General features: G+C 42.4%; 2 protein-coding genes across 2 annotated transcripts; one reads left to right on the top strand and one right to left on the bottom strand.

The window, feature by feature from the left end:
• Positions 1–7,971: 7,971 nt before the first annotated feature.
• Positions 7,972–15,871, top strand: pierce1 (piercer of microtubule wall 1). The gene is made up of 3 exons (XM_028809097.2): positions 7,972–8,241; positions 12,884–12,962; positions 15,246–15,871. The coding sequence occupies exons 1-3, from the start codon at positions 8,114–8,116 to the stop codon at positions 15,432–15,434; spliced, it is 396 nt and encodes a 131-aa protein (XP_028664930.1). The 5' UTR covers positions 7,972–8,113; the 3' UTR covers positions 15,435–15,871.
• Positions 15,872–23,789: 7,918 nt separating this feature from the next.
• Positions 23,790–96,152, bottom strand: LOC114657331 (protein phosphatase 1 regulatory subunit 26-like). Its single transcript, XM_028809090.2, has 6 exons — positions 95,967–96,152; positions 70,485–73,976; positions 59,434–59,554; positions 43,956–44,090; positions 41,628–41,686; positions 23,790–23,853 (listed from the first exon to the last, which is right to left on the bottom strand). The coding sequence occupies exons 2-6, from the start codon at positions 73,913–73,915 to the stop codon at positions 23,790–23,792; spliced, it is 3,810 nt and encodes a 1,269-aa protein (XP_028664923.2). The 5' UTR covers positions 73,916–73,976; positions 95,967–96,152.
• Positions 96,153–144,179: the final 48,027 nt, after the last annotated feature.

Genomic DNA, 144,179 nt, shown 5'->3' on the forward strand with positions numbered 1-144,179 from the left:
CTTCGGATTGAGTTCATTTTTTTGAGGATTCCACCCTCTTTAAATATTAACTTCAGCTAAACACCGAGCTGCAAATCACACACACTACAAAGTGCCGGAGGAATAGAAGAGAATTTCTGAATTATTTCTAACGTTACCTGAGTCCTTCATCAGGGACAGCCGCGCGCAGACTCACAACCTGAGAGCGCGCCGGCAGAAAAATGAGGGGGAGGAGACTCAAATAGTGACGGAACAAACCATTAATGTCTGAAGGGGGAGATTCACTTGAAAGGTTGAGCGCATGACATGCTTTAATGTCAAAAGGATTTCTACGAAACTTAGTTATTAATTGCAACCTTTATTATTCACATTATATGTATATGGGGGAAAATGAGGTGGCATGTAGTTTTATTATGGAGGCAAATTCCACCATATGCCCTCCCCCCCGCAGATCCGCCCCTGGTTTTGACAAAATAGAAAGAAAAAAAATACATTCACAAGTTAAAACATCGAATCACGTGGTGTCGTATTGTCTTCAGCGTAGAGCGGGGTGAAAAGAAGTTCATTTTTAATTGGATTTTCCATTCTCTCCCAACTTTTCTAGTATTGAGGTCTTATCAGCAGAAAACTGCATTCAAAGCCTTAGTTTAATCCATCGGATGGCCTCTGTCAAATCACCCACAAAAGCCAGTCATATACCCCTCACACCCCTGTGCAAAGGCCGCCGAGGCCGACTGAGCTTCAGTCTTAAATGTTAAGTGAGACGGCGTCACAGCCGAGGGAGGAGGAGCAGGAGGAGGACAAGATGAGGCTGCGCAACTGGCAGTCAACAGCGCCATCTGCTGACCGACAACTGCATTACGGTCTGTGAGATAGAAGCATCCTTAACACTAACTGGCTTGACAATGGCACTATATGATAAACTGGCGCTGAATACCTTTGAAACTTTGAAATGCATAACTAAATAAAATATAATATAATATAATATAATATAATATAATATAATATAATATAATATAATATAATATAATATACCTGTATAACATCCTCTACAGAGGGTAATGTCCATGGCAGAGAAAATCATTGGCTGCTCTCTGCTCTCCCTGGAAGACACCGCCAGTGCCCAATGCCTCCGCTGAGCAGGCCCTTCCCATCCTGGCCACTCACTGTGCACACTACTGCCCTCCAGCAGGTGGTACAAGAGCATTACAAGTAGAAGAAAAAGACTGGGCCATAAGAATTTTAATTTTTTAAAAACTCATAGAACTGTTATAATTTGTTTTTCCAGTATGTATGTCAATTAATTTAGTGGATAATAATTTCTGTCACTTATTTATTTATGAATGGTATTTATTTGTTATAGGATGTGTGCTTTTTATATAATTTGTTTGCCATTGTTTGTCGTACTTGCACAATTTACAGACGTAGCTTTAACAATTTCATTGTACTGGCACAATGACAATAAAGGCTTCCTAATCCTATAATATAATATAATATAATATAATATAATATAATATAATATAATATAATAAGGGTAAGTGTCTGTGTGCCAGTCCAGTTGCCAAATGGCATATAACCGAGAAATATGCACTGCATATGTCTTTCCAACAGAGGGCGGCATGGTGGCGCAGTGGGTAGCGCTGTTGTCTCACAGTTGGGAGACCTGGGGACCTGAGGTTCGCTTCCCGGGTCCTCCCTGCGTGGAGTTTGCATGTTCTCCCCGTGTCTGTGTGGGTTTCCTCCGGGCACTCCAGTTTCCTCCCACAGTCCAAAGACATGCAGGTTAGGTGGATTGGCAATTCTAAATTGGCCCTAGTGTGTGTGCTTGGTGTGTTTGTGTGTGTCCTGCGGTGGGTTGGCACCCTGCCCATGATTGGTTCCTGCCTTGTGCCCTGTGTTGGCTGGGATTGGCTCCAGCAGACCCCTGTGACCCTGTGTTCGGATTCAGTGGGTTGGAAAATGGATGGATGGATGGATTCCAACAGATGGCGCATCACAAACATTAACACAATGTTTACCTTTCATATCTATCTATCTATCTATTATATAGTGCTTTCACATACAGTACATCTATCTATCATATAGTGCCTTTCACATCTATCTATTGAAAGGTGAAAGCAGGGTCACCCAGGACCCCCGAGAGACCACACAGCACGCAGTAAGAGTTTCGTCGTATCGAGCAGACATGACAGGTCACTCACTGCTGCTCTTGCATTTTCTGCGAGATGTTTGGTGAAATGGAAGCTCTCCGTGTTGCGCATACTCAGCAGTGAATCAGAAGCTGCTTTTCAGTTCAGGGGTCCATTTGCAGGCTAATGGCGGAGGTCACTTGTGATGTCACATTTCTAATTTCACGTGTCACTCGTCTGAGTGTCGCCCAATCGCCTCTGCACTTCTTTGCGGGTCTCCGGTGCAATTCCAAGCAGCTGCCATGCAGGAGTGAGGAACGGAGGGCCATTCTAGAATGTTCCAGTTTCATTGTCTGGTCACTGGCAGGCCTCCTTTGGACAAAGTGTTAATTATGCATGCAAATTAAGGCATCACCGTGACAACGTGCCTTTTAAAGGCTCCTTTCTCCTCTCATGGAGTCAGTGTGGTAAACGCCAGGACGCCGAGTGTTTGTGTTCTGCTAGTTGTCTTCTAGCGCCGTGACAATGGAGCGCACTTTCACTCTCACCTCTCAGAGGAAAGAAGAATCGGTGGTCTATGGCCCTACAGATGGTGGGCACAAGACAGCGAGGCCCAGGGTGTCCTCTTCAAAGGGCGAGCGACAGAAGTCCCTGAGCCAGGACCCAGACTCGTATGTCTCCCGTCATGAGCCCAGTGAGCACAGGTGGGCAGATTGTGTGCCAGTTTGTGGTAGGAGGTTATTAGGGCGGGCTATTGAGCCCAAAGCAGCAAGACCATCCAAAGGAACATCAAGTGTGGATGTGAGGGTCCCAACAAGTCCACACTCATGAGTCTGTTACCTTCCTGCCACTGGTGACTTGTTCCCCCTTAACACGCGTCTAACTGTGCCCCTGTGGCAGAATTTATTTTAAAATAGCAACTGGTATTCATAACTGGAAACATTTCCATCACGGCACTTCTTCATCTTCGTTTGCTTAATGCAGAGCTTACACAGCTTAAGAGTACGAGAAGAGCGCCATCTGCTGTTTTTAAAAAAGAGGACTTCTTCTCAAGGGACGTTAGGGACAGTTAGTGAGACGACCTCTCTGGGTACGGCCTGAGGTACACGAAAGGAAGAGACCCGAAATGAGCGAACACAGCCCCCCCACACAAACATCGAGATTGATAGAAGAAAACCGAGCTGGGGGGGGACGTGTGTGTATTTATGGGAACTCCTGACAAGGGGCCGGCGCCACCATCGAGGCGAATTTGGCATGGGGGGGACCTAAGGGTCAAATCATAAGAGGGTGGGACCTCAGTGTCATAATAAGGGGGGGGGGGGTGCTAAGGGTTAGATGATGGGGGGGAACTATGGGTCAGATCATAAGGGGGGGACCTAAGGGTCAAATCATAAAGGGGGGACCTAAAGGTCAGATCATAAAGGGGGGGAACCCTAAGAGTCAAATCATAAGGGGGGGGACCTAAGAGTCATAAAAAAGGGGGAACCTAAGGATTATAATAAGGGGGGACCTAAGGGTCAAATCATAAGGGGGGGACCTAAGGATTATAATAAGGGGGGGACCTAAGGGTCAAATCATAAGGGGGGGACCTAGAGGTCAGATCATAAGGGGGGGACCTAAGGGTCAAATCATAAGGGGGGGGACCTACGGGTTAGATGATGGGGTTCCTATGGGTCAAATCAAAAGGGGGGATCTAAGGTTCATAATAAGAGAGGGGAACTGAAGGGTCAGACCATAAGGGGGGGAACCCTAAGAGTCAAATCATAAGGGGGGGACCTAAGGATTATATTAAGGGGGACCTAAGGGTCAAATCATAAGGGGGGGACCTAAAGGTCAGAGTATAAGGGGCGGGACCTATGGGTCAGATCATAAGGGGGGGGAACCTACAGGTCAGATCATAAGGGGGGGGAAACCTTAAGAGTCAAATCATAAGGGGGGGGACCTATGGGTCAGATCATAAGGGGGTATCTAAGGGTCATAAAAAGGGGGAGAACCTAAGGATTATAATAAGGGGGGACCTAAGGGTCAAATCATAAGGGAGGAACCAACCCAGCCACCCACCCACGTGGGTTTGCTACCAAACAGTCGGTTGGCACACTGATAAGCTTGGCCTAGGGTGCAAAATAACTGGCACTGGCACTGCTCTGACACCCATCTGTGCACAACATTTTTCAAAAACTAGACAAATGCCCAAACACCGTTAATCAAGTAGCCAAGCCAAGTATATAACAACCCAAATAATTCAAGTCACCGAGCCGTTACTGTAAAGTGTGCTGATGTGACAAACCTCAGAAGTGACGATTGTGACGCACAGACTGCATTTTAGTTCTCTTTTCTGCACCGAGTGGGCTTTTCTCGGTTTTCCATCCGTTTATGTCGGCCACCTCTTGTCACGTCTCAGTGAACTGGCTGACATGTCCAGAATGTCTCAGCCGAGCTTCACTGCATTGTACCCGCTGTACTGGAAACCATTAACCAACCGGTAAGGTGGTACATGCAGGTATCGTATGGCGTGGGCGCTCAGAATGCAATATGCACCGTGTCGGGTCCTCCATCACTTTACTGCACTCCTATTGCCATGAAGGCACCTGGACAGAACTGTAAGAAGTGACACTCCATTAGTGCACAAGCCACCTGTGATGCCATGATGAGGCTGTCACACGTCATGGCTTGGTGGCACAGGGTCAACTCGAGGCAAAGTCTCTTTGACAGACAGAGCGGCGCTGGATTTGGTGGGAGGCAACTAGTGAGAGATTATACTTGAATGGTTGAGCGCAGTACACTTGAGAAGAAAGCCACAGAGCCATAAAACGCCATCAAAAACACGGTGACATCAGCGTGTGTGTTATAAGTATAAAGTCACCTCTGCGTGACACACTTGTTCACATTCGGACCACTACAGTACACCTTACAAGAATCAAACACCACGCTTACAAGTGTCACCTGTTCATCCCGTGAGTGAACCGTACAGAGAGGCGAATTCTTGAGGGTTTCTTGCTGCGGGCGGACACTTGTTAAAAAATATGGACCATGCAGTGATCCACAGGGAAGGGCGCATTCCAGTATTGACTAAAATACAAACCGATTGTGAATCGTCACTGTGCTTGAGGTTTGATTGACATTTGTGCCAGAGGGGTGGACTGTCACGTCCCGATTGACACTGCCTGCCCCAACTAGCACACGCGTGCACAAATCGGGTAGTGACAGGGAGAGAACTGGGAACACCACCAGTGACAGCCGTCTGATTTACTGCACACATGTGCTCTGCTGCCTTATTGGGAAATCAGCTGACTGGTCTCATGAAGAAGAAGAATAATAATAATCCACTGCTGCCATCTGCTGGATGAAGGCTCTCACTTTATGTATCTGATTTCTTACACCTCTACAATTCACGAGGCATTTCTCTAGCTCTTAAATAGTTAATAAATACTTTAAAAATACTTCTATTCAATCATTTTAGTAAATATGTTTATTAAATTAAAGAAGAGAAGTAATTTTTGCTCACATTTTTTAAACTTAAACATTTTGTCTTACCCTACCACCCTAATGTCTCATCTGGACTGCTCTTTTCATCTTATCTATTATATAGTGCCTATCTATCTATCTATGTAATTTTGTGATCCTGCCGACTATACTAAAATTAGCATCTACTGTATCTATCTATTATATAGTCAGTTAGTCTGTCATTATCCAACCCACTATATCCTAACACAGGGTAATGGGGGTCTGCTGGAGCAAATCCCAGCCAACACTGGGCGCAAGGCAGGAAACAAACCCTGGGCAGGGTGCCAGCCCACCACAGGGCACACACCCCCACACACCAAGCATACACTAGGGATAATTTAGGATCACCAGTGCACCTAACCTGCATGTCTTTGGACTGTGGGAGGAAACCCACGCAGACACGGGGAGAACATGCAAACTCCTAGGACCTGGGAAGTGAACCACAGGTCTCCGTACTGCGAGGCAGCAGTGCCACCACTGCACCAACGCGCTGCCCTTCCAGCAAGGTAACATGCCATAATAGATCTTAGATCTTCACAAGATGATCTGATTAGAACTCCTGCTGAGAATATTGGTCCATACATCAGTTTGCAGAATGAGCTTCATCTGCATAATCAGGAATGCTGGCTTTGGCTCATCCTCTTCCTCCTTGGTCTGCCAGCTTGAGCAATCAGTCAACCCGTTATATCCCAACACAGGGTCACGGGGGTCTTCTGGAGCCAATCCCAGCCAGCACAGGGTACAAGGCAGGAACAAACCCTGGGCAGGGTGCCCGCCCACCGCAGGGCACACACACGGGACAATTTAGCATCACCAATGCACCTAACCTGCATGTCTTTGGACTGTGGGAGAAAACCAGAGCACCCGGAGAAAAGCCACACAGACACCGGGAGAACATGCAAACTCAACGCAGGGAGGATTCAGGAAGCGAACCCCCTTACTGCGAGGCAGCAGCGCTACCACTGCACCACTGTGCTGCCCTCTATTATATAGTGCCTTTCATCTATCTATCTATCTATCTATCTATCTATCTATCTATCTATCTATCTATCTATCTATCTATCTATCTATCTAACAGTGCCTTTCACATCTATCTATCTATCTATTATATAGTGCCTTTCATCTATCTAACAGTGCCTTTCACATCTATCTATCTATCTATTATATAGCGCCTTTCACATCTATCTATCTATTATATAGTGCCTTTCATATCTATCTATCTAATCCTGCCAACTATGCTAAATTATCTATCTTTCTATTATATAGTGCCTTTCATATCTATTATATAGTGCCTTTCATATCTATCTATCTATCAATCATATAGTGCCTTTCACATTATCTATCTGTCTATAAGTGGATAGGACTGGTGAGCTTTGTTGGGCTGAATGCCTTGTTCTCGTCTAGATTGTTCTAATGTTCTTTCATTTTTAATTTCTAACTATTATCTAATGCCTATTTTTCACATCAGTATTAGTTACAGTAACAGATACACTTCTCTTTGAGAGATGATTGTATTTTTCCAAATCTATGACCAGACATGATAATAATGAGTCTTTTAAAATCAACTGCTCTATTAGGTTTAACCTCATTTATCCACTCAATAGTAACAATAATTTGCACAACGTCTGCTGAGAATGCAGATACCTCACCTGATATTCTAATGGCCCTTCTATATTCTTATTTTTTACATAAAATATGGATGCTACCTTATTACTTTAGTGGTCTCTGACCCACCAGTTTAAATTTCCATAAAATGTGTGTACTTATCTCCCAAATAATTACTTAATAACGGACATTTTCATGAAAATGGCCTTACTTTGCTTACATCTTCTTTTACTGTATAATGAATGATGCGTTTCTCCAGCTTCAAACAGAAATCGTATCCGCCGTAATTTCATAATTATTAAGTACAGAATCATCGGCCACTCTTTGACTGTGCGCCACGTTTCGTAGCCCCATATTGTTATTCACAGCAGTATTTCTTGCGCTGGATGCCCTCGACTTTGCTCTTACTACAGTTTATAACCAACAAGTATTTTCTCAAGCACGGCGCCAGTTCTTCCATTTTCTCTGGCTGAGCTCGGTTTCCACAAACACGAAGTGACTTGAAGAAGCTTGGCTAGATGGCGACTGCGGGATGCGCATGCGCACTGGTAGGATGCTCCGCTCGTCACGTGTTGTTTGCCTTGCAAGTTCAATGTTTTGCAAGGAGAAGAGAGGAGTCCGTGCATTTAAACTTTGTACCTGACCACCGATTATTAGTTTTCATTTGTGTTATGTGCTACCCATTGCTGTTCTGTTTACGAGAAATAGTCGCTCAGTCTGTCTGCTCAGTGTGACAGTTTGTGTTTATTGTTACTACGTTACAGTCGCCTAGCAACGGCGTACGTGTACGGGTCTCCGCTATTATCTCGCCGGGAAACACACAGGCGGCCAGCACAAATCAGCTCCTCGTGTCATTTTAATGTTTTGCTATTTTTAATACCAGGAATAGCCGCATTATGGAAAACGCAGCAGCTGACGACGCGGGATCGACCAACAAAGAGCAGCTCAAAACCAGCGACGTTTACCGCGTGAGCCCCACGTTACCGAAAAGATTCCAGCAGCCGGACTGCTTTAAGGGATACAGGTGAGGAGAAGCGCAGCAGGATTCCTGCGGATTTCTAGATATTCTTTATAACCCCATTGCGAGCCATCACTCTTAAAAAAGTCATTTGGTGAAATAAAAGTATAATATTGTATTGCGGGCGGCACGGTGGCGCAGTGGGTAGCGCTGCTGCCTCGCAGTTGGGTGACCTGGGGACCCGGGTTCGCTTCCCGGGTCCTCCCTGCGTGGAGTTTGCATGTTCTCCCCGTGTCTGCGTGGGTTTCCTCCGGGCGCTCCAGTTTCCTCCCACAGTCCAAAGACATGCAGGTTAGGTGGATTGGCGATTCTAAATTGGCCCTAGTGTGTGCTTGGTGTGTGGGTGTGTTTGTGTGTGTCCTGCGGTGGGTTGGCACCCTGCCCGGGATTGGTTCCTGCCTTGTGCCCTGTGTTGGCTGGGATTGGCTCCAGCAGACCCCCGTGACCCTGTGTTCGGATTCAGCGGGTTGGAAAATGGATGGATGGATATTGTATTGCAAGAGTGAACTTTAAACTAGAAAAAGTCTGAATTAGCGTAAGCCGCTCCATGTCGGGTTGTTCATAAGCAATGTAACGATGTATTCCATTGAGGATGAACTCCATAAGAAACAAGAACAGTTGTGTCAGATATCTGAAACGGTAAAAGGTGGGCTTAATTTAAATCCTTAAAGTCTACATATTCTCATTTGTAAAGAAAAAAAAAGCTTTAAACTACACCCCTCGCGCTTTTATGCAGTGAGAGGAACGCTAAAGCAGTGATGGTATTTAGAATAGTTTGATCATCCTGTTGACCATTATATTGTTTACAGATTAATTACAATCAGATGCCTTAAACTAATAAGCGATATGCAGTTAGTTTCAGTGTATAGGATAAAGCCGCCTCAGGGAAGTGGATCTAAAAAAGAAAGAGAAACCACACAGGAACAAAAGCACTGCTATAACGCCGAGTGCCGCCAGTCTGCAAAACCGAGCGGAGAACTTGAGTACGGCAGGGTTTGAGCTACCGTGGAAATGTGAGTGGCTTTACGCCAAGTTTAGGTTTATACATCGCGATTTGAGCGTGGAAACGTTCGTACGCACCGTTTATACATGAGGCCCCTGGAGAGCTACTGTGGCTGCAGGTTTTAATTCTAACCACCTTCTTAATCAGTGAGCCGTTTTAGCTGCTGTTTCGTCTTCGTTTTAATTGATGTGACTCAGACCCCTCAGTCATTTTGTTTTCCCTTAATGAGAAGCCAAAGAAGAAGGAGACTCAAAACGAGCCGCCATATGAGCAGCTCACCTGAAAATAAAGACAGGTGAGGGTCTCGGTCAGGTTGGTCTGCTCAGGTCACTTAAACATCTTGACAGTGGTCTTAGAAAAAACAGAAAATCAACAGAATGAGAGCAGCAACAAGTCCTGATAATTCAATAACGGCTTCAATTAACAGCAGGAATCGGCTTCTCATTAAGAAACTGGTTGGAGTGAAAGTGGCTGGAGTTTGACTGCTCTCGTTTCTGTTTAATGAAGAAACGACTCAGTTCAGAGGACTGAACCCTTAAAAACAGGGCAATTAAAATGAAGGGAAAAGGAGTTAATTAGCAGTGAAAACTGATTAGGGTTACGGTTAGAATGAAAACCTGCAGCCACTGCAGCCCACCACAACTGGAGTTGGACACCCCTGGTGTAGCTGAAGCCAACATTAAGTGGTCCACCGTGGCTGCTTGTATCACAGACTTTCGTGATATTCTTGAAACATGAGACCCCCCGATCTGACCCCATGCTACTCTTGATATATACATTTTATATATATATATATATATATATATATATATATATATATATATAATGTTAGTCATTTCCCAACCTGCTATATCCTAACACAAGATCACAGGGTCTGACAGCACAGGGTGCAAGGCAGGAACAAACCCCGGGAAGGGCGCCAGCCCACCACAGGGCGCACACACCAGGGACAAGTTAGGATGGCCAATCCACCTAACCTGCATGTCTTTGGACTGTGGGAGGAAACCCACGCAGACACGGGGAAAACATGCAAAGTCTACGCAGGGAGGACCCGGGAAGCAAACCATATATTCTAATGCCACCCATATATATATTTACAGTATCTCACAAAAGTGGGTACACCCCTCACATTTTTGTAAATATTTGATTCTATCTTTTCATGGGACAACACTGAAGATATGACACTTTACTCTAATGTTAAGTAGTCCGTGTCCAGCTTGTATCACAGTGTAAATTTGCTGTCCCCTCAAAATAACTCAACACACAGCCATTAATGTCTAAACCACTGGCAACAAAACTGAGTACACCGCTAAGTGAAAAATGTCCAAATTGTGCCCAAAGTGTCACTATTTTGTGTGGCCACCATTATTTTCCAGCACTGCCTTAACTCTCTTGGGCATGGAGTTCACACGAGCTTCACAGGTTGCCACTGGAATCCTCTTCCACTCCTCCTTGATGGAGTTGGTAGATGTTAAGAGATCTTGCGCTCCTCCACCTTCCCCACAGATGCTCAATAGGGTTTAGGTCTGGAGACATGCTTGGCCAGTCCAGCACCTTCACCCTCAGTTTCTTTAGCAAGGCAGTGGTGGTCTTGGAGGTGTGTTTGGGCTCGTTATCTTGTTCAGTTTCCGAAGGGAGTGGATCATGCTCTGCTTCAGTATGTCACAGTACATGTTGGCATTCATGATTCCCTCAATGAACTGTAGCTCCCCAGTGCCGGCAGCACTCATGCCGCCCCAAACCATGACACTCCCACCACCATGCTTGACATGCTTCACCTGGTTGCCGCCACACACGCTTGACACCATCTGAGCCAAATAAGTTGATCTTGGTCTCATCAGACCACAGGACGTGGTTCCAGTAATCCATGTCCTTAGTCTGCTTGTCTTCAGCAAACTGTTTGTGGTCTTTCTTGTACATCATCTCTAGAAGAGGCTTCCTTCTGGGACAACAGCCATGCGGACCAATTTGATGGCGTGTGCGGCGGGCGTACGGTCTGAGCACTGACAGGCTGACCTCTGCAGCAATGCTGGCAGCACTCATACGTCTGTTTTCAAAAGACCACCTCTGGATATGACGCCTTGCACGTGGCACTTTGACCATGGTGAGGCCTGTCCTGAGTGAAACCTGTCCTGTTAAACTGCTGTATGGTCTTGGCCACCGTGCTGCAGCTCAGTTTCAGGGTGTTGGCAATCTTCTTATAGCCGAGGCCATCTTTATGTAGAGCAACAAGTCTTGTTTTCAGATCCTCAGAGAGTTCTTTGCCATGAGGTGCCATGTTGAACTTTCAGTGACCAGTATGAGAGAGTGTGAGTGCAATAACACTAAATTTAACACAACTGAGACCTTGTAACACTAACGAGTCACATGACACCGGGGAGGGAAAATAGCTAATTGGGCACAATTTGGACATTTGTCAAAATTAATTGCATTTGTCATTTCAACAGAGGGCACATCACGTGCATTTTGTTACTACAAATGTCTGTGATGCACCGTCTGTTGGAAAGGATAAGCCTCTGTGTGTCTGTCCAGTTTCCATGTCTTCATTCTAAAAGATGGCAAATCACAAACATTTTAGTAATAAAATACATTGCACTTGTCATTTCAATCAGTGGAGCATCAAACATTAACGATGCTTTTATAAATCCCATACCAAATGGCATATTAAAGAGACATATGCGTTGTATTTGTCATTTCAACAGATGGCACATGATGCACCATCTGTTGGAAAGACAAATGCAGTATATTTTATTCCTATCTCAAGAAAAGGCTAAGCATCTGTGTTTCTGACTGGTTGCTATGTATCTGTCATTCCAAAAGATGTTGCCAGCGGTTTAGACATTAATGGCTGTGTGTTGAGTTATTTTGAGGGGACAGTAGATTTACATTGTGATACAAGCTGTACACGGACTACTTTACATTGGATCAAAGTGTCATTTCTTCAGTGGTGTCCCATGAAAAGATATAATCAAATATTTACAAAAATGTGAGATACTGTATATATATATCTTTTATCCTTGTTATTTGCTCCCCTCAGTCCACTCGTGATGCATGTGACGCTTTTGTCACTTGTTTTATTTTTAAGATTCTGCACTGCGCTCACATGTGCTGATCCTTCTTTAACCCTTAAACCGCTGCAACTGGCTATAGTCGTTTCCCAGTGCAATTTTCCAGCACGCCGGAGCTGATTGGCCCGTGCTGTACATTCGTTGAGCAGCCAGCTCGTGACCACTGGCGCCCCCTGCAGCATCACTGTCCCTGGGATTGAGCCGCTGCACTAGACTGGCCTGCCAGCACCAGCGCCTACCTCTGTGTGTTTGTGTGCAGCCATTTCAAGCGCAGTTGGCTCAGTGATTTACTGAATTTCATCAATGGTGTCACTTGCACCTTCTACATATTATTCCGGTAGATTTTTTAAATAGTTTTTACAGTTTATTGGCGGTGTGTAAAATGATCAGTGTTGCAGCAATTGTGATGCTCTTTGCATGAAAAAAAATATGTTCCATTAAAATTTCACATTTTCTTTGTGAATTGTGATGTTTACTTAAAAAGTGCAGCAAAAAAAGTATTTGGTGTCAGGGGGTGCATTAATCCCCCAAGCATGTGGCAGTTTAAGGGGTTAACAAAACATATTAATTTTTACAGCGGTAAGAAAACTCACCCACTATACAGAACTTTAAATCAGGACTACGGGAGCAAGAGGCCAACCATCCATGAGATGCCGGTAAGGAGAATTTTTGTTCTTTTCATTTTCCCATTTTGTAAACTTTGAGCCCTGAAAGCACAACACACAAACCTTGAGAGGTCTTGTCAAAGGCAGACTTTTGCAGGGACTCCCACCTATTTATTTCTCTTTTGGAATGACAGATACTTTGCAACTAGACAAACACAAGACCCTTATCCTTTTCCTAAGATGGAAGTAAAATTCATTGCATTTGTCATTCCAACCGATGGCGCATCACAAACATTCTAGACAGGGTAAAGCACAGATAGTATAGTAATAAAATGCATTTATCATTCTAACAGATGGCGCATCATAAACGTTTGATATAAAAAAATGCATTACTACAAATAGTTGTGATGCGCCAACTGTTGAAATGTCAAATGCAATGCATATGTCTCTGCTATAGGCCATTTGGTATGAAATTTGCAAAAGCAGTGTTGACGTTTATGGTTTGCCATTGACTGGAATGACAAATGCAATGCATTTTATTACTAAAAATGTTTGTGATTTGCCATGACTTGAAATGACAGATACATAGCAACCGGGCAGACACACACATGCTTATCCTTTTCTTAAGGTGGAAATAAAATATATTGCATTTGTTTTTCTAACAAATAACAAATGCAACGTATATGTCTCTTTATATGCCATTTGGAATGGGATTTGTAAAAGCATCGCTAATGTTTGATGCTCCACTGACTGGAATGAGAAGCGCAATGTATTTTATTACTAAAAATGTTTGTGATTTGCCATCTTTTAGAACGATGGCGACATGGTAACTGGACAGACACACAGAGACTTATCCTTTCCAACAGACGGTGCATCACAGACATTTGCAGTAGTAAAATGCATTAGTACAAATTTTTTGTGACGTGCACTCTGTCGAAATGACAAATGCAATGCATTTTATTTCCACCTTAATACAAGGATACGTGTCTATCTGTGTGTCTGTTATCACTAAAAATATTTGTGGTGCGCCATCTTTTGGAATGACAGATACATAGCAACCGGATACACTCATGGATGCTTAGCCTTTTCTTGAGATAGAAATAAAATATACTCCATTTGTCTTTCCAACAGATGGCGTATCATGTGCCATCTGTTGAAATGACAAATACAAGGCATATGTCTCTTTTATATGCCATTTGGTATGGGATTTGTAAAAGCACCATTAATGTTTGATGCTCCACTGATTGGAATGACAAGTGCAATGTATTTTATTACTAAAAATGTTTGTGATTTGCCATCTTTTAGAATGATGAAGACATGGCAACTGGACAGACACACAGAGGCTTATCCTTTCCAACAGACGGTGCATCACAGACATTTGTAGTAACAAAATGCACGTGATGTGCCCTCTGTTGAAAGGACAAATGCAATTCATTTTACTTCCACCGTTAATAAAAGGATAAGTGTCTGTGTGTCTGTCTGTACGTCTTTTATCACTAAAAATGTTTGTGGTGTGCCATCTTTTGGAATGACAGATACCTGGCAACCAGTCAGAAACACAGATGCTTAGCCTTTTCTTGAGATAGGAATAAAATATACTGCATTTGTCTTTCCAACAGATGGCGCATCATGTGCCATCTGTTGAAATGACAAATACAACGCATATGTCTCTTTAATATGCCATTTGGTATGGGATTTGTAAAAGCATCGTTAATGTTTGATGCTCCACAGTTTGGAATGACAAGTTCAATGTATTTTATTACTAAACATGTTTGTGATTTGCCATCTTTTAGAATGACAGAGACATGGAAACTGGACAGACACACAGAGGCTTATCCTTTCCAACAGACGGTGCAGCACAGACATTTGTAGTAACAAAATGCACGTGATGTGCCCTCTGTTGAAAGGACAAATGCAATTCATTTTACTTCCACCTTAATAAAAGGATAAGTGTCTGTGTGTCTGTCTGTGCATCTTTTATCACTAAAAATGTTTGTGGTGCGCCACCTTTTGGAATGACAGAGACACAGCAACTGGATGGGCAGACACACAGCCAGGCAGACACTTATTCTTTTGTTAAGGTGGACAGTTTCCACAATCCCGAACATCTCCTTTCTCCTTAAAAATGCTAATAGTCCCACTTTTCCTATGTATTGCAGTCTGCTAACACATGTAATTAATTACATTTTATTATAACTCAGTTACAGAAATATTTAAGAAATGAAAATGTCATAACATAGTCTCTGAAGTCAGTAAAATAATTGTTAACACAGTCTAATGAATTTTTTTCTGTCCCGGACCCTCAAAGATGACCCGACTCTTTTCTTCTTTCAGACAATGTTTCACGGGAAATCCCAGAAGTTCACTAAGCCCCTGCAGCACTGTGGGATGTACAGCAATGATGGACTTAATACGTTTGCCGACAAGAGCTACATTTCTGAAGCAGACATTCTCATGACGTACAAAGACCGAGTTAAATTCCACACTTACTACAATATGAAAGACCCGACTAACACAGGATAGGAAGCGACGTCCATAGACACACGAAGTGCACGGGGTGGGATGAGGTGACGACTGTTGTACAATGTTGATACCAAACCAAATAATTGTGATGCATGAAATTAACATTAGCTGTATAACTGTAAAATAGGAGTTATTACAGACAATCGCTAAGTACAATATTTATTAAACACAATGACGTTAAAGAACAAAACATTACATGAACTTTCCCTTTGTTTTAACACACCCATTAATACGAATGAAACTCGAGGTTCTTGAAGACAGCTCAAGAGAATCTGGGATGCATAACAACGATAAGCTTAATTAATTTTCAACGGGATCCACAAAGGCTTAGCTGAGGACTGCAATGAGCCGATTTCCTTTAAAGACTCAGTTCTTGTTAACCTGCATTATTTTGCATGTCTGTAAAGAAAATAAAATAATATGAGTTATCGTGGCAATGTGGCTCTTAAAAAAGGTTGTTGGGAATTAGAAAAGAAATTGTAATCTGTTATAAGAGATGGCAGACATGGGCTGGCGTCCCGGCCGGGGTGGTTCAAGATTATAATTGGACAAGAAGGGAAAGCAGGATACTCCCTGCCTCATCCAGGAGAACGACAGAAGGTGCCAGCACCACAAAAGAGATGCTGGCATCCAAGAAGGACTCGAGAAGTCAGCACGCAGGAACGACAGGGGGAGATAACTTAAATGAACTGTTCACTTCATTCAGACACTAGATGGCAGCATCACTGGATTATAGCACCCAAATGGACACCCCCCAGGGCATGATGGGAACTGTAGTCCCATGGATTGGCCCTGCTGGGTTCCAGGGGTGCTGCCAGGGTGTGCCACAGGGACTTGTGCTCCCTACATTTGTGAGGCTTCTTCATGACCTGGGTCTTGTATAAAAGGAGCAGCTCTGCCTCACTCAGATTGAGTCGGAGTCAGGAGAGGAGCTGGATATTAATAATAATAATTCTTTGCATTTATATTGTGCTTTTCTCATTACTCAAAGCGCTCAGCAATTGCAGGTTAAGGGCCTTGCTCAAGGGCCCAACAGAGCAGAGTCCCTATTGGCATTTTACGGGGATTCGAACCGGGAACCTTCCGATTGCCAGTGCAGATCCCTAGCCTCCGAGCCACCACTCCGCCTCACTGACTGGGGAGAAATGGAGGAAAAGAAAGGAAAGGAGAGGAATTACACAGAGAGAAACCTGCTAGAGGTATTCTGTTAAATAAATATTCATTTTTGGAACCCAGGACTCTTATCTGTGAGAGTTGTATTTGGTGTTTGAGGTGCTACAACACCCCCTAGTGGTCATACTATTTAACTACACCTGCTCATGCTGGCACAGTGGTAGCGCTGCTGCCTCGCAGTTAGGAGACCTGAGGTTCGCTTCCTGGGTCCTCCCTGCGTGGAGTTTGCATGTTCTCCCCGTGTCTGCGTGGGTTTCCTCCCACAGTCCAAAGACATGCAGGTTAGGTGCATTGGCGATGCTAAATTATCCCTAGTGTGTGTGCCCTGCGGTGGGCTGGCGCCCTGCCCGGGGTTTGTTCCTACCTTGCACCCTGTGCTGGCTGGGATTGGCTCCAGCAGACCCCCGTGACCCTGTGTTGGGATATAACGGGTTGACTGATTGCTCAAGCTGGCAGACCAAGGAGGAAGAGGATGAGTCAAAGCCAGCATTCCTGATTATACAGATGAAGCTCATTCTGCAAACTGATGTATGGACCAATATTCTCAGCAGGAATGTATCAGTTTAGGTCAGAGGTGTCCAACTCCGGTCCTGGTGGGCTGCAGCAGCTGTAGGTTTTCATTCTAACCATCTTCTTAATTAGTGACACGTTTCTGCTGCTAATTTACTTGTTTTGCCTTCGTTTTAATTGACGTGACTCGGACCCCCCCTTAGTTGTTTCTTTATCCTTAATGAGCAGCCAAACAATAATGAGACACAAAACGAGCTGCCACATGACTAGCTAACCTGAAAATGAAGAAAGGTGAAGGTCTCTGTCATGTTGGTCTGCTCAGGTCATCAACACATCTTGACGGTGGTGGTCTTAGAAAAAAAAACAAAAAAACCAACAGAACGACAGCAGCAACAAGTCCTGATTTTCAATAACGGCTTTAAATCAAGAGCAAGAATGGGCTTCTCATTAAGAAACTAGTTGGAGTGAAATTGGCTGGAGTTTAAAATCCCAGTTTAGCGGCTCATCTGTCGACTCGTTTCATGTCTCATTTCTGTTTAATGAAGAAAGGAATCAATTCAGAGGAAAACAGGGCCATTAAAACAAAGGGAAAAGGAGTTCATTAGCAGTGAAAACCGATTAGGAAAAGGGTGAGAGTGAAAACCTGCAGCCACTGCAGCCCATCAGGACAGGAGTTGGACACCTCGGATTTAGGTGGACATTTAAATATTATTAGCATTTTGTGCACAGCAGTAAATGCTAAATCTCACTGTCTTTTGTTAGTATTATATCACTGTGAGGGTGGCACGGTGGCGCAGTGTGTAGCGCTGCTGCCTCGCAGTTGGGGGACCTGGATTCACTTCCCGGGTCGTCCCTTCGTGGAGTTTGCATGTTCTCCCCGTGTCTGCGTGGGTTTCCTCCGGGCGCTCCAATTTCCTCCCACAGTCCAAAGACATGCCGGTTGGGTGGATTGGTGATTCTAAATTGGCCCTAGTGTGTGCTTGGTGTGTGGGTGTGTTTGTGTGTGTCCTGCAGTGGGTTGGCACCCTGCCCGGGATTGGTTCCTGCCTTGTGCCCTGTGTTGGCTGGGATTGGCTCCAGCAGACCCCCGTGACCCTGTGTTTGGATTCAGCGGGTTGGAAAATGGATGGATGGATGGATATCACTGTGACTATTCTGAAGAGACGTGCACTCGATGAACTCGATGAGACTTTGGTTAGGCCTCTAAATCAGAGCCTTCCTGGCACCAGCATCCATCCTGCTTTTAAGCGATACGGCTCAAGTCCTGTTGCCCTTTTCTTTTGTGCTTGACTCTGTCTAATTCAATAAGCACAACATGGACATTCCAATGTATAAGCAACATGTTGAAGATCCGGTGTACAACACATTTGTGTGAAATCCTATCTCAATGGTTACACACGTGTCATAAATCCTGATCTAATACCGTTCCACTTACTCTTACTGGCCACTTCATTATTAACGCCTGCTCATCCAATGTGCCAATTGCGGTTATGGCTAACATCCATCCATTATCCAACCCACTATATCCTAACATAGGGTCACAGGGGGTCTGCTGGAGCAAATCCAGCCAACACTGGGCGCAAGGCAGGAAACAAACCCTGGGCAGGGTGCCAGCCCACCACAGGGCACACACGCCCCCACACACACACTACGGACAATTTAGGATTGCCAGTGCACCTAACCTGCATGTCTTTGGACTGTGGGAGGAAACCCACGCAGACACGGGGAGAACATGCAAACTCCTAGGATCTGGGAAGTGAACCCCAGGTCTCCGTACTGCACCACCACTGCACCAACGCGCTGTCCTTCCAGCAAGGTAACATGCCATAATAGATCTTAGATCTTCACAAGATGATCTGATTATAATTCCAATGGCTAAACTTAAAAGAAGTTGTGAGGCGGATGCCCTATGGCTAACATGGTGATGTCAAAAGGTTTAGTTGTTGTGTGACCAAACATTTAACTAGATATGACATGATCAAAATGTACACATCTTCATTCAACATGTTCTGCCAGGAGTAAAATGAGCCAGAATGAAGATTAAGGGACCAGAAAATGAAACTTACTTGATAAAGTGGGCTCCAAATCATAAGCAAGAAATGAGTTCTACCTGACAATTACAGTTGAGTTTGAAAGTTTGTGAATCCTTTAGAATTTTCTATATTTCTGCATAAATATGACCTAAAACATCATCAGATTTTCACTCAAGTCCTAAAAGTAGATAAAGAGAAACCAGTTAAACAAATGAGACAAAAATATTATACTTGGTCATTTATTTATTGAGGAAAATGATTGAATATTACATATTTGTGCGTGGCCAAGTATAATATTTTTGTCTGATTTGTTTAACTGGTTTCTCTTTATCTACTTTTAGGACTTGAGTGAAAATCTGATGATGTTTTAGGTCATATTTATGCATAAATATAGAAACTTCTAAAGGGTTCACAAACTTTCAAACACAAATGTACACCAAAGGTACTAAAGCAAACCTTTACCCATCCATCTTTCTTCTAAACAGGTTTATTCAGGGCAAGGTTGAGGGGAATCTGCAGCCAATCCCAGCAACTGCTGAGCAAAATGCAGGAACGATCCTTGGGCACCAATTCATTTTAGAGTGAAAACACGCACACCACCTAACTAGGAACGTCTTTGGACTGTGGGAGGAAACCAAAGCACCTTTCCACGTGGAGAACAGGAAAAGATAAATAGATAGATAGATAGATAGATAGATAGATAGATAGATAGATAGATAGATAGATAGATAGATAGATAGATAGGATATGAAAGGCACTATATAACAGATAGATAGATAGATAGATAGATAGATAGATAGATAGATAGATAGATAGATAGATAGATAGATAGATAGATAGATACTTTATTAATCCCAAGGGGAAATTCACATACTCCAGCAGCAGAGAACAGGTCAGGTCAGGTTGGAGAGCCTGCACTGGTACAGCGTTGCCGCACCCACCACACAACGAAACAGCTCGGGATCCTGGTTGGCATACCCCCATGCAGACACGCGGTCCAATCCCCCCCACCTCCGGAAATGACCATCAATCTGCTGAAGCCTGGTGTTATGTGGGTGTCCCCTTGGCCTGGTCCAGTCGCTCAACAATGAGGGTCCTGTGAACCTGATCACCCTCGGGTAATCACGCCACAAGGCTGTAGATACAGTGTATCCGGAGAGTATTCCCAACGCTTCATCACTTTTTCCACATTTTGTTATGTTACAGCCTTATTCCAAAATGGATTAAATTCATTTTTTTCCCTCAGAATTCTACACACAACATCCCATAATGACAACGTGAAAAAAGTTTACTTGAGGTTTTTGCAAATTTATTAAAAATAAAAAAATTGAGAAAGCACATGTACATAAGTATTCACAGCCTTTGCCATGAAGCTCAAAATTGAGCTCAGGTGCATCCTGGTTCCCCTGATCATCCTTGAGATGTTTCTGCAGCTTCATTGGAGTCCACCTGTGGTCAATTCAGTTGACTGGACCTGATTTGGAAAGGCACACACCTGTCTATAGAAGGTCCCACAGTTGACAGTTCATGTCAGAGCACAAACCAAGCATGAAGTCAAAGGAATTGTCTGTAGACCTCTGAGACAGGATTGTCTCTAGGCACAAATCTAGGGAAGGTTACAGAAAAATTTCTGCTCTTTTGAAGGTCCAAATGAGCACAGTGACCTCCATCATCCGTAAGTGGAAGAAGTTTGAAACCACCAGGACTCTTCCTAGAGCTGGCCAGCCATCTAAACTGAGCGATCAGGGGAGAAGGGCCTTAGTCAGGGAGGTGACCAAGAACCCAATGGTCACTCTGTCAGAGCTCCAGAGGTCCTCTGTGGAGAGAGGAGAACCTTCCAGTAGGACAACCATTTCTGCAGCAATCCACCAATCAGGCCTGTATGGTAGAGTGGCCAGACGGAAGCCACTCCTTAGTAAAAGGCACATGGCAGCCCGCCTGGAGTTTACCAAAAGGCACCTGAAGGACTCTCAGACCATGAGAAAGAAAATTCTCTGGTCTGATGAGACAAAGATTGAACTCAAGTTTGGAGGAAACCAGGCACAGCTCATCACCAGGCCAATACCATCCCTACAGTGAAGCATGGTGGTGGCAGCATCATGCTGTGGGGATGTTTTTCAGCGGCAGGGACTGGGAGACTAGTCAGGATAAAGGGAAAGATGACTGCAGCAATGTACAGAGACATCCTGGATGAAAACCTGCTCCAGAGCGCTCTTGACCTCAGACTGGGGCGACGGTTCATCTTTCAGCAGGACAACGACCCTAAGCACACAGCCAAGATATCAAAGGAGTGGCTTCAGGACAACTCTGTGAATGTCCTTGAGTGGCCCAGCCAGAGCCCAGACTTGAATCCGATTGAACATCTCTGGAGAGATCTTAAAATGGCTGTGCACCGACGCTTCCCATCCAACCTGATGGAGCTTGAGAAGTGCTGCAAAGAGGAATGGGCCAAACTGGCCAAGGGTAGGTGTGCCAAGCTTGTGGCATCATATTCAAAAAGACTTGAGGCTGGAATTGCTGCCAAAGGGGCATCGACAAAGTATTGAGCAAAGGCTGTGAATACTTATGTACATGTGATTTCTCAGTTGGTTTATTTTTAATAAATTTTCAAAAACCTCAAGTAAACTTTTTTCATGTTGTCATTATGGGGTGTTGTGTGTAGAATTCTGAGGAAAAAAATGAATTTAATCCATTTAGGAATAAGGCTGTAACATAACAAAATGTGGAAAAAGTGATGAAGCACTGGGAATACTTTCTGGATGCACTGTAAGTAAACCTCTCAATGATGAGGTTGACACTCTCTCCACAGACAGACATACTGCTGATGGCCGTGCCCAAGAGGTCATTAAAGGCCTGGATCTTGGTTTTTATTAGGACCCTTGCAAGCCCAGAAACTCAGACACCTCACTCAGTTTCACAAGATCCCCAATCAGAGCCTCAATTGACTTCATGAAGATCACGGCATCGTCAGCAAAGTCAAGATCAGTGAGTCTCTCTTCACCAACAGATGCCAAGACCCTGACCAGCACCCAGTCAATGCATGCACTGAACAGAGTTGGAGCAGAACACACCTCTGATGGACCCCAGAATCAACTGGGAAAAACGCAGAGGTTTTGCCTTCATTCTGCACAGCACTCACAGTACCAGTGTACAGGCCGGCCATGATGTGAACCCTGAGAAGCAGCAGCGCAACAACGAAACACCTGAACTCAGTCATTGGAGAGGTGGGTGTCCACATAAATTTGGCCATAGAGTGCATAAGCTTATTAACATTCATTTAAAGGCTAATTTGCCTGAAATCTGTTTCCATCAAGAGAAACCCTGCACCTCAAAATTTTACGCATGTTTCATATATATAGCTGGGGACTCTACCCAGTTGGGATGCCTGGAAGGTCCACGAGAGGGACAATACGTCCCCTGGGCCACGAAAGGACAGCCGCCCTGGTCTGCATGGGGGCCACCGGAACAGAGCTGGGTAGCTCATCCCTGTTGGGGCCCGTGGCCACTGCCAGGGGGCGCCCGGACGATTATGGAACCCTGGATGGCTGCACTTCCGCCACACTTGGAAGTGCTGCCGGAAGGAATTTCAGGGACACCCGGAGTGCTTCCGGGTGCTCATGCGGCACTTCCTCCACACCAGGAAGTGCTGCCGGAAGATCGTCACAGAGCACCTGGAGCACATCTGGGTTGTTATAAAAGAGGCCACATCCTCCCAGTAGACGAGCCGGAGTCGGAGGAGGAAGACGGAACTTGTGGGGAAAGGAGTAGAGGTGGCAGAAGGATTCGAGGATAGAGAAAGAAAGAAGGGACAGAGTTTGGCTAATAGAGCATTGTGAGAGAGAACAGCAATAAACGTGAATTTCCCCTTGGGATATATAGTGCCTTTCAAACCTATCTATCTATCGATCTATTATTATATAGTGCCTTTCAAACCTATCTATCTATTATTATACAGTGCCTTTCAAACCTATCTATCTATCTATTATTATATAGTGCCTTTCAAACCTATCTATCTATCTATTATTATATAGTGCCTTTCAAACCTATCTATCTATTATTATATAGTGCCTTTCAAACCTCTCTATCTATCTATCTATTATTATATAGTGCCTTTCAAACCTATCTATTATTATATAGTGCCTTTCAAACCTATCTATCTACAGTATCTATTATTATATAGTGCCTTTCATATCTATCTATCTATTATTATATAGTGCCTTTCAAACCTATCTATCTATTATATAGTGCCTTTCAAACCTATATATTTATTATTATATAGTGCCTTTCAAACCTATCTATCTACAGTATCTATTATTATATAGTGCCTTTCATATCTATCTATCTATTATTATATAGTGCCTATCTATCTATCTATCTATCTATCTATCTATCTATCTATCTATCTATTATATAGTGCTTTTCAAACCTATATTTATTATTATATAGTGCCTTTCAAACCTATCTATCTATTATATAGTGCCTTTTCTATCTATCTATCTATCTATCATATAGTGCCTTTCATATCTATCTATCTATACATGTGTCTTTTGGACATTTGGTGTCTGTCTGTGTGTGTACGGGGGGCTGTCTTCCACTATATAAATATTATGTTATAATAATTCTTCTAGCAAAAGATGATTTACCTTTTCCTCTTCATCAACATTTTTCTCAAAATATTCCTCCTGGTTTTCTTATTAGGAAGTCTATACAGAAACAAGAACAGTTTGATGAATGCAAATACAACCTAGAATCCTCAAGCTTTTTCACTTTATGTAAATTCATAGTACACACTAAAAAATGTTTAAAATTCTTCTTCCCATTCAATCCAATTCAGGAGAGGCAGTACTGGGTTTAAGGCAGGAGTCAAACTTGGATGGTACATCAATCCCTCACAGGCCCTTTGACGGACATGGTTGGTTAACCGAGTTGTACCCCTGAAAATCCTTCCAATGCAGCAACGGAAATGGCTGACTCTACACATCGGACCCCTACTCCTGAAGGTCTTGTCATGGCTTCCTTCATCTGTTATGCAGTGTAAACTGTCGTTAAAGAAAGCTAAGTTATATCTCTTGTGTGATTTCTTACCACCGTATCACTAAGGGAAGGGTATTGACTTTTTATATTACTAGGGGGCTCCGGATACACACTTTTAAGATTTTTTTTTTCTTTGAATTGTTGCTATTTCTTTAGTTTCACTTTTATTTCAGAACTTCTGTAAAGTCCCAATATGCTGAATCTTTTAAATGAGGTCAGTGAGACATGAGTTTAATGACTTTGTAGCATAATTCAGGATAGGTTTCTCTGTTTGGAATTTCAGCACAGACATTATGAGCGACATCATCAGCAGTTAATACTTTTTTTTGCAAAGTAACCAATAAATGCATGTGAGGTAATCCCTGTGTTTGAAATTCTCTGACTTAAACTTCAAAGCCTTACAATATTTACATACTTCTGACATATCACCTGTGTCCATATATTCGATCTCTGTTCGCCTAACCCTAATTTCTCTTTCTTTGCGCTAATACGATGTTTACTGTCTTTGTTTTTGACACTGTCGTTTTTCTCTGCTTTTATATTCTGTATCTTGTTCTGCGTGTGTTTCGCACCTACGTTTTTTTTTGAGTCTTTTTAATTCCAGTTTTCATGATCTCTAACCTGCTCTGCATGTGTTTGGCCCCCTTGTTTTTTAACCTCTTTATGACGTTTTACTTTGTTTTCTACTCTTTGTCTTTTATTTCTGACCTTGCTTTGTCCTGCTTTTTTTTCCAATGACACCTGGTCTGTGGTGATTATTTTCCCTTTTATGAGTAATTATTTCTGTTTGTTGGCGCTCCTGCGACCTTTACTTTCTTTTTTTATACTTTCTAATTTTCCTACTTTCATATTCTTTCATTTTCTCCACATGTGTATCGTGCCTTTTTTTTTTTGGGCCGTTTGAATTCCATTGCTTTCATAATCTCTAACCTGCTCTGCATGTGTCTTGTGCCAACGTTTGTGAATGTCTTTATGAAGTTCTACTTTGTCTTTTAATTCTGAGCCCGATTTGACCTGCTTTATTTCAATTCCACTCATTCCAGGCTGATTATTACTTTCCTTATTTTCTGAATTTGCATCTCGATTATTCTTTTTCTTTTATGCTCCTTTTTCTCTCCAACGCTTTTGAGTCTTTTCTCCATGCTGCTTTCTTCTTAGCTTAGTCGTCGACGTTTCATTTATAACATATTGTCCTTATATGCTTTATATGCACCGAGACCCTGGATCTGTGTGTACTCAAATCCTTTAGACGACTGAATGTTTTGCTGCCCTGTTGTCTTATTTTGATATTGGTTGTAAGTAGGGCGTGTCTTGCAAGAATCTCATGTTCTGCATCATTGCGAGACGGTCCTAGGTCAATCTCCTGGCACAAAGTCTCATGTTTAAGGTCCCCGCGAGACGCTCCGTGGCCATTCTCTTTTAAGTGTCTTCCGTGATCTTAACATGAAGATCACGTCTCGTCTCCCGTCTTTCTCTCCCAGGATTTCTTTTTATAATAACAGAGAGATATCTATATAGTTTCGGGCTATGTAACACACTGCAATTAAAAAAGAACTCATTCCAACAAGAGAGATAGCGCCCCCTGCTGGATACAGCCACTGTATCCTCCTTAAATTTTACTGCATCTGCTCAAAATGTGCCCAACCAGACAGTTATGTTTTTCGCTTCTGCACTCTTCCAAAACACTGAGATTTAAATTATATTATGGTTTACATGACCCTAACGGTTCAATCACATCTACACTCCAGAATTCTATCCTGATTATTACAAAATATTCGTTGTACACAGGCTTCTCCTTGCATTGCCGGTCCCTTTAACCTACTGTGTTAAAAATAGGATTACCTTCGGTAATATCACAGGATCAAACTGGATTTATTAAAGGCCGACACCTATCTTCCAATCTCCGACGCCTGTTTAATGTAATATATTCACCAGCAAAGTCAAACACCACAGAGATATTATTATCACTAAGATGCAGAAAAAGTATTTGATATGATTGAATGGAACTACCTTTTCACTGCACTGGAGAAATTTGGGTTTGGCCCGAAAATGTGTGCATGATTCAAACTACTGTATACCAATCCAGACGCTTCAGTTTGTATTAACAACATTTGTTCAGACTACTTTAAACTAGAACGTGGCACCAGACAAGGATGCCCCTTGTCACCACTGCTGTTTGCAATCGCCATTGAACCACTGGCGGTCCACTGTCAAAATTCTTATCAGATAAAGGGGATTATCAAAGAAGGAATGGAACAGAAAATTTCTCTATATGCAGATGATATGGTTTTATATATATCAGACCCAGAAAACACTGTGCCTGCAGTTTTAACAGCACTTACAGAATTTAAAAAGATATCCGGTCTCAGAATTAATCTGAATAAAAGTATACTCTTTCCAGTGAATGCACAAGCATATAATATCAGATTGGACACCCTACCTTTTACCATAGCAGATCAGTTTAAATACCTAGGGGTAAATATCACAAGTAAACATAAAGCTCTTTATCAACAAAATTTTGCCGTCTGTATGGAAAAAATTAAGCAAGACTTGCATAGATGGTCAACCCTTCATCTCACTCTAGCCGGAAGAATTAACATTGTTAAGATGAATATCCTTCTTAAACTTCTCTTTTTACTTCAAAACATTCCAATATATATCAATAAATCATTTTTTAAGCAATTAGATTCAACAATAACCTCATTTATTTGGAACTCAAAACACTCATGTATCCGAAGAGCGACCCTACAAAGACCTCAGGCAGAAGGTGGCATGGCTCTACCTAATTTTCAGTTTTATTACTGGGCAGCAAACATACAAGCCATAAAAACCTGGACACAAATAGATGAACATTCACAGGCTTGGTCCGCAATGGGAAGTAAAATCCTGTAGTACTTCTTTATATTCCCTGCTCTGCGCTCCAATAAATGTAAGCTATCGCAAATATACTAATAACCCAATTGTGCTTTACTCACTCAGAATATGGAACCATCTTAGAAAGCAATTTAAGATGGAAAATCTTTTATCTGTGGCACCTCTGCAGGAGAACCACCTCTTTCAACCCTCGCAAAAATATCCAGTTTTTAATACCTGGAAAAGATTTGGGATTAAATTGCTCAGAGATCTTTATTTAGACAATATCTTTGCATCCTTTGAACAATTACTGTACGTTCCAAATCCAACCTCCCAGCTACACATTTCTTTCACTCTCTTCAAATTAGAAACTTTGTTAAACAGAAACTGCGCGATTTTCCTCATCTTGTACCCTCCACCATGCTGGAAAAAATACTGCTCAATTTCGAGGAATTAGACACCATTTCCGCATTATATAAAATTTTGTTAGAGTCCCTTCCTTTCAAAGATCCAAGAGGACAATGGGAAAAAGATCTCTTAATTAATATATCAGAAAAGGAGTGGAAGGTAGCATTGCAGAGAATTCACTCGAGCTCCATATACGCAAAGCATAGAATAATTCAACTAAAAATTATGTATCAAGCTCATCTGTCTCGCTTAAAACTGTCCAAAATGTTTCCAGGGCAAGACCCAACCTGCGAACGCTGTAACCAAGCTCCTGCCTCACTGGGTCACATGTTTTGGGCCTGCACCAAACTAACATCATTTTGGACCAAAATTTTTAAGTGCCTTTCAGACAGCCTTGGGGTCACAATCCCTCCTAACCCATTAACAGCTGTGTTTGGTGTTCTTCCAGATGAACTTGAAGTGGAGAAGGACAAGCAAACGGTGATCGCATTCACTACACTTTTGGCACACAGACTTATTTTGTTAAATTGGAAGAATCCAAACTCTCCTCTGATAAGTTAGTGGGACACCGATGGTTTATATTATTTGAAATTGGAAAAAATCAAATTCTCAGTTAGAGGATCTGTACAAAATTTTTTCAAAACCCGGCAGGGTCTAATCAATAATATTTTAGAATAAGAAGAAATAATTATTTCCGCATTTCTTTTCCTTCTCCATTTATTTATTTATATATATATATATACTAGCAAAATACCCGTGCTTTGCAGAGGAGAAGTAGTGTGTTAAAGAGGTTATGTAAACATATATATACATATACATATATACACATATATACATATCTACATATATATATATACACATTATATATATATATACAGTGGTGTGAAAAACTATTTGCCCCCTTCCTGATTTCTTACTCTTTTGCATGTTTGTCACACAAAATGTTTCTGATCATCAAACACATTTAACCATTAGTCAAATATAACACAAGTAAACACAAAATGCAGCTTTTAAATGATGGTGTTTATTATTTAGGGAGAAAAAAAATCCAAACTTACATGGCCCTGTGTGAAAAAGTAATTGCCCCCTTATTAAAAAATAACCTAACTGTGGTGTATCACACCTGAGTTCAATTTCCGTAGCCACCCCCAGGCCTGATTACTGCCACACCTGTTTCAATCAAGAAATCACTTAAATAGGAGCTGCCTGACACAGAGAAGTAGACCAAAAGCACCTCAAAAGCTAGACATCATGCCAAGATCCAAAGAAATTCAGGAACAAATGAGCACAGAAGTAATTGAGATCTATCAGTCTGGTAAAGGTTATAAAGTCATTTCTAAAGCTTTGGGACTCCAGCGAACCACAGTGAGAGCCATTATCCACAAATGGCAAAAACATGGAACAGTGGTGAACCTTCCCAGGAGTGGCCGGCCGACCAAAATTACCCCAAGAGCGCAGAGACGACTCATCCGAGAGGTCACAAAAGACCTCAGGACAACGTCTAAAGAACTGCAGGCCTCACTTGCCTCAATTAAGGTCAGTGTTCATGACTCCACCATAAGAAAGAGATGGGCAAAAACGGCCTGCATGGCAGATTTCCAAGACGCAAACCACTGTTAAGCAAAAAGAACATTAGGGCTCGTCTCAATTTTGCTAAGAAACATCTCAATGATTGCCAAGACTTTTGGGAAAATACCTTGTGGACTGATGAGTCAAAAGTTGAACTTTTTGGAAGGCAAATGTCCCGTTACATCTGGCGTAAAAGGAACACAGCATTTCAGAAAAAGAACATCATACCAACAGTAAAATATGGTGGTGGTAGTGTGATGGTCTGGGGTTGTTTTGCTGCTTCAGGACCTGGAAGGCTTGCTGTGATAGATGGAACCATGAATTCTACTGTCTACCAAAAAATCCTGAAGGAGAATGTCCGGCCATCTGTTCGTCAACTCAAGCTGAAGCGATCTTGGGTGCTGCAACAGGACGATGACCCAAAACACACCAGCAAATCCACCTCTGAATGGCTGAAGAAAAACAAAATGAAGACTTTGGAATGGCCTAGTCAAAGTCCTGACCTGAATCCAATTGAGATGCTATGGCATGACCTTAAAAAGGCGGTTCATGCTAGAAAACCCTCAAATAAAGCTGAATTACAACAATTTTGCAAAGATGAGTGGGCCAAAATTCCTCCAGAGCGCTGTAAAAGACTCATTGCAAGTTATCGCAAACGCTTGATTGCAGTTATTGCTGCTAAGGGTGGCCCAACCAGTTATTAGGTTCAGGGGGCAATTACTTTTTCACACAGGGCCATGTAGGTTTGGATTTTTTTTTCTCCCTAAATAATAAAAACCACCATTTACAAACTGCATTTTGTGTTTACTTGTGTTATATTTGACTAATGGTTAAATGTGTTTGATGATCAGAAACATTTTGTGTGACAAACATGCAAAAGAATAAGAAATCAGGAAGGGGGCAAATAGTTTTTCACACCACTGTATATATATATATACACATACATACACATATACATATATATATATCTATATATATAAAAATGGAATGGGTGGGTCGTCGGGTGGGCCTTTTTTTCATTCCGTCGTTTTTTCGACGTTTTGAAAATGTAGAATGATTATTTGATTTTTTTGTTTTTATTTGATCGTGTCTATGTAGCCGCCGTCGTAATAAAGTATCGCTAAAATCGTCATTTATCGTAATTTATTTTTGACGTATAACGTCGCCGTCGTCGAGGTCAGTGATACCAGTGCAAAAAATCTGCTTACGGTTGAAAAAAATCCCGTCCAGTATTGATTCAAAACAGGACGCGCAATTTCATTCTCAAACGCGGCACGATTCCGTATTTTAAAGGACGGGTGCCAACCCTACAGTGCCAGGTAACCACCCATACAATCACATTGTGATTCAGACTAGGAGCTGTATATACCCGGCGTTGCCCAGGGCAGAAGTAACCTAATCGGTCAAACACTTACATATATACCAAAGTAAACCTAATCGGTCAAACAGTTACATATATAAAAAAACCGAACCTAATCGGATAAACAGCTTCATATATACAGAAGCGAACCTAATCGGACAAACAGCTAATCTATATACATAAGCAAACCTAATTGGTCAAACAGTTACATAAATACAAAAGCAAACCTAATCGATCAAACAGCTTCATATATACAGAAGCGAACCTAATTGGTCAAACAGTTATGCATGTGCAGAATAATTTTACAAAGATTACGCGTGTTAACAATCATTAAAAAGAAAAGATTGAGGAACTCTTCTTCTATATGTGATGAAGCTGGATGAAGCTGACTTGACGAAGACGTAGGTGGCATAGATTGGTTTTTCTAAAACAGAAGAAAAAAATGAGTATCTATTATTATTTTAAATTACAATCAAAATGAGAACCTTGATTAGAGATAGATTATCCGTATTAAAATATGTGCATGAATAAACTTTTGCTAACTCTCTAGCAAAAGTTTATTCATACAAATTGGCATGGAATGGCTTTGTGAAAAAGTAAAAATTAGATAAAAATAAATTGAGAATGCGTACTTCGATTTGACTGAGATTATCTGTAATGATGAAAAAAAAGTTTAGTATGTTTTTTTTTCCATACGGGAAAGATGTAAAACCTTACATAGGCACCCTTCAGCCCGTACTGAAGGGTAGTGTCAGATTCTTACTGACTAAAAAACACCCTTTTTATTCCACAGCTACCCCAAAAACCACTATTAGGCATTACTTTGGGGTGGCAGTAGTTTAGTTATGAAACAGCTGGGTCCTGAAAAAAATCTGTCTTATTAGTGGCTTCATCACATATAGAAGAACAGTTCCTCAATCTTTTCTTTTTAATGATTGTTAACACGCATAATGTTTGTAAAATCATTCTGCACATGCATAACTGTTTGACCAATTAGGTTCGCTTCTGTATATATGAAGCTGTTTGATCGATTACGTTTGCTTTTGTATTTATGTAACTGTTTGACCAATTAGGTTTGCTTATGTATATAGATTAGCTGTTTGTCCGATTAGGTTCGCTTCTGTATATATGAAGCTGTTTGTCCGATTAGGTTCGGTTTTTTTATATATGTAACTGTTTGACCGATTAGGTTTACTTTGGTATATATGTAAGTGTTTGACCGATTAGGTTACTTCTGCCCCGGGCAACGCCGGGTATATACAGCTCGTATATATATATATATATATATATATATATATATATATATATACAGTGGTGTGAAAAACTATTTGCCCCCTTCCTGATTTCTTATTCTTTTGCATGTTTGTCACACAAAGTGTTTCTGATCATCAAACACATTTAACCATTAGTCAAATATAACACAAGTAAACACAAAATGCAGTTTGTAAATGGTGGTTTTTATTATTTAGGGAGAAAAAAAAATCCAAACCTACATGGCCCTGTGTGAAAAAGTAATTGCCCCCTGAACCTAATAACTGGTTGGGCCACCCTTAGCAGCAATAACTGCAATCAAGCGTTTGCGATAACTTGCAATGAGTCTTTTACAGCGCTCTGGAGGAATTTTGGCCCACTCATCTTTGCAAAATTGTTGTAATTCAGCTTTATTTGAGGGTTTTCTAGCATGAACCGCCTTTTTAAGGTCATGCCATAGCATCTCAATTGGATTCAGGTCAGGACTTTGACTAGGCCACTCCAAAGTCTTCATTTTGTTTTTCTTCAGCCATTCAGAGGTGGATTTGCTGGTGTGTTTTGGGTCATTGTCCTGTTGCAGCACCCAAGATCGCTTCAGCTTGAGTTGACGAACAGATGGCCGGACATTCTCCTTCAGGATTTTTTGGTAGACAGTAGAATTCATGGTTCCATCTATCACAGCAAGCCTTCCAGGTCCTGAAGCAGCAAAACAACCCCAGACCATCACACTACCACCACCATATTTTACTGTTGGTATGATGTTCTTTTTCTGAAATGCTGTGTTCCTTTTACGCCAGATGTAACGGGACATTTGCCTTCCAAAAAGTTCAACTTTTGACTCATCAGTCCACAAGGTATTTTCCCAAAAGTCTTGGCAATCATTGAGATGTTTCTTAGCAAAATTGAGACGAGCCCTAATGTTCTTTTTGCTTAACAGTGGTTTGCGTCTTGGAAATCAGCCATGCAGGCCGTTTTTGCCCAGTCTCTTTCTTATGATGAAGTCGTGAACACTGACCTTAATTGAGGCAAGTGAGGCCTGCAGTTCTTTAGACGTTGTCCTGGGGTCTTTTGTGACCTCTCGGATGAGTTGTCTCTGCGCTCTTGGGGTAATTTTGGTCGGCCGGTCACTCCTGGGAAGGTTCACCACTGTTCCATGTTTTTGCCATTTGTGGATAATGGCTCTCACTGTGGTTCACTGGAGTCCCAAAGCTTTAGAAATGCCTTTACCAGACTGATAGATCTCAATTACTTCTGTTCTCATTTGTTCATGAATTTCTTTGGATCTTGGCATGATGTCTAGCTTTTGAGGTGCTTTTGGTCTACTTCTCTGTGTCAGGCAGCTCCTATTTAAGTGATTTCTTGATTGAAACAGGTGTGGCAGTAATCAGGCCTGGGGGTGGCTACGGAAATTGAACTCAGGTGTGATACACCACAGTTAGGTTATTTTTTAACAAGGGGGCAATTACTTTTTCACACAGGGCCATGTAGGTTTGGATTTTTTTTCTCCCTAAATAATAAACACCATCATTTAAAAACTGCATTTTGTGTTTGCTTGTGTTATATTTGACTAATGGTTAAATGTGTTTGATGATCAGAAACATTTTGTGTGACAAACATGCAAAAGAATAAGAAATCAGGAAGGGGGCAAATAGTTTTTCACACCACTGTATATATATACACATACATATCTACTTATATATATATATTATATATATATATTTTCACGGCATTCATAGTCTGAATCACAATCTGATTGTATGGGTGGTTACCTACCAGGTAACACTTATGGTTGGCCAGCAAGTCAGCTAACATCAGCCACGGTGCCTTCAGTTGTGAGAAGCAGATCATAGAATGATTGAAAATAGTTTACTGTCAAATAATGCAAAGTGTATGCGACACGTGTTTCGCCCTAATTCTGGGCTCATCAGGCGTACACACTCACTGCATATAGCCAAATTCCTGCGCTTCGCAGCGGTGAAGTATTGCTTTTAAATTTTAATTAAGAAGAAAAGAAAACCTTTTTAAATTGAGGGAAAATATACCAATAACAATTTGTTAAGGATCTGTTTTTTTGTGATGCTGCCTTTAGATAGATAGATAGATAGATAGATAGATAGATAGATAGATAGATAGATAGATAGATAGATAGATAGATAGATAGATAGATAGATAGATAGATAGATAGATAGATAGATAGATAGATACTTTATTAATCCCAGGGGGAAATTCACATACTCCAGCAGCAAAAAATATTAAATTAAAGAGTAATAAAAAATGCAGGTAAAAAACAGACAATAACTTGAATAATGTTCAACGTTTACCCCCTCTGGTGGAATTGAAGAGTAGCATAGTTTGGGGGAGGAATGATCTTCTCAGTCTGTCAGTGGAGCAGGACAGTGACAGCAGTCTGTCGCTGAAACTGCTCCTCTGTCTGGAGATGACACTGTTTAATGGATGTAGTGGATTCTCCATAATTGATAGGAGCCTGCTGAGTGCCCGTTGCTCTGCTACGGATGTCAAACCGTCCAGCTCTATGCCAACAATAGAGCCTGCCTTCCTCACCAGTTTGTCCAGGCGTGAGGCATCCTTCTTCTTAATGCTGCCTCCCCAGCACACCACTGCGTAGAAGAGGGCACTCGCCACAACCATCTGATAGAACATCTGCAGCATTACATACACAGCCTGTCCGCTGTTTTATAAACGAACGCCATATAAGGCCGTCCTTTCTCCTTGCTTAGCGGTTCTGTACTGTTTTATTGTTCGTTTATTACGATTGTTATAGTTATTGTGAAGGTATTTGAGACTCACTTTTCTGTTCAGGTACCCATTTCCTTTATGTAATCCGCGGATTCTCCGCTATTTTTTGTTCGTTTATTACGATTATAGTTATTTGATTCCCTTCTTTAGCTGACTGCCTGCTCATATAAGGCGCTCTGCTGTTTTTTTGTGAAGCAGTCTTTACACAGCTTCTCCGCTGTTTTATAAACGAACGCCATATAAGGCCATCCTTTTTCCTTGCTTCGCCAAGGAAGCAGCATTTTTATTTAATCCACGGGATAGTTCTCTTTGTATACCACGTTGTCAGTTCAGCACTCCGGTTGTAATATGACCAAGTCGTGCAAGCTTACTGTTGAGAATGCAACATATAGTTGTGCAGGAGAAAAGCAATCTTGCCAAACTTAATTTAAACTTACGGTATACACCGTGCTTTGTTTCCGCCTTAGCTGCACTTATGAATATGCTTGTATGCGTCACTCGCTCGCTTCTTATTGTTTCGCTGCCTTCTCAATTGTGTAATGAATGTTTTCTTCAGCGCTCTTTGGGGCTCTTCCTTGTTTTCTACGTACTGCGTTCACGTGATTACGTGGGAGGCGTGATGACGCGATACGCAACTCCGCCTCCCACGGCCAGCGAGCTGCAGTCCATTACAGTATATGGACAAAAACGAGGTTCCAGTTATGACCGTTACGCTTTGAATTTCGAAATGAAACCTGACTAACTTTTGTAAGAAAGCTGTGAGGAATGAGCCTGCCAAATTTCAGCCTTCCACCTACACAGGAAGTTGGAGAATTAGTGATGAGTGAGTGAGTGAGTTAGTGAGGGCTTTGCCTTTTATTAGTATACAGTAATCCCTCGCTACTTCGCGATTCACTTTTCGCGGATTCACGACTTCGCGGGTTTTTAAATACAAGTGATTGCCCGCCTATCGCGGAAGTTATGTTCCAGACCCATCAGCAACAGGAGAAAATCCGCGATATAGAAAGACCATATAAATAAACATTTTTATAGTTTAAGCCTTAAAATACCCATCCCACATGCTTTAAACACATGTAAACTTATAAAACACACTTTGTTAACACATATGATATGTGGATGTCGGGTTAAGGATATGAGTAACATCTCACTATTATAAAACATTTTAACTTCACGCAAGACAAGACAGTGAGACAGGAAAATTGGTGATGTACAGGCTTAAAATTATTGACACGCAGAGCGACAAGCAGCACAAAGCCAGCACAAAGTCCACTTCTCCTTAGCGTTCATTCAGCTCCCCACCCCCTTGACAATGCGAAGTGGCAGGAGCGTACTGCGCTTCTGGGGAGGGGGGGTTTGAGCGAAGGTGCGTTCAGCTCTCACACACCCACACACACACTCCTCCTTCCGAACGCGCAGAGCGACAAACAGGCATTTTGGCAGAAGCAGCACAAAGTCCATTTCTGCTCAGCATGAGTTCAGCTGCCCCCCTTCACAAAGCGAGTGCAGACACATTGACGTCTGATCGCTGCGTGCAGTGTGCAGTGTTGGTCTGAGGTGTTTAAGAATGTAGAAAGTGTTTAAGAGCATAGGAAGTGTTTATAAGAGCGTGGGAAAGGTTAACAAGAGAGTGAGAAAGGTTTATAAGAGTGTGGGAAGGGTTTATAAAGCCTTAAAATATGTATAAATAATAAAATAAATATAGGTCGCTACTTCGCGGATTTTCACCTATCGCGGGGGGCTCTGGAACGTAACCCCCACGATAGGTGAGGGATTACTGTAGATATATTTTTTTTTCCTTGTTTATTTTTGCCCTATTAAAAAGCTCTTAGCAATTCTCCTTTGACCATGCTCTCCTTCTCAAGGGTGGGGTTTGATTGGTCTTCAATCCTTTTTTGTATAAATTGATCTATTTGTATGGAATGATTACAATAAAATTAATAAATAAAAAAAATAAAAATAGGATTACGTCTAAGAACTAATGCTCTCGTGGTCCGCTATTTGAAATGTTAGCCCGGTTAACATTCAGGTAGTTAAAGTCCCCCATGACTGGATAGCCCCCTGTAAACCTGCCTTATGAATTTTACTTGTAAGATGTACATTGAAATTACTATCCACATATTCGTCACTAACACACTCCTAAAATAAAGCCTCATTCCCTAAATGCTTTCTAGACAAATCCAGACGTGCTAACTAAGATGTGGCTCATTGGCCTTGTGATTATATTCTGTTTGACATAACCCCGTCTTCCTTCCTAACCATGTTCATATTACAGGACATTCAGGATTAATCTGGGGGTCTGCAGAGGGCTGGAGTTAAGCCCAAAAGGGTGAGGACTTTTCTAAGCAGATAAAGTAGGACTGGCCTTGCCAGTAAAGGCTTCTGGAGGCCTCACATCCAGTATTTCTCATTATGGTCCTGACTCCCAATCATGACAAAATGTAGGTTTGACTGCTTAGAAATAAAACTTTGTTTTACTTTTTGACCAAGTCCATCTCCTAGTCCTTCCTCATAAAAGTATTTTCTGTACCCTCAACAGTGGCACCATATAGGGAACAAAGAACACAAGCAACAACATAAATACATAAACGAGGGGTGTTCAATTATAAACAGGAATGGTCATGCTTAAAAATAGTGCAAGGTGGACCTGACTCATTGGGCAGACACACGCATATCTGAACTCGTCGTTAGTAATGCTGGCTGCTCTTTCCCCCTCCATGTCCGTTGTAATCAACATGTCGGAGCAGGAGGTACACAGTAGTGTTTCACAGTGCATTATTATTCAAGTTTTGATAAATGAAGGAGTCATTCCATCTCAAAATTTATTCTGAGACTTAAAAAACAGTTTGGAGATGACAGTCTCTCTTTCTCTCTCAGTCTAGACCAGTGTTTCTAAAACTCGATCCTGGAGACCCCCTGTGGCTGCAGGTTTTTGTTCCAACCAGATTCCTAATCAGTGACAACGCCTGATAGCACTGATCTCACTTAATTAGCTGGGATTTGTTTCTCTTCTCTTATTCTAGCACAGCAGCATGATTTTTACAACCCAGCCACAGGGGATGCACAAACCAGTGTGTTTCTTCGTGGTTGTCCCAAGCCCAGATAAATGGGGAGGGGTTACATCAGGAAGGGCACCCGGTGTAACATTTTGCCAAATCAATATGCGGACAACAATACAAATTTCCATACCGGATCGGTCGAGCCCCGGGTTAACAATGACCGCCACCAGTACTGTTAGCCAACAGGGTGCTGGTGGAAATTGGGCTACTGTTGGCCGAAGAAGATGAAGGAGAAGAAGAGGGGGGAGACGTGTCCTGAGGCAGGAGGAGAGGAGGAAAGTAAAGAGAGTGGAACTGAGGGTAGGAACTTTGAATGTTGGCAGTATGACTGGTAAGGGGAGAGAGTTAGCAGATATGATGGAGAGAAGGAAGGTTGATATATTGTACGTGAAGAGACTAAATGAAAGAGGAGTAAGGCCAGGTGGATCGGAGGTGGATTCAAATTGTTCTATCATGGTGTGGATGGGAGGAGAAATGCAGCAGGAGTTATTCTGAAGGAACAGTACGTCAAGAGTGTTTTGGAGGTGAAGAGAGTGTCAGACAGAGTGATGATTATGAAGCTGGAAATTGGAGGTGTGATGATGAATGTTGTTAGTGCATATGCCCCGCAAGTTGGGTGTGCAATGGGTGAGAAAGAAGATTTTGGGAGTGAGTTGGATGAAGTGATGGACAGTGTACCCAAGGGACAGAAAGTGGTGATTGGAGCAGATATCAGTGGGCATGTTGGTGAAGGGAACAGTGGAGACGAGGAGGTGATAGGTAGGTATGGTGTCAAGGAGAGGAATGAAGAAGGTCAGAGGATAGTGGATTTTGCTAAAAGGATGGACATGGCTGTGGTGAATATGTATTTTAAGAAGAGGGAGGAACAAAGGGTGATGTACAAGAGTGGAGGAAGATGCACACAGGTAGATGACATCCTATGCAGAAGAGTCAATCTGAAGGAGATTGAAGACTGCAAGGTGGTGGCAGGGAAAAGTGTAGTTAAGCAGCATATGATGGTGGTCTGTAGGATGACATTTGAGATCAAGAAGAGGAAGAGAGTGAGGGCAGAGCCAAGGATCAAATGGTGGAAGTTGAAAAGGAAGACTGCAAGGTTAAGTTTAGGGAGGAGGTGAGACGGGCACTGGGTAGCAGTGAAGAGTTACCAGACAGCTGGGAAACTACAGCAGATGTAGTAAGGGTGACAGCAAGAAGGGTGCTTGGCGTGACATCTGGAAAGATGAAGGAGGAAAAGGAAACCTGGTGGTGGAATGAGGAAATACAGGAGAGTATACAGAGGAAGAGGATGGCAAAGAAGAAGTGGGATAGTCAGAAAGATGCAGAAAGTAGACAAAAGTACAAGGAGATAAGGCGCAAGGTGAAGAGAGAGGTGGCGAAGGCTAAAGAAAAGGCGTATAATGAGTTGTATGAGAGGTTGGACACTAAGGAGGGAGAAAAGGACCTGTACCGATTGGCTAGACAGAGGGACAGAGCTGAAAAAGATGTGCAGCAGGTTAGGGTGATAAAGGATAAAGATGGAAACGTACTCACAAGCGAGGAGAGTGTGTTGAGCAGATGGAAAGAGGACTTTGAGAGGCTTATGAATGAAGAGAACGAGAGAGAGAAGAGGTTGGATGATGTGGAGATAGTGAATCAGGAAGTGCAACGGATTAGCAAGGAGGAAGTAAGGACAGAGATGAAGAGGATGAAAAATGGAAAGGCCGTTGGTCCAGATGACATACCTGTGGAAGCATGGAGGTGTTTAGGAGAGATGGCAGTGGAGTTTTTAACCAGATTGTTTAATGGAATCTTGGAATGATGAGGAGTGGATAAGAACTGTACTGGTGCTGATATTTAAGAATAAGGGGGGTGTGCAGGACTGCAGTAACTACAGGGGAATAAAATTGATGAGCCACAGCATGAAGTTATGGGAAAGAGTAGTGGATGCTCAGTTAAGAAGTGAGGTGATGATTATTGAGCAGCAGGATGGTTTCATGCCAAGAAAGAGCACCACAGATGTGATGTTTGCTCTGAGGATGTTGATGGAGAAGTTTAGAGAAGGCCAGAAGGAGTTGCATTGTGTCTTTGTGGACCTGGAGAAAGCACATGACAGGGTGACAAGAGAGGAGCTGTGGTATTGTATGAGGACGTCGGGAGTGGCAGAGAAGTACGTAAGAGTTGTACAGGATATGTACGAGGGAAGTGTGACCGTGGCGAGGTCTGTGGAAGGAGTGACGGAGGTGGGATTACATCAGGGATCGGCTCTGAGTCCTATCTTATTTGCAGTGGTGATGGACAGGTTGACAGACGAGATTAGACAGGAGTCCCCGTGGATTGTGATGACTGCTGATGACATTGTGATCTGTAGTGATAGTAGGGAGCAGGTTGAGGAGACCCTGGAGAGGTGGAGATATGAAAGGAGAGGAGAGGAGAGGAATGAAGGTCAGTAGGACCACCAAGACAGAATAAATGTGTGTGAGTGAAAGGGAGGTCAGTGGAATGGTGAGGGTGAGGGGAGTAGAGTTGGCAAAGGTGGAGGAGTTTAAATACTTGGGATCAACAGTACAGAGAAATGGGGATTGTGGAAGAGAAGTGAAGAAGAGAGTGCAGGCAGGGTTGAATGGGTGGAGAAGAGTGTCAGGAGTGATTTGTGACAGATGGGTATCAGCAAGAGTGACAGGGAAGGTCTACAGGACGGTAGTGAGACCAGCTATGTTATATGGGTTGGAGACGGTGGCACAGAAGACAGAGCTGGAGGTGGCAGAGTTAAAGATTCTAAACTTTGCATTGGGTGTGACGAGGATGGACAGGATTAGAAATGAGTACATTAGAGGGTCAGCTCAGGTGGGATGGTTGGGAGACAAAATCATAGAGGCGAAATTGTGTTGGTTTGGACATGTGCAGAGGAGAGATGCTGGGTATATTGGGAGAAGGGTACTAAGGATAGAGCTGCCAGGGAAAAGGAGAAGAGGAAGGCCTAAGAGAGGGTTTATGGATGTGCTGAGAGAGGACATGCAGGTGATGGGTGTCACAGAACAAGATGCAGAGGACAGAAAGATATGGAAGAAGATAGTCTGCTGTGGCAACCCCTAACGGGAGCAGCCGAAAGAAGAAGAAGCAGCATGATTTTTACATTTATAAGATACTTAGAAACATGTCTGCTTTTGCTATTGATTTAAATACTTAATTCTCTATTGTTGATTTCATTATATTTTGCCCATTCTCTGTGTAATGTTTCCCCTTCATTGTATCTTATTAATGACAATTAAAAATGAGCAGAGCAAACACGCTGGGAAACAACAAGGAAAGGCTGCAAGTACTTTAGCATCAGACCCACTAATTAGTAAATAATGGATTAATTAAACAATTAGAACAACTAGGAAAGTAGAATGAAAATCAAGATGGAAATATTGTGGAAAACAAAAAAATACCCATATAACTGCTTGGTATATATATATTTTAGCAAACTTACTTTTCTAATTTCTGTATTGTTCCCAAAACACAGAACTTGGGAAATAACACATCACTTAATTAGCCCAGGAGTCCAATTAAAAACAGAAGCTGGTCTGAATACAAACCAGCAGCCACAGGGGAGCCACAGGACAGACGTTGGGAAACACTGCGCTTGAGTGTATGATTGGTGCAAGTCATTCAGAGAGGAACGATCATCTCTTCGGTCCACTTAAGGAATTTTTAGGAGGGAAGAAATTCAAGCCGAATGAGGAAGTTATTGATGCTGTGCAAGAAGAATTGGTCAACGTGCAGTCAAAAGACTTCTACTCTTCAGGGATTAAGAAGCTTCCTGAGCACTAGAACAAGTGGATTGCAGTGGCAGGAGACTACGTAGAAAAAGAGTGTGTACTAAATAAAGCATGGCTCATTAATTCCTGTTTATATATGAACACCCCTTGTACATAAATAGTAAACTATAAATAAATATAACACTATTAAAAATGACATAACAAAATCTATATGACAAAAAATCATTTAAAAACAACAAAAACAAGGAAAATATACTTAAGCCAGGGCATAAACCCCAGCTGAAATATAACACATCACATTTGTAGTAAAAGTTACCTGTCCATTACTAAATGAGCACCTCAGCAGAACACAACACTCACGCCACTGCCCAGACTTCACAAAAGGGTTTAATGTTATGTTATGAATCAGTGCCATGGGTTGACTTTAGGCAGTGAAAAGAGTATTTTACCTGAGCACTCTTAGAAAAAACGGCAACTTATTCTTTTTCTTTTTCATGCATTTTGTTTTCTAAAATTAAAAAAAACAACAAGTTAAAGCAAATAACTTGAATATATGTTATCAAAAAGTCACACAAAAGGATGGTGATGTAACAAAGAAAGTTCATACATAAAGAATGAAGGAAAGAAAGAAAGGAGGAAAGAAAGTTCATACATAAAGTGAAATAAAGTTCAATCACAAAGAAAGAGTTCATACAGAAAGAAAGTTCATACAGAAATAAGGAAAGAAAGAAAGATCATACAGAAAGAAAGAAAGTTCATTCAGAAAGAAATAAGGAAAGAAAGATCATACAGAAAGAAAGTTCATTCAAAAAGAAAGAAGGAAAGAAAGAAAGATCATACAGAAAGAAAGTTCATACAGAAGGAAAGTTCATACAGAAAAAAAGTTCATAAAGAAAGAAGGAAAGAATGAAGGAAAGAAAGGAAGTTCATACAGAAAGAAAGGAAAGAAAGAAAAGAAAGTTCATACAGAAAGAATAAAAGAAGGAAAGAAAGTTCATACAGAAAGAGAGGAAAGAAAGTTCATACAGAAAGAATGAAAGAAAGTTCATACAGAAAGAAAGAAAAGAAAGTTCATATAGAAAAAAAGAAAAGAAAGTTCATACAGAAAGAAAGAAGGAAAGAAAGTTCATACAGAAAGAAAAGAAAGTTCATACTGAAAAAAAAGAAAGTTCATACAGAAAGAAAGGAATGAAAGTTCATAATGAAAGAAAGAAAGAAAGTCCATACAGAAAGAAAGGAAAGAAAGAAAAAGTTCATACAGAAAGAAAGAAAGAAGGAAAAAGTTCATACAGAAAGAAAGAAAGAAAGAAAGAACGAACTGTGGCCATGTGATGCAACCTTGAACCGTAATGATTGACTTCATGAGGTAGACGTACATAACAAACACAACTTGTTGCATCAAACACTCGGGGTAACTAGACATCAAGATCCTTTATGAGCTGTCATGGAACTTGGAAGGATAACTTGGAAAAACACAACTCTGTGATCTTAAATTGCATTGACATGTTTGTCTTAAAGAAGTGTGACAGATTGACATACGTTTCTGGGTTTTTCATAAGGAAAACTAGGGGGCTTTGCCCCCCTACTCGCTTTGCTTGCCAATCCCCAGCCTGCGCTATGCGTTTGCCTCTTTGGCTTCTGCTGCTTGCATATGGGGATGTGGATGTACAATTTAAACAGATTTTAATTTTCATGTGAAGTGTTACATTTGCATCCACGCCACGTATAACTGCCTGTGATTGCATTTCGTTTCTTTCTCTCTATTAAATAAATCGACTTTTTTGAATGTTTGGCTCTGAGACTTGTTAATTGTCTTTGCCAAAGCTATTCTAACAGGAAACCGTAAACGTTTCAATACGAATGGCATGTCAAGATCTCCTTTGGTGTCTCATGTTAGATGGACTACATTACCTTTCTTGTCACCTGTTAATATTTTCCATGTCAGAATTGTTCGAACCAATTTTCAATACAACTAATCTTGTCCTATTGCATAGCCCATCACTCAGACATAAATTACTCAATAACATTACGATACGTTCTTCTTTCTACAGTAATTCGGCTGGTGGAAGACCGGATGGTGTTAACGGTTGTAGATATTCTTTATGATATTGTAAGTTGATGTTTTCATCTCCCGCACCATCACCACCAACTTTACAGCTTAGTCTATTGATACGCATTTAACCAATTTGCCGTGTTACCGATTGACATTTTTGGCGTTAATCCATTTGACTTCATCGTTTCTCGGTGGTAGGATTGCCTGTGTACTCATTTTTTCTGTTGACAACCCTTCAGGATGAAATTCTTCAAATAGATTTGGACAAAATAAGTCTTCTTTAATTGGGAACTTAAAGTGAGCAAAACATTAAAATTTATAAGAGCTGAGAGCGCAGAAAGTGTGTCAGACATAAGCATTCACACCAATGAAAGGTGAGAGGACCGTGAGAGGGCGTGGCTGAAAATGGTGGAGAGGAGGGCAGGACTTGAAAAAATGTCATGGCAAAAGTCTCGTCTCGCAGGACTTCATTCCAAAAAGTCTCTTCAAAAGATTAGGTCTCGTCGCAGGATAAAAAGTCCTGTCTCCCAATATTTTTTTATTATAATACAGATGTCAAGAGCAAAACTGTGAGCATTCATGTAAATTGCTAAAACGTTCAGGTTTAGGGATGCTGGTGACATGTCTGCTTTTAAAATGTATTTCAGAACAAAGCTGAGTTGGCTAAGTCAACACTGTGATCTTGGACCTTTATTTTCAGGTACAGCAGGATAAAATGTGCTACCTTTGGCATGCGCTCCTTTTCATTCTTCTTATTTTTGTAGAATGTTCTTACGTTAATTGAGAATTTGTTGTTAGCGACATTCAGCACTTTCTGTGTCCAATCTGAGGAAACTGACTGCAGAGATGGCATCTGAGGCTGCAATGAAAAGGCATCACACCGATTAATAAAGGAGAGTTTTGATCCGTCCAGTATCATCCATTTCAATGGGAGCCTTAATATAAAGAAAGGCTTACTCACCTGTACAGAGGTTTAGACTCTCAAACATACCATCCATCCATCATCCAACTTGCTATATCCTAACTACAGGGTCACGGGGGTCTGCTGGAGCCAATCCCAGCCAACACAGGGCGTAAGGCAGGAAACAAACCCCAGGCAGGTTGCCAGCCCACCCTATATATATACACCATTATATATATTATTATTATATATCATATACCACTTCTATTCCAAAAGTGGCCCAGAAACAAGTGAGTAATATTATAGCAGTGTGACAGTTAAGCCAACAAGCTGCCATAAGACTCAAGGACTTAGGGGTTTAGGTTGACCCAACGTTTTCATTGACTAAGCAATTTGCAGATGCGATTAAAAGGGCAAATAAAATGTTAGATGGTTTCATAAAACCTCTTGAATATAAATCAAGGGACGCTATGCTCAAACTATTTAACACACTAGTGATACCACATCTGGAGTATTGTGTCCAGTGTTGGTCACCAGCACGCAAGAAAGACATAGCAGCACTTCAGGCTGTGCAGAGGATGACAACCAAGTGCATCATGGGACTTAAGGACATGCCCGGAGTTAAACCTGTTTAGTCTCAAGCAGAGGAGACCGCATGGGGGGTCGTTGATAAAGCAGATCCTGTAGAATTCTTTCAAATTAATAGTGAATCACATAATCGAGGACACCAGTGGAGATTAAGGGGAAGGGAATTTAGAGCTGAAGCCAGGAATCACTTCTTTACAAGTTAAGTGCAATGGAGGACAGATGGGCATCAAGGCTGAGATGGAGACTGAGTTCCTCCCTGGCCAGGAGGCCATAATGGAAGGACTGCAGAAGTGAAGACACAACCCAGGCTGAACACCCTGGGATTGAGGTATAAGTAATGGTGCGGGTGACTAAGGATACCACGAGCAGTTCATACCGCCACACGAAAGGTGGCAGTGTCCTGATTCCAATCAAGACACATGCAGGGTTATATGGGAATTTGAGTGTGAAAATGCAGCCCTGTCTGGGTCCAGGGGAAGACAATACCGATTTCCATGTGACTCGGAAGTGCTATCAACATGCAGTGCAGCAACAACAGACGCATTCCCAGGACTTGCATGAAAAGGAAAATATGGTTGACTGGAGTTCTTGATTTACTCTTCTCCATTGTCAACAAGCCATTTCACAAATGTAATGTTAATAGATTAATAGCATTTCTGTTATACACCTTGCGATGGACTGCCACCCTGTCCAGGGATAGAGTCTATGGTGTGTCCTGTGCTGGCTGGGATTAACTCCAGCTTCTCTACGACTCTGCTCAGAATAAAACGGGGTTTGGAAAATGGATGGATGTTTGTTGATGTCTATCTGTCTATCATATGGCTTTCATTACCCATCTACTGTATCTATCTATTATATAGTGCCTTTCTTATCTATCTATCTATAGTGCTTTCCATTATCTATCGATCTATCTATTAATTAATTATATAGTACTTTCATATCTATCTACTTCTAAATTGGCCCTAGTGTGTGCTTGGTGTGTGGGTGTGTTTGTGTGTGTCCTGCGGTGGGTTGGCACCCTGCCCGGGATTGGTTCCTGCCTTGTGCCCTGTGTTGGCTGGCATTGGCTCCAGCAGACCCCCGTGACCCTGTGTTCGGATTCAGCGGGTTGGAAAATGGATGGATGGATATCTATCTACCTATCTATCTATAGTGCCTTCCATTATCTATCTATCGATCTAATAATTAATTATATAGTACCTTTCATATCTATCTATCAATCTATCTATCTATAGTGCCTTCCATTATCTATCTATAGTGCCTTCCATTATCTATCTATCTATTAATTAATTATATAGTACCTTTCATATCTATCTATTATATAGTGCCTTTCATATCTCTCTATCTATCTATCTATAGTGCCTTCCATTATCTATCTATCTATAGATCTATCTATTAATTAATTATATAGTACCTTTCATATCTATCTATCTATTGTGATGGACGGCCGGCGTTTCAGTCTAGCCAGGAGGTCCCTGAACAAAAAGAAGGAAGAAGAGCAGACTTTTTAGGACACTGCCTCCCCCGGGACACTAGATGGAAATGGTTCCCTGGATACCCTCAGGGCATCATGGGACATGGAGTCTGTTACCTCAGCCCTGTTGGGTGCCGTGGGTGCCACCAGGGGGAGGTCACAAGGAACCTGGGGACTCCTACTGTTATTACGACCCGGAAGTACTTCGGAGGCACAAGGACGGAAGCCCGCAGTACTTTCGGGCTACCTGAGGAAGGATGATGTGGCGTTTGACCCGGAGAAGGAACACTTCCGGGTCATGAACTATTTAAAGGACTTTGGGAAACCCAGCAGGAGAGCCGGAGTTGGGTGTTAGAGTGACGGAGCTGCTGGGAGGAGTGGAGGATTGTGATTATTGTATTGATTATTCTTTATTATTATTGATTTGTGAATTGTGGAGTGTGCGGTGCTTTGTGTACTTTATTTGAAGAAATTATTAAAGAATTCTTCTTGGTGCTTTTAAACGTGTGTCCTAGATGTCTGTCTGTGGGGTTTCACAAGGCAACAGCGACTCTAGCATCCACACTATCTATCCATCTAATTCCATTTTGCCTTTTGTAATCCACAGATCCTATCTTTTGTGAATCTATGCAATATGTGTAAATAAATCTTTTTATTTTTATGAAGATTCTATAAAACCCTTTTTGTTTCTAGCTGGGGTTTTTGACAGGATTTCACCCTCTAGTGGGTATTTTTGGAAGTGTATTTAGAACTTACTGGTACTCTCTGCTGCTCTGAACTCCCTGACTCTGTTGTCATATTAGACAGCACAGAACAGACATAAACTGTAGAATGACCAGTACGGGGTGGGCCATCACTTAGCTGAGGTCCCCAGGACTTTGACTGGTTCTGGTTTTGTTTGTTTCAACTGATGGTGGACCCTCAGTTTATTTCCCTCATTGAAGCTACTGGTTTGAGTTTTTGTTTTCCTCTCCTCTGGTATCAACTGGACATATTTCAATGATAATGTTAATGGACAGATACTGTTAGGTTCCATTTATGTTAGAAATTTCTTTATTTTATGTGTGTTTAAACAATTCAGGATCTTTATGTAATTAGTTTTCTGGAAAATTATAGTTACATTTTACTGGGAGAACTGGTACAGCAGTGGGTGCCTGCACTCACTGAAGGGATGAAGACAAAACAACTTCATTTTTCTCCTGGGAAACTTAATAATAATAATTAATTAATTACATTAATATAGCATGTTAATTGCTAATCAAAGCACTACACATAAAGAGTGGGCAGCCACTCCAACCACCACCAATGTGTAGCACCCACCTGAATGATGCAACGGCAGCCATTATTATGCCAGTATGTTCATCACACATTAACTGTTAGGTGGTGAAGGAATGTGAGAGATAGCATATTAGGGACAAGGGATGATTAGGGGGCCAAAATGGACAGGACAGTGATGGCCAATTTAGCCAGGACACCCTACACCTTACAACAGATGCCCAAAGATCTTTAATGATTACAAAGATTTAGGAGCTCAGTTGTACGTCTCATCCAAAGGACGGCACCATATTAACAGCACAGTGTCCTTGTCACTACACTGGGGCATTGAGATCCACACACAGAAGACAGGGTAAGTGCCCCCTGCTGGCCACACTACACCACTTCCAGCAGCCACCCAAGCTTTTCCTGGTTGGTCTCCCATCCAAGTACTGGCCAGGCACAAACAGGCTTAGCTTCAGGCCTGTTCTGAAGCATACGTGGTATGGCTGCTTTTACAGAAGTGCTTAAATAAAGGAATACGTAAACAAGTAAATAAAAAAATAAGTTCAGAAACAAAAAGAAAAACTGAGAAATACGGAGCTTCTGTAAGATGCTGCAGCTTCCACAGTGAAATAAACTGAAACATGAGGGGTCTGCAGATCAGAGTTTACACCTGAAATCCTGTATGAGTTCTCCTGAAGGCTAACTTGGGGGTTTTAAATTTTATCGATGTACAGACTTGTTTGTCTTACTGGGACCTGACAGATTCCAAAATGCTTCCTTCTGCTTCCGAAGAGCTCCTCTTTCTGATAAGCGGTTATCTCAAGGCTGTCTGCAGTCTCTTTAGATAAACCGTTGGCTCCAAGGGGTCTCTGAGCGGTCCCTGGGCCTGCAGGCATGTGTTCAAGTCAACCAGTTTCACAAATCAGTGAGCCGCTCTTACTTTTAAAGATCTCGCTGTACAGCCGTGGCCAAAACTTCTGAGAATGACCCAAGTGGGCGGCTTCAGTGTTTTTAGGTCTTTCTGTCAGATGTTTCTGTGGAATTACAAGCAGTTCCGACGTTTCAAAGGCTTTTATTGACAAGGACATGAAGTTTATGTGCAGAGTCAATATTTGCAGTGTTGGCCCTTCTTTCTTTTTCAAGACCCCTCTCTGCAATTCACCCTCAATCAACTTCTGGGCCCAATCCTGACTGATGGCAGCCGCCCATTCTAGCATAATCAAAATTAGTGACTTTTTGTTTGTCCACCCGTGTCTTGAGGCCTGACCTCAACGGAATGAAGATCTGGTTAAGTTTCCTGGCCATGGACCCCAAATGTCGATGTTTTGTTCCCCAAGCCACTCAGTTCTCACTTTGGCCTCATAGCCCGGTGCTCCATTATGTTGGTCACCAAAGTGTTCTTGGATGGCCGGGAGACGTTGCTCTCGGAGGATGTTTTCGTCTCATTCTTTATTCACGGATCAGGATCGGGGGGCACCACCAGTGCAGCGCTTGCTCAGGAATGGCAGCAGGCAGGTGTGAGTGAGGTGAAGACTTTTGGAGGATGGCCTGGTGGGTGTCAAGAAGGGTAGCAAAGAAGATTGATATTCTGGGATTGGACTGCTGGGGGAAAGTCATTTTCTCTGATGAATCCCCTTTCTGATTTTTTGGGGCATCCAGAAAAAAGAAAAGGTGAGCGGCGCTACCATCAGTGCTGTGTGATGCCAACAGTAAACCATCCTGAGACCATTCATGTCAGCCAAGGCAGTGGGCTCACTCACAATTTGGCCTAAGAACACAGCCCTGAATAAATAATGGGACCAAAACATCCTCGGAGAGCAACTTCTGCCAACCATCCAAGAATATTTTGGTGGCCAACATGATGGAGCACCAGGCCATAAGGCCAAAGTGAGACCTGAGTGGGAACAAAACATCAACATTTTGGGGTCCATGGCCAGGAAACACCCCATTGAGAACTTGTGGTCAATCCTCAAAAGGCAGGTGGACAAACAAAAAGCCACCAATTCCGATTCTGCAAGAATGGGCAGCTGCCATCAGTCAGGATTGGGCCCAGAAGTTGATTGCCAACCTGCCAGGGTCAATTGCAAAGGTCTTGAAAAAGAAAGAAGGGCCAACACTGCAAATATGGACTCTGCACATAAACGTCATGTCACTGTCAATAAAAGCCTTTGAAACTTCTGAACTGCTTGTAATTCTACTTCAGTGGACCAGAGAAACATCTGACAAAAAGATCTAAAAACACTGAAGCAGCAGACTTTGTGCAAACCAACACTTGGGTCATTCTCCAAACTTTTGGCCACAATTGTATAATTGCACTTATTTTTTCTGTGCTGTTGTGCAGTTTGAGATCTATCTATCTATGATGGAGCAACACCTGGCAAGGACAGGAGTTATTCTGAACAGTCAGCATGGGTTCAGAAGAGGGAGGTCGTGTTTTACTAACATGCTGGAATTCTATGAGGAGGCAACAAAAGGATACGATCAAAGTGGAGCAGATGAGATTATTTATCTGGACTTTCAGAAAGCATTTGATGAGGTGCCACATGAGAGGTTGGGCATCAAATTAAAAGAAGTGGCAGTTCAGGGTGATGTTTTTAGATGGGTGCAGAATTGGCTCAGACACAGGAAGCAGAGGGTGATGGTGCGAGGAACCTCATCAGAATGGAGTGATGTTAAGAGTGGTGACCAGCAGGGGGCAGTGCTAGGGCACTATATAAATGATTTAGATCAGAATATAAGTAACAAGCTGGTTAAGTTTGCAGATGATACCAAGATAGGTGGATTAGCAGATAATTTGGAATCCGTTATATCATCACAGAAAGACTTGGATAGCAGACAGGCTTGGGCAGATGAAATGTAATGTCAGTAAATGTAAAGAATTACACATAGGAAGTAGTACTAGGGTGTTGTACCGTGTTAGCCATTACGAATGTAGAGAAAAGCCAAGCAAAATGACACCTTTTATTGGCTAACTAAAAAGATTACAATATGCAAGCTTTCGAGGCAACTCAGGCCTCTTCTTCAGGCAATATGATGAACATAGGAAGTAAAAATGTGAGGTTTGAATAGTCAATGGGTGGTCAGAAAATCGAGAGTCCACCTGATGAGAAGGATTTAGGAGTCGTAGTGGACTCTACGCTATCGACGTCCGGACAGTGTTCAGGAGCCATTAAGAAGGCTAACAGAATGTCAGGTTATATAGCGCCTTGATGTGTGCAGTACACGTCACAGGAGGTTCTGTTTTATAACACACTTGTGAGGCCTCATCTTGAGTCCTATGTGCAGTTTTGGTCTCCAGGCTACAAAAAGGACATAACAGCACAAGAAAAGGTCCAGAGAAGAGCAACGAGGCTGATTCCAGGGCTACAGAGGTTGAATTAGGAGGAAAGATTAAAAGAGCTGAGCCTTTATAGTTTAAGCAAAAGAAGATTAAGAGGTGACATGATTGAAGTGTTTATAATTATGAAGGGAATTAGTCCAGTGGATCAAGACTGTTATTTTAAAATGAGTTCATCAAGAACACAGGGACACAGTTGGAAACTTGTGAAGGGTAAATTTCGCACAAACATTAGGAAGTTTTTCTTTACACAAAGAACGATAGACACTTGGAATAAGCGACCAAGTAGTGTGGTAGACAGTAAGATGTTGGGGACTTTCAAAACTCGACTTGATGTTTTTTTGGAAGAAATAAGTGGAGAGGACTGGCGAGCTTTGTTGGGCTGAATGGCCTCTTCTCATCTAGAGTGTTCTAATGTTCTATTGTCTTGGACCACTAGCATGAGTTTTCCGCATTCGACTTATGCGACCGACATTGTAAAATACTGTACCAGAAATCATATGGTAAAATCAAGCCCCAACTTATCCGCAGGAGAACTTAAACGCGAATATATACGGTAATCTATTTGTTCAATTGTTTCATTTACATTGTATCAATTTTCTGATGGTTATGTTATTATTCTTATATTTTTCTTTTTGTATGTTTTACTTTTTATTATCACTTGTTTAACTACTGTGTTTTTTGATTAGGGCCGTTATGTTGATTACTAGACACATTAGATAATCTAAAAAAAGGAGGTAGTACGTTAGTTCCTGGTCATACCTTTCTTTGTGAGAGACGGTTGGCAGCTCAGCCTGGCTGTAACAGAAGGATGTGGGAAGGCAGCTACCTGTGGACACTGCCTCCCCCAAAACTCTAGATGGCAGCTCACCTGGAATGTACCTGGTGCCCCGGACTCCCGCAGGGCATCCTAGGACTTGGAGATCGGTTTCTCAGCCCTGCTGGGTGCAAAACGGGTACCGCCAGGGGGAGCTGTGAAATGACCTGAAGTATTAGAAAGTCATGAGGATGGAATCCAGAAGACTTGGAATTCTCCAGCTGACCTGGAAGAGCAAGCAAGTCACGTGGGAGGAAGAACAGAAGGACTACATAAAGGACTGCTGTGAACCCAGCAGGCGAGTCAGAGTTGGGTGGAGGTTGGCAAAGCATGCTGGGAGGTGTGGAGGAGAGAATTGTGAATATTATTGTGATTATTGAATTGTCTACTGGTGGCGGTGGTGCTTGAAGGGCACTGTGAAAGTTGAAATCTTTTAGTAAATATCCTCTTGGTGCTTTTACCCTGTGTCCTGAGCGTCTCTCACACCTTGTATTTTGTATTCAGATATTCTGTTCTTGTATATTTCATTTTAATTATTTGTCTATTGCGTTTTGATATGTATTCTCTCTCCTTCTTTCAACTGCTCCCGTTAGGGGTTGCCACATGCGGATTATCTTCTTCCATATCTTGCTGTCCTTGTCATCTTGTTCTGTTACACCCATCACCTGCATGTCCTCTCTCACCACATCCATAAACCTCCTCTTTTCCTCTTGCCTGTCAGCTCTATCCTTAGCACCCTTCTCTCATTATACCCCTCATCTCTCCTCTGCACATGTCCAAACCAATGCAATCTTGCCTGATTTTGTCTCCCAACCGTCCAACATGAGCTGACCCTCTAATGTCCTCATTTCTAATCCTGTCCATCCACATCACACACTCAATGCAAATCTTAGCATCTTTAACTCTGCTACCTCCGGCTCTGTTGCGTTTTGATATGTATGCCATGCCTTATTTAAACAACTCCTTGTTATAGTGTGTTATTTCTTTATTGTACACTATGCTTAAGATTTAATTATACAGTAGACCCTTGACTTACGAACTCAATTCGTTCGCGAGGGCTGGTTGTAACTCAAGTTGGTTGTAAGTCAAGACTATTTTTCCCATAAGAAATAATGGAAATACCCATAATGCGTTCCGAACCTCCCACAGCTACACTTACTTAACCTTTTCATAATAAAAAAGGGTTGTATAATGTGCATAATTTACCAAAACACCAATAATTTTCTAATGTACTAACCAAAAAGTTATAAAAAGTGCCTAGCCTACCAGAAACAACAATTTCATACTGTACTCACCATTTAATTTGACATCTTTGGGCTGCAGTAAGGGAGGAAGAGGAGAATGAAATGGAAGGTGGTTATTGTTTGGAAGGAGCCTCCTTATACAAATCTTTTCTTTGTAAAATTGTCGAGATGGTGGATTTCGACATGCTGTACATATTAGCGAGATCGGTCACACGAACACCACTCTCATATTTCTGCACAATTTCCTTCTTCGTTTCAATTGTGATCGCTTTCTTTACCTTCGTTACCTTCTCTTCCTTCCTTTGCAATTATCGAAAAAAATTATATAAATCACTGCACTGACCGAAATTACGTCCACAAACACATGTATCTGGGCTCTGACTGACGCTTACAAACGCTCTCGGCTGTTTGTTTACAATCACACAAGCGGAGACACGTGACCGCGGGTCGTAACGCAAGATGTTGGTCGTAAATCAAAACAAAAATTTTGGTCGTAAATCAAGTTGTTCGCATGTCAGGCTGGTCGTATATCAAGGGTCAACTGTATATACTGATTTATGTTTCAAAATATCATGTAGTCGTTGGGTACCGCTTATCCTTTTATGTTACTGTACCCTTCATAAGCAGTTTATTATTATCATTATTACGTTTGTGCATTTTTTTGGTTTATTCTGATTCAGCCATTTAACATCTAGCCAGTCTCCAGTTAACTTGTTAAAGTCAATCTCCTGGGTCCGCTGCTCTTAACGTGAGCCACCACAGCTATGCCAACTGTACTTATCAATGGCGCCTGATGACCCTGACTCTCTTGGTTCACTGATCCTCAATGCCTTACTTGTGTTTCTGAATGGACGAGTAGTAATTTTCTCAAACTAAATGAGAAGAAAACAGAAATTTTAGTGATTGTCAAAAATGGATATAATGAGGGTATTAGAAATAAACTTGATCCATTAGGCTTACAAGTCAAGATGGAGGTAAAGAATTTATGGGTAACTATTGACTCTGACCTGAACTTTAAACGCCAGATTAGTCAGATTACTAGGACAGCATTTTTCACTTAAGAAATAGAACAAAAGTTCGACCTCTTATAACATTGCAAAATGTTGAAAAATGAGTTTACACTTTTGTTTTCAGTCGGCTAGATTACTGTAACGCACTCCTCTCAGGACCACCCAAAAAAGACATCAATCGACTGCAACGAGTGCAGAATGGAGCTGCTAGAATCTTAACTAGGAAAAGAAAATCCAAGCACATCACCCCAGTCTTAGCGTCACTACACTGGTTACCTGTGTCATTTGGAATTGACTTTAAAATACTGCTTACGGCTTATAAAGCCTTAAATAATCTGCTCCTTCTTATATCTCAGAATGTCTTTCACCTTACACTCCAAATCGTAAACTTAGATCTTCAAATGAGGGTCTACTTAGAATCCCAAGAGCTAAATTTAAAAGAAGTGGTGAGGCGGACGGCCTTTTGCTGTTAGGCACCTCAAATTCCTGCCAATAGGAATTCGCCAGGCTGATACAGTGGAGCACTTTAAAAAAACTACTAAAACACATTATTTTAACATGGCTTTCTCATAACTTCATCTTAGTTTAAATCTGATGCTCTGTATATTCATTTAATTATCATTACTATTCCTGGTGGCCCTGCAATCCGTACTAACCCCTACTTTCTCTGCTGTTCTTTTTCCGGTTTTCTGTGATCTGCGCCAACACCACCCGATCAAAGCACCGTGATGTCCCTCCATTGATGGATTAATGGCCAGAAGTCCACATGACCGTCATCATCAAGTTCTTCCATGTGAACCCTGAATACAATGAGGACTGATTGAGGTCATTGATGTTAGGTAGAATGCCTAGAGGGGGCTGGGTGGTCTCGTGGCCTCAGAACCCCTGCAGATTTTGGTTTTTTCCTCCAGCCATCCGGAGTTTTTTTTTTTTGTTTGTTTTTTCTGTCCTCCCTGGCCATCGGACCTTACTTTTATTCTAAGTTAATTAGTGTGGCTGTAGTGTAGCGGGTCCCCAGCTCACATCAAAAAGGCCACTTTTTAAATAAATAATTACCGTACTCATGGCTTAGCGAGGGGGCATGGTATGTGTGGCAGGAGTATTTGAAGAGCTCAGTTCCAAAATCAGCTAAGTACAAAAGATAAATTTTGGAGATAAATAGGAAAATCTGGGTCTGTAAGCAGATTTTGAAACTAAATTCCTAAAACTATAGCGCTACACTGTTGCAATTAGCAGGTTTTGAAGCTCAAATATATTTTCAGCGCATGGCCAACTGCATGAAAAGTCACAATCACGTGTTCATTAAATTTTACCAAAAGGTGTAATTAGCAGATTTTGGTAACTCACATCTTCATTTCCCGGGTGATACGTGATGCGGATGGTCCTCACTTAAGGTGAGGAGTCGTCCGCATCCGTAATTGGTCCCGGGAGCTGCTAATTGCCACATTTGATCCACGTTCCCATAATAAATAGAAGCGCGAGGCGACTAGGATTAAAAAAAAAAGGAAAAGAAGAAAAAACGGACGGAGGTTATGAGTAAGGAAGAAGGCAGGAAGCAGCGAGGAGAAAGCCGGTGTGTAAGAGAGAGAAGGAGAGCAAGCCAGCGAGTGAGCAGACTTACAGATGTATGCAGGCAGCTGGGAGAGGCGAGCCCGAGTGGGGTGTTTGGCTGGCACCTGAGGGCCGACGGTAGTGAGACACTGTTGTGAGTTTTGTTGTTTCAATAAAAGCACTTTACATTTTTGCACCATGCCTTGCCTTGTTGTGCCTCACTGTCTAGCTCATTGGTGACATTAACGACGGTGTCGGGTTCAAGGGCTCCCAGAAGCCGAATGGGAGCATGGAGCGAACCCGCATCATCACAGTTGCCTAATGTTATTTTTATATTTTGTGTTTTTTTCTCTTTCTTCATCCTGTAAAGCACTTTGAGCTCCATCATCTGTATGAAAATGTGCAACAGAAATAAATGTTGTTTGCTCTAACCCACTCCAACCTTCACGTATCTGCAAATCTGATAGCAATGGGGGCAAAACAGTAGTAGTTTTAGGGCTAAAATATGACTGAAAGTCAACAATTGTTCACACTTTTGTAACGGTCAGCTGTACAGATCTGCTCGTGCACATGCGGACGCATTGTGCGTCTGTGGTAACAGACGTCAAGTTTTGACCGTAATCACTCAGTTTTCTCTTGCCGTTTTCTAGAATTAAACATGGTCACAATTTGCACCAAAGAAAAGCAGTAAGCACCGATCCACGTTTTATAGGCAGAAAGCGTACCAGGGCCTGAAATCCTAGTCTGTTCAGCAAAATAATGGTACAGACTTGCTCAGTGTTGTTGTTGTTGGTGGTGGTGGTACCTGACGTGGACGGGCATCCCTCCCCTTCTTTGTGATTAAGACTTGTCCGACCATTTTTGAGCTTCTCAATGCATTCATAATAACGGTCTATCCTGGTTCACCTTAAAACTGTAAAGGTTCAACTCCGTCACTCTTTCCACCTAACTCCATACCTCTCAGTCAAATCGCTCTGTGCTGGACTTTCCCTAGAGCTGCTGCATCTTTTTTGTAATAATCTACAATAACATAAAATGCATACACTCACCGGCCACTTTATTAAGCACACTTGTTCAACTGCTTGTTAACGCCAATATCTAACCAGCCAATCACATGGCAGCAACTCGATGCATTTCACAGCCAGTAGATATTGTCATGACAACCTGCTGAAGTTCAAACCGAGTATCAGGATGGGAAAGAAAGGGGACTGAAGTGACACTGAACGTGGTGGCATGGTTGTCAGTGCCAGATGACCTGGTCTGAGTATTTCAGAAACTGCTGGGGATTTTCATGCACAGCCATCTGTAAGGTTTACAGAGAATGGTCCGTAAAAGGGACAATATCCAGTGAGCGGCAGTTCTTTGTTTCTTTGCAGCCTTTGTCGATTTTCGCAAAGCGTTCGACTCAGTTGATTGAACTGCCCTGTGGGACATCCTGAGGTTCGTGGGATCCCCTCGAGGTTGCTGGATATCATGGCTGGCCTGTACACGGTGGCCCCCATGCAGACCAGGGCGGCTGTCCTTTCGTGGCCTAGGGGAGGTATTGTCCCTCTCGTGGACCTTCCAGGCATCCTGACTCGGTAGGGTCCCCAGCCGTCTGCCACAATATATATATATACATTGAAGTGCAGACTTTCAGCTTTAATTCAGTGGGGAGAACAAAACAATTGCATAAAAATGGAAGGCAACTAAAGCATTTTCTGAACACAATCCCTTCTTCATTTCAGGAGCTCAAAAGTAATTGGACAATTGACTCTTTGGCTATTTCATGGGCAGGTGTGGTCAAGTCCGTCGTTATGTCCTTATCAAATAAGCAGATAAAAGGCCTGGAGTTGATTTGAGGTGCGGTGCTTGCATGTGGAAGATTTTGCTGTGAACAGACAACATGCGGTCAAAGGAGCTCTCCATGCAGGTGACAGAAGCCATCCTTAAGCTGCAAAAACAGAAAAAACCCATCTGAGAAATTGCTCCAATATTACGAATGGCAAAATCTACAGTTTGGTCCATCCTGAGAAAGAAAGCAAGCACTGGTGAACTCAGCAACGCAACAAGACCTGGACGTCCACGGAAGACAACAGTGGTGGATGATTGCAGAATCATTTACATGGTGAAGAGAAACCCCTTCACAACAGCCCACCAAGTGAACAACTCTCTCCAGGGGGTAGGCGGGTGTATCGATATCCAAGTCTACCATAAAGAGAAGACTGCATGAAAGTAAATACAGAGGGTGCACTGTAAGGTGCAAGCCACTCATAAGCCTCAAGAATAGAAAGGCTAGATTGGAGTTTGCTAAAGAACATCTAAAAAAGCCAGCACAGTTCTGGAAAAACATTCTTTGGACAGATGAAACCAAGATCAACCTCTACCAGAATGATGGCAAGAAAAAAGTATGGAGAAGGCATGGAACAGCTCATTATCTAAAGCATAGCACATCATCTGTAAAACACGGTGGAGGGAGGCAGTGTGATAGCTGCCAGTGGCACTGGGACACTAGTGTTTATTGATGATGTGACACAGGACAGAAGCAGCCGAATGAATTCTGAGGTGTTCAGAGACATACTGTCTACTCAAATCCAGCTAAATTGATTCATGATACAGATGGACAATGACCCAAAACATACAGCCAAAGCAACCCAGGAGTTTATTAAAGCAAAGAAGTGGAAAATTCTTGAATGTCCAAGTCAGTCACCTGATCTTAACCCAACTGAGCAGGCATTTCACTTGTTGAAGACTAAACTTCAGACAGAAAGGCCCACAAACAAACAGCAACTGAAAGTAAAGGCCTGGCAGAGCATTAAAAAGGAGGAAACCCAACATCTGGTGATGTCCAGGAGTTCAAGACTTCAGGCTGCCATTGCCAGCAAAGGGATTTCAACCAAGTATTAGAAATGAACATTTGATTTCCAGTTATTTCAATTGTCCAATTACTTTTGAGCCCCTGAAATGAAGGGATTGTGTTCACAAAATGCTTTAGTTGCCTCCCATTTTTATGCAATCGTTTTGTTCACCCCACTGAATTAAAGCTGAAAGTCTGCACTTCAACCGCATCTGAGTCTTTTCATTTCAAATTCATTGTGGTAATGTACAGAACCAAAATGAGAAAAAAGTTGTCTCTGTCCATATATTTATGGACCTAACTGTATATCTAATCTTAATTATTGTGAAACAACCAAGTGGCATCCGCTTTCTGAACAAGAGCCGCCAAGGCTACACTCGATGCAATTATACTACTAAGTGTGCAACAAATCGCTGCTCATGCCTTTGTTCTTCTGACTTTGGTCGATCACCCCATGCTATTTCACAAACTGGCTGGCCAAATCCCGAAATCAAGGAAAAGATTGAACATTGGCCATTTCCCGATTTGGCCGATTTCAGGATTTGGCTGTAACATATGCAGTGGAACCTCGGGTTACGACCGTATGGTCGCATCCCGATTTGGTTGTGACCCGAAGTAATTTCCCCCATAGGATTGTATGTAAATACAATTACTTCGTTCCAGACCGTACGAGCTGTATGTAAATATATATACACTCTCTCTCTCTGCACAGGGAGAAACCGAACACGTGCGGAAATCATCGGCGTGTTCAAACCGGAAGGGAAACTGGCTTGTCCGTCACCCGAGTGTGTGGTCGTGAACAGATGCAAAAGTTTGGCGAACATTTTGGTGGTAACCCAATTTGTACGTGTTCAGAGACGTTCGTGACCTGAGGTTCCACTGTACATAGACTGAGAAAATTCTAAACCTTCTAGCACCACTGCATATACAATTAATTGTGAAGAAATAACTTTGCTTCTCACAGCCATAAGGACAAGCATTTTTCAAGTCAGAGTTATTAAGTGCCAAGTTATCTCGTCTTCTACTTAGATGTGGCCTCCTCCCGGGGCTGTGTTCGATACTCCTGAAGTACAACACTGAACAAATAAAACACATTACAAATCTAAAAAGTGCACAGCAACAGCACATTTGAACTTTAAAATGCCATCTCTCTGAACATTCATTGTTATTTTGTTGGCTGCTACCTTAGAGATACTGCTCCATATCTGCCTCTTGAGAGACGAGTATTTTGTAGGTCTCTTTCCTGGGCTCAGAATAAAATAAGTACTGCAAGTTATTCCCGTGTCAATAGAAGAAGTAAACGGCCTGCATTAGGGGAGAAAAAGAGAGAAAAGCCAGGGTTATAACATCAGTCATCTAAAGCTGCTTGTCCAAGAAAAGGTCAAAGAGCTGCCAATGTGCAGTCACAGATCATTACATTATAGACCAGAGTCCTGGGGGGTACACTGGGGCTGCAGGTTTTTGTTCCAACCAGATTCCTAATCAGTGACAACACCTGATAGCCCTCATCTCATTTAAATTAGCTGGGATTATTTTGCTTTTATTCTACACTAGCCATGTGCGCCCAACTACGTTGCGCGTGTTAAAGTTGTCTGTGAAGGGCTCCCTGTTTAAACGCGGCTGCCAGTTGTGAACTGGGCCCTTCGTCACACAGCATTATGATTTTTTTTATAAGGGAAACAAAATTACAAAACAAAACCCTTGGACATTGATTCGATAGGAACGGCCTACTCGGAATCACTGTCCGAATAATAATTATGTGGTGGTGGAGGAGCATTTCTGTTTCTCTCCGTTCACAGTCCGTCTCGTTTTCACGACGCTGTCGTTTCCTCTCACGATCTCTTCTCAACCTTTCTCCAATCTCGCAGGTTGCTTTGTGGCAATCCAAAGAATAGGGCAATATACACGGAGCAATGGTTATAAAAGGGGGACACATAGGTATCCAGGCTCTTTAAAGCATAAATAGGGATCACTTCACTGACATGTGAGCAAGCCACGGTTCAACTGTGAGACGCGCAGCACTTGCCGGCTACAACGTAACAATAATAATTTCCGGAACGCGCTGTTACGTTGTCATTCATTTTACCCACTGTCTTTCTTTCATTCATATGTTACGTAGGCACGTACCTTTTATCTTCGTCAGTCTCATTCTCTAACCAGGCCTCAGGAGCTAACCAGCGTAACACTGTCCACCACCCCTTTCGTTATTCTGGCACATTGTTGACATCCGTGAGTAACAACAACGTACTAAACTGGAAGGTGGTCTACGCATGCGTGGAATTCGCGGACAAACAAAGATCAAGATCCAAATGAAGATTATATATAAAGATTAGTTAATTTAAAGCACAACAATTTGTTTAGTTTGAATGTCTGTGTTCTGAGGTGTGACTGGAGTACTACAGTCTTCAGTAGTATAAGCCTGGAGGAGATTCTTAATGCAATGCCTATGTTTTAGCTGTCTCTCTACTGCCATCTAGTGCTGCTTCTTCTAATTCATTCGCGGACAAACAAAGATCAAGATCCAAATGAAGATTATATATAGAGATTCAGAAAAGCACAGCAGCGTGATTTTCACATTTATAAGACATTTAGAAATATTTCTGCTTTTGCTAGAGATTTAAATGCTTAATTCTCTTTTGTTGATTTCATTATATTTTGCCCTGTATCTTATTAATGGCAATTAAAAACGAGCAGAGCAGACACTCTGGCAAATGACACTGAATCACCAAAGGCTGCAACTACTGTAGCGCCAGGCCCACTAATTAGTAAATAATGGAAAAATGAAACAATAAGAACACCTGGAAAAGTAGAATGAAAATCAAGATGAATACATTGTGAAAAAGAAAAAAAAACACATTATTCCCTTATAACTGCTTGGTACATTTTAATATATTTACCAAACTTAGTTTTATAATTTCTGTATTGTTCCCAAAACACAGAACTTGGGAAATAACACCTCACTCAATTAGCCCAGGAGTCCAATTAAAAAACAGAAGTTGGTTGGAACAAAAACCTGCAGCCACAGGACCGAGGTTGGGAAGCACTGTACTAGAGTAATTGTTCTAATCTTGATTTCTTTACAATATAAGAAAAAAAAAAACAAACAATATAATGATTGCAATACCACTTTAGAGCCTCGATTCAAAACGGTTTTCCAGTGGATCACCTCCTGACGGTATGGAGCGTCCCCCACAGTCAAACAGTTAGCCCCTTGCTTACCAATCTAGCACCCAGTACTCTGCCCAGTGTGGTCTCATTGTCACAGTTTGCGGAATGGGTGCTGGCAGCGAATACACGTCAGCTGAGGAATAAAAGGAGGCCAAAAACTTGCACTTTGATCAAAACACAATGTCTATAATAGGGGTCTCCAGCTCTGGTCCTGGCGGGCCCTCAGTGGCTGCAGGTTTTCATTCTAACCCTTTTCTTAATTAGTGACTTGTTTTTGCTGCTAATTAACTCCTCAAGATGATCGGCTGTGGCAACCCCTAACGGGAGCAGCCGAAATAAGAAGAAAAACTCCTTTAGAATTCATTTTATTTGACTTGCTCTTAGAGACTCGGATCCTTCAATTGTTTCATTTTCCCTAATTAGCTGCCAAACAATAACAAGATACAAAATGAGTCAAAACCCGACCAGCAAAACTGTGATCATCATACAATACAGTGGAACCTTGGGTCACAAACATCTCGGAACACGTACAAATCAGGTTATGGCCAAAAAGTTCGGCAAACTTTTGCATGTGTTCACGACCACACACTCGGTATACGAACAAGCCACTGTCCCTTCTGGTTCGTATGCGCCAGTGATTTACGCACGTGTTCAGTCTCTCCCTGTTCTCGGTCAGACGTACATCACGCAGAGGGACTTTACCTCAAAACTGTAAGCTCCTCTCGGGAGCTCTGTAAGCCGCAGCCTGCACGGGCGCCGCCATCTTCTGAAGTGTCCGCAAGGCCTGCAGCATTGTGCAGGACCCCTTACACCCCTCACATGGACTTTTCACACTTCTGCCATCCAAGAGAAGATACTGCAGCATCAAAGCCAGATCTGCCAGGCTGCAGGAGAGTTTTTACCCCCAAGTTGTTAGACTCCTTAACACCAGGCTGCCCCCCTGGGGTCTTCCACATGACCACAACCACCTTTAAAAAACAGAACTTTTATTCATGCGAGCCACTGTCCTGTAAAGACGAGTGTGCAGGTAGAGAAGAACTGAAAATCTCCTACTGACCTTTAAGGATTTTGACACTCTTGATATCCTTCTGACCTGTCATTGCTTACACGTCTTAAACAACTATTATCATACACTGATCATTTCTGTATTATCTATATCTATTATTTATTATATTACATATCTTACACATCGATATTGCTGCTACTTCTTTGTCTTGTCTTTGCACAATGTCTTGTCTTGTTTATGTTTTAATTTTAATTTAAATTCTATTTTTAAATTATTATTTGCACGTCATGTTGTTACACTGTGGACCCTGAGCTTTGCAATTTCGTCTATCTGTATACTTGTATATGGTTGAGATGACAATAAAGATCACTTTGACTATCCACCCAGCTTCCTCCTCACTTCCTTCATGCCAGAACTTGACTCATGCAAGGTTAGCTTTCTTGGTTGTTTATGGTTAGTTTTTGTATAAATTAAGGATTTTTCAAATGTTCTTTTTTTTTCCCCGTGCTTAAAAAATGCGTTTACAGCGAGCGGATCGTAAGGCTGTAGCGTGAACTCTTGCAGTGTTAATTTTCTCTGTTCTCTATTTACATTTAGTTTACTATTACACTGTGCATTCTATGGTATAATGAACTATTTTTGTGCTTAAAAATCTTTAAAAAAATATATTTACATACAGTTTGTACGATCTGGAACAGATTAATTGTATTTACATACAATCCTATGGGGGAAATTACTTCGGGTCACGACCAAATCGGGTTGCAACCGGAGTTTTGGAACGAATTACAGTCGTGACCCGAGGTTCCACTGTATCCGAAAATAAAGAAAGATGAGGGTCTCAGGAATGTTGATCTGCTCAGATCCCCAAAATATTTTAACAAGAGCTCTTAGAAAAGAGAAACTTCCACAATTTTGGACATGTCTGCTATTGGACAACGAGAGCAGCAACAAGGCATGGAAGTAAAGAACGAGTTTAATGAACGATGAGACTCGGTGCCTCATTAAGCAACTGGTTGGAGTTTGTGGCCCTGACTTAGTTGGTCTTCTGTTGGCTCACTCACTTCATGTTTCATTTCTTTTTGGGTGCCGTTTAAAGAAAGAAATGAAGCAATTCAGACGAACACATCTTTAAAAAAAAACCAAGTCAATTAAAATGAATTCAAAAGAAGTTAATTAGCAGCAAAAACAGGTCACTAATTAAGAAAAGGGTTAGAATGAAAACCTGCACACACGGGCTTCTTTCTCATCACCCTGCCATACAGATGTTTGAATTGTAGAACGATGTACAGATACACCATCTTCAGCCAGAGGTTCTTGCAGGTCTTTGGAGGTGATCTGTGGGTTGTCTGTCCCGATTCTCACAATCCTGCTCATATGCCACTCCTGTATTTTTCCTGCCTGCCAGACCTGCTGGTTTAACAGCAACTGTGCCTGTGCCCCCCCCCCCTTTCCTGATTCCATTCCTTACAGTGGGCGGCACGGTGGTGCAGTGGGTGGCGCTGCTGCCTCGCTGTAAGTGACCTGGGTTCACTTCCCGGGTCCTCCCTGCGTGGAGTTTGCATGTTCTCTCCGTGTCTGCGTGGGTTTCCTCACACAGTCCAAAGACATGCAGGTTAGGTGGATTGGCGATCCTGAATTGTCCCTAGTGTGTGTGTGTGTGCCCTGCAGTGGGTTGGCGCCCTGCCTTGGATTTGTTTCTGCCTTGTGCCCTGTGCTGGCTGGGATTGGCTCCAGCAGACCCCATGACCCTGTGTTAGGATACAGCAGGTTGGACAATGACTGACTGACTGAGGACCTCCAGGACCGGAATTTGAGAACCCCTGGTCTTTCAGGTTGTATGTATTATAAAAACACACAAAATTTTCAAATGAAAAACAAATTCACAAAAATCTAAGAAATAAGGGAAAAAAAAGTATTAATTCCTTGACAGCAGCAGAAGGACTTTAAATTTTGCTTTAAATGATGTAATTCAAGAACAAAACAGCAAAGAGAACACTCAAAAGGTCTACTACAGCTGCTCTGTTAAGAGTGTCCAGTAAGTTCTTGGTCACTAAAGTGCTCCTTTGCCCCATTACTCAGTGTGGTTGACTTAAAAAGAGTCCCGATGGTTCCAAACTTCTTCAAATTTCTCAATACTTGAGGCAACTGTGCTTTAGAAACTGTTTGATCCCAATGCCCTGATCTGTGTGCCTTGCCAATAATTTGATCATGGAGGTCTACACAGAGAGTTCCCTTGGACTTCATGGCTTGGTTAAAGACACGCAGTGTGAATTGTGAGACCACCGGTACACGTGTGACTTTCTAAATGACATCCAGTCATTTCAGTTGGCCACAGGTGGACTCTGGTCAAGTTCCAGAAACATCTCATGGAGAAAACAGGATGGACCTGAGCGCAACCTGGAGGGCCACAGCAAAGGGTTGGAGAGATTTCAGTTTTTGATTTTGACGGAACTTGCAAACCTTTACTGAAAACATGCTGTCAATTTCCCATTACGGGTTACAGAATAAAGTTTGATAATAAATAATAATACATTTTATTTATATAGTGTCTTTCCCATGATGGACCAAAAGGGCACATTTACAATTAAATCCACAACACAAACTCTGCAGAAATCAAAGGGGTCTGAACACTTTCTCAATGCACCGTGTGTCACGATTTTGTTTCTTAGCATTTCTCTTTGGCCATTAAAAATCACTAAGACCACCTTTGAAGGTCAAGGAAGCTCGTTGGTCACATTTGGCTTTGTGTTTAATGTGCAATATTATTAAACGTCCCCCTCGCCCCAGTGATATTTAGTTTTTCCTATGGGTGCCGCCAGTTTCAGCAATTTTGTTAATGGTCTGCAATGCCATTTCTATGCCTGGTCCAGCAGTGGTCTGCGATCCGAGACTTCATCAGTTCAGATCTATAAAGGTCAGCATCACGCGCTTCTCGTTTGGCCACAATTTGATTCTCCCACAGTCCTTTACTTGCATCGCTTTCCCCGATTACCGTTCTCATTTAATGTTCCGAGACAGTCGCCTGATCATTCATCATTTTTGGTGCCATTTTGGTTTATTGGCATCTCTGGATTCCATCGCCAGATAAAAGCTGCTGCCACCCTGTGCCGTCAGAACTTACCAAAACTTGGGCAAAGAGCAATGTGAAACCGTTGGCACTTCAAATTTGATTTTATTGAACGAGGAGATCCGAGAGGATCAGTGTGAGGCAAAGTGATTTCATTTTAGAGTTGGGGGTGAGAAAGAACACCAATCATAAATTTGTCTAGGATCAATCAGTTGGACCCCTCATTAAATATATATTTTTGGAACCTAAAATATGCCCTCTGCCCCGGCTATGCCTAGAGAGGGCCTTCACTTCAGGAACCCGTCTGCCGCTGCCAATCTGCTTGGTTTTGTATCTACAGTTTGGTTTGGCACACTTTTGTCAAACGTTAAGTGAAGTTCTGGTTTTGATTATAGAGTAAAGAAACATTAAAATACAGAAACAAAATGATAACAACATAGAAATCACGACAAAACCACACATCAATGGCGAAAAACCACATCAATACATCAACCATGCGAATAATTTTAAAATAAAACACTTCTTTCCAGTCAAAAACTGTTATTTTGGAAAATTGAATTTTATTAGATAGTTGAACATCATACTGAAAGTTTTACATTCTTTCTATGTACAGTAAAGAAAGGGGAGAGATGGACAGAAAGAGAAAGAGGAGAGCATCCCTTCTGGAAAATATTGTTTCAAACTGACATCGCACAGCAAAGTCAGCCACCTTTTTGATAATGAAAAATAAATAACATTTTTCACATTTCAAAATGCAACTCAGAGCAATTCACACTCCTAAATTCTGGACACCTATAGATAGGTCGGCTTATCTATTTTGAGACAGTGGATATTACAGTGAAGTCGTTTGGATTCAGGAGAAGTCGCAGCCACATTCCATGATGGCCGCCTGCGTTTCCCCTCACCACACCTTACAGTTTACCCAACCATTCAGGTGAAGGAAGCCGGAGCCAACCCATAATGCTCGAATACTTTGAACGATAAAAGGCCAAACCTCAGATCATTGGGGACCCACATGCCCAGAAGACGAGGCTCACTATACTGTGTGTCACTAGACGTCTATCCCCTTACTTAACCACAAGGAGCAGGGTGACTGTGGACTGTATGACAAATATAAATTAGGGTTACACCAATGAATAAAAGGAAAACATTCAGGACACAGATAAAGCCAGAAGAACTGAGCATCCAACGCTCTCGTTTAAAGTAAAGGAAATGACAAAGAGCTCAGTACTTATTAAATAACTCGTACCTTGGAGTGGAACATTCGGTGTTTATGGTCAACATCACCTGAACATCAAGGATAACAATTTAGAAAACTGGGGATATCATTAAAAACTCAAAAGACTGTGTAATGAGCGAGCCTCCTTTAGTCCAACATTAATGGGAGCAGGAAAAAAAAAAAAGAGACAATTGTGACCGATGTGTGACTTTTGTTTTTTTTTAATGTTAATATGAAAGCAAGCAGAGCAAATGGCATAACTGCCTCGGAAATTGTTGTCTGCAATGCAGTGAATCAGGACTTTACACACATTAAGAACGTCCATGACTGGTCAGAGAAGGAACAGCCAATTTACAGTGTTAGGAGGGCATCAGGGGGGCACGAGAGAGAAATCGTCTGGAACTGAACCAACCGTGCCAGTCTGTCACACGGCTACAGGAGGAGGAGTCTGGGCAGCAACTATGGAATGGAAGTTCACCAGTGTGTGTGTGTGTGTGTATTTATATATATATATATATATTCTATATCTATAGATAGATATAATTACTTATATAGAAAGAAAACTATTAAAGCGGATATAGTCTGTTTATTATGATGTCTGAGTGAATTATATATATATAATTCACTCAGACATCATAATAAACAGACTATATCCATTTAATATTTTTCTTTCTATACAAGTAATTATATATATATCTATCTATATATCTATATATAATTACTCATATAGAAAGAAAACTAAGTGAATATAGTCTGTTTATCATGGTGTGAGAGAATTTATATATATATATATATATATATATATATATATATATATATATATATATATATATACACACACACACACACATACAGGAAAAAAATATATGTATATACTTACATATTTGTACATACACAAAAATGTGTAATTTACAAATTTTATACAGGTATACACACACACGGATAAGCAGTACAGACACACACAGATATGCACACAAAGAAACACATGCAGTTTATATGCATAAATGCAGATATGGATAAATATATACTGTATAGATATGTATATAAATGAGAAATTTTATAACGTGTTTATACTAAAGTATAAATGTACAACTATATGTATAAACAAATGTATACAAATGCTATAGATATTTTGTGTGTATGTGTATATACACACACACATACACTGTATAATGTTTTTTCTATACACACAAATGTATGTATATATAGGTGTATATATGTGTGCATTTTTTTCTATACATATATACATATATACACATATACATACATATATATATATATATATATATATATATATATATATATATATATATATATATATACACACACATACATATATATATATATATATACATATATATATATATACATATACATATATACATATATATATATATATATATATATACACATATATACATATATATATATATATATATATACACATATATACATATATATATATATATATATATATATATATACATATACATATATATATACATATACATATATATATATACACATATATATACATATACATATATATATATATATACACATATATACATACACATATATACATACACATATATACATACACATATATATATATATATATATATATATATATATATATATATATATATATATATATATATATATATATATATACATATATACATATACATATATATATATATATATACATATACATATATACATATACATATATACATATACATATATATACATATACATATATATATATATATATATATATATATATACACACATACACACACATATATACATACACACATATATACATACACATATATACATATATATAAAAAACACAGATATAAATGCTATTATATTTTACAAATATAATATATATTTATGCATACACAAAAATACATGTATGAATATATGCAATAATAGATCTAATAATCTGTAAGATGTAATAATCTATAGAACTGCTATACATATTTATATACACATGTATATATACATTATTATATACACACACACACACAATACACACACATATTTTTTCCCCATCACACACACATTTTTATAAACAGACTGTTCCAAAACGCCGCCTAAAAGGGTTGCCAATTATAAGTCTGCTCCTGAAGAAGAAATTAATATTTCACATAAATTGTAGAAAATTTAGTACCTGAAGGAAAGGAAAATTAAAAAATGCCTAAATGCACAACAGAACCCCACGACAAGTGAAGCATTTCAAGAGAACGTTTGCACGTTTAGTCATTGTACGTATTCAGGAATGCCAAGTATACCAGCGGGGCACTGCGGTATGTTAGGAGGACGTGTGATAAATCCATCCCTGCGCTCGTCGCCGCTGGTGCTGTGTTAACAGTTTCTCCGTTACCCCCCCCCCAATGTATAAACCTACATATGCAAAGATGAGCAGTTCATAAGGTATGCTTGCACAAGCTCTTATCACACAACAGAATCGGTTTAAATGAATAAAACAATAAACATGTAATGGTTAGTAAGCAGATTAACAGAATGAACTGGGAATCCCAACTTTGTCTTTGCCTTCAGGGTACATTATACACATTTTTGCCTCACGGTGTCAACAGGGGGCCTTTCTGCACTCATATGTATGTGACACACAGGCACGTTTATGAGCACCTGAGCGTATCATCACACACATTTTTACACAAGCTCGAGACCCTCAATGGCGGGTGTGTACTTTGTAAGAAGACAGAATTTAAGGGTCTACCACCCAGTGCTTTTTTTGGCTGATATGCATCTGCTTCACGAGAGAAGCAAGTCCATTCAGTTGTCCCACCATCCCATTCAGGGTATTTGATGGGCACAGCTTGCATGGCACATCCCAGATCTTCAATGGACACTTTTTCTCTGTATAATATAAGAATAGTGCAAAGAGCTCAAGGTAAACCACGACAAAGAGATTGTTTCCTGGTTTTCTGCAAATAGTAGCATAAAAAAACATTTGTAAGTGCAAATTTCATTTATTTATTTTTTCCCAAAATCAGCCTCAGTGCAGTAAAACAAGAAAACAATGGGATCATGTCAAAGCATCCTAGGCCATCAGTCAAAAGTTGACAGAACATGATAATCGTGTCCCACCCTGCAGTTTCTGTTACCAAATTAAACCAAACCCCGTGACGGAGTCACACGGGGACCGTCACCTAGAGATCCTAAAAACCACAGCCCACCGTGGAAGGCAGCCCGAGGTTTCCGTATAACACAGAGAACAAAACAGAGGAAGGTGGTGTGCACCGCCTGCAGTACATCAAGTAGGACCATCCTGGTCCGTGAAGTAGGATGAAGCATAATGAAAACATAAAAAAAAAATAAAAATCAATAAATAAAACATGAATCCTACAAACACAGAACACAAATGTATCAATTGATCCCTCAAGACCCCCAATCTTCCACCCGCAACCCCCGTTCCCCCCCCCCCCCCCCCCCCCCCCCCCCCCCCCCCCACACCACCAAAGAACCCAAGGCAGAGAGAGAGAATTCGGAATTCAGCCATGACAATGTTTCTGGACCGGGGTGGGGGGCGATCTTTGAATCACATTATTTTAAATACAACTGGGCTATTTCTCCTCTTTTCTGTTTATTACAAGAATTTACAACTGAACTATTGAGGCAGAAATCTACAAACGTAAAGACACATATGCAAAGTCCACGTCATCGTTCCTCCATTACCCGAAGTATAAACTGATGTACAAAAAGCTTGAAAAATAAATTAGTTTTTGTTGACTATACTTACATCCTAGCTGGCTCATCATTCTCTTTCAATCTCTCCCTTTGGTCGACATCGGAATCGAGGAAACTCTCATCTAAATCTTCCTCCCCTGCCTTCCCTGTCGGACTGCACTCAACGTCTCGTTCCTCGCTGCCTAACTTACGGAGCTCGTCATCGGAGACGTTCTCCCTGCCGTCGTCCGCCTGTCCCTGGCTAGCTTGACGACAGCTTCCCGGGCTAATGGAAGCCGTGGGGTCGGACTGTCCATCGTTGGTCACACACGGTGAGACACGGAGCATGTCGCCGACATTGATGCTGGGGTGAGTTGCATCCTGGGGACTTCCATTACCAGTGGTGGCCACCCAGACTGTTGACTGGACATCATTACTGCTCATTTCTCCCCTTCCGCAGAGTGACTTCCCTTGCTCCATCTCCGTCGAAGGAAGAACGTTGATGTGGATTGTCTGGTTCGAGACTGAAGGCTGGGACAGTTGGAAATCAGGGGGGTTTGCCGACCCGGCCCACTCTAAAGTACAGTAATTAGCAGGGGCAACGGTCTTGTGTGGACCATCACCATGTGTCCGTGAGATCTGTGGAGTTTTCTCCAGGCCGTCTGGATGAAAGCTTTTCTTACAGCTCGGCGTGTATTTTTGTAGACCACTCTCAGATTCAGGCATTTTTTTAATGGCGGTACTAACCTGTGGTCCCTTATCACATACCGAGCCATTGGTCGGTAGATCAGTAGCACAAATTTGGTTGGACTCGCTTATGTTTTGCCCTTGACCAGTCAGTCGGCAGCCCCAATTCTGCTTTGTCTCGCTTTCGTTTGCTTTGACGTCTTTGCCATTATCTGCCTCGCTGTCCGGTTTGTCTTTCTGCTTCTCCGGGTCCTTCGTTTCCCTCGCGGAGGATTTCGCCTTTTCTGCCAGAAACTTCTGGATCTCCTGCTCAATGCTGTCATCACTGTCCACCGTGCTGCTTTCATCGTCCGTCTGCTCTGTAACCAAAGCCGGTCCCCGATTTCTGCCGGAGTCGGCGCTGGAAAGTGCAAACTTTTTGGGCTGAGTAGAAGGAGGTGAAGGGTTGACGGTCTTCTCGGTTTTCTTTTGCTCAAGGGGACTCCTTTTAGGTTTTGCTTTGGGGGGTTGCTTGGCCGCTGCCTGGTCTTTTAAAATGCTGCTTTTTGGATTCTTGTGGTTGCCCCGAGGTGGAGGAGAGACAGGAGACGGCTGATGGCTGCTTACTTGACTTTTTACCGGAAGTAGCTGGACCTCCGCAAACCGGACTCTCTTTTTAGCCTTTTGTTTTGAAACTTTGCTCTTTCTTTTCACCTTCTTTTTCGTTTTCAGCAGCTCCTTGATGGCGGCATCCAAGTCCTCATCGCTATCCAGGGAGCTGCTTTTCTCGCTTTGGCAGACGTCGTCAGACTTCCAAGTGGGAACTTTTGCTTTGGGGCCTCTGAACGCCATGGCCTGCTTGAGCCCGCCCTGTGCAGTTCTTGCACCCTCTTTAAAGCCCTGCTCAAACATTTTCGATTTTGCCACATCTTCTTTGTCAAACCCATCATGGTCCTCTTTAAATTTAGAAGGGGTGTTGACAACACAAGCAGGTACGGACATAGGCACCAAGTGAGGCTCTGGGTTAAGAGCAGTTTTTGGTTGACCGACTTTACAATTCAGACTTCTGGCCTCCTTTAGCTTTCTCTTAGATGTCAGAGACAGGCGCATGGGCTTTGGCCGGTTTTCCCCCAAAATCTTCTTCTTTACGGGCAGGTTCTCCATGCCATACTCTATTGTAGGCTCAAAGCTTGAAGCAACTGCTGCCAGAGAGTTCTGTTGGGCCTTCAGAGCTAGAAAATTTCGAATCTCCTGTTCAATGCCATCTTCACTATCTCCCGAAGTGCTGTCCCCGTTGACTGAATTGGTAGGCACCACCTCTGAAGTTGGGGCAATAGGATTGGAACAGAAGTGGGACACGGTAACATTGGGGTCAACTGGGACCGGCAGCACCGCTTTGGAAATGTCTAAAATGGCTTCGGCACACATCAGTTCGGCCGATGTATTGGCTTTGAAGGGAATGTTCTGCATGGACCATAAACTCTCACTCGGCAAACTCACCGAGTTCACGGTCGTGTCTTGCTTATGACCATCACAGTAAGACAGATTCAGAGGTGAGGGATCCGGGTCGGGACACAGGGCGGTCGTTCCGTCTGGACTACTTTTAAGAGGTTGACATGACTCTTGACAACACGGACGCGGGTCCTCAGGCTGACTGGGCTCGACGTAGGTGGGTCCGGACACACAGGAGGACTCCTCCCCTTTCTCTTTGTTCTTCTCCTGCTGGTAGCGCAGTATAGCTTCTTCAATGCCATCATCACTACTAGAGTCTGTGGAGCTATCATCATCATCACTGGCATTCTGGGTTTCTCTCTGCTGATCCTGAAAAGCACCAGCAAAGGTTTTTTTAATTCCATTGCCCGATGGTACACTTCTATTTAAGATTGGCTTCTTTACGCACAACGGGCCAACATGGCCAGGTTTGTCCGATTTGGCAGCAAGCCTCGGAACCGCCGGCATTGGCCGAATCGGCGTCATTTGCTTCACGTAATTAATTGCCGCAGGAAGTCTAGGATCGTCCGTTTTTTTCTCCGCCGTCCTAGGAAGATGGAGTTTAGCTGCCACAAAATCCGGGCGCTGTCTTGCCCGTTTGCTGGGGGATGGTCTCTTTTTAAGTTTGGTCTTCGGGACACACTCTTCTTCTCCTTTTCCCTTCTTTTCGGTCAGGAAACGCTTGATTTCTTCATGAATACTCTGATCAAACGAGTCATCGCTGCTTGTACTGGAGGAAGAGCACCAGGAGCGCTTGCCGGTATTCAGCTTGACGATCTTCAACTCGTTTGGCTCCACTTTAAATTTCCCGAGGTCAACGGAAAAGGCAGCGTTTTCCAGTTTTTTCGGTTTCTTCATTTCCAGGCGGTTTCTACTGACGACTTTGTGTTTTAGAGTGGAGGGCCCTCCGTAATCGTTTTTCTCCTTCAAGTATTCCTGGATGGCTTCTTCAATGTCTCTGTCCACCGAATCGTCACTGTCAGAATCTGGCGTCAGCAAGCCCACCCTCGTGGCCTCCGACTTGAAAGGTGGCTCCACATGGACGCCCTCCACTGACCTCTTCTGGGCTGCGGCTTCTTTCCCACCGGCCACTTCCACACAGTGGTGTGATCTGGCTTTGTTATGGTGCATGCTCTCTTCGTACTCATCACTCACGTCAAGAGAGGACTGAGTGCTCCTCAGGCTTTCGATGATCATTTGGACGTTTTCAGGGATCGATGTGTTACGAGTTGAAAGTTCGGGTTCGGAGTCTGTGAAGCACAAAGGAAGGCTAAAGGTTGGGGGGGGCTCATACGACCTCCATTTTGGCTGCAGTGTAGCTGCAAGGGGGACATTCTGCAGGAACATCCTCAAAGGCAGCAGTAGCAAAGCGTGACATGTGATCGCCACGCTTGTTTGGGATTACATCCTAAAAAGAAACAGAAACAAAATTGGATGAGTTTTGGACTTTCCATACAGAGAACTTCAAAGTCATTACCTGGAACAGACATTCAAAAAAATAATAATGTTATAGGTTTTCATAAGAAATGTCATGACTTTATGAGGTAAACATACATAACACACATGAAGAGTCACATCGGATAGTTGAAATATTAAATTCAGTGTTTCAATTTCAATGTTTCAAGTCTAAATATTCTTGACTAGCCGACGCCCGCTGTAGCATACGTCGGTGTAAGAATAGGAACGGAAAACGGTGAGAAAGGAATTCAGAAATCAAGAAGAAATAAATACTTCTTGAAAGACACAGTTGTGAATAGGTGTTTTGGTGGAGACGACAGATAATGAGTCGAAAGATCTAACCGTAGAAAAAGCCACGTACAACTGACCGTGGCTGAAGACTGGTTGTTGTAGATTAACGCAGGCGAGTCTGAGTGGGAATTGTGTGCGTTTAAATTTAAAAGGGAGATTGGTGTCGGAAGGAAGGAGAGAGATTCTGGGAATGAAGATTGTTTCAGAATTTTGAATAGCGATCAGTTTGCACTCAATAATATTTGTATGTATTCAGGTAACGACGAGTCTTGCTCCGGTTGCAGAGACCTTTTGATGGCATAATATTTTGGAGGAGCATAAGTACAGCTCCCAGCTTCAGATGAAGGATATGGGGAGGCACGCCAGTTGGTGTGAGGGTGTGTAAAAACTCCTGTGGGTACGTTAGTTGATCACTGGGATCGTCACGGACTACTGTATCTACACTCTTGAACGTCACTTTTTCACCTTGGATAAGATCAAGAACTTTGTTGTTAATATGTAGAGAATCGTCGTTTGTGACGTTCATTATTGGTCTTATAGAAAGCTCTTAGGGAGTCACAGTCGAGAAGTTAAAATCACCGTAAAGTTCAGCAACTGGGTCTCGTTGTTGTGGTAAACATTGAGAAGGCAGTTCTGCCGTGTCTCTAGTTTTACCTTCCCGAACTTGAAGAAGCCATTGAACAAACGGAGTTTCACTTTCGAGAGCCGTCAGATTTTTTGTGAGTTTTAGGACTTTCATTTCATTCCACAGGGCTCGAGAACCGCGGAAGATAACAGGGAGTATTTGGCAGAAATTAGGGATACTGTTGTTCATTTTATAACAAAGGCTTAGGAAACAACCGTTGCAGTATAACGAAAATAGGAAGGAGCGAAATGAATAGCAAGGAGCGATACCAATGCCAATGGTCGACAGAGTACCTTCCTGTAGCAGACTCCCGGGCGCACATATGGCTGAAATGAAAGGTCACGCGGTCAGGCTAGATATAGGGCGGTGACGTGACACCAATGGGGTCATGAGAGAGGAGTGGGGAATGTGGTAGTCCGAAGGAGGAATAGGAGTCGAGAAAAGCGGCGTGGGGGTGTATGGGTGGCCTCAGGCAGCATGGGGTTGGGTTTCAAAGAGAACGAATAGGATTCAAGAAATGCCGTGTCGGCTGCATGTGGGCAGGACCGCTTTTGAAGAGGAAGCAGGACGAACCAGATGAGAAATATATATGAGATATTAAAATAAACGAAGTGGCTTTGCCCCCTGCTCGCAAACCCCCCAGCCTGCATATGCGTCTCTGCCGCTCGCGTATATGTGGATTTCACTTTCACCAAACAACAAAACTTAATTCTCGCGGAGAGGCCTCTTCATTGGGAAGAAACACTATTTTTCCCTGATGGCAACATGAATTAGACGACCTACAAGTCTCCGACTTAAAGTTTAAAGCCAAACAACATCTACATACAGTCGACCCTTGATATACGACCGGCCTGACATGCGAACAACTTGATTTACGACCAACATCTTGCGTTATGACCTGAATGCGGTCACGTGTATCCGCTTGCGCGATTGTAAACAAACAGCCGAGAGCATTTCTAAGTGTCAGCCGGAGCCCAGATACGTGTGTTTGTGGACGTAATTTCGGTCAGAGCAGTGATTTATATAATTTTTTTCGATAACTGCTAAGGAAGGAAGAGAAGGTAACGAAGGTAAAGAAAGCAATCACAATCGAAATGAAGAAGGAAATTGTGCTGAAATATGAGAGTGGCGTTCGTGTGACCGATCTCGCTAATATGTACAGCATGTCGAAATCCACCATCTCGACAATTTTACAAAGAAAAGATTTGTATAAGGAGGCTCCTTCCAAACAATAACCACCTTCCGTTTCATTCTCCTCCTCCTCCCTTCCTGCAGTCCAAAGATGTCAAATTAAATGCTAAGTACAGTATGAAATTGTTGTTTCTGGTAGGCTAGGTACTTTTTCTAACTTTTTGGTTAGTACGTTAGAAAAATTATTGGTGTTTTGGGAAATTATGCACATTACACAACCCTTTTTTATTATGAAAAGGTTAAGTAAGTGTTGCGGTGGGAGGTTCGGAACACATTACGGGTATTTCCATTATTTCTTATGGGAAAAATAGTCTTGACTTACAACCAACTTGAGTTACAACCAGCCCTCGCGAACGAATTGAGTCCGAAAGTCAAGGGTCCACTGTATTTCCGTCATATCACCTATGTCCATATATTCGATCTCTTTTCGGGTTTACCGTTTCGTCAAAATCGCACTGAATTTTGATTCCGTGTTTGGAATTCCATCGTGACAATGCCAAGTATAACTGCCCGTGATTGAATATCGTTTCATTCTCTCTACACGAATTGTGTCTGACAATACATTCACACAAATGAGAAATGATTGAGCCATTTGCGTGGTTGTAAATTTTTAAGATGTGGGTGGGACTTTTCCAAATCTCTTCATATAAAGAGTGTTATCTCACGGGGCTTGAAATTTTCTCTCGCGGGATTTCACTTTCACCAAACAACAAATCTTTTAATTCTCACGGACAGGCCTCTTCATTGGGTAGAAACACAACTGTTCCCAGATGGCAACACGAATTAGACCACTGCACTGCCCTCCTCCAGTCCAGTGTCACTCCACGTCCTCCCAGCTCTGACTCACCTCTCCTTTATTGATGACCTGGGAGTACTTTCAGTGCCAGGGCCACTGCCCATTGGAAATCCCATTTTAAGGAGCGCATCTCCCTGTGGCACCCATGGTCCCCAGCAGGGCTGAATTGCTGGACTAACTACATCTCCCAGCACTCCCTACTGCAGTGGTCCTCAAACAGTGGGGCGGGCCCCCCTAGGGAGGCACGAAGTAACAAAAAGGGGGGCGTGAAGATGTGGAAAAAAAAGAAAACAAGAATCGAAAAATATGAAAAATTCATCTATTGAAACCAAAACAAATTAACTTAATCTACATCATGATACTAGAAAAATATAGAGTTAGATAAATGTCGATAAAAGTAGGTATAATAAAATATGCATCTATGATATATCATTAATTAAAAAAGAACAAATTGGTATTAGTGGGCTCCTTTCAAAAAAACGTTGGGGAGGGGGGGGGCGATTAAAACTGTTATGAAAACTCGGGTTGCAAATACTTAAAGGTTGAGAAACTCTGAATCTACAAGCCTCTGACTTAAGAGTTTAAATCTGAACAATATATTCAATCTCTTTTCGCTGTTCCGTTATTTCACCGAGTAATAATTTCCGTTTGTTTGCACTCATGCATTTTTTTGTAGACTTTCGAATTTTCGCACTTTCATTACCTCTAACGTGTTCTGCATGTGTAGCACACCATTTTTGAATTCTTCACGATGCTTCTACTTTGTCATCTATTCTTTCCCTTTTATTTCCAGCACTGGGTATGGTGAAATCTCTCAGCACAAAGTCTCGTCTCGTGGGACGTTAAAGCGTCTCTCTGAGAAAGTCATGTCTCTTTTCTCTTCCCAAGACTTTTTTCTATTATAATAGAGAGATGTGTCATTGTTCCCCCTCGGATAGGAGCCCGTAAGGGGCTAGGAAAGGATCAAAAATAACCTTATATTCATAATCACTGACCTAGAAATAGTCTAAAAGGATACCCCACATGCTTATGTTTGAAATTTGTCATTTTTATAACCTTCTGCCAGTGGCTATGAGAGGGCTAGGACCACCAAGGAAAGAATCCAATATCAAAAACTTCATCAGGGTCAAGAAGAGCAGCAGCCTTAAAATAGCATAAAATGGCACTCCACACGCCTATATTCTTGTCGTGGGGCATCCAGTAAATTTAGTCTTGATACAAACCTTAAATTAATTGATAACCAAAAAATAAGGTGTATAATTAGACCAAAGGATAAAACCAGACTCTCCACCAGGGGCATCTGTAATAGAAATTGACTTCACATTAAAACAAAAAACATATCACCAGTTCTGACAGAAGCATGCAGTTTTAAATGCTGCTTATTGAACCATTCGCTCTCTTGGCACTAAAGCCGTTTTGGTAAATGACATTATATTAAGTACAAAATCTGATCTGTGTCTGCTCACTGAAACCCGGCTTAACAAATGTGACACTGTCCCCCTAGCTGAGGCGTCACCAGATGGTTACTCGTTCCTTCAGAAGTCTAGAGATTCTGGTCGAGGAGGAGGACTTGGAATAATTCATTGTAGCAAAATGTAAATCACTTCTAAAAATTTAGGCAACTTTACATCCTTTGAGGCATTCATTTTAAATATTAAAACAAATTCCAACACAATTATAGTGCTAGTCTACAGACCACCAGGGCCGTACTCATTGTTCATGACTGAATTTAGCAACCTTCTATCTGATTTGGCTATAAATTAAGATCACGTAGTACTGATGGGGGATTTTAATGTACACATTGATGTGGAAACTAACACTTTTAGCAAATGTTTTACTTATTTGTTAAATTCAGTAGAATTTTGTCAGATTGTCAAAGGTCCAACTCATAATCATAACCACACATTAGATTTTATAATTTACAAAGTTGAAATTCAAAATTTAAATATTACTCCATTAAATGAAGTTATTTCTGATCAATACTTAATTACATTTGATTTAGTCCTGCCCTTGCCAACACACTCCCAGATTAAAACAAAGACAGTGCAACATCGAGATTGTAATTCTGCTTCAAAATTTATAGATACTTTGAGTAAGTCGAGCGTAATTGTGGAAAACCATTTAGATGAGCTAACATCACATTATAATGTGACCTTGAGAGATGCTCTGGACACTGTGGCTCCCCTTAAAACAAAAGTGATCAAAGCACATAGAAACTCTCCCTGGCTTAATGAAAACACTCGAGCTCTTAAATTAGAGTGTCGAAAACTGGAGCACAGATGGAGAACAACAAAGCTACGTGCCTTTCAAATTGTATGGACAGAGAGTGTTAATACAGTAATCCCTCGCTATATCGCGCTTCGACTTTCGCGGCTTCACTCTATCGCGGATTTTATATGTAAGCATATCTAAATATATAACGCGGATTTTTCGCTGCTTTGCGGGTTTCTGCGGACAATGGGTCTTTTTACTTCTGGTACTTGCTTCCTCAGTTGGTTTGCCCAATTGATTTCATACAAGAGATGCTATTGGCGGATGGCTGAGAAGCTACCCAATCAGAGCGCGCAGTTAAGTTCCTGTGTGCTGCTGATTGGCTAAGCGACAGAGTGCTGCATTAACCAGGAAGTCTCATCTCACTCATTCAGCATTAACGTGCTCCTGCTTCAGAGGCCGTGTCCAAGCGCCAACAGAAGATGCAAATGATTGCAGAAAAGGTCAAAGTTTTGGATATGCTGAAGGAAGGGAACAGCTACACCGCTGCAGGACACCATTACAGCATCAATGAGTCCACGATTCTTTTTATTTAAAAAGGAGGAAAAGCATATAAGATCTACGGCCGCAGTGTCCTTTAACCAGGGCGCGAAACGAGTTGCAAGTGGACGTGATAAGGCGGTAGTCTGGTTGGAATCTGCTTTAGGGATTTGGATTGAAGAGTGCTGGAAGAAGAACAACGGTGGTGCTAGTCACCTGAACAGGCTCCTTTAGAAGAGCTGTAACGCTATCCTTTGTTGTGCAGTAAAATTAAACTCATCGTTATCAGACAAGTCGTCGTGTCATTGTTGGTGAGTAACCATAATTAATTATCTGCGTACAGTACTTATTACATAGTTTAGTGTCACTGTACACACATTTTACTGTATACAATTTTTCTTGCATTGTACATATTTATTTCTGGTGGCCTGTCTGTCGTACGCTCGATATCTTTAAAATAATATTTAGGTTTTACTGTATGTAAACTGTGTTTACATACATAATTGCAACGAATCTTACCTAATATCTAAGAGAATACAAAGGGTTTATGCTGTATAGTTGTGCGGGAAATGTTTATAATAGTGTGGGAGAGTTTATAAGGGCTTAAAATATATAAAAAGAACCATATGAACATATGGTTTCTACTTCGCAGATTTTCACCTTCCAGAACCTCCCGCGATGGAGGAGGGATTACTGTAAATATAAAAAAGCCCTCTTTAAAGCTCGCTCAGAATACTATTCTACATTAATAGATAGCAATAATAAAAATCCTTGGGTACTGTTTAGAACAGTGGCTAAATTAACAAATGGAAATTCGGATCAACAGTGCAAAATACCAACAGATATTAGCAGTACAGACTTTATAAACTTCTTCAATGAGAAAATTAAAAATATAAGATCCCAGATCACTGCATCACAGTACAAACCAAATACTAGCTTAGCAGACCCTGTCTCACATTGCACTCAGCACTTTAGTAATTTTAATCCTGTAACTGAGCAGGAAGTCTTAATTTCTAAAATGAAGTCCACTACTTGCTCCCTAATCCAGTGCCAACAAAACTAGTAAAAAGTGCAATGGATGTTCTTGCAGCACCTCTTTTAAACATTATCAGTAGTTCATTATTGCATGGCACAGTACCTGATACACTAAAAAAGTGTCAGTCATTAAACCATTACTTAAAAAGTCAGACATAAACCCACACATACTAAATAATTATAGGCCTATTTCAAATCTACCGTTTCTCTCTAAAATACTAGAAAAAGTAGTCGCCAGTCAGCTTCAGTCACACATTACGCATTACAATTTATTTGAGAAATTCCAGTCTGGTTTTCGCACTGGTCATAGTACAGAAACGGTACTAACGCGGGTTTTAAACGACATTCTGATATCCTCTGATGAAGGAAACTCCACTGTAATTATGTTGTTGGACTTAAGTGCAGCGTTTGACACCATCGACCATTCGATTTTACTTCACAGGCTAGAAAATGATGTTGGGCTTACAGTTCCTGTGCTCGCTTGGTTTAGTTCTTAATTATCAAATCAATTCCAATATGTACAGAAATGTGCTGACAGGACTCCATCATTATACACAGAAGTTCAATATGGTGTCCCGCAGGGCTCAGTACTGGCACCTTTACTGTTTTCACTTTACAGGCATCCACTGGGATCTCTCATTAGGAAACAATGTTAATTTTCACTCGAATGCAGATAACACCCAGTTATACCTTTTATTTAAATCAAATGAAGTTTCTCCGATGTTGTCTTTAATTAATTGTGTTAGCGAATTAAAGGAGTGGATGAATGAGAACTACTTGTCTTTAAATACAGATAAAACAGAGATGTTAATTGTTGAAGGGAATGACGCTGATCATAACAATATTTTGTCATCATTTAACTCAGTTGGAATCCCCGTTAATTTTACTGAATCAGCCCGCAATCTCGGAGTTCTCTTTGACTCTAGCATGTCATTAAAAGCGCATATTACAAAGTTGTCCAAAACATGTTTCTTCCATCTTAAAAATGTTAGGAAATTAAGGCGCTTTCTAAATAAACAGGATTCTGAGAAATTAATTCATGCATTTATCTCTAGTAGGATTGACTACTGCAATGCGGTGTTCACTGGATGTTCAAACTGTTCTTTATACAGCCTCCAGTTAATCCAAAATGCGGCTGCAAGAATTATTACAAGAACAAGAAAATACGAACACATAACTCTAGCTCTTCAATCTTTACACTGGCTCCCGGTTAAGTTTAGGGCAGATTTCAAAATCCTTCTTTTAACATATAAAGCATTAAATGGCCGAGGTCCGGCTTACTTGTCTGAACTTATCATGACTTACAAACCTGAGCGCAGATTAAGATCTCAAGATGGACGGTCTACTTATGATTCCAAGAATTAATAAAATAACAGTGAGAGGTCGAGCTTTTAGTTACAGGGCCCCCCTAAACTGTGGACTGGTCTGCCTGCTACTATAAGAGATGCCCCTTCGGTCTCAGCTTTTAAATCCTGCGTGAAGACTCACTACTTAAGTTTAGCACACCCTGACTAGAGCTGCTGATTAACTGTACAGACTGCATCTCTGTTGTTAGTCATTAGCACTAAAACATAAGTAACATGATAGATACAATTGGATACTAACCCTCACCTATTCTGTTTCTCTTCTCAGTACTCAAATGTGGCACTTGGTGCCACGGCCCACCTGCCAAGTTGTTTTGCCTGACTAAGGTAAAGTCATCCCTAATGGAGGATCGCAGGAACCGTGGGAAAGAGGGGTCCTTTCATCGGATTGGCTTGCCAACACTGTTTCAGCCGTGGAATGGCCAAATGGGGGAGGCAGCTTGATGGATGAGGTCTCCAGGGCTTTAAAAATATCCAAATCTTATTATGTGATATCATCTACTGTTAAATTCTGCTACGTACTTCTAAATTTTTTTTTATTTTTTATTTTTTTTATTTTATACCGTATTGAGGATTTGTTCTGTTCTGTGTATTGTATTGCATTGACCTGCATTTTTCCCTACAAGGTTTTTTTTGGGAGTTTTTCTTTGTCTTCTTAGAGAGTCAAGGCTGGGGGGCTGTCAAGAGGCAGGGCCTGTTAAAGCCCATTGCGGCACTTCCTGTGTGATTTTGGGCTATACAAAAAATAAACTGCATTGTATTGTGTATATATTACTGATCCCTGTTTTTGTTGACCCCATGTATCCCATTAGTGGCAAACGCCTGAAGTCAGCTGACATGGTGGCACATGTTTAAATTCTTCTGATCATATTTTTTTTTCTGGGGACAACTATCAGTTGTACTCTTTATCATAAGGGTGTAATTTCATGCACAAAATATGGTGACCTAAAAATGAGGGGTTTTATTTTGTGTCTAAAGAACCAGAAATTAGGAGGAACCTCAAAAAGTCCAATGTCTTGCATAATTAGACATCAAGACAAGTGGAATGGTATCTCATACATGCTGGTCAGTCAGTGCCAGACCTCAAAAAAATAAAACATAATATAAAAACAGTGAAAATGATTTTGCATAGCACTCAGAAATAATTTTTATGAACACGAAAAAAAAACAAAGTTGTTATAGTAGGACTTCATGATCACCATAACATTAATAATTAAAGTGTTTAATCATCACTGCAATTAGACAAGCTAACAAAACTTCACTTTGGAGTGGTCTGAGGGGGCATAATGGAGACACATTTCTCTCAATATTATAAATTTAGTATGAGACCCGTGGATCCTTCATATTAACAAGCAATTTTACTGTTAAGGCAACACGCTGCACTGCTCAGACACAAATAACTGATGTTTAACAAGTGCTATGAAGACGCAGAGTCGCCTTTGTTAAGGTCTTGTTACGTAAGAGTAAATGAGAAACAGAAACATTTTAGTAGTACCTAAGGTGTTGCCATTGAATTTAATGACTAAAGTTTCTATTTGTTTTTTTTTAATGCATACAGAATTGCAATTTATTTAAATAACTTTTTACTGAGTTACATTATATACTGTTCTGTTATCAAATTTCAATACTTATCGAAGTATCCTATCAAAATTTGGTATTGTGGGAACCTAAATATTATATTATACATACATACATACATACATACATACATACATACATACATATACATATATATATATATATATATATACATACACATATACATATACATACACACACACACATATATACAGGCCCATAAATATTTGGACAGAGACCACTTTTTTCTCATTTTTGTTCTGTACATTACCACAATGAATTTTAAATGAAACAACTCCGATGCAGTTGAAGTGCAGACTTTCAGCTTTAATTCAGTGGGGTGAACAAAACGATTGCATAAAAATGTGAGGCAACTAAAGCATTTTGTGAACACAATCCCTTCATTTCAGGGGCTCACAAGTAATTGGACAATTGACTCTTTGGCTATTTCATGGGCAGGTGTGGACAAGTCCGTCGTTATGTCATTATCAATTAAACAGATAAAAGACCTGGAGTTGATTTGAGGTGTGGTGCTTGCATGTGGAAGATTTTGCTGTGAACAGACAACATGCAGTCAAAGGAGCTCTCCATGCAGGTGAAAGAAGCCATCATTAAGCTGCGAAAACAGAAAAAAACCCATTCGAGAAATTGCTCCAATATTACGAGTGGCAAAATCTAGTTTGGTCCATCCTGAGAAAGAAAGCAAGCACTGGTGAACTCAGCAGCGCAAAAAGACCTGGACGTCCACAGAAGACAACAGTGGTGGATGATCACAGAATCATTTCCATGGTGAAGAGAAACCCCTTCACAACAGCCCACCAAGTGAACAACACTCTCCAGGGGGTAGGCGGGCGTATCGATATCCAAGTCTACCATAAAGAGAAGACTGCAGGAAAGTAAATACAGAGGGTGCACTGCAAGGTGCAAGCCACTCATAAGCTTCAAGAATAGAAAGGCTAGATTGGACTTTGCTAAAGAACATCTAAAAAAGCCAACACAGTTCTGGAAAAACATTCTTTGGACAGATGAAACCAAGATCAACCTCTACCAGAATGATGGCAAGAAAAAAGTATGGAGAAAGCGTGGAACAGCTCATTATCCAAAGCATAGCACATCATCTGTAAAACACGGTGAAGGGAGGCAGTGTGATAGCTGCCAGTGGCACTGGGACATTCGTGTTTATTGATGATGTGACACAGGACAGAATTCTGAGGTGTTCAGAGACATACTGTCTGCTCAAATCCAGCTAAATACAGCAGTCACATTGATTCATGATAAAGATGGACAATGACCCAAAACATACAGCCAAAGCAACTCAGGAGTTTATTAAAGCAAAGAAGTGGACAATTCTTGAATGTCCAAGTCAGCCACCTGATCTTAACCCAACTGAGCAGGCATTTCTCTTGTTGAAGACTAAACTTCAGACAGAAAGGCCCACAAACAAACAGCAACTGAAAGTAAAGGCCTGGCAGAGCATTCAAAAGGAGGAAACCCAACATCTGGTGACGTCCAGGAGTTCAAGACTTCAGGCTGTCATTGCCAGCAAAGGGTTTTCAACCAAGTATTAGAAATGAACATTTGATTTCCAGTTATTTCATTTGTCCAATTACTTTTGAGCCCCTGAAATGAAGGGATTGTGTTCAAAAGATGCTTTAGTTGCCTCACATTTTTATGTAATCGTTTTGTTCACCCCACTGAATTAAAGCTGAAAGTCTGCACTTCAACTGCATCTGAGTTGTTTCATTTAAAATTCATTGTGGTAATGTGCAGAACAAAAATTAGAAAAAAAGTTGTCTGTCCAAATATTTATGGACCTAACTGTATTTGAGGAGTCTTATTTAATACGTAATACGTGCTCTGATTGGGTAGCTTCTCAGCCATCTGCCAATAGCGTCCCTTGTATGAAATCAACTGGGCAAACCAACTGAGGAAGCATGTACCAGAAATTAAAAGACCCATTGTCCACTGAAACCCACAAACCAGCAAAAAATCTGCAATATATATTTAAATATGCTTACATATAAAATCCGCGATAGAGTGAAGCCGCAAAAGTCGAAGCGCAATATAGCGAGGGATTACTGTACTATACATTTACACCGGCTATCACCTATGGGGGAGGAGTGTAAGGTTAAGAGTCGTCAAAAATTTCAATCTCCGGTTTCTGACGGATCTCGATGCTTTTGGGACCCCTGATACAGAAAACATTGATATACAATTTATTTTTGTATGACCCAAAAAATCACACAAGGAGTGCTGCAATGGGCTTTAACAGGCCCAGCCATTTGACAGCCCCTCAGCCTTGACACTCTTAGGCCGGGTTTATACTTCACGTGACGCGTCTCATGCTCCAGCAGACGCTCCTGCTATGCCAGTGTTTTACTGTTTATACTCGCACATGTACTTTACAGAAATCTGGAATAACCCCCCAGTTGGCAGTGCGAGATGATATCACGGTGAGAACAGGTTCGGCTTCGCTGTGTTGTGAATTGCCCGAAAAAGCCATTAAATTCCGATGACACCTTACCGCAATATCTCAGAAAAGGATGTTTAATGATTAAATCCATCCATACAGGGATGTGTCCATTCCAGCAAGCATTGGGCACGGGGCAGAAACAATCCCTGGACGGGCATCAGCTCATCGCAAGGTGAATACAAGCATTCACATACACACACTGGTGTCATTTTAGCGTCACCAAATCTGCAGATCTTTGGAAGGAAACCGGAGCCCACTGTGGAAACCCAGCAGGAAAAACACACAAACTCCAGGCAGGGAAAACCAGCGACGGGACAGCAGTGCTACCCATGTCACCCCCACGTGTGTAATCATTAACAGTACTTAAACGAAATTAACAATTTATCTGTAAAATGTAATACACATACTTTAATGCATTTCATCATGAAAGTGATATCAAGTACACTGTTTAAAAAAAAAAAAAAAATGTTTAATTTATATTAGATATACAGTGATCCCTCACTATATCACGCTTCGTCTTTCGCGGCTTCACTCCATCGTGAATTTTAAATGTAAGCATATCTAAATATATATCACAGATTTTTTGCTGGTTCGCGGATTTCTGCAGACAATGGGTCTTTTAATTTCTGGTACATGCTTCCTCAGTTGGTTTGCCCAGTTGATTTCATACAAGGGACGCTATTGGCAGATGGCTGAGAAGCTACCCAACCAGAGCACGTATTACATATTAAATAAAACTCCTCAATGATATACGATATGCTTCCCATGCAGTGCTTCGCATACTTGAAAGCCCGAAGAGCATGTATTGATTTTTGATTGTTTGCTTTTCTCCGTCTCTCTCACTCTCTCTGACATTCTCTGCTCCTGATGGAGGGGGTGTGAGCAGAGGGGCTGTTCGCACCCCTAGACGATACGGACGCTCCTCTAAAAAATGCTGAAAGACTACCTTCACATTGCTCCCTTCCTTGCAGCTGCTTTGTCCGGCGGTGCTTCGCATACTTAAAAGCCCAAACAGCCCTATTGATTTTTGATTGTTTGCTTTTCTCTCTCTCTCTGACATTCTCTGCTCCGGATGCGCACTCCTTTGAAGAGGAAGATATGTTTGCATTCTTTTAATTGTGACACGGAACTGTCATCTCTGTCTTGTCATGGAGCACAGTTTAAACTTTTGACTAAAGGGTGTTATTTCATGTCTAGAGGGCTCTAATAATGTTTAAAAAAAAACATATTTAGAAGGCTGTAAACAGGATTTCTATGCTCTGTGAAAATATTCGATTTATAAATAAAGAATCCTACTTCGCGGAAATACATTTATTGCGGTAGAATCTGGAACGGATTAACCGTGATAAATGAGGGTTTACTGTATTAAATATACGGTATTTTACCGTAAAAAAGAAGGACAATATTTTTAGGTCTACGGCAGGGGTGGGCAAAGTCAGTCCTGGAGGGCCGCAGGGGCTGCAGGTTTTTGTTCCAACCCAATTACTTAAGAAGCACTTATTGTTCAAGTAACACTTCTGCTTCATTTTAGTTCTCTCCCTCGTTAAGATTTTGAACCCTTATTGCTTATTTAAGTCTTAAACCGCTGCATTCTCGGTTTTTAATTGCTCCTTATTAACGATAAGATGCAAATGACAAAAGAAACCAGCAGTTCTCCATTTTGCTTGTTACCCTTTACACCTGTGTGTATTTATCGTGCACTATTTGGTTTAATTAAATACTTGGAAGGAAAGAGAAGAGAAAAAAGTGAAGGATTTAGAATTACCCATCCGTTTTACACTTCAAAGTATTTGGATGATATCCTTAGAGTGGAAAAAAAAATCTAGGATATGAGAATGACTTGACATAGCAGAGTTAAAGCACCAACAAGCCATGAAATGTCATTATTGGCAAGGATTGTTTTCTAATTAAGCAACTGGGTTGGAACAAAAACCTGCGGCCACTGCGGCCCTCAAGGAATGACTTTGCCCACCCCTGGTCTATGGTACACTTTAAAAAAAAATATATATATATAAAATTTACGGTAAAGTACTGGCAGCTGGGTTGCCAGAATTTTACCGTTAAAAAAAAAAAAAAAAAAAAAAAAAAAAACTGACAGTATTTTTAGGTCTATAAAAATGTTATTTTTACGATACAAAACTGGCAGCTGGGTTGCCAAAATTTTACTGTAATAAATAGGGTGACAATATTTTTAGGTCTACGGTATAACTTTGTAGTGAAAACTGTTTTTTCTTTGCAACACATTCCAACAGAAGGGAATGTTTAACCATACCCAGAAACTCATGTAGTGTAATAAATATGCCAATCAATAAACAATATGTACTGTCAGGGTCAAACCCCAGTACACAGGTTGCATCAGTAAAGTAACAACAGCCAATAGCAAACAGGTACCATTTAATTATACACATTGAAAACAATTCAATGTTTAAGGAAATTGGGGCACATTGTCTGCTGGGGAAGAAAAGTTTGCTTTTGTGGTGTATGGTGTCTTACAGGTATGCCAGCTTATTGAATACAGCCAACCATAAATCAGCTTCCATAACTTCAGAAAACCTTCAGCACACAAGGAAAAATACATCTGCTAACTTGGTTTAAGTTGATTATGACTCAGGTGCCGCCGAGAGTGGCAGCTTTTTCAACAGCTCTGTGTACGACTTTATTTTTCTCTTTTTTATTGATCACTCCATCACTTTCTTTTATGTGGATTCGTTCCCCGGACACACTTACTTTTACAACATGGATATGGATTTTTACACGCCGAGACTCGTCTATTCAAGTACTCAACTTAGAGCGGCGAGAACAAATGCCAGTGCCGGTGTGGTTCCCCGTTTACCCGACAAGGTAAGAAGGCGGTATCGTGGCAGCAGAGCCGGCACTAAGCAAAAAATGAAGCGGCTTGCGATAAAAGTGGCGTTTTAAGCCTTTGGTGCCATCTGTGATTCTGGGAAATGTGAACTCAATCTCAAAATGTGAATATTCCCTTGGGATTAATAAAGTATCTATCTATTAAGTTTTTTTCCCCTACTATTCAAAGGTATGCGGTTCACCAGGAACAATATAATAAAAGGGGGCGTGTCCTTATGCAAATATTGTAACTTCGGTTTTACTGAAACAGTGCTTTACCGTTTTACATTTTACGGTTGTTTACATTCGCTATTTAAGAGTTTTACACTGTAAAATTAAGATTTTTTCAGTGTAATAATAATAATAATAATAATTTTTTGCATTTATATAGTGCTTTTCTCACTACTCAAAGCGCTCAGCAATTGCAGGTTAAGGGCCTTGCTCAAGGGCCCAACAGAGTAGAGTCCCTTTTGGCATTTATGGGACTCGAACCGGCCAGTGCAGATCCCTAGCCTCAGAGCCACCACTCCGCATTACTGATGTAATGCATCAGTAAACGGTATTTAACATATTTTGAAGGTAGAAAAATATCGACTTTACAGAACTTGGCTGTAAAAAATAATGATTGTTTAAGATATATAGGCAATTTTCAGTAGAACATAAGGTAACGTTCCTTTTTTTCAGAAAAGGTGTTTTACTTTCACCATTTACAGTATTTTTACCGTTAAATTTACTGAAATTTTTTTTACAGTGTATAAATCAAAGGATTCTGAATAATAATAATGCATTTTATTTATTGGGGCACTTTACATCAGCAGTAAATCTCAGAGAGTTGGAATATCATAAATGTAATGTGTTCTGTGTGGTGATCTATTCCTGCTTACCGCTGATGTCGGGTCAGGAGGAAGCCCCAGGAAACAAGTCGGCACAAAAGATGGTATGAGAGACTTTTAAAATGTATCATGTCATTACGATGGGAAATATGCGACGCTTGAATATAAAAGCACCACAAATACATCTGTATGTCGCCATTTTGCTTCACTACATCGAACTGTTCATCAAATACCAAAGCGCGCACCTCGATCCCGTAGGATCCGCACAGCAGCTTTCTGTCACATGTAGATAATAAACCGAGACTCTGACGTCACATTCCAACTGTTAGCGCACAATGCCCCTTCCGACCCGACTTTCTGCTGAGACTGCAACTCGGGCATGCATCGCATTAATTTCTGAGGACCTGCTCAGAGGACGCGTCAAATCAACGCTGGGAACGTGTGGCAGCCATGATGCGGGTGCATATGCGTTCTGAGCGTGCAGTACAAATGAGCCTTAAGAAGACAAGGAAAGGGAAAAAATGGAAAGGCAATTCAAAGAGACCCCTTTCTAGGTAGGTTGGGCTTGTAGTGGGTGTCAAAAAAAAAAAGGGGGGGGGGGGGGGGGTCAATACAATAAAATACACAGAACAGAATGCAAGTCATCCTCAATACAATACTGCAATAGAAATATTACAAGTACAGAGCAGAATTCAACAGTAGATGATATCCCATAATAGGATTACAATAATACCTGATCAGACCATCCCTAACACCAACGCACATTTTATATATGTATATATGGGAATAGCTGTGGAAGAAGAAGTTAAACATGCAATATATACTCCCTTCATTAGTGTTAACAATTTTTTTCTCGCCCTGTACAGACAGACTGACAGATAGATAATCCTAAAGGGAAATTCACAAAATTTCCAAATCACATTTCTACGGCTGTGTTATTTTTCTTTCCTTCAGTGTATCATCTAGACATTTGTAATTCATGAGGTGCGATTATAAAATACGGATCATCATTTTAATTATGTAGTATTTGTTTCTTACCAAAACTTACAGTGCATCCAGAAAGTATTCCCAGCGCTTCATCACTTTTTCCACATTTTTTTATGTTATAGCCTTATTCCAAAATGGATTAAATTCATTTTTTTCCTCAGAATTCTACACACAACACCCCATAATGACAACATGAAAAAAGTTTACTTGAGGTTTTTGTAAATTTATTAAAAATAAAAAAATTGAGGAAGCACATGTACATAAGTATTCACAAACTTTGCCATGAAGCTCCAAATTGAGCTCAGGTTCATCCTGTTTCCCCTGATCATCCTTGAGATGTTTCTGCAGCTTCATTGGAGTCCACCTGTGGTAAATTCAGTTGACTGGACCTGATTTGGAAAGGCACACACCTGTCTATAGAAGGTCCCACAGTTGACAGTTCATGTCAGAGCACAAACCAAGCATTAAGTCAAAGGAATTGTCTGTAGACCTCAGAGACAGGATTGTCTCGAGGCACAAATCTGGGGAAGGTTACAGAAAAATTTCTGCTGCTTTGAAGGTCCCAATGAGCACAGTGGCCTCCATCATCTGTAAGTGGAAGAAGTTCGAAACCACCTGGACTCTTCCTAGAGCTGGCCGGCCATCTAAACTGAGCGATCGGGGGAGAAGGGCCTTAGTCAGGGAGGTGACCAAGAACCTGATGGTCACTCTGTCAGAACTCCACAGGTCCTCTGTGGAGAGAGGAGAACCTTCCAGAAGGACAACCATCTCTGCAGCAATCCACCAATCAGGCCTGTATGGTAGAGTGGCCAGACGGAAGCCACTCCTTAGTAAAAGGCACATGGCAGCCTGCCTGGAGTTTACCAAAAGGCACCTGAAGGACTCTCAGACCATGAGAAAGAAAATTCTCTGGTCTGATGAGACAAAGATTGAACTCTTTGGTGTGAATGCCAGGCGTCATGTTTGGAGGAAACCAGGCACCGCTCATCACCAGGCCAATACCATCCCTAAAGTGAAGTATGGTGGTGGCAGCATCATGCTGTGGGGATGTTTTTCAGCGGCAGGGACTGGGAGACTAGTCAGGATAAAGGGAAAGATGACTGCAGCAATGTACAGAGACATCCTGGATGAAAACCTGCTCCAGAGCGCTCTTGACCTCAGACTGGGGCGACGGTTCATCTTTCAGCAGGACAACCACCCTAAGCACACAGCCAAGATATCAAAGGAGTGGCTTCAGGACAACTCTGTGAATGTCCTTGAGTGGCCCAGCCAGAGCCCAGACTTGAATCCGATTGAACATCTCTGGAGAGATCTTAAAATGGCTGTGCACCGACACTTCCCATCCAACCTGATGGAGCTTGAGAGGTGCTGCAAAGAGGAATGGGCGAAACTGGCCAAGGATAGGTGTGCCAAGCTTGTGGCATCATATTCAACAAGACTTGAGGCTGGAATTGCTGCCAAAGGGGCATCGACAAAGTATTGAGCAAAGGCTGTGAATACTTATGGACATGGGATTTCTCAGTTTGTTTATTTTTAATAAATTTGCAAAAACCTCAAGTAAACTTTATTTACGTTGTCATTATGGGGTGTTGTGTGTAGAATTCTGAAGAAAAAAATGAATTGAATCCATTTTGGAATAAGGCTGTAACATAACAAAATGTGGAAAAAGTGATGAAGCGCTGTGAATACTTTCTGGATGCACTGTACGCTGTAACAGGGGTTGCCAACTCCGGTCCTGGAGGACCACTGTGGCTGCAGGTTTTCATTCCAACCCTTTTCTTAATGAACTTCTTTTGAACTCATTTGAATTGACTCGCTCTTGAAGACTCAAGACCACTTCATTGTTTCTTTTATTCTTAATTAGCAACCAATCAATAATGAGATACAAAATGAGCCAAAATAACTGGCGTCCATCACACATTTTCTGAAAATAAAGAACGATGGAGGTCTCAGGAAGGTTGATCTGTTCAGGTCCCCAAAACATTTGAACAGAGCTCTTCGAAAGAGAAAATCCACAATTTCAGACATGTCTGCCATTGCACAATGAGAGCAGCAACAAGCCATGGAATTAAAGAACGGGTTTAATTAACATTGAGATTTAGCGCTTAATTAAGCAACTGGTTGGATTGAAATTGGTTGGTGTTTGACGCCCTGACTTAGTTGGTCTTCTGTTGGCTCCCTCACTTCACATTTCATTTCTGTTTGGGTGCCATTGAATGAAAGAAATGAAGCAATTCTGAGGAATGATGAAGAAATTAATAATAATTAATAATTCTTTGCATTTCTATAGCGCTTTTCTCACTACTCAACGCGCTCAGCAATTGCAGGTTAAGGGCCCAACAGAGCAGAGTCCCTATTGGCATTTACGGGATTCGAATCGGCAACCTTCCGATTGCCAGTGCAGATCCCTAACCTCAGAGCCCATTCAGGGAAACATTTCTTAAAAACCAAATTAATTAAAATGAATTAATTCCAAAGAAGTTCATTAGCAGCAAAAACAGATCGCTAATTAAGAAAAGGGTTAGAATGAAAACTGCCACTGCGGCCCTCCAAGACTAGAGTTGCACCCCCCAAACCCCCCCATTAGTGTGAATTGTTTTTCTCACCTTGTACATTCTTCTATTTCACTGGGGGACCTTGGACAAACAAAGGCTGAGAACCAAAGTGTCACAGTAGTCCTCGTCTTACCAAAATAAAGATTGAGGACCACTGTCCCATAATAACCCTTGTCATGGTAAAGAAGGTCCTTATCATGGTATAATAAAGGTTGAGGGCCACTGTCCCATAGTAAAAATAATAATGTGCTATATATATATATATATATATATATATATATATATATATATATAAAATGCCATTCACATGCTCAAGGGGCTTCACAGGGTCTCTGAAAGAACAGCAGGGTTTATGTATCATTGAATACAAATATTTACGGCATAGAACACTAAAACAGTCAGATACAAGATATACAAAGCATTAAAATAGAATAAAAGACAAAATTAAATTGAATACGAGAAAGAAAAGCCTGAAGAAGATAGATAGATAGATAGATAGATAGATAGATAGATAGATAGATAGATAGATAGATAGATAGATAGATAGATAGATAGATAGATAGATAGATAGATAGGATACTTTATTAATCCCAAGGGGAAATTCACATACTCCAGCAGCACCTTACTGATACAAAAAACAATATTAAAGATTGAAAGAAATAACCTCATTTGAGATAAACACACGGACAAATTCTCCTGAGCATCTGGACAGAGAGGAAGACAGAAAGAGAGGGCCGAGCGTCAGGTGAAGTTCAACGCCTTCCTGAACTGAGGAGTTTCAAGTTGTTTTTGAAAAAGAATGGCGTCACCAGGGCCGTCTTAATGCATGGGCACACTGGGCAGTTGCCCGGGGGCCCCATGCTAATCTATGTATGTTGTGACTTGCTGAGTGGTTGTGTAGGTTGGGGCCCCAGTGCACTGCTTTGCCTGGTGGGGGTGCCCCTATAATGATGGATGTCATTAATTTCGGAATGTCATTCCAAAATCTGGGTGCTATACAGCTGAAGGCCCTGCAGCCACCCATAGAGTGCAAGTTACAGAAGAGTGCACAGAATCAGAGGACCTTAGTGGGCACACAGGAGCAGAGTGATGTTGAAGGGCACTGATGTAGTCTGATGTGTAGCTTTACGGGTTAATTAATAAAGTTTCACCCTCGATCCTGTAAAACACTGGGTGCCAGTGAAGTCGAAGCAGGATGGGCATCACGTGTTGCTCATTTTTTTGTAAGGACTCTTGCAGCAGATTTTTGAATCAACTTGAAGCTGTGATAGGAGATTAGAAGTGGCACCTGCCAGTATACTAGCTGTTGTCCTTGCCTTGGCATTTTCCGTCTTTGGATGACCAAGTTAGCTTTCTGTATTACGGAGGAATCTAAAAGCAAGTTTCAAAGTTTGCACTTGGAGATCTGTGAGGCGACTTTAAAAGTTTCTTTTAAGCAGGTGCTCATCTTTTGATCAGATAAGAGCACATTTTTAGAATTGTTAGCATACATTCTTCCGAAATCTCAAACGGGACCCTCAAAGCTCAAATCCCCTCCGCTCTTCCCGACCCTGACAGTAACGACTTCATTCTGTGGCCAGGCTCATTTAATACTCTGTTATTCAACAATAGCATTTCTTACAGGAATCCTCTTTAAATAAAATGGCTGTGAAATCACTCAAAAGCGCGTTATTATTATCATCCCCTTCTTGTTCTTCTGTCTCCTTTCTCTCAGGACAATCGGAAGCAACTCCAACTCCTACCCAGTGACCGGGACGCCAGCACGCCGCGCGCCCCGCGCCCGAGGCAGCTTGCCGGGAAGCCGGGTGGCGCCGCGTGCCCTTCTCGCGAACAGGCCACTCGGCATTCGACTCGATACTGCCACCGAAAACGAATCGATTTACGTGTAAAAAAAAAAAGAGAAAACAATCAACAGGCGATATCAGCAAAGCACCGTAGTGATAAAAAGGCACAGAGCGAGACGAGCTAACAAGGGGAGGGAGAAAAGAAAGCAGCACTGGCGCGCTTGCCGGCATCATGGCCCCGGTCGGCTTCACTCCTCAATCTCCCCGGAGGACGCTCGACAACGCGCTCCCTTCTGAATTGAATGTAAAACCAAGACTGTCATGACTACGGATGTGGCCGCGCTTATCGAAGCCGCCGTTTTTGACGTCAGCTTCCATTTTTTTTTTTATCCCCCCCTCCCACCACCATCTACAGTGGCGGCGCGGCACCGGCATGTCCCAGTATCTTTCTCTCGGCTCAGGCAGCGCTGCTGCCCGGTGAGGAGCGCTAAGAGACACCGCAGAGTGCAGAGCGTCTCTCCAGTCACCCGGCCGGCAGCCCCTTCCGTTACTGCTACTTTGGCACTGGTTGCTCTCGAGCCGGCAGCTCTGTTAATATTTTCGAAGCTGCTGAGGGCTCCCACTAAAACGAGCTGATTTAAAAGTTTGTACAACAGCCGGCACACGCGGGCCTGCGAGCCTGCCGGCCGGCCACCCGCCCATCTGACTCCCCCCCGCCGCACCCGGCCATCGCCGCCGAGAGAAAGGCGAGACGCGGCTTCGTTTCCAAACAATGTGCCACCCCGGCAGTCGTTTTTTTTTACCGCAGAGTTACGAAGCAAATGTGCTCTTACCTGCCGACGGTCGACCTTCAGTACGCGTCCTTTTCTTCTAATGGGTAACACCTCGGAGAAGGAAAGAAAAAAGAAGAAGAACGATTTCCCTCTTCCTTCGTTTTCTGGAGCTTCCAAGTGACCGCACCGCACAGCCCGCGTACGCGCATGCAGAGCACGACACGGCAGACACCCCCAGTCCAGCCCACTAACCTTCCGAGGGGAGAATTAAAGGTACAGCCTGCACAACTCCGTCCTCCGAGCGAGCGAGTGAATGAGTGAGAGCTGGCGCGCGCCTGCCGGCAGCGACTCCACTTCCCGCTCCAGTGCGGCGGCGATCAGAGGCAGCGCTCCGCAGTGCCACTGCAACCGGCGGAGGGGAAGTATGGAGCATCGCAGAGCAAGAGCGGCGCCTGTGCTTTTCTAGCGGAGACGCCGTGATCGTCATGATCAGTAAGTACTGTGGGAGACCATCGGAGAAACATACGAGCAATGGCAGTGTTAGTAGCCGCTCCTTCGCACGGCTGTGTGCGCCTGTTAGTGTTCGGTCTCGCCGAGATGAACGTTATCAAGTCGATTAGGTCGTGTTTTTAAAATGACGAGCAGAAGAACACCTTTAGAAACATAGAATTCACTCCATCGCATCGTCTTTTTACCGACTTGCTTGTCCACTTTAGATCTGGCAGCGATGGGTGGAAGGTGGGAACCAACTCTGGACGGGGCGCCAAGTCCATCCCTCGCTCATATTGAACTCACGCTAAGGTAAAACGTCCGCAGCCGACATTTCTTTCTCTAGTCCATTTTCATACACACTATATTACCAAAAGGATTGGGACCCCTGCCTTTACACACACATGGACTCTTGTTCAGAAAGTGGACGCCATTTGGTTGTCTCACAGTAATTAAGATTAGGTACATAAGTAGGATTCATATTTCTGTTGTCATTTTAGCCCTAAAATAGTAACTTAACATCAGGGACCTATTTTATTGACCTTAAGGTTAGTGTTTGGCCGAGGGGAAGGCCGTCTCAAGTGGCGTCCGCTTTCTGAACAAGAGCCCACACGTGAACTTTAATGACATCCCATTCTTAATACATAGGTGTTAATACGGAGTTGGCCCAACAGCTTCATCTCTTCTGGGAAGGCTTTCCACAAGGTGTAGGGTTGTGTGTTTATGGGACTTTGTGACCAGGAGAGCATTGGTGAGGTCAGACACTGATGTTGGACGAGAAGGCCTGGCTCAGTTGCTCGATTTCCTCCCAAATTTGCTCTGTTGGATTGAGGTCGGGGCTCTCTCTGTGCAGCCACACTAACCTCGCTCCTCCATTTCTTTATCGACCTTGCTTTGTGCACTGGTGCATGCGCAGTCATGTTGCCATCTACAAAGTGTTCTCACAAAGTTGGGAGCATGAAATTGTCCAAACTGGCTTTGTGTGCTGAAGCCTTAAGAGTTCCTTTCACTGTAACTGAGGGGCCAAGCCCAACCACACACTATAAACTTTCCACTTGGCACAATGCAGTCAGGCGAGTCCCGTTCTCCTGGCCAGACTCGTCCATCAGATTGTGTTATTCGTCACTTCAGAGGACACGTCTGCACTGCTCGAGAGTCCAGTGGCAGGCGGTGGGCTTTACACCACTGCATCCAACGCTTTGCATTGCACTTGATGGTGTCAGGTTTGGCCATGGAGACCCATTCATTCCATGAAGCTCTCAATGCTGCACTGTTCTTCAGCTAATCTGGTGGTCTGTAGCTATGGACTCTGTAGTAGAGGCGGCCTTAGGGGTGTGTGTGTGGGGGGGGGGGCTAGGGCCAGTTACTTCAAACGCTGCCACCGGTATGTATGGACTGTATAAACTTGTGTGCGAATTCAATAAAAACAAGGTTAACATACACACAATTTTCTCATTACAGTATTCAGATACATTTTTTGTGAGATAACACGCGGACTTTATCTTCTCTCTATATATACAATCCTAAGCCTAAAAGTGCAACGATTTTATGTCCCGTTTCATGCCATGCTTTAAACCGGGCTTATTTTAAAACCTACATACAGTATATATGTTTGGTGTCATTCTTTTCAGAATTTATCGAACTTTAATGTCATGTTGTTAGATTTTCAGATTCTTATTTCATTTTTAAATTATAAACTGAAAAATATCAAGAACTCACGTCCCGCAAGACAAGAGTTTGTGCCAAGAGATTTAACCACACCCGGGGCAGATGCAGCAGATGATGATGATGTAGATGATGATGCAGATGATGATGATGATGTAGCTGCAGCAGCTGATGATGATGATGATGATGATGATGCAGCAGATGATGTAGATGCAGCAGCAGCTGATGATGATGATGTAGATGCAGCAGCTGATGATGATGATGTTGTAGATGCAGCAGCAGCTGATGATGATGATGTAGATGCAGTAGCTGATGTAGATGCAGATGATGTAGATGCAGTAGCTGATGTAGATGTAGATGCAGATGCAGCAGATGATGATGATGATGTAGATGCAGCAGCTGATGATGATGATGATGATGCAGCAGATGTTGTAGATGCAGCAGCAGCTGATGATGATGTAGATGCAGCAGCAGCAGATGATGTAGATGCAGCAGCTGATGTAGATGCAGATGCAGCAGATGATGATGATGATGTTGTAGATGCAGCAGCAGCTGATGATGATGATGATGCAGATGATGTAGATGTAGATGCAGCAGATGATGATGATGATGATGCAGATGATGTAGATGCAGCAGCTGATGATGATGATGCAGCAGATGATGTAGATGCAGATGCAGCAGATGATGATGATGATGCAGATGCAACAGCAGATGATGATGATGATGATGATGTAGATGCAGCAGCTGATGATGATGATGCAGCAGATGATGTAGATGCAGCAGCTGATGATGATGATGATGTAGATGATGATGCAGATGATGATGATGATGTAGCTGCAGCAGCTGATGATGATGATGATGATGATGATGCAGCAGATGATGTAGATGCAGCAGCAGCTGATGATGATGATGCAGATGATGTAGATGCAGCAGCTGATGATGATGATGTTGTAGATGCAGCAGCAGCTGATGATGATGATGTAGATGCAGTAGCTGATGTAGATGCAGATGATGTAGATGCAGTAGCTGATGTAGATGTAGATGCAGATGCAGCAGATGATGATGATGATGTAGATGCAGCAGCTGATGATGATGATGCAGCAGATGTTGTAGATGCAGCAGCAGCTGATGATGATGTAGATGCAGCAGCAGCAGATGATGATGATGCAGATGATGTAGATGCAGCAGCTGATGTAGATGCAGATGCAGCAGATGATGATGATGTTGTAGATGCAGCAGCAGCTGATGATGATGATGCAGATGATGTAGATGTAGATGCAGCAGATGATGATGATGATGCAGATGATGTAGATGCAGCAGCTGATGATGATGATGCAGCAGATGATGTAGATGCAGATGCAGCAGATGATGATGATGATGCAGATGATGCAGATGCAACAGCAGATGATGATGATGATGATGATGTAGATGCAGCAGCTGATGATGATGATGCAGCAGATGATGTAGATGCAGCAGCTGATGATGATGATACAGATGATGTAGATGCAGATGCAGCAGATGATGATGATGATGTAGATGCAGCAGCAGCTGATATCGACGATGATGATGATGATAATGCAGATGATATAGATGCAGCTGATGTAGATCCAGCAGCAGATGATGATAATGATAATGCAGATGATGTAGATGATGCAGATGCAGATCAAGTAAAGTTTCCCATTATATCAAGAGGGGGTTTTGGAGGAGCAACCACATCTCCTTGTGGTGCGTTCAGCCCCCTCTTCACAATGCGAGTGGCAGAGATGCGAAGTGGCTGCCGCATAGCGCAGGCCGGGGGGGTTGGTGTGTGAAGCGAGCAGGGGTCGAACTCCCTAGTCAAAGTATAACAATATAATCTATTAAAGAAGTGCGCCACGATCTCCTCCACTTATGGCGTCGACAGCGATACGGCTAAACCAGTGCTCAAACGTCGCATGCCCGTTCCTTAACCAAACACTTTCCGCGCTGTTTCATCTCGGCCTGCTGTGGCAAGCTGAACCAAAGACTCGACTAAGAAATGATAGCAGGCTGTCCCGACACGAAGGAGTCTTAAGCGACAAATGTTGGAGCGTAAAATGCACCTTGAAAGAAGGCTCTAGGAGTCGAAGGATAGGCAAACAGAGGAATTTGTTTTATTGCAATAAAGAATAAGTTGGACCCAACCCAATCAAGTTGAGCCCCGGTCAAGCCAAAAGTTAGAGTTTAAATCGCCATTACTTATCATCCTGACCTCACTCATTCGCTGCTTACCCCGACTCCCCATTCCGGCTGGCCTCTCTCAGGCCGTCCTTGTAGCCACCCTCATATTTCCTGTATCTTGTCATTCAGTATCATTCCTTGCTGCCCTTATTTCCTGGCCGGCTCCTAACCAGTATGCGTTCCCCCTTTTCTGACCTCGGACTTACCCCATTCATCTTTCTCCCCATTCTCCGTCCTTTGAGTTATGAAATATTCGTCACTCCTGTCTGATCTCATTAACAAAAAGAAATACATTCCATTCCAGCTTTACAAAGAAAACTAGAGGTGTGGGAATTCTAATACATAGAACAGTCTCATTTGTAGCATCAGATGTAGTATCTGATCCTGAAGGGAGATATGTGATTGTCATGGGCAACTTATTTAACTGTAAAGTGATTTTGATAAATGTTTATGCACCCAATGTCGATGATAGGGAATTCATGCAAAATATGTTTGCATCTATTCCCAATGTGAATACTCATAAAATTATAATGGCCGGGGACTTTAATTGTGTTTTAAATCCACTCTTAGATGGGTCTTCTGTCACAGGGGGGATGACATCTAACACTGCAAAGACAATTGCACAGTTGTAACTGACCACAACTTATCAGACCCCTGGAGGTTTCTAAACCCAAACTCAAGAACATATTCCTTCTACTCACCAGTGCATCACTACTACTCAAGAATTGATTATTTCTTTATAGATAATAATTTCTTTCCTGTGGTTAAATCTTGCAAGTATGACACTATTGTTATTTCTGACCATGCCCCTCTGATCTTGGAGCTGAAATCATTATGCCCCACATACTCATCTCACAGATGCCGTCTTAACCCACTTCTATTAGCAGATGAGAACTGCACAGAATTTATATCCAAACAAATCAGTTTCTTTATAGAAACAAATACATCCTCAGAAGTCTCTGCAGGAATACTCTGGGAAACTCTAAAGGCCTTCCTAAGAGGACAGATTATTTCATATCTTTCCCACAGAAATAAATCAGAAACCAAGAAGGTATCGGAGCTAACCAGCGAAATTACTAGAATAGATGAAGAACATGCCAGGTGTCCAAGTGAAGCTCTTCGTAGGAAAAGACAGGCTCTGCATTCAGAAGTCAATCTCCTAATGACCAAAGAAACGGAACAACTCATTTTTAAATCAAGACATCATTACTATGAACATGGAGAGAAAGATATTAAGCTCTTAGCTCAACAAATCCACAAGCAAGAAGTTCGCAATACAATCCCAGCAATCACCAAAACGAACAGAGATAAAATCATTGACCATAAAAATATAATGCACACATTTAGAGATGAGTATAAATCCTTATATTCTACTGAGCTCAAAGAAGACAACACACAATCTGATGCATTTCTGGATACATTACAGATACCACTAATTGATACTTTTATTGCAGAGGAATTGGATAAACCTCTGGCGCTATCAGAATTACTAGATGCTATAAAGTCACTTCAGAGCGGAAAAGCAGCAGGCCCAGAATGCCACCCCGTCGAATTTTATAAGAAATTCTCCATTCTGCTAGCTCTCAGAAGCTAAAGACAATCAAATTCTACCTCAAACCTTTCCCCAAGCATTAATCAGCATCTTTCCTAAACAAAACAAGGACTTATTGCAATGTGCATCGTACAGACCAATTTCACTTCTGAATAATGATGTTAAGATACTCTCCAAAGTCCTAGCTAGAAGGATGGAGAAAGTGCTGCCTTTGGTAATATCACAAGATCAAACTGGATTTATTAAAGGCCGACACTTTGCTTCCAATCTCCAACGCCTGTTTAATGTAATATATTCACCTGAAAAGTCAAACACTCCGGAGATATTATTATTGTTGGATGCAGAAAAAGCATTTGATTTGATTGAATGGAACTACCTTTTCACTACATTAGAGAAATTTGGGTTTGACCCGAATATTTGTGTATGGAGCAAACTACTGTTTACCAATCCAGAAGCTTCAGTTTGTATTAAAAACATTTGCTCAGACTACTTTAAACTGGAACGTGGTACCAGACAAGGATGCCCCTTGTCACTACTGCTATTTGCAATTGCCATTGAACCACTGGCAGTTAACTGTCGAAATGCTTATCAGATAAAGGGGATTTTCAGAGGAGGACTGGAACAGAACATTTCTCTCTATGCAGATGATATGGTACTGTATATATCAGACCACAAAACACTGTGCCTGCAGTCTTAACAGCACTTACAGAATTTCAAAAGATCTCTGGTCTCAGAATTAATCTGAATAAAAGTATACTCTTTCCAATGAATTCTCAAGCATACAATATTAGAAAGGACACCTTCCCTTTTATTATTGCAGATCAGTTTAAATACCTAGGGGTAAATTTCACAAATAAACACAAAGCTCTTTATCAACAAAATTTCGCTGTCTGTATGGAAAAAATTAAGCAAGACTTGCATAGACGGTCAACCCTCCATCTCATGCTAGCTGGAAGAATTAACGTTGTTAAGATGAATATCCTCCCTAAGCTTCTCTTTTTATTTCAAAACCGTCCAATATACATCAATAAATAATTCTTTAAGCAATTAGATTCAACCATAACCTCATTTATTTAGAACCTAAAACATAAACATATCCAAGGAGCGACCCTACAAAGACCTCAGACAGAAGGTGGCATGGCTCTACCTAACTTTCAGTTTTATTACTGGGCAGCAAACATACAAGCTATAAAAACCTGGACACAAATAGATGAACATACACAGGCTTGGTCAGCAATAGAAATAAAATCCTGCAGTAATACATTCTCTATATTCCCTGCTTTGTGCCCCAATGAATGCAAGTTATCGCCAATATACTAACAATCCAATTGTGCTTCACTCACTCAGAATATGGAACCAATGTAGAAAGCATTTTAAGATGGAGAATCTTTTATCTGTGGCACCACTGCATGAGAACCACCTTTTTCAACCCTTGCAAACGTATGCAGTTTTTAAAATTTGGAAAACATATGGGATTAAATTGCTTAGAGGTCTTTATATAAACGACATCTTTGCATCCTATGAACAATTACATTCCAAATTTAATTTTCCAGCAACACATTTCTTTCACTGTCTTCAAATTAGAAACTTTGTCAAACAGAACCTGCCCGATTTTCCACATCTCCCACCTTCCTCTATGCTGGAAAAAATATTGCTCAGTCTCGAGAACTCAGAAAGCATTTCTTCAATATATAAAAAAAATATTTTACAGTCCTTCCCTTTTAAAGATCCAAGAGGACAATGGGAACAGGATCTCTCACTCACCATATCAGAAAAGGAGTGGAAGGTAGCAATGCAGAGAATTGACTCGAGCTCCATATGTGCAAAGCATACAATTATTCAGCTCAAAATTATATAATAGATAGATAGATTTGAAAGGCACTATATAATAGATAGATAGATATTTATGAAAGACAAAATATAATAAATAGAGAGAATTTGGTATAGTAGGCAAGATAGATAGATAGATATGAAAGGCACTATATAATAGATAGATAGATGTGAAAGGCACTATATAATAGATAGATAGATAGATAGATGTGAAAGGCACTATATTATAGATAGATAGTTAGATAGATATTTTATTAACCCCAAGGGGAAATTCCCATACTCCAGCAGCAGCATACTGATAATAAACAATATTAAATTAAAGAGTGATAACAATGCAGGCATAACAGGCAATACCTTTGTATAATGTTAACGTTTACAATTAGGATCTCTCTGTAAGATAGTCCACGATCCATGCCACCAGGTATGAATCTACTCCCATCTCTGTCAGCTTGTACCTAAGGAGCAGAGGTTGGATTGTGTTGAAGGTGCTAGAGAAGTCCAGAAACACAATTCTTACTGCACCACTGTCTCTGTCCAAGTGGGAGAGGGATCGGTGTAGCATGTAGATGATGGCATCCTCCATTCCCAGCTTCTCCTGGTATGCAAACTGCAGAGGGTCGAGGGCGTGGTGGACCTGTGGCCTCAGGTGGTGAAGCAGCAGCCGCTCCTCCATCGATCACACCTGTCTCGCTTGAAATTGTCCAAAATGTTTCCAGGGCAAGATCCAACCTGTGAACGCTGCAATCAAGCTCTAGCCTCACTGGTTTTTCCTTCACATGTTTTGGGCCTGTACCAAATTAACATCATTCTGGACAAAACTTTTTAAGTGCCTTTCAGACAGCCTTGGGGTCCCAATCCCCCCTAATCCACTAACAGCTGTGTTTGGTGGGCTCACAGATGGGCTTAAAGTGGAGAAGGACAAACAAACTGTGTTAATGCCTTCACTACACTATTGGCACGTAGACTTATTTTGCTAAACTGGCAGAATCCTAACTCTCCTCTTTTAAGTCAGTGGGTAACTGATGTTTTATATTATTTGAAATTGGAAAAAAATCAAATTCTCACTTAGAGGATCTGTGCAGAACTTTTTCAAAACCTGGCAGGATCTAATCAATAATATTTTAGAATAAGCTCTTAAAGCACTGAGGAAGTAGATTCTTTTTCTTCTCCATTTATCTTTGTCTGTCTATTAAACTCATCAATTTATTTATTTTTACTATTTTTAAGTTTTAGCCCGTTGGCCATGCTCTCTTTCTCAGGGTTGGAGTTGATTTGTTTTCAGCCCTATCATTTCTTATATATTTGTATGGAATGATTATAATAAAATTATTAATAAAAAGAAAGAAAAAAAAGAAATACAGTGGGTATAGAAAAGAATCCCCCCCTTTGAAATATTCCCATTTGATTTGCTTTACAGTCTTAACACACACACTAATATTCCTTGCCAGCTTTACTTACTCAATGCCACCTCTAACATCCAAGTGAAAGAAATCACAGCTACAGTTCAGAAAAATGATAAAAAAATCAAAAACAAGACCGACTGAGATTAATAAAGGACCCCCCCCCCCCGCCAAACTCAATCAGGTGTCAGTGCCCCCCATTCCCATTGCGGTTACTGGCTGTGCTCAGTTGTAATGAGTGTGATTAGTGAAGCTGTTCCTGGTCCATTCATTCCCTTCCTTGGCAGTGCCACTGACAGCACACAACTGACTATGGGTGGCAAGACACTTTCAGAAGATCTCGGGGACAGAGTTGTGGACGGACATAAGGCAGGAGATGGAGACTAAAACATCTCAAAGGCTTTATCAATCCTAATGAGCACAGTAACGTCCATCATGAAGAAGTGTTTGGTACTACTGGGACCCTCCAAACTGGATGGAAGAGCAAGGAGGAAACTGGTAAGTGAGGCCAATGGCCACTTTGTAGGAGTTACAGGATTTGATGGCACAGAGTGGTCATTAATGGTGTGCATGTGACAACAATTTGACAAGCGCTCCACCATTGTGGCTTGTTCGGGAGGGTCGCACTTCTCAAGAAAGGCCACATTAAGGCTCGTTTGAGCTTTCCCAGAATGCACCTTGAAGATTCTGATGCCAAGTGGAAAATAGGTCTTATGGTCAGAGGAGACCAAAATCAAACTATTTGGCCTCGATACCAAACGGTACACCAATGCAGCTCACCATCCACAACACACCATACCGACAGTAAAGCATGGAGGGGGCAGCATCCTGTTGTGGGGGGCCTGGGGCTCTCGTTAGGGGGAGAAGGAAAAATGGATGGGGCAAAATACTTGAAGAAAACCTGCTACCCTCTGCCAGAAAGTTGGAGATGGGCAGAATGTTCACCTCTCAACACGACAACAACCCGAAGTACACAGCAAAATGGAGCACACGGTGGCTGAAGGAGAAGAAAGTGAATGTCCTGGTGTGGCCAGTCAGAGCCCAGACCTCAATCTGTGGAAAGATCTGAAGATAGCAGACCACCAACACTCACCATCTAATATGAGCGAACCTGAACAGTTAAACTGGAAAGAAGAGTGAGGGCCAAATATTACTAGGTGTGCAAAGCTAATAGAGAAGAACCAACAGACTCAAGGCAGTCATTAAAGCAAAAGGGGGGTCACCAAAATGACATTGACATTGAGGGGGGGTCCTTTATTAATCTCAGTAGGTCTTGTGTTTGATTTTTTTATAATTCTTCTGAACTGTAGCTGTGATTTCTTTCACTTGGATGTTAGAGGTGGCATTGAGTAAGTCAAGCTGGGAAGGAATATTAGTTTGTGTGTTAAGGCTGTAAAGCAAAAAAAATGGGAATATGTCGAAGGGGGGGATTGTTTTCTATACTCACTGGTAGGGCATATACCCTAAATTGCTTAGCATACTTGATTCGTGTTAATGTTCATGCTAAGTTTAATTCTCATAAAAGTTCATCTTAAGCTTATATCTGCTTGTGTTAATGCAGGACACAGGCCATCAGTTGTTCCCAAGTCAAAACGGAAGCCATCCCAGTGACTAATGGGCTCTACCAGTTTTACAAAGGGATTATAACTGGCGACCCTTTTTCGGGCAATGAAGGTGGACTATAGAATGTCTTCAAAGACGTACCTGTACAGAATTTGTCCTTGAAGGGTTCCTCTTAGAAGCATCTCAACTATATATTGTGATGGATATTCGGGCATCAGCAAGCCCAAACTCCGACACGAACATAGAATCACAGTCCCGGGTTCAAATAAAGGTTGTTTATTAACAACAAATATCTCCCAACACAGTAGAAAAGCACAAACCACAGGTTTTCTCTCCTCCCAGTAACTGTCTCTCACCACCGCATTGCCCTCCTCCTCCTCCTCCTCTTCCTCCTCCTTCTCCAGTCAAGTGTTGCCTCTCTACCGTCCAGCTCCGACTCGCCTGCACAAGTTAATGCATTCCCTTTTATTACAGACCCGGGAGTACTTCCAGGTGCCAGGGTCACCACAGTAGGGAGCTTGTTTCCTTGCAGCGCCCTCTTGCGGCACCCCTTGACCCCAGCAGGGCTGCCTTGCCGGACTACATTTCCCAGCATGCCCTGCTGACTTCACACGGGGCACTGAGAACCAGGGCTGCTGCCATCTACAGTGCTGGAGGAATATAAAAAAAAATATAAATTGCCCCACTTGCCACCCGCAAACACCGCTCTTGCTCTGCAGAAAGTCAGCGACTTCTGCCCACTGTGCCCCTCAGCATGCGCTGTCCCCGCTCTGTGATTTGACATGGCTCCCCTACTTTGTGGCTGAGTTGCTGTTGTTCCCAATTCCTTCCACTTTGTTATAACACCACTAACAGTTGACCGTAGAATATTTAGTAGCGAGGAAATGTCACGAATGGCACAGGTGGCATCCTATCACAGTGCCAGGCTTGAATTCACTGAGATCCTGGGACACAAATGTTTGTTAAAGCCATCAGCATGCCAAGGGTCTCAAGTTCATACACCATGGAAGTGATTGGAACACCTGAATTCAGTGATTTGGGGGGGGGGGGGGGGGGGGGGCAACAAAGTGTATGAAAGTTCAGTGCCCTCCATAATGTTTGGGACAAAGACTCACATCTCCTTGATTTCTCCCTCAGCTCCACAGTTTAAAATGAGAAATCAAACAATTTCAACTTGTGATTAAATGGCTTCTGATTTAAAACCAAACAGGTAACTTTAGACCAATGGAATTCACACCTGCCCCCCAATGTTAAGGTGAAGCTTGCCAGTGAGGTAGTCGGCCTTCATTTTGTGGGGCTGATTGAGAGGGTCCTGCAGAGAATCACTGGCCAAACTGGTTTTGGACACTTCCTCCAACCCTATTGTTAAAATTACAAACCCTTGGGGTGGGGGGGGTTTAGAAATCTTAACCAAGAAACCATTGCTGTTCTTATCAATGACTAGCTGAAATACCCAGCGCTGTCCAGGAGGAAAATAACGTGTTTTTTTTTTTAATTGTTTGAGAAAAATATAATTAAAAAAAAACACAACTTTAAAAATAAAAATAAATGAACAAACAATGAAAACTCACTAATGTGCTTGTCTTGCGGTCTTGTATGTATGTTATCATCCAGTTGACACTTGGTACCGGCCAACTCTGTTTAATTTTAAAAGCAACAGGCGCCCAGGCGGTGGTGGCACTCAAACAGTAAAGAATGCTGGCAGTCGCCTCCAGTTTGCCCTCTGGTGGTCATTCTGAGCGTCAACTGGATGATAACATGCATACAAGACTTCAAGATCACCCCCCACCCTACCCAGAAGGGGATGGTTTAGGGTTGATTTCACCCTACAGACCAATGAGAAACGTGTACCAAGTGTCATGAAAATCGCTCCGGCCGTTCGGAAGTGATGCTGGAACATACATACAGTACATAAACATACAGTGCATCCTGAAAGTATTCCCAGCGCTTCATCACTTTCTCCACATTTTGTTACGTCACAGCCTTATTCCAAAATGGATTAAATTCATTTTTTCCCTCAGAATTCTGCACACAACACCCCATAATGACAACGTGAAAAAAGTTTACTTGAGATTTTTGCAAATTTATTAAAAATAAAAAAACTGAGAAATCCCATGTATATAAGTATTCACAGCCTTTACTTTGTCGATGCCCCTTTGGCAGCAATTTCAGCCTCAAGTCTTTTTGAATATGATGCCACAAGCTTGGCACACCTCTCCTTGACCAGTTTGGCCCATTCCTCTTTGCAGCACCTCTCAAGCTCCATCAGGTTGGATGGGAAGCGTCGGTGCACAGCCATTTTAAGATCTCTCCAGAGATGTTCAATCGGATTCAAGTCTGGGCTCTGGCCGGGCCACTCAAGGACATTCACAGAGTTGTCCTGAAGCCACTCCTTTGATATCTTGGCTGTGTGCTTAGGGTCGTTGTCCTGCTGAAAGATGAACCGTCACCCCAGTCTGAGGTCAAGAGCGCTCTGGAGCAGGTTTTCATCCAGGATGTCTCTGTACCTTGCTGCAGTCATCTTTCCCTTTATCCTGACTAGTCTCCCAGTCCCTGCTGCTGAAAAACATCCCCACAGCATGATGCTGCCACCTCCATGCTTCACTGTAGGGATGGTATTGGCCTGGTGATGAGCGGTGCCTGGTTTCCTCCAAACATGACGCCTGGCATTCACACCAAAGAGTTCAATCTTTGTCTCATCAGACCAGAGAATTTTCTTTCTCATGGTCTGAGAGTCCTTCAGGTGCCTTTCGGCAAACTCCAGGTGGGCTGCCATGTGCCTTTTACTAAGGAGTGGCTTCCGTCTGGCCACTCTACCATACAGGCCTGATTGGTGGATTGCTGCAAAGATGGTTGTCCTTCTGGAAGGTTCTCCTCTCTCCACAGAGGACCTCTGGAGCTCTGACAGAGTGACCATCGGGTTCTTGGTCACCTCCCTGACTAAGGCCCTTCTCCCCTGATCGCTCAGTTTAGATGGCCGGCCAGCTCTAGGAAGAGTCCTGGTGGTTTCGAACTTCTTCCACTTATGGATGATGGAGGCCACTGTACTCATTGGGACCTTCAAAGCAGCAGAAATTTTTCTGTAACCTTCCCCAGATTTGTGCCTCGAGACAATCCTGTCTCGGAGGTCTACAGACAATTCCTTTGACTTCATGCTTGGTTTGTGCTCTGACATGAACTGTCAACTGTGGGACCTTCTATAGACAGGTGTGTGCTTTTCCAAATCATGTCCAGTCAACTGAATTGACCACAGGTGGACTCCAGTGAAGCTGCAGAAACATCTCAAGGATGATCAGGGGAACCAGGAGGCACCTGAGCTCAATTTGGAGCTTCACGGCAAAGGCTGTGAATACTTATGGACATGGGATTTCTCAGTTTTTTTATTTTTAATAAATTTGCAAAAACCTCAAGTAAACTTTTTTCACGTTGTTATTATGGGGTGTTGTGTGTAGAATTCTGAGGAAAAAAATGAATGTAATCCAATTTGGAATAAGGCTATAACATAAAAAAATGTGGAAAAAGTGATGAAGCGCTGGGAATACTTTCCGGATGCACAGTACAGGACAAACTTTAAAAAGCAATAGACGTTGGCACTATATCTGATGGGCGCAGTGGTAGCGCTGCTGCCTCGCAGTACGGAAACCTGGGTTCGCTTCCTGGGTCCTCCCTGTGTGGAGTTTGCATGTTCTCCTCGTGTCCGCGTGGGTTTTCTCCCACAGTCCAAAGACATGCAGGTTAGGTGCATTGTTGATTCTAAATTGTCCCTTGTGTGTGTGTGGGTGTGTGTGTGTGTCCTGTGGTGGGTTGGCGCCCTGCCTGGGGTTTGTTCCTTCCCTGGGATTGGCTCCAGCAGACCCCCGTGACCCTGTGTTAGGATATAGCAGGTTGGATAATGACTGACTGACTGTATCTGGTCGTGTTCAGCTCTGACGGGAGAGCGTCCATCGCGTGGGGAGAAAAGCACACAGCCGTGATATCTCTGCCAATCAGCAGCTACCCTCTAAAACACATGGAGCTCTGATCTCTCTCTCAAAAAAATGTCAAACGTTACTCCTTAACAATCTGTAGATGATCGTGTCTGCTGAACAAACAGGTATCTCTAGCTAAGTGGCTTGGCGAGGTGCACTCCAACACGTGGCGACAGGTAGACCAACTCGAACAGAGGCTAGCAAGTGAATGAGGAAGGCCCCACAGCCACTGTGATGGATTTGCATAAATACATCAGTACCGCAAGCGAACTCTAGTACTTAGCACGATGAGAGAAGTCGCAAAATCAACTGGAAAGTTCAAGCAAATTCTACCCGATCTAAATCCGTTAAGTAATTCTCTCGTGAAAAGCGGACAGACAGACATACAGAACGCGCTTGGACCGTTTCTTAGTGAGCACCTGTGGGCCAAGGGTAACCTACATTCCAAATTTCAAGTCCCAAGTCCTCCTGGTTCGGGGGATTTCGTGGTGAGTGACTCAGGGGTATTTGGCTTTTATTTATATAAATATATTAACTGGGGCGGCACAGTGGTGCAGTGGGTAGCGCTGCTGCCTCGCAGTTGGGAGACCTGGGGATCTGGGTTCACTTCCCAGGTCCTCCCTGCGTGGAGTTTGCATGTTCTCCCCGTGTCTGCGTGGGTTTCCTCCGGGCGCTCCGGTTTCCTCCCACAGTCCAAAGACATGCAGGTTAGGTGGATTGGCGATTCTAAATTGGCCCTAGTGTGTGCTTGGTGTGTGGGTGTGTTTGTGTGTGTCCTGCGGTGGGTTGGCACCCTGCCCGGGATTGTTTCCTGCCTTGTGCCCTGTGTTGGCTGGGATTGGCTCCAGCAGACCCCCGTGACCCTGTGTTTGGATTCAGCGGGTTGAAAAATGGATGGATGGATGGATATATTAACTGTTTAATCCTGTGCTGTTAAAAGCATGAAATAGTAGAAAGTATTGAAAAAGTCAGAACTACTCTGGGCATCTCTTTCCTAGGAGGATTCCTGTTGCTGACGTGCTAGAATCGTTTGTGCATTAGCAGCTAAGCCAGTGTCTTTCTTCGGAGGTTTCCTTTTGCTGGTGTGCTGGCCTCGCTTGCATATCCTCGGAGCTGGAGCCCTCACCCTGACTCCACCTCTCACTTCCGGGACCTGACAGACACACACACTTGCACGTGTAGACGTTTATACTGTATATATACAGTATATCCATTGTGACAGATAGAGGGCGCTGTCGTCCTCTTGAACCCTCTGACTTGACTCCAGACACCAGGTAAAAGTCCAAGTATTATTTTTATTTGAACAATAATGTGCACAAAACACCCTCCACTCCACAATACTCATAAATCACCAATAATCACAATCCTCCACACTCCCAGACACTTAGCCACCCTACTACCCAGCTCAGTTCGATGTCTGGGATTTCCTATAGTCCTTTTATAGTCCTTGACCCGGAAGTGTTTCGCCCCCTCTGTCCACGTGACTAGGAACACTTCCGGGTCCTATAGAAACTCTTCTTCTTCACCCCGGAAGCACGTCATTCTTCCTGTCGCTATGACTACGACGAACTTCAGGGTTATAGGGCACATAATAGTCTCTGGACCTTCCTGCAGCATCTCTTGCAGGTTCCCCTGGTATCCAGCAGGGCTGTAATGAAAAACTCCACTGTCCATGATGCCCTGCTGGAACTCGGGGCACCTCTATGTTGCATGAAGGGCTCCACCTGGCGGCCTGGGGGTATTGGCCGGGATAAAAGGCCGGCCATGTCCCACACCATCCATCCATTATCCAACCTGCTATATCCTAACTACAGGGTCACGGGGGTCTGCTGGAGCCAATCCCAGCCAACACAGGGCACAAGGCAGGAAACAAACCCCGGGCAGGGCGCCAACCCACCGCAGGGCAGTATATATATATTGTCACAATAACCAGACATAAGAGTCGTGAAAAGGTTTGGGGCAGCCACCCATATAATTTGGTTTCCTGGCTGCAAAGTTGCTTTCAATAGATTTAGCACTGATGTGCACAAAACCCGAGTCCAAAACAGAACTGAGGGAACTGGGAAAAGGTGGAGACTTTTAAAGGGGAAGACAGGAAGTGAAGTCAAAGGGGTCGGGCTCATGAAGGTCTTCTGTCATTGGTGCGAGCCCGGACGTGACATCACAGGGGCCGGAGCCAGCAAGGTCTTCTTCCATTGGCTCGGTCCTGGAAGTGACATCAAGAGGACCAGGTGGGATCTCCTGTGAATGGTCTGCAGGCAAAGGAGAAAAAGAGTCAGTGCACTCCGCCACATCCCAGTATGTCTCGGAACTGCCCTTACTCAAGCCCTTTAGCTGCCTCCCATGCGTACATATGTGACAATATATATATATATATATATATATATATATATACACTTTATATATAAGATATACAGTCATATGAAAAAGTTTGTGACCCCCTCTCAGCCTGTATAATAATTGACTCTCCTTTCAACAATAAAGATATCAGTGGTCTGTCTTCCATTTCCTAGGAGTACTGCGGTGTTTTCTGAACAAATATATTTAGTGACGCAGTATTTAGTTGTATGAAATTAAATCAAATGTGAAAAACTGGCTGTGCACAAATGTGGGTCCCCTTGTCATTGTGCTGATTTGAATGCCTGTCACTGCTCAATGCTGATTGGTTGATGAGCTCGTTAACCCTTGAACTTCATAGACAGGTGTGTCCAGTCAGGAGATACAAAGGGATTTAAGGAGGTCAATTACAAGTTGGGCTTCCTTCTCTTTGACTCTCCTCTGAAGAGTGACAGCATAGGATCCTCAAAGCAACTCTCCAAAGATCTGAACACAAAGATTGTTGAGCCTCCTGGTTTAGGGGAAGGCAACAAAAAGCCATCTCAGAGGTCTAAACTGTCAGTTTCTGTAACTGTAAGGAATGGAATCAGGAAATGGAAGGCCACAGGCACAGTTGCTGTTAAACCAGCAGGTCTGGCAGGCCAAGAAAAATACAGGAGCGGCATATGAGCAGGACTGTGAGAATGGTGACAGACAACCCACAGATCACCTCCAAAGACCTGCAAGAACATCTGGTTGCAGATGGTGTATCTGGACATCATTCTACAATTCAAACATCTGTATGGCAGGGTGATGAGAAAGAAGCCCTTTCTGCACTCACGCCACAAACAGAGTCGCTTGTTGTATGCCAATGCTCATTTAGACAAGTCAGATTCATTTTGGAACAAAGTGCTTTGGACCGATGAGACAGAAATGGAGTTATTTGGTCAGAACAAAAAAGCGCTTTGCATGGCGGAAGAAGAACACCGCATTCCAAGATAAACACCTGCTACCTACTGTCACATTTGGTGGAGGTTCCATCATGCTGTGGGGCTGTGTGGCTAGTTCAGGGACTGGGACCCTTGTTAAAGTCGAGGGTCGGATGAATTCAACCCAACATCAACAAATTCTTCAGGATAATGTTCAAGCATCAGTCATAAAGTTGAAGTTACTTAAGCAGGGGTTGGATTTTCCAAGAAGACAATGACGGGCGGAGTGGTGGCTCTGAGGCTAAGGATCTGCGCTGGTATCCTGAAGGTTGCCGGTTCGAATCCCCGTCACTGCCAAAAGAGATCCTACTCTGCTGGGCCCTTGAGCAAGGCCCTTAACCTGTAATTGCTCCAGGGGCGCTGTACAATGGCTGACCCTGCGCTCTGACCCCAAGGGGTATGCGAAAAAACTAACAAATACTGTTGTAAGTCGCTCTGGATAAGAGCGTCTGCTAAATGATGTAAATGTAAATGTAAATGTAATGACCCAAAACACAGTTGGAAATCTACAAAGGCATTCATGCAGAGGGAGAAGTACAGTGTTCTGGAATGGCCGTCACAGTCCCCTGACTTGAATATCAGAGAAAATCTATGGGATGATTTGAAGCAGGCTGTCCATCAAATTGAACTGAACTGGACAGATTTGGTATGAAGAATGGTCAACAATACCTCCATCCAGAATCAGACACACATCAGAGGCTATAGGAGGACAGCATCTAGCAGCTGTTAGATTTGAACTAAGTACTGATGTCATATCTCTGTTGGGGGCCCACATTTATGCACCTGTCTAATTTTGTTATGATGCATATTGCAAATTTTCTGTTCGTCCAATAAACTTCATGTCACTGCTGAAATCCTACTGTGTCCATAAGGCATGTCAGATATTAAAAGGAAGTTGCTACTTTGAAAGCTCAGCCAATGAGAAACAAAAATCCAAAGAATTAAGAGGGGCTCCCAAACTTTATCATATGACTGTATATATGGCTGTTCGAGTCACAAAGACAGAGTGAGTCCCAAAAATAGTTGGGATGCCAACCCAGCCAACTCGATTTAATTTCAAAAGCAACAGGGGCGCATGGTGGTGGTGGCGCTCAAACATACAGAATGCTGGCAGTCGCCCTCTGGTGGTCATTCCGAGTGTCGACTGGATGATAACATACATACAAGACCACAAGATCACCCCCCACCCTACCCAGAAGGGGGTGGGTTAGGGCTGATTTCAACCTGCTGTATTTTTAGTTGACCATTGAGGAACGTGTGTACTTAGTTTTATGAAAATCGGTCCAGCTGTTCGGAAGTGATGCTGGAACAAACCTACATACACACATTAGTGTTATATCTATAAATATATAAAATTCAATGTCTAAGTTACAAATAAAGACTTACAAAATATTTATCAACTTATATACAAAATTTCACATCACAACTCTGTGACATACCAGCACTGTGGACTTTAATTCAACAGACGTGTGTCAAGAAACACAATTTTGGCCCAAAAGCTGATTGAGACTGCAGTCTCAGTTGTGGGATGCCCTCAGGACCTGCTGGACGTAGTAGTGGAAGACGTCACGAAGATCCAACCATCAGCCATTTTGAGTTATGCTGCGTCCCCTCTCATCCCATCAGTGGAGACAGGGACGTGATTCCCCAGGCAGGCGTGACTACTTTCACAAGCCATTCTTCCAGTCCCATGGGTGGCACCGCACGGCCACCTCTGGACTTTTGGGATATGATCACATGCTTGTCCTCCATCTACAAAAGTAAAGAATACTGGTTTGCACTTCTCTACATGCTTTTCTTGAGCCCGTCTTACAACAAAAATCACATCAACGTTTCCCTTTTCTTCCATTAATCCAAAATCCTGGGGTCACCTGGTGTTACCGATTGGTAAATCTGTGAGTCGTCCACATCGCTGTAGTAATTCTTTTTATGGTTTCGGGTTGAATGGCCTCTTCTTGTCAAAAAGTTTACAATGTCCGAATGGGCCTTTCAACCCGTCAAAGCTCACCAATCGTATTTATGTAACTTCTGCAAAATAACATCGAGTCGTAATTTAAAGGTCCCTAAAGTCCTCCTGTCCACCACACTCATTCCTTGTGTCTGTGGTTCTTTGTGTGAAGGAAACCTGTTTAAGATTTGTACAAAATTTGCCCTTAATGAGATCCCAACTGTGTCTCTGTGATCTTGTTAATGAATTCATTTTAAGGTACCAGCCGGGATCCCCCCTAATAATTTATTTCATGGTTTTGACCACTTCAGTCGTGTCACCTTCTTTGTTTGAGCTAAAAAGGTTGTAGCAGGGTGAAATACAATACAATACAATACAATACAATTTCTGTGTAGCCCAAAATCACACAAGGAGGGCCGCAATGGGCTTTAATAGGCCCTGCCTCTTGACAGCCCCCCATCCTCAACTCTAAGAAGACAAGGAAGAACTCCCAAAAAAACCATTGGAGGGAAAAAATGGAAGAAATTTCAGGAAAGGCAGTTCAAAAAGAGACTCCTTTCCAGGTAGGTTAGACGTGCAGTGGGTGTCAAAAAGAAAAAGGGGGTCAATACAATAACACAATTCACAGAACAGAACACAAGTCATCCTCAATACAATACAAACGAACAATAGAAATACTACAAGGACAGAGCAGAACTCAACAGTAGATGACATCACATAATAGGATTTGGATTTGTTCAGAGTCCTGAAGAGCTCGGCCATCAAGCTGTCTCACCCTATTGGCCATTCAACACCTGAGTCAGTGCTGGGCCAGCCAATCCGATGAAAGGACAACTCTACCCGGCAATTTCTGTGATCCTCCATCGGAGATCTATTTATCTATCTATCTTATACTGCCTTTCACATCTATCTATCTATCTATCTATCTATCTATCTATCTATCTATCTATCTATCTATCTATCTATCTATCTATCTATCTATCTATCTATCTATCTATTATATAGTGCCTTTCATCTATCTATCTATCTATCTATCTATCTATCTATCTATCTATCTATCTATCTATCTATCTATCTATCTATCTATCTATCTATCTATCTATCTATCTATTATATAGTGCCTTTCATCTATCTATCTATCTATCTATCTATCTATCTATCTATCTATCTATCTATCTATCTATCTATCTATCTATTATATAGTGCCTTTCATCTATCTATCTATCTATCTATCTATCTATCTATCTATCTATCTATCTATCTATCTATCTATCTATCTATCTATTATATAGTGCCTTTCATCTATCTATCTATCTATCTATCTATCTATCTATCTATCTATCTATCTATCTATCTATCTATCTATCTATCTAGTGCCTTTCATCTATCTATCTATCTATCTATCTATCTATCTATCTATCTATCTATCTATCTATCTATCTATCTATCTATCTATCTATCTATCTATCTATTATATAGTGCCTTTCATCTATCTATCTATCTATCTATCTATCTATCTATCTATCTATCTATCTATCTATCTATCTATCTATCTATTATATAGTGCCTTTTATCTATCTATCTATCTATCTATCTATCTATCTATCTATCTATCTATCTATCTATTATATAGTGCCTTTCATCTATCTATCTATCTATCTATCTATCTATCTATCTATCTATCTATCTATCTATCTATCTATCTATCTATCTATCTATCTATCTATCTATCTATCTATTATATAGTGCCTTTCATCTATCTATCTATCTATCTATCTATCTATCTATCTATCTATCTATCTATCTATCTATCTATCTATCTATCTATCTATCTATCTATCTAGTGCCTTTCATCTATCTATCTATCTATCTATCTATCTATCTATCTATCTATCTATCTATCTATCTATCTATCTATCTATCTATCTATCTATCTATCTATCTATTATATAGTGCCTTTTATCTATCTATCTATCTATCTATCTATCTATCTATCTATCTATCTATCTATCTATCTATCTATCTATCTATCTATCTATCTATCTATTATATAGTGCCTTTTATCTATCTATCTATCTATCTATCTATCTATCTATCTATCTATCTATCTATCTATCTATCTATCTATCTATCTATCTATCTATCTATCTATTTAATAAAGTATCTATCTATCTATCTATCTATCTATCTATCTATCTATCTATCTATCTATCTATCTATCTATCTATCTATCTATCTATCTATTTAATAAAGTATCTATCTATCTATCTATCTATCTATCTATCTATCTATCTATCTATCTATCTATCTATCTATCTATCTATCTATCTATCTAACTATTATATAGTGCCTTTCATCTATCTATTATATAGTGCCTTATATCTTATACAATACAATACAATTTATTTTTATAGAGCCCAAAATCTCCCAAGGACGGCCATAATGGCCTTTAACGGACCCTGCCTGTTGACAGCTCCCCAGCTTTGACCCTCTAAGAAGACAAGAGAAGGAAGAAAATGGAGGAAATCTCGGGAAAGGCAGTTCGAAGAGTGCCCCTACACAGAACAGAACACAAGTCATCCTCAATACAATACAACAGTGCAATGATGACATGATGGTGTAGGATAAAATCCGTCAGCTTGGGGTCCTAACCCTAACCCAAATCCTGTTTAATTTCAACAAAAAGGAGCAGAACATCAGCTCTTCACTGTGCCTTTTCTTGTAGTCCCTTCAATCGGATGTCCAGAAGGATAGGATGCAGCTCTGGCTCAGGTTAGCACAGACGCTTGGTCAACATCTAACATGAGATGCCATCCTCCTCCTTTATATGATGCAGACTGGATGGAGTGGGGCTTCTTACACCTTAGTGCCCTCAAGGGGCGAGGTGGGAGTTTCCTCGAGGCTGTGATTGATGAAGGACACAAGATTGTTAGCAGCAGCGCCCACCTCTCATCCTGGGGTGACGTTACTTACTTTAGGTAATCCTGCAGATGACCATCTGGTGTGCACCCTTGATAAGGTTCAGCCCTTCAGTCCTTCCTCACAGCTGTGACCAGTGACAGGTGCTCTCGAGTTATCCCCTCACTTAAAATGACCCACAGATGCCACACAGTCCAGCCACGAGGGTTTTTATTTAATGACAGATGGGTTCCATGGAGGTACAGGTGACATGAAGATCTGGTGTTATTCCAACTGACTGGAAAATGGGATTTGTTGTCCCTATCGGGAAAGGGAAGGCTGATCGCCTGGATTGCAACAACTGCAGGGGGATCACACTGCTCTCTGTGCTGGGTAAGGTCCTTAATAGGGTCGTCCTCAATAGGCGCTGTGATCACTTGCTCATCTACCAGCGACAGGAACAGTCTGGTTTTACACCTAAGAAGCCTACCATCAACCACATCCTGGCACTGAGGGTACTCATGGAGTGCAAGCGTGAATATCGACAGAGTTTCTTTGCAGCCTTTTTCGTAAAGCGTTTGACTCAGTTGATCGAGCTGCCATGTGGGACATCCTAAAACTTCATGGGACCCCTCAAGGTTGCTGGATACCATTGGCAGCCTGTACACTGGTACTGTGAGTGCTGTGCAGAGTGGAGGCAGAACCTTTCAGTTGATTCTGGGGGTCTGTCAGGGTGGTGTGTTCTGTTCCCTCTCTGTTCAATGTTGGCATGGTTTTAGGCAGGATCGTGTGGTCCAGTGGTTGGAGGGGCATCTGTTGGTGAAGAGAGATTCTCTGATCTCGACTTTACTGTCAATGCTGTGATCTTCACGGAGTCAATAGAGGCTCTGAGTGAGGGGTTTGAGTGTCTGGGCTTACAAGGGTCCTGATAAAAACCAAAGAGCCAGGCCTTTAATGACCTCTTGGGCACAGCAGTGTGTCTGTCTGTGGAGAGAGGGTGGACCTCGTCAAGAGGTTTACTTACCTCAGCGGTGACATTCATATCTCTGGTGACACTTCCTATGACAATAGGACGAAGGTCCAAGTCTTTACAGTCCTGGTGCTGTGAGACATGGACGCTATCCAGTGACCTGAGATGAAGACTTGACTCCTGTGTCTCTTCAGAGAATGCTTGGCTCCCGCTGGTTTGACTTTGTGTTGCTCACAGAGTCCCGAATGAGGCACATGACCTGCATGGTGAAGGAGCGTCAGTTATGGCACTATGGCCACGTGTGATGATGTGGGTTCAGCTCCACGCTCCCATCTAGCTTCTGAGGAGCTCTTGAACCCGACACCGTCGGTAATGTCACCGATGAGCTGGACAGTGAGACACAATGAAGCAAGGGGATGGTGCAAAAGTGCTTTTATTAAAATCAACAAACCAAAAACAGTGTCCCAATAGTGAAGTGCTTCAAATAAGTCATTAAAAAAATAATCCATTAAAAGCTAGTGAAAAACATGGAGGTTAAAAATCATACAAATAGATCCATAATAGCGAGGTTAAAAACAATGGCTGGAAGCAGTCTTTTAAAACAAAGGCCGGTGCCTTCTTTTACTGGGGACTCTCCTGCTTCTCCCATCCAGGCTATGCACCAGGGGAGTCCCCCTACCTGCAGCTGACCTTCTTCACTCGACTGGTGTGGTGGCCTCCCGATCCCTGGCTTCGTTCAGCCCCTGCCTGACCGAGACTTGGCTCCACGCAACGGCCAGGACTCTCATGCTGGGGATCCACTCGAAATCTCCGACTCCCGCTGCCTTCTCTGTGGCGAGCCAACCATCTCCCGGTCACTCCTGCTCCATACAAACGCTCAGCAGGAGCCCCCGGGTGCCCACCAAACACCCCGCTAGGGCTCGCCTGTCCCAGCTGCCTGCATACATCTGCGAGTCTGCGCTCTCTCTCTCTCTCTCTCTCTCGCTCATTCTCTCTATCTCTCTCTTTCGTGCTGTCTCTCTCTCTCTCTCTCTCCCTCGCTCTCTCTGTCTTTCTCTCTCTCTATTTCTGTATCTATCTCAATGTCTCTCTCTCGCTCATTCTCTCTATCTCTCTCTTTCGTGCTGTCTCTCACTCTCTCTCTCTCCCTCTCTCTCTCTTTCATGCTCTCTCTCTTGCTCGTTTTCTCTATCATTCTCATACAGGTTGGACTGGCATCTCAAACCCAATTGGACAATGGTTCCCTGCCAGGGTTGGTGGGATGCTATAAAATAAGGAACAGGACGGACTGGCGTCCCATCCATGTTGGGGTCCCCTAACTTTCCTGGAGGGGAGGTTTGGTCAGAGGAACAGAAGGTGCCTGCTGATCGGGGTTATGTGTTCCCCCGGTACACATGGAGGTAGCATCCCACTTATATGACTACATGTAAGGCATGCTGGGAATTGCAGTCCTTGTCAGGGTTCATGGATGCCATCATAGGGAGGCGTTGCACCTTCTTTCAGAGGCTTCCATATGGCCTGGAAGTTCTTTCACTGTGAAATGCTGTGACACTGAAAGTACTCCTGGGTGCAGCATGACACAAGCCGGTAGAAGTTAGGCCTGGATCCTCAGGGTTTTCTTGAAGTTAGGCGCGGATCAGAAGAATATCTGGTAGAACATACCTGATTACATTAAATGAATCATTTCAAGTAATTGTTATATTGGGAAAGGGGTTTTACTTTTTCCCTCTCCAGTTTTATTTATTTTTTATGGTTGTAGTAGTGTGTAGGCCTCAGGCCTTTCTTGAAGTATCAAGGCCTTGGTTAGACTTGCATTCTAATAATATTTCTTAAGATTTTAATGTAATCAGACGCACTGTATCATTTCATTGCTAGTTAGACCACAAATTTTTCTAGTTCCCTGCTGAATTTCTTCATTTGATTTTTGAGACCTTGTGGCTTTTTGTAGTATGTAGTCCTCAGGCTTTACTTGAAGTATTCAGGTCCTAGTTAGGCCTGAATTAGAACGATATCTGGTAGATTGTACCTGATTACAATAAATGAATCATTTCAAGTGATTGTTATATTGGGTCAGGGGTTTTTACTGTTCCCCTCTCCAGTTATTTATTTTTTTAGGCTTAGTAGTGTGTAGGCTTCAGGCCTTTCTTGAAGTATTAAAGCCTTGGTTAGACTTGCATTCTAATAATATTTCTTAAGATTTTAATGTAATCAGGCACAATGTTATCATTTCATTGCTAGTTAGACCACACATTTTTCTTGTTCCCTGCTGAATTTCTTCATTTATTTGATTTTTGAGGCCTTGTGGCTTTTTGCAGTGTGTAGGCCTCAGGCTTTCCTTGAAGTTTTGAGGTACTGGTTAGGCCTGGATCAGAAGAATATCTGGTAGATTGTACCTTATTACATTAAATGAATCATTTCAAGTGATTGTTATTTTTTGTCAGGAGTTTTATTGATCCCCTGTCCAGTTGTATTTATTTTTTAGGCTGTAGTAGTGTGTAGGCCTCAGGCCTTTCTTGAAGTATTAAGGCCTTGGTTAGGCCTGTATTCTAATAATATTTCTTAAGATTTTCATGTAATCAGGCACACTGTCTCATTTCATTGCTTGTTATTTTAGATCACAGGTTTTTCTAGTTCCCTGCTGAATTTCCTCATTTATTTGATTTTAGACCTTGTGCCTTTTAATAGTATGTAGGCCTCAGGCTTTACTTGAAGTATTCAGGTCCTAGTTAGGCCTGGATCAGAAGGATATCTGGTAGATTGTACCTAATTACAATAAATGAATCATTTCAAGTGATTCTTATATTGGGTCAGGGGTTCTTACCGTTCCCCTCTCCAGTTATTTATTTTTTAGGCTATAGTAGTGTGTAGGCCTCAGGCCTTTCCTAAAGTATTCGGGCCTTGCTTAAGCCAGAATCCTAATAAAAATGTCTTATATTTTAATGTAATCAGGCACACTGCCTCATTTCATTGCTTGTTATTTTAAACCATGGGGTTTTCTAGTTCCCTGCTGAATTTCTTCATATATTTGATTTTTGAGGCCTTGTGGCTTTTTGCAGTGTGTAGGCCTCAGGCTTTTCTTGAAGTTTTGAGGTACTGGTTAGGCCTGGATCAGAAGGATATCTGCTCAGTTTGACCTGATTACAATAAATGAATCATTTCAAGCGATTGTTATATTTGGCCAGGGGTTTTACCATTCCCCTCTCCAGTTATTTATTTTTTTAGGCTGTAGTAGTGTGTAGGCCTCAGGCCTTTCCTGGAGTATTAAGGCCTTGATTAGGCCTGTATTCTAATAACAGGATTTTAATGTAATCAGGCACAATATATCATTTCATTGCGTGTTATTTTAGACCACAGGTTTTTCTAGTTCCCTGCTGAATTTCTTCATTTATTTGATTTTAGACCTTGTGGCTTGTTGTAGTATGTAGGCCTCACGCTTTACTTGGAGTATTCAGGTCCTAGTTAGGCCTGGATCAGAGGAATATCTGGTAGATTGTACCTGATTACATTAAATGAATCATTTCAAGTGATTGTTATATTGGGTCAGGGGTTCTTACCGTTCCCCTCTCCAGTTGTTTGTTTTTTTAGGCTGTAGTAGTGTGTAGGCCTCAGGCCTTTCCTGAAGTATTCGGGCCTTGCTTAGGCCAGACTCCTAATAAAAATGTCTTAAATTTGAATGTAATCAGACACACTGTCTCATTGCATTGCTAGTTGTTTCTGGCCAGGTGTTTTCATGGTTTCCCCTTTCTATTTTTGTTGGCCTTGTGACTTTTTGGTGTTGGTCAGGCCTGAATCTTAACAGGCCCTTTTCATCAACCTCAGGTAAGCTGTCAGCTGCAGCGTCAGAGGGCCCGGACCCCTTGGGCTCAGCCAATCAAAACACAAACTACAATATAGGAAAGTGAGAGCAGGGTTGGAGCTTTCCGGGTACAACCATGATGGCACCTCAAGGTGGGTCCATCTTCTCTAACCAAGCACACCTTTCTAACAGACACCTGAACAGCAACTCCTTGCTTCTTCGGTCTTTGTTCTCTCGTTTCTTTTGCACCAGTAGAAAGTCGTGAAGAGGAGGATGAGACAACATGGGAGGTGTGGAAGGAGATAAGAAAGCCTGTAATTGTGTTATCTTACTGTGGAAGAAGATATGGATGTCTGTGGAGGTTCTGGGTATAATAAAGCATCTTGTGTTTGAACCCAGGACTGTGCCGTCTAGTCTCGGGGATTGAGGGGCTGCTACACCCCCTGGTTGTCATGCAGTTAAACAAAAATGATATACAAAAATGAAATAAAATTATAAAATGAATACATGAGGCGGCACGGTGGCGCAGTGGGTAGATAGATAGATAGATAGATAGATAGATAGATAGATAGATAGATAGATAGATAGATAGATAGATAGATAGATAGATACTTTATTAATCCCAGGGGGAAATTCACATATTCCAGCAGCAAAAATATTAAATTAAAGAGTAATAAAAAAAAAAAAAAAAAAAAAATGCAGATAAAAAAAAACCAGACAATAACTTGAATAATGTTCAACGTTTACCCCCTCTGGTGGAATTGAAGAGTAGCATAGTTTGGGGGAGGAATGATCTTCTCAGTCTGTCAGTGGAGCAGGACAGTGACAGCAGTCTGTCGCTGAAACTGCTCCTCTGTCTGGAGATGACATTGTTTAATGGATGTAGTGGATTCTCCATAATTGATAGGAGCCTGCTGAGCGCCCGTTGCTCTGCTACGAATGTCAAACCGTCCAGCTCTATGCCAACAATAGAGCCTGCCTTCCTCACCAGTTTGTCCAGGCGTGAGGCGTCCTTCTTCTTAATGCTGCCTCCCCAGCACACCACTGCGTAGAAGAGGGCACTCGCCACAACCATCTGATAGAACATCTGCAGCATCTTACTGCAGATGTTGAAGGATGCCAGTCTTCTAAGGAAGTACAGGCGGCTCTGTCCTTTCTTGCACAGAGCATCAGTATTGGCAGTCCAGTCCAATTTATCGTCCAGCTGCACTCCCAGGTATTTATAGGTCTGCACCCTCTGCCCACAGTCACCTCTGATGATCACTGGGTCTATGAGGGGTCTGGGTCTCCTAAAATCCACCACCAGTTCCTTGGTTTTGCTGGTGTTCAGTTGTAGGTGGTTTAAGTCGCACCATTTAACAAAGTCCTTGATGAGGTTTCTATACTCCTCCTCCTGCCCACTCCTGATGCAGCCCACGATAGCAGTGTCATCAGTGAACTTTTGCATGTGGCAGGACTCCGAGTTATATTGGAAGTCCAATGTATATAGGCTGAACAGGACTGGAGAAAGTACAGTCCCCTGCGGTGCTCCTGTGTTGCTGACCACAATGTCAGATCTGCAATTCCCAAGACGCACATACTGAGGTCTGTTTGTAAGATAGTCCACGATCCATGCCACCAGGTATGAATCTACTCCCATCTCTGTCAGCTTGTCCCTGAGGAGCAGAGGTTGGATGGTGTTGAAGGCGCTAGAGAAGTCTAGAAACATAATTCTTACAGCACCACTGCCTCTGTCCAAGTGGGAGAGGGATCAGTGTAGCATGTAGATGATGGCATCTTCCGCTCCCACCTTCTCCTGGTATGCGAACTGCAGAGGGTCGAGGGCGTGTTGGACCTGTGGCCTCAGGTGGTGAAGCAGCAGCCGCTCCATGGTCTTCATCACATGTGATGTTAGAGCGACAGGCCGGAAGTCATTCAGCTCACCAGGATGTGATACCTTTGGGACTGGGGTGATGCAAGATGTTTTCCAAAGCCTCGGGACTCTCCCCTGTTCCAGGCTCAGGTTGAAGATGCGCTGTAGAGGACCCCCCAGCTCTGATGCACAGACCTTCAGCAGTCGTGGCGATACTCCATCTGGACCCGCTGCTTTGCTGGCACGAAGTTTCTTCAGCTCTCTGCTCACTTGCGCTGCTGTAATTGTGGGTGGGGATGTCTCTCCTATGTTGGTATCAGCAGAAGGATGTGTAGAGAGTGCAGTAATCCGAGGTGAGAGTGGGTTAGGGTGGTCAAACCTGTTAAAGAAGATGTTCATTTGGTTTGCTCTCTTCACGTCTCTCTCGCTGGTGGCACCCTGCTTCGAGCTGCAGCCAGTGATGATCTTCATCCCATCCCACACTTCCTTCATGCTGTTATTCTGCAACTTCTGCTCCAGCTTTCTCCTGTACTGCTCCTTCGCTGCCCTGAGCTGGACTCGGAGTTCCTTCTGTACGCGCTTGAGCTCATGCTGATCACCGTCTTTAAAGGCCTTTTTCTTCTGGTTCAAAAGGCCCTTGATGTCACTTGTAATCCATGGCTTGTTGTTAGCATAGCAGCGTACAGTTCTTACTGGAACTACAATGTCCATACAGAAGTTGATGTAGTCAGTAGTGCAGTCAACAACCTCCTCAATGTTCTCACTATGTGATCCCTGCAGGATATCCCAGTCTGTAGTTCCAAAACATTGGCTCAGAGCATTCTCAGCCTCCGGGGTCCACTTCCTGAATGATCGTGTGGTTACAGGTAGGACTCTCACTTTTGGTTTGTAGTGAGGCTGAAGCAGAACCAGGTTATGATCTCCTTTCCCAAGTGCAGGCAGCGGGGTGGTGGTGGGTAGCGCTGCTGTCTCACAGTTGGGAGACCTGGGGACCTGAGGTTCGCTTCCCGGGTCCTCCCTGCGTGGAGGCTGCATGTTCTCCCCGTGTCTGCGTGGGTTTCCTCCCACAGTCCAAAGACATGCAGGTTAGATGGATTGGCGATTCTAAATTGGCCCTAGTGTGTGCTTGGTGTGTTTGTGTGTGTCCTGTGGTGGGTTGGCACCCTTCCTGGGATTGGTTCCTGCCTTGTGCCCTGTGTTGGCTGGGATTGGCTCCAGCAGACCCCCATGACCCTGTGTTCGGATTCAGCAGGTTGGATAATGGATGGATGGATGGATACATGAATACTACCTGTCATATCACAGATAAACAAATCAGTAATAGAAACGGCAGAGGCCCTTAATTTGGATGAGATTGCTAAGCCCATTTCTTAAGCCCCTTAATGTTTGTAATGCTAAGCCCATCACTTGGGTCAAATTCTCCATCTATGGTGTCAAGTTCTCATATAAAAACAGCACTTTGAAATGAAAAATGATCTTTGTCGACCCTAAGCTCTCACAAACGCAAGTGACGTGGACATTCATGTGATGTGGCGTCTCTGTGGGAAACTCCTTGAAGGGGCCCAAGGGTAGCAAAGCCACATTCCCTTGTCCTCCTCAGTCCCCAAGTGCTGCAGGGTCTCTAAACCCGGACAAAGTCCCATGTGGCCTCCACCATTCAGGAGGTTCAGTCTGTTGATTTGTGAGGGCAGAGCCATCCAGGCATGGAAGGGGGCGGTAAAAAGAGCAAAAAAAAAAAATGTCACCTCTGCTTATAGGATGTCACAGCTGGAGCGAAAAAAAAAAAGGCAGAACTGCGGAGGTTGAATTGGCCTGGAAAGTCCCGGCGCTCTTTGTCTTTTGTTATTTTTTTTTTTGTTTTCCAACACCCCCTGCTTTATTTATTTAAGGCCCGTCACAGCCGCTGATCTCAGACTCTCTTTAAAATGGCGTCTTTGCTCTTTGTCAGCGGTCACAGTCGTATTTCAAATACGCGCGTCCAGTCTACATGGTATGCAGTTTAGAGGAAACCTTAACTTGTATTTCAAATCTATTGTCTGATTTTCTCTTGTTCCTGAAATGTCTGTGATGGCAGCTGGCTGAACGGGACAGGACCGGGAGAGGAAGAGGATGGACTCTGATGGAGGAGCACTGGCATCGTCGGGTAGAGGGGATTGGCTGGCCTGGTGCTGACTCAGCTGTGGATTGGCCAATAGGGAGGAGGCAGCTTGAAGGCCGAGGTCTCCAGGACTCTCTGAACAAATCCAAATCCTATTATGGGATATCATCTCCTGCTGAATTCTGCTATGTCTTTGTAATATTTCTATTGTACTGCTGTATTGTACTGAGGATGACTTGTGTTCTGTTCTGTGTATTGTTGTAGTATTGACCCCCCCCCCCCCTTTATTAACACCCACTGCACGCCCAATCTATCTGGAAAGGGGGTCTCTCTTTAAACCGCTGTTCCCAAGGTTTCTTCCATTTTATCCTTGTCTTCTTAGAGAGTCGAGGCTGGGGGGGGCTGTCAGATGGCAGGGCCTGATAAAGCCCATTGCGGCCCTCCATGTGTGATGTTGGGCTACACAACAATAAATTGTATTGTACTGTATTGTATTTGTTTAAGGCCCGTCACAGCCACGAATCTCAGACTCTCTTTAAAATGGCGTCTTTGCTCTTTGTCAGCGGTCACAGTCGTATTTCAAATGGTGTGCAGTTTAGAGGAAACCTTAACTTGTACCTCACTATCTATCTATCTATCTATCTATCTATCTATCTATCTATCTATCTATCTATCTATCTATCTATCTATCTATCTATCTATCTATCTATTATATAGTGCCTTTCACATCTATCTATCTATCTATCTATCTATCTATCTATCTATCTATCTATCTATCTATCTATCTATCTATCTATCTATCTATCTATCTATCTATTATATAGTGCCTTTCACATCTATCTATCTATCTATCTATCTATCTATCTATCTATCTATCTATCTATCTATCTATCTATCTATCTATCATATAGTGCCTTTCATATCTATCTATCTATCTATCTATCTATCTATCTATCTATCTATCTATCTATCTATCTATCTATCTATCTATCTATTATATAGTGCCTTTCACATCTATCTATCTATCTATCTATCTATCTATCTATCTATCTATCTATCTATCTATCTATCTATCTGTCTGTCTATCTATCTATCTATCTATCTATCTATCTATCTATCTATCTATCTATCTATCTATCTATCTATTATATAGTGCCTTTCACATCTATCTATCTATCTATCTATCTATCTATCTATCTATCTATCTATCTATCTATCTATCTATCTATCTATCTATCTATCTATCTATCTATTATATAGTGCCTTTCACATCTATCTATCTATCTATCTATCTATCTATCTATCTATCTATCTATCTATCTATCTATCTATCTATCTATCTATCTATCTATCTATCTATCTATCTATCTATCTATTATATAGTGCCTTTCACATCTATCTATCTATCTATCTATCTATCTATCTATCTATCTATCTATCTATCTATCTATCTATCTATCTATCTATCTATCTATCTATCTATTATATAGTGCCTTTCATCATCTATCTATCTATCTATCTATCTATCTATCTATCTATCTATCTATCTATCTATCTATCTATCTATCTATCTATCTATCTATCTATCTATCTATCTATCTATTATATAGTGCCTTTCATCATCTATCTATCTATCTATCTATCTATCTATCTATCTATCTATCTATCTATCTATCTATCTATCTATTATATAGTGCCTTTCACATCTATCTATCTATCTATCTATCTATCTATCTATCTATCTATCTATCTATCTATCTATCTATCTATCTATCTATTATATAGTGCCTTTCACATCTATCTATCTATCTATCTATCTATCTATCTATCTATCTATCTATCTATCTATCTATCTATCTATCTATCTATCTATTATATAGTGCCTTTCATCATCTATCTATCTATCTATCTATCTATCTATCTATCTATCTATCTATCTATCTATCTATCTATCTATCTATCTATCTATCTATTATATAGTGCCTTTCATCATCTATCTATCTATCTATCTATCTATCTATCTATCTATCTATCTATCTATCTATCTATCTATCTATCTATCTATCTATCTATCTATCTATCTATCTATCTATCTATCTATCTATCTATCTATCTATCAAATCCATTGTCTGATTTTCTTTTTTATGCTCTTGTTTCTAAAATGTCTTTGACGATAGCCAGCTGAACAGGACAGGACCGGGAGAGGAACAGGGCGGACTTTCCCTGTCACTTCCTCTGTCAGGCAGGTAATATGGCTTAGTGGTTGACGCCCCGGACTGTTAAGGTCCGCTTTTCACTCCCATTTCCATCTCACCCGGTGTGTGGTCCTGAGTGAGGGTCTTTGGCCGTTGTACAAAAGAACGTGCCAATCTTCAGGGAGTGGACATGGAGGTGGTGCAAATCAATGATGGGGTGGGCTGGCCTCGTGACCCAGAGGGGCTTGAGAAGAAAGGAGAGAGCGGACTCACTCCTTTAATGTGGACGGCGACATCCTTTACGTGTTCCACAAAGCAGTGATGGCCAAGTAACACCCAGGGCCGTCTTAACAGCATTATAGGCCCCCCCTGGGCAAAGCAGTGCACTGGGGTCCCCTACCTACATAGCCTCTCACAGGAATAAAAATGGAAATGGTCGATAAAATTAAACATCTACTTATCGTATTGGTGCTTCCAACAAAGTCATTGCTGCTGAACAGCAACAATTAAGTCACAACATCCACAGATTAGCATGGGGGCCCCTATTCTTGTGGGGCCTCAGGGCAAGTGCCCAGTGTGCCCATGCGTTAACCATTCCGGCCCTGACATCCTACAGGGTGTCCCACTCGGGAGTACAACTTTAAAAATGCGAATTACTCTGCAACGCGTGCATGTATCATCATGCAACAAGGTTCAAAATATTCCTTATTTAATGAAGAATTGATTCTGTGTCATAAAGAGGCGGGCACTATAGCGGGCACCGCTACGGTGGCCCCGGATGTGGCAGCGGCCAGGCTGCGCCAGCCAGGCGCGGACGGCCGTCTAGCCCCAGTCACCAACCTTGCAGAGTGGTGAAAGCAAGCATGCAGTATACCGTACCACAAAGAGTGTTCATTGTGAAGACCTACTGGGTCACCGGGTCAGCTAAACAGTGTCAGAGGGAATATTTGAAGAAATTTGGAGGGAGAAACCCGCCTACCTTCAAAACCATCACAAAATTGGTCAAAAAGTTGGAGGCGACGGGAAGCCTGGTTGATCAGCATTCTGGAAGACGGCCTTGGATGTCGGATGACATTTTCAGCACCTTTTGTAATGTGGACTTGTTTTCCACTAAATACACATACTGTATGTTCAGTTCTTACAGCTCGCCTTTACGTTCACGCGTTCACAAGTAATTCGCATTTTTAAAGTTGTACTCCTGAGTGGGACACCCTGCATTACTTGTACATATACATGTAAAGCACAGGTACGTTTGCAGCCATTGGAAGCGGGCATGTTGCTATTATCGCAGACTGGAGAGACTGGCATACAGTCGTCAAAACATGGAAGTGAAAAATGGACGCTTCCAGACTGTGCACACCACATAGTAAGTACCGCATAAGTTCTCCCGTGGATAAGTCTGGGCTTAATTTAATTTATAATTATAATAAAGTCAAAGGTGGAAAACTCACGCTATTGGTCCAACAGATTATGATATGCTAACGTCTGCCCACCTGAGAGAGTAACCACGGAGAACATGGCCTCTTGTGCCTACGTGACCACTCGGTAATACCCGCACTACCCTGAAGTGAAGTTTACACTGATTTGGGTTGTTTGTATCTCACACCCCGTGTTATCGTCTGTTTATCCTTTACACTTCTCAAGTTCGTTATTAGATTGGTCTAAATAATAAGACACACATACATCGATATACGCAGACACTCAGACCCTAACCTCAACAGGGCCCAATGAATGCCACACACACACACACACACACACGGCTGGTTAACCTCTAGGACTTTGAACCACACAAGTGCCATATGAATAACACAGCCTGTCATCTCTCAGCACTTCAGGAGACTCACTTATTATCGACATGAACAACATACGATGTTTTAAAGAGATCTCAGACCTGAATATCACTTCAGTCTCTAGGAATACATTTAAACTCACAAAGGCTCAACATCCTTGACTATCAGCCATTATACGGCCAAGAAAGCCTTACTTGACGTCCTGTTCCCTACCATTGGGTGGAGTTCACACCCTCAGCCTTAATAAACCTCGCAGCACAAAGCGTATGGCAAACCTTCGGCTGCACCAGGTGCTCAAAGAAATCTAACTTATTACTTCAATCACCCTAGACATTAAGACAAAGCAGAGAAAGCTGAGAGCAAGTTAATATTTTGATACCAGCATAGGAGAGGGTTTCCCACAACCCATAATTACAGCAGCCCAGGTAAGCAGAGAGCTGAGGAGACTTCGTGCCAGCAAAGCAGTGGGTCCAGATGGAGTATCGCCACGACTGCTGAAGGCCTGTGCGCTGGAGCTGGGGGGTCCTCTACAGCGCATCTTCAACCTGAGCCTGGAACAGGGGAGAGTCCCGAGGCTTTGGAAAACATCTTGTATCACCCCAGTCCCAAAGGTATCACGTCCTAGTGAGCTGAATGACTTCCGGCCTGTTGCTCTGACATCACATGTGATGAAGACCATGGAGCGGCTGTTTCTTCACCACCTGAGGCCACAGGTCCACCATGCCCTCGACCCTCTGCAGTTTGCATACCAGGAGAAGGTGGGAGCGGAGGATGCCATCATCTACATGCTACACCGATCCCTCTCCCGCTTGGACAGAGGCAGTGGTGCTGTAAGAATTATGTTTTCTGGACTTCTCTAGCACCTTCAACACCATCCAACCTCTGCTCCTCAGGGACAAGCTGACAGAGATGGGATTAGATTCATAACTGGTGGCATGGATCGTGGACTACCTTACAAATAGACCTCAGTATGTGCATCTCTGGAACTGCAGGTCTGACATTGTGGTCAGCAACACAAGAGCGCCGCAGGGGACTGGACTTTCTCCGGTCCAGTTCAGCCAATATACATCGGACTTCCAATACAACTCGGAGTCCTGCCACGTGCAAAAGTTCTCTGATGACACTGCTATCGTGGGCTACATCAGGAATGGGCAGGAGGAGGAGTATAGGAACCTAATCAAGGACTTTGTTAAATGGTGCGACTCAAAACACCTACACCTGAACACCAGCAAAACCAAAGAGCTGGTGGTGGATTTTAGGAGGACCAGGCCCCTCATGGACCACGTGATCATCAGAGGTGACTGTGTGCAGAGGGTGCAGACCTATAAATACCTGGGAGTGCAGCTGGATGATAAATTGGACTGGACTGCCAATACTGATGCTCTGTGCAAGAAAGGACAGAGCCGACTATACTTCCTTAGAAGGCTGGCGTCCTTCAACATCTGCAATAAGATGCTGCAGATGTTCTATCAGATGGTGGTGGCGAGCGCCCTCTTCTACGCGGTGGTGTGCTGGGGAGGCAGCATTAAGAAGAAGGACGCCTCACGCCTGGACAAACTGGTGAGGAAAGCAGGCTCTATTGTAGGCACGGAGGTGGACAGTTTGACATCTGTGGCAGAGCGACGGGCGCTGAGCAGACTCCTGTCAATCATGGAGAATCCACTGGAGCCACTGAACAGGATCATCTCCAGACAGAGGAGCAGCTTCAGTGACAGACTGCTGTCACCGTCCTGCTCCACTGGCAGACTGAGGAGATCGTTCCTCCACCACACAATGTGACTCTTCAATTCCACTCGGGGGGTAAACGTTAACATTATAAAAAGTTATTGTCTGTCTGTATACCTGCATTGTTATCACTCTTTAATTTAATATTGTTATTATCAGTATGCTGCTGCTGGAGTGTGGGAATTTACCCTTGGGATTAATAAAGTATCTATCTATCTATCTATCTATCTATCTATCTATCTATCTATCTATCTATCTATCTATCTATCTATCTATCTATCTATCTATCTATCTATCTATCTATCTATCTATCTATCTATCTATCTATCTATCTATCTATCTATCTATCTATCTATCTATCTATTTATTAAAGTACAATAATAAGTAATAGAAAATAAGATTGATAGTAAACTCTGGATAAATAGTCTTAATAAAAGCTTACAGAAAGGAATCAGCGATTTCAAGGATGAATGTCCCGGGGCGACGTTTGATTTAGGAATTCGATGTTTATGAAAATGCCGTTAACTGATTGCACCTGATTGGCTGGCTGTCAATATGATGGATGAATTTTGCTCCCCAAATAATAAAGTTTTTTTGATGTTGCTTTAGGCATGACATCGACATGTCTTCCTTTCTCAGGCTGTGAACCAAATTCTTGTCCCAGATGTCCATCCATAAAGTAATCGATAGCCTGAGGTATCAGCAGGTCTTCCTGTCCCAGGCTGTAAGACCAACTTAGCACTCTGTTGTGAACAACTGTTATAAAAGTGAGGTGTAAGGGAAGAGGATATGCCTTTTATATTATAATGCTCATACAAGTGTCCCACATCTGAATTCATCTTGTTGGCATTGAGCAAAATATCATAAAAATATAGAGAATAATTTGTAGATTTTATCATAAGAGCATCCCTTTTCTACGATGGAGCGTTCGATCGGAAAGGAAATACGAAGCTGGTTTTAAATTAAAAGTTGTTGAATCGGTGAAAGAAATTGGTAACAAAATTCGATGTGTCTGAGAAACTGATGTGAGATCGGAGGAAGTAAGAAGGTGTATGTAAGGGTCCATAATTGTCCAAGTGCCCCGGGGTCTGATTTTATGATCGATTCTTCGGGTTTCAAGACCCAACTTATATGCAAGTATATACGGTAGCTCCACTGTAAATTTTATTATTTAGTATTTGGCAGCTATTGTATGATGCATGTTCTCCCCGTGTCTGCGTGGGTTTCCTTCGGGTGCTCCAGTTTCCTCCCACAGTCCAAAGTCATGCAGGTTAGGTGGATTGGAGATTCTAAATTGGCCCTAGTGTGTGCTTGGTGTGTGGGTGTGTGTGTGTGTGTGTGTGTGTGTGTGTCCTGCGGTGGGTTGGCACCCTGCCTGGGATTGGTTCCTGCCTGTGCCCTGTGTTGGCTGGGATTGGCTCCAGCAGACCCCCGTGACCCTGTGTTCGGATTCAGCGGGTTGGAAAATGGATGGATGGATATAAGGTACTTCCTTCTAATACTTCCTATAAGGTAGAATATCTCACAAATCATTTTTCCCATTAAGAACAGAAGATCCAGGGCTGAAAGGGTTAAGACAGCCCCAGTAACACCACGTCCAGAGATCCCCACCGGACCACCAAGCTGATTAAGGCGCCGTCCACACGGGCGCTCTCTGAGCGAGTGTTTTGGAGTGGCGCTTCATGGACTTCAATACGACATTTGTTTGACTCTGGTAGATGCCAACCTGCTGCCCAGATTGTAGTTTTGGGTGTTTGCCTTTAGGGGGCAGTGATCAGGCAGTCCAGGCAAACCACTTATGGAAGTAAAGTCTGCAGCATAACGGACGTAATGCAGGGAACATCTGGTGACGTGACGAGTATGGAGTTGGGAAACGTGAAGTTTGAAAGGTTTCACTGCACAACAATTTTTTTTTAAAGTCTTGGTTCCTGAAAAGTTTTTGCTGATTGTGACCTACTTGGTATGCACAAATATAGTTTTGGTTTTACTGCATCATGTAGGAACTCTGAGAGATAGACATTTATATGTTTACTGACAATAACGTATTTAGTCCCGTTTATGTTTCTCATGAGCTATTAAATTCAACAGAATTCAAAGTGTTTTGCTCCTGATTGTCTTTTGTATTCAATGTCTGGTGCATCACGTTGCAGTGTCCAACAGTAGTCAGCAAGCATTGATGGATTCCAGTTGCCCTGGTGTCGTCTCTCCATTGTAGCAATGTCCTGGTGAAACCTTTCACCGTGTTCATCACTGACAGCACCGAGATTTGTGGGGAAGAAGTCCAAGTGTGAGTGGAGGAAATGAATCTCGAGTGACATGTTGCACTTCATTGTCTTGTATGTGTTGAGAAGTTCATCTACCAGCTGACTGTAGTTTGGGGCTCTGTAATTGCCCAGAAAAATATCAACAACGTCTCTGAAGGCTTTCCAGGCCCAACTAACAGAACTTCAAATCGCTTGTCACTCATAACTTGTCTGATCTGGGGGCCAACACAAATGCCCTCTTTGATCTTGGCGTCAGTTATTCTTGAGAACATCTGTCTTAAATAACGAAAACCTTTACCTTCCTTGTTCAGTGCTTTCACGAAATTCTTCATGAGTCCCAGTTTTATGTGAAGAGGAGGCAAAAATATCTTTGCCGGATCGACGAGCGATTCATGTGCCACATTTTTCTGTCCTAGATCTAACTTTGTTACGAAGTGGCCAGTTTTGTCGAGAATAGTGTGACTCTTTGGCACGGCTGTCCCGTTCACAGATGAGACAACAGTACTTTATAGAGCCGAGCTGCAGTCCTAGTAACAGAGCAACGACTTTAAGATCTCCACAGATATCCCAGTTGTACCTGCTATACTGGACGTGCTTCAGCCACAGTTCCATATTCTCATACATTTCTTTCATGTGTGCTGCATGGCCAATGGGTACTGAAGGATAAACGTTGCCATTGTGTAGCAGAACAGCTTTCAGGCAGAACATTGACGAGTCAATAAAGAGACGCCACTCTTCTGTTGTGATCACAACCCAAGGCCGAGAACAATCCTTCAATGTCACAACAGAAACAGAGACTGTCGACTTGTGTAAAAAATGTGGTTATATCACAATGTCGGCCTCGAAACACAGAAATGTTCAGACCTGGTGACAGCAAACAGCATTCCTGCAGTCTTGAACCCAGCAGCTCGGCTTTTGCTTTCGACAGACCCAAATCTCTGACCAAATCGTTCAATTCGGACTGTGTTATCAGATGTGGATCACCTGATGAGCACGGGTCACAATCCGGGTCAATGTCACTGTCAGTACCCTGCATTGCAGTTTCTTCATCTGGTTCGTCTAAGGTCCAATCCTCTGGTGGTTGTGGAATTGGAAGACTGTCGTCATGTGGCACGGGTCTCATTGCTGAAGGCAGATTAGGAGATTCAGTTGATGAGAAACCAGACACATTAGTCAAACAGAAGTAACAGTCCGTCACATGGTCTTTATGTTCTCGCCATATCATCAGAACAGCAAACAGCATCGTCTTTCGAGGGCCTCTGAGCCAGGATCTCAGACTGACAGCACATGTCGAACAGCAAATGTCAGGCACCCATTCCTTGTCTTGATCACCAGCTGAAATACAGAAGATAAGCTTTCTTCACAAGAGCAGTCATCCAACGTCTTTGAGGCGCCACACACAGATATAGCAGAAGGTATCGCGGCTGTTACGACATTGACGAGACACCAAAACGTCTATAGCGTCAAGCTTACTTACTGTCCTATTGCTACAGATACTACACTTTACTATACTGATACTCTACATACACACTGACTATCAATATTAACCACATGAGCAGGATCGGTGTATGCAGGCCACCTTTATAGCATGCGGAGACAGCGTCAAGCTCCTTCAGACCTGCCCAAGATGTCAACTTCTACAGAACAGCTTCCAACCTCACCTCTGATTCCATGGCTGGACCTGCCCAGGCTGCACAAACCGTTGTTTGAGAAGTCACTTATGGGGGCGAAAATGTTTGGATACAAATAGAAGAAAAACGGTACGTGATGGGTAAAGTTTGATGTGATATTCGTGGTCAGCACCCAAAAATCGAGAGAGTCGCAGTCAGGGCGGCCGGTGGAACGGTCCTTACAGATGACACTGCAGTTGTGACCCGCTGTGCTGGCTACTTTGAGCAGTTGTTCAGAGCTGATCCTCTGGCTTGGACATTGGATATCTCTGGGTCCGCGGTTCTTGAGGCTGATCCTCCAATTAGCTGTGAACCCCCCCAGTCTCACTGAGATGGCACAGGTGGTGGTTGGGGGGGAGGCTGCAGGGATCTGTGGTATCCGGGGTGAACTTCTCCAGGCTGGTGGTAAGGCTGTCCTCCTGGCATTGCAAGCAATCTTTGCTTCCATTTGGGAGACGGGCATCATCCCACCTGACTGGACAATGGGACTTGTCGTCCCTATCTGGAAAGGGACGAGAGATCGGCTGGATTGCAGCAACTACAGGGGGATCACACTGCTGTCGGTGCCGGGTAAGGTCCTCACTAGGGTCATCCTCAATAGGATCCATGATCACTTGCTCACCTACCAGCAACCGGAGCAGTCTGGTTTTACGCCTAAGAAGTCTACCATTGACCACATCCTGGCACTGAGGGTTCTCATGGAGCGCAAACGCGAATATCGGCAGAGTTTCTTTGTAGCCTTTGTCGATTTTCGCCAAGCGTTCGACTCAGTTGATTGAGGTGCCCTGTGGGACATCCTGTGGGTTGCTCGAGGTTGCTCGATATCATGGCCGGCCTGTACACTGGGACTGTGAGTGCTGTGCAGAGTGGAGGCAGGACCTCTGCGTTCTTCCCAGTTGATTCTGGGGTCCGTCAGCGGTGTGTTCTGCTCCTACTCTGTTCAATGCTGGCATGGACTGGGTGTTGGGCAAGGGTGTGGGGTCCAGTGGTTGGGGGGCATCTGTTGGTGAAGAAAGATTCACAGATCTTGACTTTGCTGACCAATGCTGTGATCTTCATGGAGTCAATGGAGGCTCTGATCGGGGAGCTCGAGAGACTGAGTGAGGGGTCTGAGGGTCTGGGCATGTGAGGGTCCTGATAAAAACCAACATCCAGGCCTTCAATGACCTCTTGGGAACGGCCATCAGCAGGGTGTCTGTCTGCGGAGAGAGTGTTGACCTCATCGAGAGGTTTACTGACCTGGGCAGTGACATTCATGTGACTCTTGCTGTGAAGTCAGTAGACGGATTGGGAGAGCATGAGGGGTCATGAGGTCGCTGGAAAGGGGTGTGCGGCGTTCCCGATATCTATGCAGAAGGACGAAGGTCCAAGTCCCTAATTGTGAGCCATGGACCCTATCCAGTGATCTGTGATGAAGACTTGGACTCCTTCATGTGTGTCTCTCCAGAAAATCCTTGGGCACCACTGGTTTGACTTTGTGTTGCTCATGGAGTCCCGAATGAGGCACATGACCAGCATTGTGAGGGAGCGTCAGTTACGGCACTACGGCCATGTGGCACATTTCCCCGAGGGTGATCAGCTCGTGAGATCCTCATTGTTGGGGACCCGAGTGGCTGGACCAGGCCAAGGGGTCGCCCACGTAACACCTGGCTGTGGCAGATAGAGGGTCATCTCCGGAGGGTGGGACTGGACTGCGTATCTACCTGGGGGGGTTGCCAACCGGGATCCCGAGCTGTTTCGACGTGTAGTGGTTGCGGTGACATGCTGTACCAGTGCAGGCTCTTGACTTGACTTGACCAAAAAATCGAAACACCCAACAGTGTTCAAGAAGCAAAAACTTTGTTGTGCAGTGCAGCTGAGGTGGATGGAAACTTTTGGCCTTAAATGTACCTGCTAGGAAGCCTTGGTGGTCTCGAGGGAGCAAAAGTCACAGGAGTAGTCCCAGGCTGTTGTCATCACTCCCTACTCCTCCTTCTTCTAGGTGGCTCTGTCAGGCTGTGACATCATTGTGGAGTTGCTTGAAGAAGAAGGAGTTGCACTTCTCACCGGTCTTCCATCTTGGACCAGAAGTCTCTGCATTGGCACCCGGTAGTATGGTAAATTAAGTTCATTCCTTATTCTGAATGTCTGGTGGGCCTGTACCCCACTGACCCCTGATGCAGAAATGGCACTGCTCATGATCATCATTCACATCAAGGGGTCACCTGCCACCCCACCACCTCCAATGGTCCATGTGGTTCTGCAGTACTACTCAGAGCTCAGCTGGGAGACCACCTGTGCCTGGTGGTCGTGACGGGCGTAAAGGATCTTCCAGCAGAATGCCGAACCCCCCTGGCATCACATGAGTGTCTGTGGGCAGCTTACCTGTTGGGTTCAAAGGGAATCTGCCTGCCCGGTCCACTTCGGTGGTCCTATAGTAGTCGCCTCAAGCTGCTCTCATTGCCACTTCCTTCCTTGTCACACTGGCCCATGACTGGAGTTGCACTTCACACCCATCTTCAGGTTCTTCATCTTGGAGCAGAACACTGCACATCTGGCTTCAGTAATATAAAGGCCCGAGAGACGCTTACTACTTATTTTTCCACCACATATGGTGGTCCCGTATCCCAGTGACCCTTAATGCTGAAATGCTGCCGCTCATGATCATCATTCACACAGTGATGGGGTCATCTGCTCTCCACCAGCTCCAATAGGTCCCAGCCCACGAGGCTCCACTAACAACTACTCAGGGTTCTGCTGGGAGACAGTCGTCTGTGCCCGGGGGTCTGCCAGATATAAAGGATTTGACAGCAGAGTGCAGCTTCCTTGGCATTACACCTGCCAGTTTCACAAGGAATCTGTCTGCCCCGTCCACCTCGGTGGTCTTAGAGAAGTCTTAGGCTACTCTCATCATTCCTCGTCGGGTACCACCGATTAAGTTTCTGATGAAGAACGAGTGGTACTGTTCAGCCTTCTCCAGGTGCTCAATTCTGTAGCAGAAGACTCCATCTGGATATCTGCTTCAAGACCCCCTTTTGTCTTCTACTGTCTCACTTGATGCATCCAGCTTCACTGGCCAGGGTCTTACAGGAACTGTTGTTTACTTTACACCATTCTGAAGACCCTTCATGGTGCACTTACCTTTCACCTGAAAGAAACAGTAGAGTGTGGCCCATAGCCCCCCATGATTAGCCTGAGAGGTCTGCCCTGATCCCTGACTGTGACTTTAGCCTTGTAATGCCAGTCCCTGTTTGCTGAGCTGCCAGGCTGCACCAAGGTGAGAATTACCAGTTTAGGCACTATAAAGAAGTTTTCATGCCTTTAATGTCTTAATATTAGGTAGAAGATTAGACAAATCTATCAAAAATGTCATCTAATTGGACTGCAGTCAAATACTTCTAAGCTAACGATGGAGGTAAAAGAACAGAAAAACAAACAACAGACAAATGTAAAGAACAAAAGAGGAAAAAAACACACTTAGATAAAAAAATGAATCATTTCTAACACTAGAGGGCGACAAAGAATCTGATTCTTTCTAACAAGCGGTGTGGCTGTCGAGTTTATCAAGTGATACTGAACTGAGCGTGTGTGTGTGTGTGTGAGACAGAGAGTGTGAGGGTGTGAGAGTGTGAGAGTGTGAGAGTGGACCCTGCCCTGGACTGGCACTTCATCTGCGTCTGTTTCCTGCTACACACTTAGTGCTGCCAAGGGGAGGCTCCAGCATCCCTCATCACTGAATTATTGGATTAATTGGGACTGACAACCCCACCTTAAATATGTATAAGGTATATATGTACTATGATGCTGCCACACAGAGGACCCTGAATGGTGATCCACAAGCCTGTTGCTGATATGGTGGGCACCAGTGCATGTTAAGGTGCCCTTAAAGAATGAACTGCAATTCTGTGTTCTTTATGTGAGAGATAGGAAAAACAATGAATAAATGTGAAGGACGCTATAAAAGACTGATAGATAGGAGAGACACAAAAAGGTGCTATATTAGGTAGGCACTATATAATAGATAGATAGATAGATAGATAGATAGATAGATAGATAGATAGATAGATAGATAGATAGATAGATAGATAGATAAGAAAGGCACTATATGATAGATAGATAGATAGATAGATAGATAGATAGATAGATAGATAGATAGATAGATAGATAGATAGATAGATGAAAGGCACTATATAATAGATAGATAGATAGATAGATAGATAGATAGATAGATAGATAGATAGATAGATAGATAGATAGATAGATAGATAGATAGATAGATATGAAAGGCACTATATGATAGATAGATAGATAGATAGATAGATAGATAGATAGATAGATAGATAGATAGATAGATGAAAGGCACTATTAGATAGATAGATAGATAGATAGATAGATAGATAGATAGATAGATAGATAGAAAAGCACTATATAATAGATAGATAGATAGATAGATAGATAGATAGATAGATAGATAGATAGATAGATAGATAGATGAAAGGCACTATATAATAGATAGATAGATAGATAGATAGATAGATAGATAGATAGATAGATAGATAGATAGATAGATAGATAGATAGATAGATAGATAGATAGATATTTTGAAAAGCATGTAGTAATAAAATGTATTTCATTTGACTGATGGAGCATTACAAACATTAGCACTGCTTTTACAAATCCCATACCAAATGGCATATAAACAGAGACATAGCAACCAGATGGACAGACTGACACACACACACAAACACACACACAATTGTACTTTTATTAAAGTGGACCAGCTGTGTTCCCCGTCTAAAACAGCTTAGATTCTCAGATTGCAGTGTACCTTCTATTGAAATGTACAACATTAGCTCTGCTTTTTCAATTTCCCTTCCAAATGGCATATAACAGAGACATAGCAACCAAACGAACACACACACACACACACACACACACACACACACACACACACACACACACACACACACACACACACACACACACACACACATGCACACACACAGTGTAATGTGTCCTTTAATTAAGGTGGATTTTTTAAGGTGGATAAATCGATTCTGTCTTGCAGTTACTCTCTTTCCAATGTATTCGGTGTTAACATTTATAGTGCACCATCTTTTGGAATGTATCATGTAATGCATGTAGTAATAAAGTACATTGTATTCTTTATTCCAACAGATAACGAATCACAAGCAGTAGCACTGTTTTGATGAATACTATGCCAAATAGCATATAACAGAGACATAGCAACCAGATGGAGAGACAGACAGACATGCACACTTGTCCTTTTGTTAAGGTGGACTAGCTGTACTCCCTGTCTGGCTTGATGGCTTGAAATCTAACTTTGCAGTGCTCCATCTATTGGAATGTTGTTTGTATTGCAGGTACCAATAAAACACACTGCATTATTTGGTCCAACAGATGGTGCATTAATTCATTAGCACTGCTTCTACAAATCCCATACCAAATGGCACATAACAGAGACATAATAACCTGATAGACAGACAGGAACTTGTCCTTTTATTATGGGGAATAGTTGTGTTCCTGGACCAAAATCAGAGCCCGCTGTTATTGTGTTGCTGCTGCCAACATGGCGCCCGCTTTTCTTCTAGTCTAGTGCAATTTTTTTTTCTTTTATACAGTTTCTTCAGTTGAACTTTTTTGCCCCACAATCACATACAATATTTCAAGCCCTTACAAAAAAAATCAATTTTTATTTATCGAATCAAAACCCATTACTTGGTGTCTTTATTGCTAATTAGAAGTTATGAGGAACACATTTATTAAAGCCCACTCGGATAATAGACTCCGGCTGTTCTCATCGGCTTTGGCTCCTTCGGGAGAGCTCGGCCACGTCGCTGCTTCCTGCCATATTGATTCAAAAATGAAATTATTCTTTTTTTTCTGTTCTTCAGCCAACTGAGCAGATAATTCCTGTGGGATGAAATTCAATTTAATTCCATTTGACATGGATTTTCTTGGTTGCTCCGGCTGTCCGGTGTCTTCATCGACTATGGGATGTTTGTTTTTTGTGGTTCCCAAGGGTTTTTGCATATATTAAATTTGTTATCGATATCAGGCAGGCTTCTGACTCGGTGACCGGAGGAGAGCAGAGGACACCACCGGGGGGGGGGGGGGGGGGGGGGGGGCAGCAGATGCCTTTGGATTCTTCTCACAGTGAAAGTCACCCGATAAAAATAAAATAAACACTTCCGAATGGCTGACAGATGACAGATGAGCAAGGAGGCCTTCTGTGGTCTTTGTACTTGTGGTCCAAATTCCCACCCCTGCTTTTTCTTTTTGGAATTAAGAGTGGAAGGAAGTGACGGTAGAGAGTGGCTTCACCAAATGAAGGGTTCAAAATTCTCCAGAGTGTTTTTGTGGTCATCATCTGTTCAGTGTTGGTGGTGAATGATAAAGAGGGTCTGTCCAGGTAAGAGAAGGCAGTGGACAAAGATAAAGAAATGGACGTGAGCAGGAGATGAAACCTCAAAAAAAACAAATAAATCCTTAACAGAGGGTCCATCTGCTCTTCCATCAAATGTAAACGCTAAACCAAAAATCAAAATCAATTGCCAGAAATGTACTGAATGTGAATCCTGAACACTAAACACTGTGTGCTGATCCGTAAACTCGGATGGCAAATTTTCAATGTGCTGCTCACCCTCAGTATGGAGACAAATTGTGACTCGGTGGCCTCCTGTGGTCTCCATACTTGTAGTCAAAATTCCCCTCCTTGCCTTTCCTTTGTGAAATTAGGAGTGAAGGAAGTGACTTTAGGTGGTGGTCTTACAAACTGAAGGGTTCAGAATTCCCCGGAGAGTTGTAACGCTTATTGTGCACATTTAGTGCTCATCATCTGTTCATTGTGTGTAGTAAATGGTAAAGAGAAGAGTCCCAGGTAATGGTAGGTAGAGGACAAAGTTCAAGAAATGGAGGTGAGCAGGAGATGAAAACAGAAGAAGCCATCAGAGGGTCCCTCCGCTCTTCCATCGAATGTAAATGCTAAGCCAGCAATTGCCCCAAATGTACTGAATGTGAATCCTGAACACTAAACACTGTGTGTTGATCCGTAATCTCGGATGACAAATTTTCAGTTTTCTGCTCACCGTCAGTA

Source organism: Erpetoichthys calabaricus, chromosome 9, assembly GCF_900747795.2.
Source record: "Erpetoichthys calabaricus chromosome 9, fErpCal1.3, whole genome shotgun sequence".
Taxonomy (NCBI): domain Eukaryota; kingdom Metazoa; phylum Chordata; class Cladistia; order Polypteriformes; family Polypteridae; genus Erpetoichthys; species Erpetoichthys calabaricus.

Bases quoted from the DNA above. Each gene is read 5' to 3' on its own strand.
- pierce1 (XM_028809097.2), top strand. From the start codon at position 8,114: ATGGAAAACGCAGCAGCTGACGACGCGGGATCGACCAACAAAGAGCAG. The intron at 8,242-12,883 runs GTGAGGAGAAGC...TAATTTTTACAG, and splicing joins GACTGCTTTAAGGGATACAG to CGGTAAGAAAACTCACCCAC. The intron at 12,963-15,245 runs GTAAGGAGAATT...TTCTTCTTTCAG, and splicing joins CAACCATCCATGAGATGCCG to ACAATGTTTCACGGGAAATC.
- LOC114657331 (XM_028809090.2), bottom strand. From the start codon at position 73,915: ATGTTCCTGCAGAATGTCCCCCTTGCAGCTACACTGCAGCCAAAATGG. The intron at 59,555-70,484 runs GTAAGTATAGTC...CCCCTAATGCAG, and splicing joins AATGATGAGCCAGCTAGGAT to GCCGTTTACTTCTTCTATTG. The intron at 23,854-41,627 runs GTAAAATACTCT...GTTTCTGTATAG, and splicing joins TTTTTTCTAAGAGTGCTCAG to ACTTCCTAATAAGAAAACCA.